Source organism: Rhodamnia argentea, chromosome 6, assembly GCF_020921035.1.
Source record: "Rhodamnia argentea isolate NSW1041297 chromosome 6, ASM2092103v1, whole genome shotgun sequence".
NCBI lineage: Eukaryota > Viridiplantae > Streptophyta > Magnoliopsida > Myrtales > Myrtaceae > Rhodamnia > Rhodamnia argentea.
Window position 1 is genome coordinate 25,685,527 of NC_063155.1, and position 138,411 is coordinate 25,823,937.

General features: G+C 40.7%; 15 protein-coding genes and 1 long non-coding RNA gene across 27 annotated transcripts; 7 read left to right on the forward strand and 9 right to left on the reverse strand.

The window, feature by feature from the left end:
* The first annotated feature begins 5,898 nt into the window (after positions 1-5,898).
* On the forward strand, positions 5,899-12,798 carry LOC115756747 (protein PTST homolog 2, chloroplastic). 2 transcript variants are annotated; one of them, XM_048279945.1, is made up of 8 exons: positions 5,899-6,767; positions 8,467-8,611; positions 8,958-9,099; positions 9,191-9,426; positions 10,334-10,479; positions 10,562-10,709; positions 12,016-12,084; positions 12,182-12,798. In XM_048279945.1, exons 1-8 carry the CDS (start codon positions 6,130-6,132, stop codon positions 12,275-12,277), a joined length of 1,620 nt encoding a protein of 539 aa, XP_048135902.1. In that variant the 5' UTR covers positions 5,899-6,129; the 3' UTR covers positions 12,278-12,798. The 2 variants fall into 2 exon arrangements, with proteins under 2 accessions (XP_048135902.1, XP_030552507.1); XM_030696647.2 differs by having other exon boundaries at positions 5,900-6,767; positions 8,907-9,099.
* LOC115756767 (ultraviolet-B receptor UVR8) lies at positions 12,782-15,407 on the reverse strand. Its single transcript, XM_030696675.2, has 8 exons — positions 15,017-15,407; positions 14,766-14,921; positions 14,206-14,364; positions 13,869-14,036; positions 13,600-13,731; positions 13,414-13,500; positions 13,110-13,205; positions 12,782-13,018 (listed from the first exon to the last, which is right to left on the reverse strand). The coding sequence occupies exons 1-8, from the start codon at positions 15,243-15,245 to the stop codon at positions 12,816-12,818; spliced, it is 1,230 nt and encodes a 409-aa protein (XP_030552535.1). The 5' UTR covers positions 15,246-15,407; the 3' UTR covers positions 12,782-12,815.
* Positions 15,408-16,555: 1,148 nt separating this feature from the next.
* LOC115756775 (uncharacterized protein At1g27050) lies at positions 16,556-17,958 on the reverse strand. Its single transcript, XM_030696687.2, has 2 exons — positions 17,469-17,958; positions 16,556-17,118 (listed from the first exon to the last, which is right to left on the reverse strand). The coding sequence occupies exons 1-2, from the start codon at positions 17,805-17,807 to the stop codon at positions 16,867-16,869; spliced, it is 591 nt and encodes a 196-aa protein (XP_030552547.1). The 5' UTR covers positions 17,808-17,958; the 3' UTR covers positions 16,556-16,866.
* A 5,897-nt stretch (positions 17,959-23,855) lies between these two features.
* LOC115727879 (homeobox-leucine zipper protein HAT5) lies at positions 23,856-26,267 on the reverse strand. The gene is made up of 3 exons (XM_030658194.2): positions 25,717-26,267; positions 24,753-25,162; positions 23,856-24,376 (listed from the first exon to the last, which is right to left on the reverse strand). The coding sequence occupies exons 1-3, from the start codon at positions 25,841-25,843 to the stop codon at positions 23,972-23,974; spliced, it is 942 nt and encodes a 313-aa protein (XP_030514054.1). The 5' UTR covers positions 25,844-26,267; the 3' UTR covers positions 23,856-23,971.
* Positions 26,268-30,079: 3,812 nt separating this feature from the next.
* On the forward strand, positions 30,080-37,910 carry LOC115727824. Of its 3 annotated transcripts, none has more exons than XM_030658116.2 (11): positions 30,080-30,363; positions 31,022-31,381; positions 32,617-32,694; positions 32,771-33,339; positions 33,948-34,583; positions 34,739-34,893; positions 35,967-36,178; positions 36,291-36,424; positions 36,499-36,851; positions 36,934-37,037; positions 37,453-37,910. In XM_030658116.2, the coding sequence occupies exons 2-11, from the start codon at positions 31,102-31,104 to the stop codon at positions 37,521-37,523; spliced, it is 2,592 nt and encodes an 863-aa protein (XP_030513976.1). In that variant the 5' UTR covers positions 30,080-30,363; positions 31,022-31,101; the 3' UTR covers positions 37,524-37,910. The 3 variants fall into 3 exon arrangements, with proteins under 3 accessions (XP_030513976.1, XP_030513985.1, XP_030513993.1); XM_030658125.2 differs by having other exon boundaries at positions 31,029-31,381; XM_030658133.2 differs by having other exon boundaries at positions 31,066-31,381.
* Positions 37,911-38,660: 750 nt separating this feature from the next.
* Positions 38,661-41,184, forward strand: LOC115727888 (NADH dehydrogenase [ubiquinone] 1 alpha subcomplex subunit 2). The gene is made up of 3 exons (XM_030658205.2): positions 38,661-38,863; positions 38,947-39,053; positions 40,893-41,184. The coding sequence occupies exons 1-3, from the start codon at positions 38,778-38,780 to the stop codon at positions 40,976-40,978; spliced, it is 279 nt and encodes a 92-aa protein (XP_030514065.1). The 5' UTR covers positions 38,661-38,777; the 3' UTR covers positions 40,979-41,184.
* A 1,808-nt stretch (positions 41,185-42,992) lies between these two features.
* LOC115727850 (AP2-like ethylene-responsive transcription factor At1g79700) lies at positions 42,993-45,607 on the forward strand. Its single transcript, XM_030658160.2, has 7 exons — positions 42,993-43,667; positions 43,969-44,060; positions 44,178-44,266; positions 44,391-44,464; positions 44,553-44,603; positions 44,738-44,814; positions 44,909-45,607. The coding sequence occupies exons 1-7, from the start codon at positions 43,396-43,398 to the stop codon at positions 45,505-45,507; spliced, it is 1,254 nt and encodes a 417-aa protein (XP_030514020.1). The 5' UTR covers positions 42,993-43,395; the 3' UTR covers positions 45,508-45,607.
* A 2,230-nt stretch (positions 45,608-47,837) lies between these two features.
* LOC115727858 lies at positions 47,838-54,229 on the reverse strand. The gene is made up of 13 exons (XM_048281062.1): positions 54,025-54,229; positions 53,862-53,923; positions 53,192-53,269; positions 53,027-53,108; positions 52,608-52,678; positions 51,849-51,950; positions 51,565-51,654; positions 51,166-51,240; positions 50,938-50,970; positions 50,313-50,390; positions 50,002-50,067; positions 49,401-49,504; positions 47,838-48,239 (listed from the first exon to the last, which is right to left on the reverse strand). The coding sequence occupies exons 1-13, from the start codon at positions 54,191-54,193 to the stop codon at positions 48,218-48,220; spliced, it is 1,032 nt and encodes a 343-aa protein (XP_048137019.1). The 5' UTR covers positions 54,194-54,229; the 3' UTR covers positions 47,838-48,217.
* Positions 54,230-57,177: 2,948 nt separating this feature from the next.
* Positions 57,178-63,014, forward strand: LOC115726564 (ubiquitin-conjugating enzyme E2 2). Of its 2 annotated transcripts, none has more exons than XM_030656495.2 (6): positions 57,178-57,427; positions 58,150-58,283; positions 58,418-58,443; positions 60,754-60,843; positions 61,460-61,548; positions 62,760-63,014. In XM_030656495.2, exons 2-6 carry the CDS (start codon positions 58,159-58,161, stop codon positions 62,886-62,888), a joined length of 459 nt encoding a protein of 152 aa, XP_030512355.1. In that variant the 5' UTR covers positions 57,178-57,427; positions 58,150-58,158; the 3' UTR covers positions 62,889-63,014. The 2 variants fall into 2 exon arrangements, with proteins under 2 accessions (XP_030512355.1, XP_030512348.1); XM_030656488.2 differs by having other exon boundaries at positions 57,179-57,431.
* A 4,003-nt stretch (positions 63,015-67,017) lies between these two features.
* Positions 67,018-70,471, reverse strand: LOC115726520 (probable serine/threonine-protein kinase PBL3). Its single transcript, XM_030656430.2, has 6 exons — positions 70,120-70,471; positions 68,985-69,331; positions 68,751-68,886; positions 68,191-68,327; positions 67,983-68,106; positions 67,018-67,621 (listed from the first exon to the last, which is right to left on the reverse strand). Exons 1-6 carry the CDS (start codon positions 70,181-70,183, stop codon positions 67,167-67,169), a joined length of 1,263 nt encoding a protein of 420 aa, XP_030512290.1. The 5' UTR covers positions 70,184-70,471; the 3' UTR covers positions 67,018-67,166.
* A 6,488-nt stretch (positions 70,472-76,959) lies between these two features.
* LOC115726530 (UDP-galactose/UDP-glucose transporter 3) lies at positions 76,960-79,833 on the forward strand. 2 transcript variants are annotated; one of them, XR_007198573.1, is made up of 8 exons: positions 76,960-77,275; positions 77,659-77,756; positions 77,872-78,002; positions 78,156-78,186; positions 78,658-78,761; positions 78,891-79,012; positions 79,144-79,648; positions 79,687-79,833. XR_007198573.1 is itself a non-coding variant. In XM_030656439.1 (7 exons), exons 1-7 carry the CDS (start codon positions 77,172-77,174, stop codon positions 79,550-79,552), a joined length of 999 nt encoding a protein of 332 aa, XP_030512299.1. In that variant the 5' UTR covers positions 76,960-77,171; the 3' UTR covers positions 79,553-79,833. The 2 variants fall into 2 exon arrangements, 1 of the variants encoding a protein (XP_030512299.1); XM_030656439.1 differs by having other exon boundaries at positions 79,144-79,833.
* A 741-nt stretch (positions 79,834-80,574) lies between these two features.
* LOC125315353 lies at positions 80,575-83,181 on the forward strand. 2 transcript variants are annotated; one of them, XR_007198575.1, is made up of 3 exons: positions 80,575-80,702; positions 80,830-80,937; positions 82,040-83,181. It is a non-coding gene; the product is annotated as an uncharacterized LOC125315353 (long non-coding RNA). The 2 variants fall into 2 exon arrangements; XR_007198574.1 differs by having other exon boundaries at positions 80,576-80,702; positions 80,807-80,937.
* Positions 81,075-87,609, reverse strand: LOC115726502 (transcription factor MYB124). 4 transcript variants are annotated; one of them, XM_030656412.2, is made up of 13 exons: positions 87,437-87,609; positions 86,082-86,266; positions 85,872-85,918; positions 85,731-85,787; positions 85,559-85,631; positions 85,193-85,248; positions 84,942-85,112; positions 84,628-84,809; positions 84,189-84,334; positions 83,740-83,882; positions 83,416-83,636; positions 83,176-83,321; positions 81,075-81,689 (listed from the first exon to the last, which is right to left on the reverse strand). In XM_030656412.2, exons 2-13 carry the CDS (start codon positions 86,157-86,159, stop codon positions 81,579-81,581), a joined length of 1,431 nt encoding a protein of 476 aa, XP_030512272.1. In that variant the 5' UTR covers positions 86,160-86,266; positions 87,437-87,609; the 3' UTR covers positions 81,075-81,578. The 4 variants fall into 4 exon arrangements, with proteins under 4 accessions (XP_030512272.1, XP_048135823.1, XP_030512268.1 ...); XM_048279866.1 differs by lacking the exon at positions 87,437-87,609 and adding an exon at positions 86,432-86,894; XM_030656408.2 differs by lacking the exon at positions 87,437-87,609 and having other exon boundaries at positions 86,082-86,894.
* A 13,546-nt stretch (positions 87,610-101,155) lies between these two features.
* LOC115732085 (sucrose transport protein SUC3) lies at positions 101,156-107,595 on the reverse strand. The gene is made up of 14 exons (XM_030662754.2): positions 106,986-107,595; positions 105,817-105,882; positions 105,428-105,526; positions 105,277-105,341; positions 105,117-105,201; positions 104,980-105,013; positions 104,707-104,806; positions 104,395-104,470; positions 103,073-103,432; positions 102,738-102,881; positions 102,327-102,560; positions 102,187-102,250; positions 102,057-102,100; positions 101,156-101,682 (listed from the first exon to the last, which is right to left on the reverse strand). Exons 1-14 carry the CDS (start codon positions 107,262-107,264, stop codon positions 101,512-101,514), a joined length of 1,821 nt encoding a protein of 606 aa, XP_030518614.1. The 5' UTR covers positions 107,265-107,595; the 3' UTR covers positions 101,156-101,511.
* A 1,687-nt stretch (positions 107,596-109,282) lies between these two features.
* On the reverse strand, positions 109,283-112,243 carry LOC115726538 (binding partner of ACD11 1). Of its 3 annotated transcripts, none has more exons than XM_030656479.2 (5): positions 112,088-112,243; positions 111,703-111,875; positions 111,165-111,240; positions 110,035-110,148; positions 109,283-109,943 (listed from the first exon to the last, which is right to left on the reverse strand). In XM_030656479.2, the coding sequence occupies exons 2-5, from the start codon at positions 111,816-111,818 to the stop codon at positions 109,515-109,517; spliced, it is 735 nt and encodes a 244-aa protein (XP_030512339.1). In that variant the 5' UTR covers positions 111,819-111,875; positions 112,088-112,243; the 3' UTR covers positions 109,283-109,514. The 3 variants fall into 3 exon arrangements, with proteins under 3 accessions (XP_030512339.1, XP_030512323.1, XP_030512315.1); XM_030656463.2 differs by having other exon boundaries at positions 111,703-111,974; positions 112,088-112,232; XM_030656455.2 differs by having other exon boundaries at positions 111,703-111,977; positions 112,088-112,231.
* Positions 112,244-120,837: 8,594 nt separating this feature from the next.
* Positions 120,838-122,406, reverse strand: LOC115726581 (transcription factor PRE3-like). The gene is made up of 2 exons (XM_030656506.2): positions 121,942-122,406; positions 120,838-121,404 (listed from the first exon to the last, which is right to left on the reverse strand). The coding sequence occupies exons 1-2, from the start codon at positions 122,068-122,070 to the stop codon at positions 121,258-121,260; spliced, it is 276 nt and encodes a 91-aa protein (XP_030512366.1). The 5' UTR covers positions 122,071-122,406; the 3' UTR covers positions 120,838-121,257.
* Positions 122,407-138,411: the final 16,005 nt, after the last annotated feature.

The window sequence follows — 138,411 nt, forward strand, 5'->3', positions numbered from 1 at the left end:
TACATGCATGGTTTCCAATGAAATCGGCTCCACTAAAATGTGTCGTATGCGAGGTGAATAACGACAATTTTGTTATAGACCCATTTCCACATATCTCGTTTACAATATAAATATATATATATGTATGAGTGTGTGTCCCGAAGAGTTAAGTCGTACACGTGTTGGGAGCGCCCAACAAAAGCCTAATACTTTCATCCGGAAAGATCGCCAAGAGGGAGCTCAAGGATGAGCCCATCAACATATCCGGTTGAACCCACTTTCAATTAAAAGTTTAAACCAATAAGTTATGAGCCAACTAATATATTAATTATTTTACACCATATCAATCATTCATTATAGGATTTTTCAATACAACTTACTCACGTGCATCCTAACAATCTCTCATTTCTACATCAACGCCTAACTTCATCCCTACAAGCCGGCATTGCTAAATCACAACGCCCATTTGCCCGGAAATCGCAACTATCGGCTTTGACACCGTTTGGTGGGAGCGCGCAGCAGAAATCCGATACCTTTACTAGGGGAGACTGCCAAGAGAGAGCTTAAGTTCGAATCCGTCAACATATGAAGTTGGACTCACCTTCATTCAAAAGTTTAAGCCAATGAGTTATGGGCCACCTAAGATATATTAAATGCTTCATACCACATCAATTCTTCGATGGCAGACTTCTCTAACATAGCTTACACATGTATCCTAATAATCTCCCCCCAACACCCCACCTCATCCCTAGTCTGTTTCTTCAGACCGAATCATGAAGGCCGCCATCGGGGCTTGTGTTGCTACACCACAACGCCCACCGCCCAAAAATCACGTTGGTCTTTAGATTCATTCCTTAAGATATTCGTCAAACACCATCTTAAATACCGGAATAGATTGGGGGGCCTACCTATCAACCATCAGCTCCGATACTATTTGTTGAGCGAAGTAAGTTGTTCTGTCTATTTTATTTTTAATCGCTTGCTTCGCGTAACGACCAATCGGTTTACATAACCGATGATTAAAAGACTTACTTGGATTTATCACCTCACTCTTAGGTGGCGTCATTTCTTTCCGACTTTTTGAGTCACACTAGATGATCGAGACGATAGCCTAGTATAGTATCTTTCTATCCTCGCCCGGCATGACTTTTCACGAGCTCTTAAAATACAGATCCCATTACCTCTAGAATCAAGTTACATATCAAATCGAAGAGACTCACGCCTTCATAGTTCTCCACCTAACACCTTTTCCATTAGTCCTGTGCTTCAAAACATATGGGAACGAGGAGTCTTGGGCAGGTTGGAGATTGAGACCGGCCAACATGATGCGGGATGTCTGGTTTGTTTAATGGGGTCCTTATCTAACTCAAGCCTCGATCAGTTCTTTAGGTTTGGAAGTGGAATTTACAGGATTCCTGGACTTGCCCACAAGAGTAGCCAAAGTGGTTGACCGTCGCTGTCCTTTTCGGCCGTATAGTAGCAGTGGACACTGGAGTGTTTGCTTAATCACATCGAACATTACCACATTCACGTAATCAAACAGTGCCTAGTTTTATGGAAGACAGGAAAGAAGTTGAGACCGCTTGAAAACTACATTAGTGGATGGGGGTTTGGCCACTTGTTTCAACCCCTGCAATGCTTATCACCAAAGAAATTGTAAGTTTTCAGGTTTTGGACCTTCTACCTTCTACGAGAGAGTAGGAAAATCTGCATTGGAACAATATTTTTTTTTTTTTTTTGGTTTCCCCCCGGGGGGGGGGAAGGAGAGTAGCCCCTGTCTGATTGTAGAATTAGCGATATCAATGATGCTGGATGATACAAGAGCCGACCAATAAAATTCGTCGGTAATCTAGATAATGACACTACCGATAGTCTCGTCAAATGGATGGGTCAAGTAAAAAATGATCTAATCTAAATTGATCCATTTCTATGTAATATAAATTTAGCTACGCAAACCCCGACTCAACCCATATTCTAAGAGCACATCTTCTACTTTAAGCTCTTCATAAGAATATGCCACTTGGATAGATTTTTTTTTTTTATCAAATAGAAAAAATAAACTATTGTAAAATTAAATTTGTTAGTACATAAAAGAAAAAACATACAAAACCTTAAAATTAAAATTTTACTGGAAAGCGCCGACATGGACTCCAACCTTCTTACATAACACGATCGGTGCTATCATGGGCAATTTTTATAATTCTTGAAAAAAATCTGAATTTTTTAAATTGGTTAGTTATCAACAAATTTAAGACTCAGTTTTCCTTACCCAAAAAAAAAAAATTTTAAGACTTATTAAGTTGTTAGCACCCCATTTATAACCCACTAAGCCTTATTTTTAAAACTTAAGATAATCCATTTATGACATGTGTCATTAAATATCTATATAGTATCGACACTCTCATGAGGCCTCCTTATCATGTCAGACGCATGTCAGAAATTCCGACACTCTGTTAAGCGACCGACACATGGTTAGCTCTCCGGACACGCAAGTCCAAGATCTCAACACGTCTTTTCGACACGTACGGGGCCAATTTTAAACATTTTCAACAAATTAGGGGTCAAATGTAAATCTATCATAAACATTGTCATATATCAGACCACCTCAAAATTAATATATTCAGCCAGCCCCACAAAACCTAATCGTGAATCCCTAACAGAAGAAGAAAAACTTCACCGCCGATATTTTTATACATACATGATAATTTATCATGGACACTTAATATACAATGTGTCTCGATGTGTGAGAATTCTTTATTTTTTTGGGAAATGATGTGTCGGCCGTTGTGTTGTTTTGTACCGGTGTTAGTTAAATAGAGGGCTGAAATATAGATTTTAGACCCATTTTGCCACTTCTAACTATCGGTACTCGACCTTTTTGTCCGATGTGCAATGTCATCACTTTAATATTAATCAATGCTACGACATTGCGCATTAGACAAAATTTTGTGAATTTTTTATTTTTTTTTTCATGCCCCGATAAATATACGACGTGTCCAAACTTTATAGGGCTCTCAAACGTGATCAGATGTCTATAACGCCGGTTATAATTCAGCGCATCACTTTGCAAACCGGCTTCGCAATAACTAGCCGTGGCCTCTCTAGCATTGTTTTATTTTTTTTTCTTTTCATAAGTGGGTATTTATATAACTAGTGTTAACCTTGCAGCTTGCTTTGTTATATTGATGAGCGTTATCTATTCGTTTTGGATTATGAAAATTCCAATGAACCGATCCTTACCGGTTGAATGTGAGACACGGGGCCAATTTATACCTGGTGCCTCGCCCCACGAAAGGCAAACATGAATTCGTGGGCCGTCTTGGTTTGGGACAGACAAAACAGCAAAACTATAAGCTTTGCCCTCGACTCTCCGGCCCAGTTCGATTGGGCTTTTTCAAGCATTGGGCCCCTGATAAGCAAACCGGCCCATGATCTTTAGGATCGCGCGTCTATCAAAGCAAGTATACGCAGTGTATAATACATTGCTTGTTTTTTTGCATGTTTAATAAAAGGAAGGAAAAAAATTCAAAATGAGGGCATCGAGTGCTCTTATTTTCTCAAATTAGGCCCTGAAGTAGATTTTATTTCAAAGAAATGCTTCAAGTTCCCCCATTATTTCGAATAAGGGTATAAATAAGAGTATTTTCGTCATTTTACACTTTCTGAATTTTTTTCTTCTTTTCCCTTCATTTTCAATGATGGCCAACCACTAGCGAGGGCTAAACAAGGGTGGTTGGCCCCTCACCGACCGCAATAGAGAAAAACAAGATTTAGAAAAATCAAAAGAAATAAATAAATATATAACGAAAATGCCATTGATCAAGCTCTTCTTTGAAATAATGATGGCACTTTCGGGTCTCATTTGTAATAAGATCTACTTTATGCATTTATTTAAAAAAAATTGATGACAGTTGATGCCTTTATTTGACAATTTTTCGTAAAAGGAATGGAGAAAAATATCCTTCACATCTTTCATTTGCATAGAAAGAATAGCAATATTGGGAAAAAGTACACTAGAAGTGCAATAACTTTTGTATTGCGTTGACTTGAGTACCATAACTTTCAAAACGTTTACTTAAGTGCCATAACTTTCAAAAATCGTTCACTTGAGTGCCATGTTAACGTGGACGCCGTAAAAGCTAACATAACATGCCGAAAAAGTTGCTTTAGCACTCAAGTGAACAATTTTGCTCCGATGTGGCACTCAAGTGAACGACTTTTGAAAGTTATGGTACTTAAGTGAACGTTTTGAAAGTTATGACATTCAAGTGAATGCCGTACACAAAATATGACACTTATGGTGTACTCATCCTACAATATTGGAACGAAGAACTTTAGACAGGGCAACGCAATAACAATTAGATCTTTCATTTTTTGCTCCATTATTGGATTATAATATTACTATTATATATCTCTTTTAAAGTGATTATTTGTTCGTTTGTCCATCGCACGAGATAAAATAAATGCACTTTTTTGTGTGCGTTGGAGGGCACTTATGATGCGAGCAATTGTGCAAATTTTGTAATTAATATATTAATCTTTGTCGAGCTATGATAATTAAGGTTTTAAAAATATGATAAGTACACTGAAAGTCCTAAAATTTATCATAAATGTGTAAATAAGTGCTAAAACTTTCAAAAAATTCAATAAAATTATAGAAGTTGTCATGAAAATGCATCCGAGTCCTAATTTTTTTTTTAAATGCAATGAAGTCCTAAAAATTTGAAAAATTGCAATCGATAAACTAACTTGATTGGACCAAATAAAAGTACTTGATTAGACCAATATGAAAAAATTTAAAACTTACTTACACTTTTTGAAATTTTTAGGATTCAAACGCATCTTCGTGATAAGTTTTAGAACTTAATTGTACGTTTTGAAAGTTTTTGGACTCAATTATGCTTTTGTGGTAAGTTTTAGCACTTTCAATGCAATTTTTGCTTTAAAAATCGGAAGTTGATAATTAATTATATTTAGTAAGTTTTTCGGTTTCAGGGGTAGTCGCTCCCAATCCGAACAGAGAACATAAAGGCTTCGATCTCTTAAATTAATTTTAGTCAATTAGGGCACATATAATAACACTTCGCCTTCAGAAATCAACTTATGGTCAGAAGTTGATTTTTCTACTTCTACTTATAAGCAGAAATTGATTTTTCTACTTCTGCTCTAGAAGTTGATTTATAATTATAGAAATTCGTTTGGTAACGGTCGAAAATTTCTACTTTTAAAACATTATTGACAGAAAATTTTCTATGGAGAATTATTATCGGTCGCCAAAGAATTTTCACTTTATTTTTAAACTTTTTAAATTTCTTTAAAAAATTTATTATTACAAAAATATCATTTACTTTTTAAAAATAAAAATTTTATTATTTATTTTTTACTCCCGTAATCGGAAACGGCGACTCGGCGGCGGTGGCGAGCGAAAGGTGGTAGTCCGTGGTGGGCGGCGATGGGCGATAGTTGGCAATCACGGTCGGCGTCGCGCGGCAATCATGGGCGGCGGCGGGTGACGGTTGTTGCAAGTGGTTATGGGCGGTGGGCGGTGGTGGTTGGCGGTTGTCGGCAGCGGCGGTGGGTGTCGGTGGTCGGCGATGGGAGGCAATGGAAGTCGGTGGAGGCGGGCCTTATCGAAAAGAGCGTGAGACGTAATGAAAAGAATATGAGGCAGTAAGTACCTTGTGAGTTTTTTTTTTTTTTTTTTAAGAAGTACTTATTGAGCTGAGAAACTATTTTTTTGAACTTTTCAAATTTGGAGAAAAATAGCTTTAAAATTGTAAATTTATTTCAAAAGTAAAAATTTTTAGAAGTTACGTTACTAAATGGATTTTTATTTCAAAAATACTTGTGAAGCAAAAATTTACTTTTCAGAAGTGTTAGCATGGACACGTTGGTTAATCGATAGTTAATCATTCATATTTCCTGCTCTGGGACGCCGACGCGCGTCCCGCTGTGCCTTAATTAACCGTCACGCTTTTCCGTAGCATTGTTCGTTGCTTGCCCCGCTCGCTCTCTCGTCTTGTTTGTAGTACAGCCGGTGCCTTCTTCCCATCTCCCTTTGCTTCTCGCGCGCGCTTTTCTTGTTGCTACCGTTTCAGCTCTCCGTTTTGTTCAGCTCGTGCACCAATTGTTCGGCGAAATGCCTGAACCATGCTCTCCTCCAATCTGGCTTCCACCCACCTCGTCATCCTACGTCATTTCTTCCTAGACACCGGTGCTCGTGCTTATCCGCCTCCCCTCCTCTTGGTCTTCGACCCAAGAACCAGAAGGAGAGCTCGGGCGGAGGTCTTGACGTTGAATCTCGTCTCGCCTTTGAAGAGCGGTTCGTCGCTGGGGATACCCGATATCGGTAGGAGGAACCGTCGTACTGTTTGTGGAGTTTCTGGGTTTGTGAGGAGGTGCAAGAGGAACGAGGAAAGGGAAGGGGATTGGGATTTGGAGGGTGAGATTTTTGAATTCATGAGGGATTCTGGGAACCCCGACTTATTTCCCACCAAGAAACAGCTGATTAATGCGGGGAGGATGGACTTGGTCGAAGCTATTCTGAGGCAAGGTGGATGGCTTTCGTTGGGCTGGGATTTGGATGTCGAGGACGAAAGTATGGTTCTGGATGACTCTGACTTTCGGGATGTTGGGTCTGTGAAATCGGACGATTTTGACTACGGGGTACTTCAAGAAAGGATTAATATGAATCAAGAGAGCTTGACTTCGGAGGCCAATGACAGCACGGGGTTTTCTCCATTTTCTTCTAATTTCTCCGGTTCAGTTTCTTCGACTTGTGGATCAACGTGAGATTCTTTCGTGATTTCTACAGCTAACATTTCTTTTTTCATTATACATCTCGCGTGCTCTGTAACCCTTGCAAACTTTGAGAGGATTGTAGATTGACATTGAGTGCTATTTCTATATCTAGAGCACACAATAAAAACGGACATTAAGCCAGGGAAAGTGTTCATATTGCGGCGAGAGGCTTCAGATTAGAATTTTAATATGCAGGTCTGAAGTTGTGTCAATTTTATTCTTGCATTATGCTGAAGTGTTTTCATTACAGTCTCCTTTGTTAGCGGAAAACCCACTGTTCCTCTGCCACCTGCTTCTAGTCCAAGTTGCAATCGGTGACATCTATCACTTTCCAAGTTCCTAGTTTTGAAAATTCATAGAGACATTGATATTTGCTTTTGCTTATCAGCCAATATAATGTGGTATTATGAGCATGAACAGTTGCCTGTTTAGCTTTTGTGCAGTGAGTGAGCATTTGTGAGCATCACAATTGTGACAATGAATAGAGATGTGTTTGTACTTCCTGAAAAAAATTTCCCCAAAAGATAGTGGATAGGCTAGATTATAAGTGGTATGGGAAAGGAAGTGTCTTGAATTGAATTATTTTCAAAGCAGAAAAAAACGTCTCACACGAATTACCGGAGCATGGATATAATTCTAGATAACTCTGTAGAGATATGAACTAATAGTTATGTTTCTCTATGTTCAAATCATGGAGATAGCATCTCTACAAAAGCAGGGGTAACGTTGCTTATGTTCGACCCTCCCCTAACCCCACAATGTAGGAGTGTCTTGGAAGGTCCAAAAGTGACAGAAGAGGGGGTAGTTGGAACTTTGGTGAGTGACAGAAACCATCGTCCTTTGATCTTTCTTCAAGACTTGAATGAGGGGTGGTTTAGGTGATGAAATTTGGGAAACACAGGAGCACTACCATTACTGATAATCATAGCTTCTTTCAACAAATGGATGATGAGGAACGCCATCCTTACACTAAAGGAAAAATGAACTACTGCATTAATTTATGAATCAACTAGGATGTGGGTCAAAACCCAAACATGTGGTCCAAATATGATTGTCTGCATGGAAGTTTGGGGGGCTGATTTACCAGTCCTGTGAGCCACTGAGCCAATGTCATGGGATTAGAAGGTGTTTGGTAGTCTATCCAACAGCTGCATGACCATCCCAAGCCAATCAGACTAGCCTGAGGGTCATTCTCTACGCCTCAAATGATTCACGGGGACCAAAGATGCTGTTAATAATGTTCAATTCACACAGCCACGGTTTATCCAACAGAATTTGGTTCAAGTACAGACATGTATGAGACTGTAGAAGAGATTCTGTTCAGGTGTTGTTAGCATCTGTTGTGCTCGTAGGTGAATCTTCGAAATTTCCAGATGAGTACAGCAGTACTTTTTTGCCCCTTTTTGTACTTGTAGCATTAGAAATGATGTGGTGTCATGTAGGGCTATATATTTTGTTGGAGCGGAATGGTTTGCTAATTTCATTAGATTAGCTGGTGGATTTTCTTTCTTCGAGCTGGTTTCTTTCAATCTTTTTATTCTCTTCCACTGTTTTTCTTCCCGCACAGAATATGGGTTTTGATCTTCTCAACCATCTCAAATGTACCTTTCAACATGTTGGCTATTTTTCTCGAGCTTGGATAGCTGGACAAACAATTAATATGATCAGCACTATCTGTTACTGCAGGGGATGTTTATCCGAGGATAACTCTGGTATAGAAGGCATACTGAGTCGGTTGGAGAAAGAGAGAGATATGACATTCGGTGTTGGATTGAGAGGGAAGGGAAGTAATGTTAGAGATGATTGGCTTGGCAGAACTCAAGCTGAAGAAGTATGTCAAGTTTGGTTGTAGATTCATTAAATTGACATTTTCGTTTCCAGCTATGTAGTGAGAAATTGTTTTGGGTATGACATGATTTCCTTCTTCCACGTCTTCTTTTGATGCATTGATGCACAATTAAATATGCTATTAAAATTGCCTGCTAGAATGTCTTCGTGATTGTATAATGTCATAACTTTGAACTGCTCTGAATTTCAATATGTGAGGCTCTTCATGTCCAAGGGCATGCTTTTATGTATGCATAAGATTCTAAAATTTCTTGTTTATGCGTGTTATCTTGTAAAAGACAGTTGCTAGATGTGAAAGTAGCAGTGAATCTACCTCATTAAACTCCAAGGATATGATCAATGAGACAAGGAGAAATTTCAGTCAACAGAGGAGTCCCTTGGATGTTAATATTTCAACAAACTCACTTCAGCCAGATACATGGAGAACATGGAGTTCTCAAAGGGTCGGATGTGTAAATCCAGATTTTGAAGGTGTGCTACCTACTATTTTGAGGTGGGAATTTGGCAGTTTCTTGCCTTTTAACTTAAGTTAATGTTGTGATCTATTTGGTGCAATCTGCAGCTGCTGATATAGATGTCACAGCATATGGAGTCAATAAAGACAAGAAGTTCGAAAAAAGTGATATTCTTAAATTGAGGGAGATAGATGGTGATCTTTTGGGCAGACAGAAAGATTCTAACTTTTCTGCTGGAGAAGGTAATCACAATTTCATAAAGGATCGGCTTCAGCACCTAGAGTTGGAGCTTTCATCTGTACTTAGTTCCTTGCGATCTAAATCAACCATGGATGAGCAGGAGGTGGGTAATTGCAACACAGTGCTATTTTTGTACATGAGCTTTTCCGTGCTCATTTGCACATAAGTTCTCACAACTCCATAGATATTGTTTCTAGAATCCTGTACTTATGAAGAGATTAATGATTAAATGACAGGTTTACACACTCAGCTATCTTTAATGAAATGCTTGTTTTATCTGTCATGCACGTGCACATGGTGCACTGATCTAGCTTGTTGTTGCATGGTACTAACGGGTACATCAATAGATACTTCGCTGAAATAGTCTCAAGCTAGGTGTATTCTATGGCTCTAACATTCTTATGTGAGCTGCTGACATTCGTCTATATAGCAATAGGAACCAGCTTCTTTGTTTTCATATGATTCTAAGATTGTAGACAGTTTCACTTGATCTGTAGTGTAAAGGTGCATGTAGTTGACATGCACAATGGGTTCAGTTCACACTACTTGGGCTTATTGTATGGCTGCTTCTTGCGACACGGAAAAAGAGAATCTCTCTCTCTCTCTCTCTCGCTCGCTCTCTTCAATGGGAAAAATGATGGAGGCAATGACTTGAAAGAAATCGGTTCATGAGAAGTTGCCTTCGTAGTGATATGGGGATTTTTGTCATGTTCAGTGCAGTCAACATCAGCTTTTCTTATGTTCAAATGGCAGAATCAGTAGTTATGAAATATTCTGCATTAGTATTAGTCATTTTGCTATGGTACTTATGAAGGCTCAAGTGCAGTCAGTGAGAGCCAACCTAATTTCTCCAAGTGCATGGACTAAATTTTCACCTCAACGACTTATGTTTCCTAGCTTGAGCGAAATTAATGGTGCCTTGATTTTATGAGGAAGCATCTCCAGAGCAAGTCGACCTATCTTTCCGGATCTCCATTTCATTTTTTTCGTGCGTTGTTTGTCTTTTGCAGAATCTCGAGAGCATCTCTGATGACCTGCATAAACTTTCTGATGCTTGGGAGTTTCAAGAAAATGAGATCATGAATGCCAAAGACAAATTGCGTTCTATGCGTGCAAAGTTAGCTGTTCTTGAAGGAAAGATGTCTCTGGCGATAATGTGAGTTATATATCTCTCCAGCTGACAAAATTTTCCTTTTTTGTGATCCTAGTCAGTAACCTTTTCAATTCCTGTTACTCAGAGATGCTCACAAGATTGCAGAAGAGAAACAGAGGAGGATTGATGATGCTCGTAACGCTCTACGACTTCTTCGAACAGCTTGCATAGTCTGGCCAAATTTAGCCACAGAGGTGCTCTTAGCTGGGTCATTTGATGGTTGGGCCACCCAGGTTAGTCCTCATCGTTGTAATCTACATATTCATTCACGGCAACCTTTGGAGTAGTTGTGAAATTCTGTCATGAACCTTTTGCTTGCACCATAATTTGCTTTCGACAGTTTAGCTAGTGGAGTTATCGAAATGAACAATTTTTCATGAAGATACGTACGAAAGTTATTGAATCGGAGTAGGCAGACATCATCTATGAGCTAATTATTCAATGTATATGCAAATTTTATGTCATGTTTAAGAATATTTTTCTGACGCATTTCCAGAGAAGTGAAACATTTTTCTTAGGATAATGACTCGATCGACTAAACCGCCAGACGCTTATGTTTCCTGGAAGAATTGCCTCGTAAACATTTAAAAGTATCAGGAAGGACACTTGAGCATTTATTACGTCATGTGACTTTTTTTTAATTAGTTCAGAGATCAAGACAATCATTCCGAGCCATCTCAGAATTTATGATGCTTAATTGGACAGCCTGGGTGTTTTATTATAACTGTCAAACTTTGCATATAAATTGTCAAAAACGAGACTTTACAGGGCAGATTGCAAAACGAGGGAAATTTTGTATTTTGCAACTATCACTTCACTTTAAATGCGACATTTCCATTTAGTGTTCAAAGTTAGTATGGACTGATATTCAAATGGTTGCGGATGTGATAGGCAGTCAAATTAGATTCTGCCTGCAATAACATGTGTAATGCCGGTGGAACTCTTGTTGTGGTTTATATATGAGTTTTATGTTTCAGTTTCCTTGTGGAAGTTTGGTTCTCTGGCCATGAAAATGCCTTGTGGCTTTTTACCTTTTGCACCCAGATTGGATCATATCGAGCGAATTATGCACATGAATCAATCTTTGATACTCATAATTTTCAAGTTTATTTAACTGTTGTTTTATCCATGCCAAGTAGGAGTGCGGAGCATTTTTGTAGAATGCTATTATCTGTGCGGTCAACGCATGTCTGGTCCATCTTGTCCCCAAAAATCACAGAGTCAACCTTCTGTTCGAAGCATCATTGATTCTCAAGCCTTTTGGCTGCTCAACAGATGACCTGATCATGTTTCTTCTCGTCTTTGTGAAAGCTTCATTTTTTCATAACATGGGATCTAAACATTCGACTCGACTAATCCTCACCGATGCACATATTATCCCATCCATGTGCACTGGTTAAAAGAGAGGGGGTCAATATCTGCTAAACATGAGTTGAGAAGTTCTTCAGACTATATGCTTTTAGATTTATGTTCTGTGGTTCATAAGTACAGGTAGCTTTGTCTAAATGATGCTCAGTAGAGTAATGTGCTTCATTGCAGAGACAGATGGAGAAGTCAAGCACCGGAGTTTTCTCTGTTTGCCTCCAATTGTATCCTGGAAGATATGAGGTAGGTCTCTTCCTAATTGAGTCTGAGACAGTCTAAAATTACAAGCCGTCGCTGTATGCGGACAAGCTTCCCAACCTTCATGGTCTTTCTGATGCAGATAAAGTTCATAGTCGATGGAGTATGGAGGATCGATCCGTTGCGGCCAATCGTTCATAACAACGGATATGAGAATAACGTGCTCATTATCACATAGCTATCCAAAAGAGAGAGAGAGCTGACAAACATTTGCACGAGAAGATTGTTCATCTTTTGACCGATGGAGGATGATTACATAGAACTTTCTGCCCTTCTCTTTCACACAATTGTAAAGTTAAGCCGGGTTTTTGATATATATGTTTTAACCACATTGATTGCCATCTTATTCTAATGAAGGAATTTCTACCTGTTTCTCTTGGAAAAGAATGCTGATACTTTTCACTCTTGTACCTCGTTCAAATGTTACAGTCTCGGAATGGAAGTTGGTCGATGATTAATGAGCAAGTGTCAAAAAGTCGAGACGGCAATAAACGAGTCTGATGCTAACATCTACAAGTACAACTCGGTACGTGGCCAAGCCAGCGTAACTTGAGCAAGAAAGAAAAATGCCAAAAACCGAATCTGTTTCCCTTGTCTCATCAGTCAGAATTGCATTGTCTTTGTGGAGATTTCTCTCCACGTCCTGTACATTTGGAGGATGATTTCTATAATTTGGCAGACCGATGAAACGGGTGCCTTAATAGCCAAGAGATTGACTAATCATCTTGATGAAGACCACTCGATGTGCGACTCCTCATCACAAAGGTAAAGCCACTTCCACAGTAGATACTGCATTTTGCCCAATGACCTGAAAGTGTGTGACCTAGACTCACTTCTTGAGGTTCAATCCAATCGCAAGCACTTCCCAAGCCAAGCTGGCCATGCTCACCCCATCCCCATGTCATCACTACCAGATCCTCTGCATTTCAATCATTATGAAAGCAAGGTATTAGCATTTGGAAAATGTGAACATCTTTCTCTTGAGGAGGAAAACCTAACTGATGTCTTGCCTGTCACTAGAGCTGAGTGTTCAGCTCCCGCAGCAATCTGCATCACCTTTATCCCATCAAGACCAGGAACTCTCTCTAGAACCAATGTTGATACATCTGCCAAAGCAGAAGGCAATGTTAGTCTCCAAGATCATTGTTACCAACAAAATCCGACAAGGGGTGGTAGTGTCAACTCGGACAATTTTTCTTTTTGCGCCTTATGACTAGTAATTCATGAAGCAAAGTGTAGTTCATGTACTACTGTGTGATCATATAGGTCAAGGATTTGCACATTTCTCATGTAACTCATCTCAAAGTGCCCTACCGGGTGTATTATTGGCCAAGCCCAGCTTCTCTAGATTGCCCAGAACACCATGGCGGTTGCCTCCAAGAATAAAAGCTTCACCACCATCTGTTTGATTAATACGAAAATGAACTTCTCAATGATGAGCTGTCGACATATGCCATGAATAAATAGGCTGGAGTTTGATGCAAAGGTGTCTTGATGTACCCGTTAACACCAATGCGTGATTCCATCCAAGTGCGATCTGCTTGATCTGCAATGAAGAAGGCAACTCCACCGGAGAATGAGCATCAGAAAAGCCAGGGAACCCTCTTCCCCAAGTGTATACTCTTCCACCAGCTTGTAGGATAAACCAAACATGGGAAGAGAAAAAAGAAATACCAATCATCCCTCTTTCTATACATAATTACATACATAAAGGATGATGAAATTATGTGATCGAACAAATCGAGCAAGACACAGTGTGAAGTACTCACAGGATAATGCTGCGCTATGATCACCACTAGCGACTACACTAGCGATCTCAATGTTCTCCAGTCCTTGGATAGCCTGAGGTAGGCCGGTTGATCTTGTTCTATTACTGGTAGGACCAAGCTGACCACGTTTACACGACCCAAATCCATAAACTCCATTTTTGTGATCGCCTGCATTGATTGCATTTCATTCATAAGACAAACGAAAGAAAGCAGATCGGAACAATCATGGCTGACTAGCCAAGATATTTCTACTCGGAAGAACAAGCCTTCGTAGAGTAGCTGTCTCTTCCCAGCAAATGGAGTATCTTCTGTCCAAACGGATATTAATTCTTCCTACCTTTCAACAAGACAAGCGAATGACGCAAGCCGCAGGCTATCTGGTCAACGTGCTTAGACGAAAAGTATGAGACCTCGGCGGGAGAGGAACACGACTCGTGGTTTCCGTGACCAAGCTGACCAAACGAGCCATCTCCACAAGTGAACAGGCATCCGGCATCTATGCAGGGAAACAGAGCAAAAGATGAAATGCAAGAAAACCAAATCTTGAACCTGCAGAGGTTAGATAGGCAATCGAATCGCAGAACACACAGAATCCTCCTCACACTCGATGAATTGATTAATGAGACTAAATGAGCTCAGAAGCGAATGGGTGTTCTTCAACTATGCCAATTAGTCTTTGAAGAAAGAATTGGCGATCACTGATTAATTCCATCCGTTACTCTTTGACACCAGAGACCCGCTAAGCTTCTACTCGTCGAACTTGGACATGACAGACAGATCTCCCAGGCAAACAAAGTATTTAAACCGGTTCACAACTCCCGAATGAAATGCCGGAAAAAAGGGCAAAAGCTGATCACCTGAAAACGCCAAAAGCCGCTAATGAGAAAAGAAAGAAACCTGAGACGAAGCCAGAGTGGCTCCAACCAGCAGAAACACCAGTGATGAAGTAACCCTCCAAGGACGTCACGGCCTTCGGCGTCAAGCAATTGCTCGCGACCTCACCGTGCCCCAGCTGCCCGGAGATTCCCCTTCCCCAGCTGAACGCTCTCCCACCTGTAATCCCAGAAGGCGAATGCCTCAAAAGGGAAATCAGAAATGCGAAACGACGTCGAAGAGGGAGGTGAGTCGAGTCGAGTCGAGTGGGGTACCGGAGGACAAGGCGATGGCATGGGCGCCGCCGCAGGCGAGGAGTGAGATGGAGGAGGGGAGAGACAGAGAGAGGAGGCGAGGGAGGTGTTCGTCGCCGAGCCTGCCCGTCCCAAGCTGACCGTCCGTGCCTGCCCCCCAACTCCACACTTCCTCTTCTTCTCCTCCTCCTCCTGCTGCTGCTGAAGACGACGGTGATGATGCCTTCGTTGCTTCCTCCATCGTCATCATCTTCTTCTTCTTCTTCAATGGTTGGCGCGATTGTACAGAGCTTCAATTGCGACAGAGAGGCGCTACTGAGTGCTGGCCCATTCACGAGCAATAAAGACGTCCTCGCTTAAGATTCCTGGCCCAGACCCGACTAGAAGTGTCCATTATTTAATTCTTAACTAACTTTCTTTTATAGGTAAGACGTCCATAGACCTCTCTTGCATATTCTGTTTTCTCGACTTCTCTAGTCGATCTAATATGTTCTTCGACTGAAATCGGTACGATGAACAGTCGTGCGCTCTTACCAATTTGAACGGGATGGAGAGTACTAAGGAAATAAGTTCATGGGTCGATCATCTTACAATATAAGGAAACAGGGCATCTTTTCACTCGAACTTTTGATATCCACTTCGTCTTCTTTTCGTGTCCCGAACACTGATGGGAAAGGATCAAGCTCATCTTCTTCTCCATCCATGAAAGAATCAAGTTCAGCCCTCGCCAAGTCATCTGGTGTGTTCTTCTTCCTCCTGCTGCCACTCTATTACGCCAGGACCGTGTTCATGCATATTATCCGCAGGCATTAAGGGAAAGGAAAACACTTGACTGCGGCTTTTTCTTTGCCAGTACTCAACTGAGATGTGGAGTCATAGATTTGCACCGGTAGACGTAAAGGCGACTACAATGGCTCGGAAGCAGCTTCAACCACCCTCCAAACACGCCATGTCATCAAAGCTTTTCTCGGGCAACATGGTAAAGTGATAAAAGGGGCGAGGATAATGGTAAACCACGATGAAATGACTTAGCGTTAACACAGATAAACCATTGGGAAAGTAGGTACGACCAGGATGGGGAAATGCACAAGTCCAGGCAGTCGGGGGTACAGAACTCGGCGTTAGGACCTAGAAATGCAATCCCCAAAGACAAGTTCGTTGATGCTCAATTGTGATGCAACAAGTATGTCTGAGAGTCCCACCTGGGAGAGGACCTGCAATTTTCTTTTTGGATCACCAGATGAATGGAGGGCACGTATCAAAAAGGGTTCAAAACGGAAGACAAGAATCAATTATTCATCACGATCAGGCAACAATTCTGCGAGTGATGCTCCACAGAAACAAACAATATTGTGAAGCATCTTTGACCTTTTTGTTACCTGCGGCAACTGCCATGTCCAGACTCCCTGCTAGAGAGAGCCCGCACGGACATTACATTACTCAGTAAAGCTAAACTTCTGAGTGAACCTCCTTGGCCCTTCACCCTCTTTCATGAGCACATTTTCAACTGAAAAGATTCGGCATTATGGTGGCAAAAGTAACATGTTGGGACACCTCGAATGATGCAACTACGACAGATTTAAACATTCCATTCCATTCAATAAGGCACCAACACCTCGAACTAATTTACATCAGAAATAAGCAAATTCAATTTCAACCATAAAGACAGAAACTCGATAAATAACCCCGCTTATGCTGTTGAAACAAGTTAAGCAAAGAAGGGGGCATTATATTGCATTTCTAAGAAACTATGAAGCATCGCAGAAAATGAACTAACAGCCTAGTCTAACATATCCTAATTCTTGCTGCCTGCACTTCCTGCCCAATACAGGACCAACTCACGTTCCCATCTCTAACAGTGACTCACGGATTTAGAGGATGTCGTCATAAGCTACGATTCCTCTGCCTTGGAAAGGCGCCTCAAGTGTAGATTCGCCGCCACCGCCCTTTCGAGAATTCACTATAGTTGAAGCGAGCTTATTACCTCGTCCATGTCTGCTCAGAGGCACCTCGGCTCGCAAGAGCTTCGACGTAGAGCCATTCTTCTCCTCCTTTGCTCCAACGCCGGCTCCAACTCCTTCCCTCCATTTGGCGAGCGGATCGGTCGCCCATAACACTTGGACCTGCATCAAATTCCTCATCTTGAATCACAGGTGCGCCAAGTGACGCAACGTACAAAACAACAAGTGTAATTCTAAAGCAAAATGAGGTAAAGTTTGGATTTTTGACAATTGCGCACTACGCTCGCAAAACATGAACGTCTGCCTGCAATAACAGCTGACTTCGACAGCATTCGAAGATAAAAAAATCACGCTCAACGTCTCGCATAAACCAAGATCATATCAACAAAGCCCAAATCAGGTGAAATGCCGAAGTGCGTCCCAAACATAATCAACCCGCACTTCATCACACCCCCAAGTAGAAAACTAGGCCAAACGGGAAACCGCAAAAGGAAAAGAGAGGTAAAGGCTACCTTCTGGGAATCGACGGAGACGCTGAAAGAAGGGTCGCGGGAAGCGGCGATGGCCGCATCGGCGGAGTCCTTGGACCTGTAGGTGACGTAGCCGACTTCGTCGCGGTCGATGCGGATGCGTGAGATCGGGCCGTAGATCTCGAACCGGGACTTGAGGTCGAGGACCGAGCAGTTCGGGGACAGGCCCATCACGACCAGCGCCGGAGGAGTCGACGGCTTGGGCGCCGGCGGGTCGTCGGAGGCGGAGGGATCGGGTCGAGGGAGGGGGCGGCGGCGCTTGGAGATGGAGGAAGAGGCGGCGGGGCGAGAGAAGTAGGGTTTGTCCCTCTTGCGACTCATCGTCTCTCGTGTCGGCTTCGGCCTTGCGTCTCGGGGAAAGGCGAAAGAGGGGGGCGGCCGAAGGAGGTGGCGGACGACGGAGGAAGGCTGGCGTGGTGTGGCCCGAGACCGGACTGGCTTCGGAAAACGAGACTGTTTGACGAAAAAGTTTTGAAGGAAACACAAAAATAAATTTAAAAAAACAAAAGTTAAAGTACTTCCTTTCTTTCTTTCCACACTAAGTGCAGGGACAGTTTTGACCTTTTGACTCCCATTCCAGTTGTTCTGTTTCCTTTTCCCTTCCATTGTTACAAAAGTACTTTTTCTAATTGCGGGGATAGTTTTGACATTTTCTTCTAAGCGAAGTGATCCAAAAATATTTCGATTTATTGATTGTGGTGTTTTTTTTTTTTCGAAGAAACTCTTTTGAGGCTCTTGTTAAGACCATTGGTGATATTGTTAGATATTTCCATGGATATTTCTTATGATTTTTTATATCTATTTTAATTATGGGTATGTGATTTAATTTTTTTAGATAGCCATTCCTTATACTCTTTTCTATTCACACTCTAATAAATACATTTTGTACTCTTTTCTATTCCCGTGAAAATATACAGGAATTCACTCTCTTAACTTTGTACCGTAACCTCTTTTCCCGAGGCAACACTAGTGCGTTGCATCCGGTGCATCGCAAAATCCCTTGATTCTATTTTCCTATTTTATCACTCTCAACTTGCCCACCATGCACCACATATGCACCACATACACCCAAAGCGAAATAAATCAATCCCCATCACTTAGCGGCATCCATTCGAGTGTTTCATTCCGTTTGAGTGAGCACAACGGTGATCGTGTTACGATGTCGGCGATACGCAGCCAAGTCGAGCTTCTCTTTTCCACGTAGATAGCTTTCGACTATGCGGAGGTGTGTCTTCGAATAAGCATGGCTTATTCCGCTTGCTATAGCCACGCCAATCATATTGAACGGGTGTCCCGACAACAAAGTCCATTGCAAGGACGCATGATGTTCAACTCAAATGCCTTTGATTCTCGACTTTTCGCTTCTCTTTCTAGAAGCCCTCGCGGCGTTCACACAAGATAGATCCAGTAGACATCGCCCTGTTGCGGATCCACCAAGCTTGATGCCACACAGCATGTTGGAGTACTGTTTGACATTGATTCAAATTCAATGTGACTCAGCCATCATAAATTTGAGCAATGATGTTAGTGATATTTTAAAATATCTTCTAGATATATTTATGAAATTTCTTTTGATTTTCTATATCTATTTTGATCATGCATGTCTGATTTGATTTCATTTGATAGTCATTGTACTCTTCTATATCATGAGATAAATATGGTTATATCCCTCTATGGAGACATATAAGATCCTCGAGTAGCATAAAGAAAATTGCTCAATATTAGGCAGAGCCTAACTGGCAAGTCATTGGATTTTTGTAGTGCGCGAACAGTGTATAATTTTTTAGCTACAAGCCAAGCGATCGAAAAATATTTCAACTTATTGATTGTGGTGTTGAAGAAACTCTTTCGAGGCCCTAGTAACATTTTAGATATTTTATAGAGATATTTAGAATATTTTTTATGATTTCTTATATTTATTTTGATTATGCATATCTGATTTGATTTTCTTAGATGCTCCTTGTATTCATTTCTATTCATGTCGAAATATACAATAACTCCGCCCTTAATTTGGTACAGCGACTATCTCCTGAGGCAATACTAGTGCATTGGATGCGATTTGCATCCAGTGCATTCTAAAAATTTCATAATTCTATTTTTTTGTTTTATTGTTATCAACTTGCACCTTGTGCACCACATGCCCCCACAGAAAAATAAATCCATCCCCACCACTTGACAGTGCACATTTGAGTGCTTCATTCCGTTTGGGTAAACACACTGTGGTCGTGTTATGGCGTAGGCGATGCGTAGCCAAGTCAAGCTTTTCTTTTCCACGGAGGTATTTTTTGAAGCTACAGAGTTGCATCTCCGAACAGTAATCTTTGCTAAGCATTGCCTAGCTTATTTTGTTCGTTGTAGCCAAGCCAACCGTATCGAATGAGTGTCTCGACATCAAAATCCATCGCAAAGGACACATGTTGTTCGGCTCAAATGCCTCTTGAAGCAGACTTACTGATACTTAGATATCTAAAAGAGCTATTTAGAATATTTCTTATGGTTTTTTATATCTATTTTGATTATGCATATCTAGTTTGATTTCTTTAAATAATTCTCTAATATAAAATCTATAAATAAGCTCCATATACTGTTTTCTATTCACATCAAAATACTGCCAGATTAGGCATTAAAAATACAATTTAATCAAAATAGATATATAGTTCTAGATAAGAGTACATTGAGATAGTTCTCTAATTTGATTTGGTTATATTTACATAAGAATACTTATCAAGATGGTAGATGATTAGGTAGTTCAAATATTGCTTAGATTTTTGGGTTAATATCACGAAAAATACTAAATTGGTACACCTCCGATAAATCTATCAAAATTATTTTTTTGACCCCTAAAAATCCCAAACCGGTACGCCCGCGATAACTTTATTCCAAATTAGTACACACGTGACAAAGTTATCATTCGCTAATTTTCGTTAAATTTTATTGTCAAATTGCTCATTTGGATGGCATGTGCCAATTTTCGATTGTACGCGTTTGAGGTTTTTATCATATATTTATCTAGGGTATATTAATTTGAGATTTTTCGTGATACTCACTCAATTTAACGGAAAACTAACGGAATATAGATTTGTCACAAGTATATCAGTTTGAGATTTTTTATGATCAGAAAAATTAGTTTAATATAAATTTGTCATAAACGTATCAGTTTGAGATTTTTTTATGGTTGAAAAAATAATTTGAGATAAATTTATAATAAATATATCAGTTTAATTTTTTTTTAATTTGAAGTAAATTTATTATATATACATCAATTTAAAATTTTTCGTGATATTAACCTTAGATTTTTCTCCCAGCGAAAGATAACCAAAAGCATGTCAATTGTCGAGTTCAAGTTGCAATCTATCGGTTTTTGCTTGATGGGAAATATAAAGCGATGGAGTGGCGATGTCCAGTCGTTCATCGTCCAGTTCAAGTTGCACAGTCAAACGATGAGATGAGATGAGAAGCAGCGACAGAGACATGCCGGGGCACGTGGACGAGGGACCCAACGAGAGCGACCGTACATCTGGGTTAGGTGGGCCATCAACATCGCCATCGTCATCACGTTCGAGCAGTGGGAAGTACTGCAGACTGTGTCAGTTGTCAGTGCACAGCGGGCGCTGCGAGGCCCATTGGGCCTTCCTTCCTCTCTTCATCCTTTTGACGCTGAACCCGAACTGGGACTGCTCGACGCGTGCCCCCAAGAGCGTGGCCCTACCGAGACCGAGTCCCCCTCGGTCTCCGCCGTCCATCGGCTGCCACATTGCGCGGCCGACTCTCTCGGCGGGCCCCGACCTGAGCCCGACCCGCCGAGCTTCTGAGTGGCGAAGGACGACGACTGGGGTTGCGTGGCGGATTTGGCTGAACCCGTCTTCGACGACACGTAGGTTGAGGATGGCTTGGTTTGCCCACGCTCTTATCCATCTTGGTTCCCGGACGACGCGGCCACGGTGTGGGAAATCCGTGCCCGTGTCGTGTCGATGCAGGCACATTATGTTATAGAAACTCAGATTCGCAATATGACACGATCTATCGTCCGCATCGATGACAAGAACACGGCTCGACACGAATCGTGTGACGAAGATTATACGAAGACGAGCCAACACAGCCGCATGATACGCCCAACGAATTGAAATATCGCCAACATCGAGGCTTAATAGTCAATATATAAAAAAATCAATCCTTTTACATGATCATGTCCGACGGATTACACGTAAGTCGAACGATCCTATCTCGCTAATAATTTCACGTCCGAGTATTCGGACACAAGCGCGATCGACCGCTATCTCATGGATCGTCGCGAAATTGATCCAAGCTGAGATTACCTTCAACTCAGATTCGTCAACTTAATTTCGTGCGATTACGTCGTAGAGTAGAAATGCCCGGGCCCCAGCCGCAACAGCCAAACTTCCTCTAACGATCCTCTCTTTTCTCCTTCTGCCAAACAGACTCATTCTTCAGTTCCCCACAAGAAATACCATACGTACAGCTTTTTCTTTGTTACTTTTCCTCCTTGGACACGAAACACTCGCTTCTACAGGCAAGAAAGAGAAAAATAAAAATAAAAATTGCATGCTTGGACACACGTAGTTCACATACGGTATTTATTTTTGTGCGGCGGTTTCGGGACAAACTTTTAACTCAAAAACTAGATTTGGAACCATATAAATTTTTTTTCTCACCGCTCCCTCCCTCTCACTCTCTCTCGCGTCCCTATCTTCGGCCGCCGACCTTCAGTTCACCAGTCACCATCAACCGATCTCAGGACCGCTGGTCGCTACCGAGGCCCGTTGATCGACAACTATAGAAATTTTATGTGGTTATCATACGAAATTATGTTATGAAAATATAAATTTTGTGTCGTTATCAAACGCAGACTCTGCTCAAAAACTCGTCCAAGAATAGAAAATAGAAAAATATATTTCTGGCCGTAAATAACTCCCGAGAATAGAATGGCTATCATTCGTCCCTTAGCACTCGGTGCAATTTTTTTTTTTTTTTACAGATAACAGATAACATACGAAATTAAACTTCGTGGGCATTTTTATTTCCGCTCTCTGAATCAGGGAATTGCAAAACTCTGTTTCATCCGCTCTTTGATCTGAGTCTCTGCAATCTAACTGAGGTTGAAATTACTTGTCAAATCAAAATCAAAAACAGAACCAGAAGGAGGCGTATTCTCCCTCCCAGACGGGCAGATCGGAATCAACCAAACGACCCGAGGCAACTTGCGGATCTTTCTCTCCACGAGCTCCAACGAACAAGCGGGTCCTTTTCCGCTCCTCAAATATAAACAAATCTCGAGCGGCGATGCACTGCATATTCGGCGACGATGACCCCAAATGCACACATTACATCACCCCCCCAGTTCGCCACGCTATATTTTAAATATGGGAAGGAGAGCGAGATGAGCGTTATTCGCGGGCGACGACTCAGCGTCCGTCCAGCGACCGGCTTACATGAGCGAGAAAATATTCCGCTGCGGGACGCGATCTCGACTTGCAGAGACGGCTTCATGGACGCCATTATAGTAATGGAATAAAATAAACTAATGGAGGGGGGCCGGATTATCGATTCCATTGATTAATTACCCCAAATGACCGAAGCTGTCAACGTCCGGCATAAATGGAGGTGCTCCAAAAATTCATCGCCAATGGAAGAAGTTTTCAGAGGATTTTGCCATAGCCCTCCCACCCCCACCCCCACCCCCATTCCCATTACTCTGACTTTTGAGTCCCTTTCCCATCTCTTTCACGCTCTGTGGCGGGGCCTGGGATGGCGACGGAAGTGTTAAGAAACTACGGGGAAAATGGTGTGCACCATTTCTTTTTGGGGGGGGGGATTCTTTTTTAAATTTCGGGTCGCTTTCACCGGCTTTGTTTTGCGATAGTTCTGTTGTCGCCTACCAGAGCCAGTGCCCACGACTCCTGGTTCGTCCATGGGTTTCTGAAACCACTCAGGAGTCGTTCTGGGTTTTGCTTAAAATCGACGGAGATATTACTTTCCACGGATGGGTTCATTGGGTTGTGATCCTGGGGAAGCGTACGTTTTCGTAATGAAATAGCTACTTGATACATGTCAAAATTGGAAGCTCGTCTGTCGAGAGTCCCGACCCTTGTTTTGCAGCGAGAAGTTCTGAATTGTAAGATCATCAGATTTGGGTTTACAAATCCAACTTCATCCAAGAGCAAGAACTCAATGAGGAGGCTTGAAATCCAGATAGGCATCATCTGTTTCAGAATTTGGTTTTATGTGAAAAACTGTGGCCACAGATTTAGCAGAGCAAGATTGCGATGCCCGTTATGCCTTTTGTGCGTTGCCTTGATTTTTATTTTTGTACTGTCGAGAATGGTGATATCGACCCACAAAGGATGCCAATTCAAGAAACCACCAGAATTTTACTTCTTGTTCTACTTATAGCTTTAGATACATCGTATCCAGAGCCTCTACTCTTCAGCTGCACGCCATTTATCCTGTAACCAGTTCGTTTTTACTCAGTAAGACCAGGACCAGAAGGGGTTTTCTTCAGCTGGGAAAGCAAAATTGCAAGAAATTGCAGGTGGGTTCTGGTGGAAGGTGTATCCATCTTCGAATCTGGGGAGGAATTCCAGGGGCAAGAGGCTCTTGCCGAAACTGTCGTCCTCGTCCTGCGAGAAGTCCGAGCAGTCCGCTGGTTCGAATCCGTGGGAAGAATTCGCGGGCTCCAGCAGCGAGTCCGAATCGAACACATCGCTCTTGGCCGAACTCGCGTCCTCTTGCTTTATGATTGTGGCATCCACGTTTGAAACATCCTCGAGAGTTGAGGGCGTGGTTGGTTTCGGCAACGAATCATCAGCTTGGAGCGATCTCTCCTCGCTTCCTTTTGCTCTGCTCCTCAGTTTGTCTTTGAGAGAGAGGACCTGATCGACAAGCAAAACAAACAAAGAATCGTTGATAAAATTACAGCCAAAAATACCATGAAGCCCAACCAATCCGAATGGAAAGAGAACTAATCTAACAATGTGACATGCCCGAATCAGTTCTGCGACTCATATCTCACATGTCAAAGTTTGGCGCAATTAATATTTTACCAAATCTAGATCATCAAATGTTGCATTCCTCTATGTTGTTCTCCTACTCTCAAATGGCAAAGACCGATTCACAATCTGTCGCCCCAACCGTATTATAGTTGTTAATCATCTGACATGCCTTATTGCAAAGCTTTAATTCCCAGGTGACATTGATATGTGAATTGTCCATAAATTAAACTAGTCGCAATCGAGATCATTCCATTACCTCCCCTTTTAAACTCTCCTTTTCTTTGATAAGCTTGTCATGATCGGCCTTGAGGCTCTCGTAGCGAGCTTTGAGCAAATTGAACTCCTTCTCCAGCTGCTTGGTCTTGTACCGGGCTCGCCGATTTTGGAACCAGATCGCGACCTGCCTCGGCTGCAGGCCCAGCTCCTTGGCAAGCTGGATCTTCCTCTCAGGCTCGAGCTTGTTCTCGACCTCAAAGTGCCTCTCGAGGAAATGGACTTGGTCGGCCGATAGCCGCCGCTTCTTCCCAGGAGGCTGAAAGCTTCCGTCGCAATAGTCCTCTTCGATGGCTTCTTCCTTCAGATCAATCTGCCGGAGGTATGGCCTCGGCGCGGCGTCGGTGTCTCCTCCCCCACAAACGTCCTCAAAATTGACCATTGATTTTGAACCTGATATTTCGGTACAAGAAGCGGAGCATTACATCTAAAATAATCAGCAAATTTACTGAAATCCACACCAATTTGAGGTAAGAAAACAGAGTGAGCGGATGAATGAAGAACCCTGACTTACTAGACTCAGTGGCACATTAAAGTTAAGGATGATGAAGCAACATTAGAGTAAAAAATGCATCTTTGGACTGTCAATGTAATGTTTGAGCAGAAAGCTGGCATCTTTTTTTTTTGGTAAAGAGATAGCTGGCATCTTTGCTTCTATAAAGTTACAAAATACACAACAGGGCCGGGGATCGCTCTGCTTTTCAAGGGGGAAAAAGGAGATCAAGAAGATGACTGAAACGGAAAAGCTTTGAACTTCTCTAGTTCTCCCAATAGAACAAGACCCAAATTTCCACAACCGAGTACGGCTCGACAGATTGCAAACTAAAGGAAGAAAAATGTGCTTTAGAACACCTTCCAGAAACAAAACAACAAAAACCTGAAAAAGAAAGAAAACCCAGAAAGCAACCAGAAGAAAAATTGCAATTCCAAATGTACAAGCTAATCACCATGACGAGCGGCCGAAGTAGGAACCCAGACGGACTCAAGAGCCTCGGAAGAACTTGGAACCAGCGTTTCTTCATTAGCGAAAGTGTCCGAGTTTGTGTCGGCAGAATAGGGTTCCCCGCCGGCCATCACTCGTTTTTTTTTTTTTGGCCCTTGTACCGTGCCTGTGAATTATGACTTCATACGAGCATTAAGTAGCCATGATTGTGCTTATAAAAGCAAAAGATCTTGCCTTTACGGGACAACCTTGGGAACGTAGTAGGCTTGTAATGGAGAATACTATAATAGGAAGTCGTGTGCGCGTTGAGAAGAGTCCAGTACTTCACCCACAAGAGAAGCAAGAATTGTGGGGAAGTATGAGATTCGTTTTTCCTTCTTTCTGGCTGAAGAGGAGCTCGAAAGTTTGAAAGCGGAGACACTTTTTCTTCCCTACTTGTGTTCTTGATCTGCGTTTTCTTTCCTGAATTGAAAGCTGGAAAACTTGAGGGCAGAGTGGGGGTAGAGGAGAGGAGAGAGATTCTGCTTTGGGAAGGAGAGAGAGAGAGTTGCTGAGTCTTACGTGATTAGCTTGTTGAAGGGACATCGGCCTTCTTTTTCTCCTCGGGCAAAATCGACAGGTTCGGTAGTTTTACAATTCAGTCCCTGCGGCCCATCCTCTGGTAAAGAATGATGAGATGAAGAAAGTTACTTTGATTTGTGCCGTTTAAGAAGGATAGAAAAATCAAAGCGACCAAATGGAGACAAGCCATTTCTTCATCCTTTTGTCGAACTTAATTTTTTTCGACTGAACAAGACCGGCCAAACTCGCAAGATTATCTAAATTCGATCGTAATTATGTTAAAATAGAATTGATTATAATTAGATGAATGATTTCATATTTAAAGATCTCGAATTTTATATCATGCTCTCGAGGATTGTCGCGTGTTCAGTTTAACACATTAAAATAATTGCACATTTCAATTTCTCCACAAAAACAAAACAATGAATCATTCAAAATCCAAACAAGAACAGGACAAAAAAAGTGATTTTATCTTGGTTTACACACAAGAGAACATCGCTTATCGAATCGAAGATTTCGTAACTCGATAAGTACGAATTTTGTCGGTGGGAAAGTTTTGCATTAAGTGCTAATCATCTTGTCCAATGTCGAGTTTGGTAAAGCTCATCCTAGTCCTTAGATGTTAAATTGGGCCTAGTGAACTCCAAACTCATGTCCTAAGCATTTGAACTATTAAGTGCTCTTGGAAGTGACCGGGAGCACTAGAACGGTGTGGATCACAGATTCACAGGCCTCCATCCCTTTCTTTAGCAAATCCATAATCATTTGACAGCGAGATAATTATTATTACGCACGACGCCTTTCTAGTGAAAATGAAGGGATGGTCAATGAAAAAATCCGGTGATTAGTTGAGCTAAAACTCGAGATTAAGGACGGGGACAACTGAAATTGGTTTTTTCCCCGTAAAAGAAAATGAGGTAGGGGCAAAGTGGTAAATTCGTTAGGGAGTAGGAGAGGTATAGATGACAACGAGGAGAGGGGGGGGAAGAGAAAGAAGACAAAAGCAACCTGTCCAATCCATCGCTCTCGAGGGGTAGGATCGTAATTTTAGGGGGGGAAATTGAAGGCGATGACTCATCACCCCCCGCTACCCTACCTGTGGCCCTTTTATTTTTCCTTTGTTGGCCACAACCTATGCTCTTTAATTAAGGGATGTGATCTCTGACCGAAAAATAAAATAAAAAATTAAAGGATTTGATCAGTGGGGAGATCTTTCTATATTTTTTTTTTTCAGAATTATAATATAATTACAAAATTTGCAAATTTTATAATTACTAAATCCTAAAACGGTTATATTTTTGAGATAATTTTTCATATCACCTTACATTGCATAAATTTGTCATGTCGTAAAAATGTTACGTCAAGTTAAGACCGGATCATATGACAAATTTGGGAATAGATTAAAAGTCGATAATTCTTTTAGACAAAACAAATCTCGAGCCAGATTTGAAATTTGTGACCGGATTTAAAATTTTGAATTTTTTAAGAAATTAGGCCTTAACTAAAGACCCTTAAAAACATCAAAGGAAATTGTTTCCCGTTATGAGGCTGATGCATTTGTTCCGCGTCTCACAATAACTTCTCTTAATTCTTAAGGTTTCTTTCGCGATAAAAACCTCTCGTCGTACCTCTTTGCTATTTATGCTATCTTGATTACCACATAGAGCATCGTGATATAGAAATCACAATCCGCATGGACATAGAAGTCAAGACTAAAAATCGAACCTTGATTGCGATCACACATGATTAGAGATCAATGACCTCGATGGGACCCTTGTCAAGTTTCATTTTTTTTAGGGGGGATTCTTTCATTACTTTTGAGTATACACATTTATCTAATTTGGACATTCATACCATCATACATGTCGCAATGAAGGATGGACGATAACACCGCAGGCAATTGAACTTTTGTTCATTTTCCAATTAAATACCATAATTTTTTTTGTTCAATCAAGTGTCTCGGATTTTCAAATTAGGCTCAATTTGGTGCTTTAGTTACCCTCCCTTTCCCCCATGTGCATTGTCTACCACGGGAATTCCTAAAAATGGCACGATCGGTGGGCATCTCATGCAACTACTAAGCATTCTTATTTTGTTAGCAATGAGTGTCTGGAATTTTTGAGCGCATCATCGATTCCTACTCCGTGTTAAGATATATATTATAAGACTAATAAGTCGATTGAGAGCACGACTATTTTTTTCGTTCCATACACGTACACGAGATAAGATGGCCCCGCCTCACGTGAATGAACAAAATTTTAGGCAACAAACTTCATTTATTTTGCAAAAAATGAGTGTTTTATATAATTTTTTTTTTATTATTGGTCCCGTATATCATTTGAAATAATTAGTTAATGAAAAATATTTTTATTACCAACAATAAATTGCATCTAAATATTTGCGTAGATAATGTAATTTTTTTTTCCGCTCATTCATTTTTGTAAGTCATATAAACGATGATTTTAAAAAATATATTTTTAAAATTATTTATTTTCCGTCGAATAAATGAAGCTTAATATATTGATTTTCCAAATACTGATAGCGCACAATATAAGAAAAGGATCACAATTTTTTATTTTTATTTTTTATCTCAGTAATCAATCAGCGATTTGGAGGACATCTTAATAAAAATCATTTGACAAATTGTTAAAGTACAAAGGAGATTTTTTCGCTTCCTTTGCAGACCATCCCCGACTCGATCGGCCAAGGCCGCTTTACGACCCGACCTACCCACCCGCCGCATCACCCCCACACCCAAGTCTGAACGGCCGTTCAGTTCTCGGTCGCAAACGACCGAACCGCGACAACGATACGGAATCCCCTGGGGTCAAAAGGCCCATCTGGGTCAAACAGCAAAGGGTGTTGTTGACCGGAGGGAAAAGAAGGACGGCCAACTTTCAATTCCTCGAAGGAAAAGAAAGGGGAGGGGGGGAAGAAATTATGGAGTTCCTTTTTGATGAACTCGTGCAGGACGAATCCTTTCGCGATGCTTTTGTACAAAGGCAAAGCAGATGGCTTTTGGATTGGAATAGTGAAGAAGGCATTTGGGTCTACTTTCTCGCGGGGGCAATCCGACTTGCTCTGAAAATTCAAAAAGACGAGATGCGGGGTCATGGGGTGGAAACTGGACTTTTGGTTGGTTGGTGGGAGATGTCGTGGAGCAAGTAAAAGCTCGGAAACTGGGACGAACTTTTCTTCGAACGTAGGTTGGGGGTAGTCGTGATGGTGAACGAGGAGGTGGCGTAATCTAAATAGTCTTAGAACAACCGCTGTTGGTGCGTAGGAGGACGTACATCTCTCGTTTCTTCGAAAAGACCTCGTAAAAGACAAAAGAGCGAATTCTGTTGCCATTCTTTTCTAGCCAATTTTGGTCAGCTAGGTGGTATTTATTTTTTCTCATTTTTTTTTCCTGTGTTATTGTAGGCAAGGGCCTGGCAACCCTCGCCTAGGCCCTTGCTGGCCACGGGCAGCCCTTGCTTGGGGCAGTCGAGGGCGGCCTTGTCTATAGCCAGCAAGGATGGCCCTCGCCAAATCGGGCGAGGGTGACCACGCCTAGCCCCTGTTGGTGACCGGTAGGTTGGCCATTGACGAAAAGGAAGGAAAATAATAAAAAAGGAGAAGAAAGGAAGTAGATGAAAAAAATTTCTTCGGTCAGGCTTTTTTCGAATGCAGATTTTATTTGAAATAATATTTACTTCAGACTTTTATTTAAAATTTTCGAAGAAAAGGTATTTGGTAGGATTTTCTATGCTCTGGGAAAAAAGAGAGCCCCGCAAACCGGGACAGGCCCATATCGTATCTTCGGGTCGGGCCCATTGGGCTCTGCACTAGCATCGGCATCGGTCGAAGCGGCCGAAGCACGTCGGCTTTCACTTGCACGTTCAGATCCCTCCACGAATTCAGTCGCAGGAGCGAACACGACGTGAATCTCCGACCAGGTGAAGCTCGCGCTCGCTCATCTCCGCACTCTCTCGACCGGTTGGTGCGCATTTCGCGTCGCCGAGCTCAGATCGCGTCCTCTGGCCAGCTTTGCGTTTTGGTTTATGCTCCGCGAGATTGGTCGCTGATCCTCTCCCGGACTCGGATTTCGGTATGCTTCCCAGTTCAATTGCATTTGGTTTAGATCCGCTTGAATCGTCTCGCGTTTCTGATCTCTCTGGGCGCTCCTTCTTGGCCTTCTTTTGCATTGTTTGCACTGTGTATAGTTTTTTCCTTCTTTCGATTTAGTTCTGCTTCGGTCTTCGTTAGCGGATTGTGGATGCTTTGTTTGCTAAGATTCCAATGCGTTTGGGCGTGCCTGTTGACCTTCTCAGTCAAACTAAGAGAGTTGGAGATGGAGATTCTTCTGTAAACTACATATGGAGCTGCTTAAGGGAGTTGGAGATCGGGCTTTTGTTTTTGCCTTTTTTCCCCCCATGGAGCCAAGCAGATACTGGGTTGTCATTGATGGGCACTCAATGAGTTCATTTGAGCTAAGCAATGTTTGAAATGCATTCTCCGTTCATGTATCTGTGGAGGACGCATACTCTAACAGATGAGTTGATAATCTCTATTGAATTGAAATAGGCATTGGTTAGGTTACCAATCAACCTAAACCAAAAGGCATCCACTACCTATGTTTAGATGCCAGTTGACTGTAACTGGATGAGGTGACGCCTCTTTGGATCTTGAAATTGTGCCAATTCATTTGTGTCTTTTACTTTTGGTCTATAAACCTGACAGATGCTCCCTCCTCTACGCTTCTCGAGGTGCCAGGATACTTACATCTGCCTAGCTTCCTTATAACATCTAGGCGCCAATATTTTAGCAGCGTTTTGCTGTCTAAGCAATGAATTTTCTGCGGCCCTCACCAACTATTGCTGCTGAACAACCGAGTGTCAACGGAAGCAATACCAACTCTCATAAAATGTCAAGAACTGTGACAACTTTAGAGGGTCTGATTGCTGAAGATTCATTTCCACCGATTGATAGCGCTGAGGATTCTGGCGGGGAGGCTGCTAGATATGAGGATGCGAGCATTGTCGGTTCAGGTACAAGCAGTGATGCTTCTCTCCTGGGGAAACATTCAGATGTTTCCGAAGAAGAAGGATGGATAACGATCCCATCCAGTAAGTCCTAACCATGACACTGGTTCTTTTAAAGTACATTTATTTACATGGCACTAACTTGAACAAGCATGCAAATTTCCTATTGCCACGTATGAGCTTACATGTTCAAGAAGTGCCACCCTTCACTTTCAATGTTCTTTCAGCATGCATTGTCGAGAAGAGTTTTTGCTTCTCCTTTAGTCTAATGCTTGCTGAAGATTTCATTAAATTTTTAAAAGTTTTGGACTTCCATTTGCCTCATGGAAAGGGCATTAAACGAGAATGGGAAAAATAACATTTGATGAGATATTGAGTACCACTTGCACCTGATGAAATGGTGTGCATAGATATAGTGTAGCTCATATAACTAGGGATTCTTAAAATAAGGTCAATCTTATGAAGTACATGTAGCGCGTGTACTCATCAATATAAATGAGATGAGAAATCAGTCTTTCTTTCTTAATATTATCTAGGTTTTTAGACTCATTTGATTGGATATGGACCATGGAGGGTAGTTTCGTTCCCATTAATTGACGTGTGTGGCAAAGTGAAATGAATTTCAATCTGTATGAAGTTCCAAATTAATGCCTCCTTTGTTACTGCATTTTCGTAAGAGCAGGCAATTGTGGGTTTGAATTATCGACACTCGTTTGATAATGTAATATGTAGTGAAAAAAAAATTATAAGTGTAACTCGGAAAAATAAATAGTTCAAAAGTTAGCCTTTTCCTTGCATGCGATTGAGACTTTTACATCTTTGTAGAGAACTCTATTGAGATTAAGTACAAACTTTGTCTCAGCTTAAATATATCATCTTGTTAAACTGAATTTTGTGAAGTTATGGGCATAATATTCTAAGATGTATGCTCCATTTAAGAAAATTCGGAAGTGTCCAATCTAATTCTGCGTCATTATTAACTGAAACGAGTTTGCAAATTTTGGTTCCACATCTATCATTCTGACTTCTCCTTTCGCATTCTCCTGCATATCTGCTAATTGAACAAGGCATATTCTGATAACATGAGATGGAAGGTCCTAGAATTATGTCATTGACTAAGAGTCTAAGATTGAGGTGGTGTACATTTAACCATGTCAAAGTTATGTAGGATAACTAGGGTGAGGAACATCATCTTGCTGACCTCCTATGTTGCTTGAAGTTCTTGTTAATTAAAGTTTTTATCCGCTACCATGATTGACACATCAAACCTGTCTGGATGTATTGATTCTCTTGCATCGATTCTTAATCTCCCCATGCAGAAAAACTTCCTGAGAATTGGAATGATGCTCCGGATGTACATTCATTGCGCTCTTTGGACCGCTCTTTTGTTTTTCCAGGTATCTGAATTTGCGGTAATTTTTCTTCAGCTCATATGGATGTCGTACTCACTGTGTTGAAATCAACTTCATCCAGGTGAACAGATTCATGTGTTGGCATGTTTGTCAGCGAATGAGCAGGATATGGAAATTATTACTCCCTTCAAAGTTGCTGCCGTTATGAGTAAAAATGGTATTGGACAGAGTGGCAGAAAGGTGAATGGACTTCTTGGGGATGGCACGGATGCAGTGTCGGATAATGCAGAAGTGCATGCAGATGGTCAAGATACAGAGCAGAATGGTGTAAACCTAGTAAAAGGGAATTCTGATACTCAAAAGGACTTTTCTGCTGGTGAATCTCTGCTTAGAATGGAAGACCAAAAACGAAAGACGGAAACATTACTGCAGAAATTCAAAAGTTCTCATTTTTTCGTCAGGATAGCTGAGTCAAATGACATGCTTTGGTCAAAGAAAGGAGCTCGTAAGACGTCTTCTCAAGCTTCTGGCAAGGATGATCAAAGTTCTACTGCAGATGAGAGCAGTGTTGCAAAAGATGTGTCATGGCTCAATGCAATAATAGATAAAGGGAATTTTGATGCCAATGTCTCTGGTGGAGTGGCGAGGAATACTGTTCAATGTCATTCTCTTGCTAATGGGGATGTAGTGGTATGTTTGACAAGTCTCCGAGATTCCTAATATGTTTTTGTGGTTGTGTTGCTTCTTTGATAATTGGAGAAGTTAGATATACACATCGATAAAATGGGAATTATGTCTCTACATTCGTCCCATCAAATCAAGCTTCATTCAAGTCCAGAGCACGATAAAATATGCTTCAATTCAAAGATTGGTTGTCAGATTCAACATTTTAGGGCTTTCGAGATCGTGAACTATGCCTTGTATGGGTGACATGCCTCTCCTCCTTGCTTCCATTTTATGCTAACATGAATTATACTAACACAGGGATGGTTAGCACATATGCAATCTGCTTCTCCTCCTCTCTAGACAAACTTTTCAACCCTTCATTTGGTTTGTGAACCCTATGCAATGATCTTGTGGTAATTACGAACTTTTCCTGAAACATACACAGGAAGTCTTTTCTTTTAGTGTTGTCATTGTCATGATGTGCGCCAATCTCCAACTTACACAAGAACTTCTGGAATTTGTCCCTGTGATTTATGATCAGTGTCATATATGACACGCTGGATAAATTAACTACTGGAACTAGCTAGTTCAATTGGTCATTTTCATTCTGTTTCTTCTTTGGAAGGATGCAGGTTCTTCTCCAAGTGAATGTTGGCGTTAATATGTTGGAAGATCCTGTCCTTGAGATTCTTCAATTTGAGAAGCACCAGACCAGAAATATGTCTACCCATAGCAGGGATGATGTCTTTCATGCAAATCAGGAACCTTGTGGAGAGCTATTGACTTGGTTGCTTCCCTTGGACAATACTCTTTCTCCACCAGCTCGTTCGTTATCACCCCCACCTTTGAGTACCAATCCTGGAATTGGCAGTACATCTCAAAGGACCAACCTTGCAGGCACCTCTGGCTCTCAGCTCTTCTCTTTCGGCAATTTTAGAAGCTACTCCATGTCTGCACTTCCCCAAACTACTGCACCACCACCCGCAACTGTCACAACACCTAGCTCTAAGCCAAAATTTGAACTTGAAGATTGGGATCGGTTCTTGTATCAAAAATTTATGAAAAACCAAAAGGCTGGTAAAGATGAACTTCTATCGTTTAGAGGTGTCTCACTGGAACCAGAGAGATTTTCTGTTTGTTGTGGGCTAGAAGGTGTATATATACCAGGAAGAAGGTGGAGGAGGAAACTTGAAATCATTCAACCCATTGAGATTCACTCTTTTGGTGCTGACTGCAACACTGATGATCTCCTTTGTGTGCAGATAAAGGTGTATCCTCTGCCTCTAACTGAATCATGTTAGAACCAGCATTTTATTTCTTAGAGATAACCGCATATCTTGTGATATGGTCTTTGAAATCATATGTATCGGAGTAGTGCATGCTAATGCTGGACTCACTGTTCTTGTTGTGACTACTTCTGCAGAATGTTTCTCCAGCACATCTACCAGAGGTTGTGGTGTATATAGATGCTATAACAATTGTGCTTGAGGAGGCCGTGAAAGGTGGACCTCCACTATCCTTACCCATTGCATCTATTGAAGCTGGAGATGAACATAGTTTGCCAAATCTAGCTCTCAGGTTTCCTCACTACACCTATCTCTGTGTCATTAATTTCTTGTGGTCATAGCATTTCTATCATGGTCATCCTTTTTGTGATTGGCGCAAAATGATGAGTGAATCTGCTATTTAGAAGAAAACTTGTCTTGAAGGATTTCTTAACCTATTATTCTCAATCACACTCCACTGTGTGCTCTAGAAGAAAAGTGCATGCTGGAAAGGAAGATTTTGCCTACTCACTAAGTGTCAGCAGGCAGAAATGCTTTGTGGCTTTTCAAGCTTGTCTCATGTCTTTCATTGAAGTAATGTTCATTCATTTAAGTAATTTTGGCTGATGAGTTGTGTGAATCATTAGTAGATAGCCAAAGAGATGCCTATGCTGGCAACAAGGTTGTCAACTGGGTACCTTGGGGCCACAGACCATTTTTAACAGGTCAAACTGGGTCAAAACTGTTTCTACTTGTTCACGTAGGTAGTTTCAGTTCAGAGAAGAAATGGGCTCAGATTGAGGTAACAACCCTTGACATGGTGACGTGGATTCACCAGAGGCTGGTTCTCCATTGATAGAGCTGCTATCTTTTCTATCAAAGGATCACCTTACTGCCATTGCGAATTAAATTTCCCTATCTGGTCGGCTGCAATGTGGGGCTTTCTGTTCCCTTTGATCCACCATGGCACCAAACGTACAGTGAGATTGCGTCTGTTGTCGTTTTTCTTGATGCAATACCAAGACGATAATATAAAATATGGCTTGTTAGTTCAAACTCTCAGGGGTGGTTGGACCAGCATGTGGACCGTTGATTGTTTCGTCTCAGTCCACTTTAAAAAAATATTGGCTTTCAGACTCTTTCAAGTTTCACCATACTAATCTGGTTGTGCAAATGATAACATTTCAAGACCTTTATTTTGGAAAATGAAATGTCAGCAGGTTAAAGAAATTTAAATGCTTTAACTTTTTTTGTGAAATGATCATATGAGGTTTTTGACCATGCAGAGTTAGGTAAGTGCTAATGAATTTTGGATATTCAAATTACTACTTTTTTATTGATCTGTACTCCCATCACCTTATGGAGAGTCATTGATTTTCATTGCAGGAGAGGTGAAGAGCACTCTTTCATGCTTAAACCAGCAATTTCTGCGTGGAAGAAGTTTAGTGCTCAGGATCGAAAAGGTACTCAGTTGTCACAGCTCATGGGTGGAAGCACATCAGCTCTGCATGTTTCCTCTAAAATTGTAGAAGGGAAGAGTAGTTCTTCAGCATCCGATCACTATGCAGTAATGGTATCATGTCACTGCAACTACACTGGTACTTACCATGCATTCGGATTGATTTTGCTTCTCAAACTCTCATTGGATTTTTAACTGCTTCATTTATTTGAACTTCCTTTTCTTTTGCATATTTTATGTGCTCGTTGCAGAATCAAGATTATTTTTCAAGCAGCCGACAAGTTGGCGACCTCGCATCTCGAGGGATATCATGATATCTGTTGCTTCTGAAATGTCAAGAGAATGTCCTGGCCCCAATGGCATGGTCCCACAGCTTCCCGTACAGGTGTGACTTAGTCTGAGGAACTCTTTATTGTATCAACCGTTTGTTGACACTTACCTGAGTTATTTCAATTCCAGGTTCTAACACTCCAGGCCTCAAACTTGACATCAGAAGATCTAACTATGACAATTCTTGCACCGGCTTCGTTTAGTTCACCTCCTTCTGTACTTTCTTTGAATTCCTCACCCTCATCACCTATTAGCCCATTTTTAGGGCTTCCTGAAGTTGCTGGAAAATACAACAGCCACACGCATGGCTCTACAATACAGAAGTCAGGTGTAGTGGCTCCTTCATTAGACACTAAGAGCGAAATTCACGGTGACACCAAATTGGTCTCTTTCAATGAGCAGGCTTCCCCAGTATCAGATGTTATTTCAACTTCCGGTTTCGGTTGTACACATTTGTGGCTGCATAGTAGAGTTCCATTGGGGTAATCCTTCAATGCACTTCTACTTTATTTCTTCCCTTATTAGTCGCAGCGGTGATTGAAAGAGTCCTCATTTTAATCTCAGGTGCGTACCTTCTCAAACAACGGCAACCATCAAACTCGAATTACTCCCTTTGACTGATGGTATAATTACCCTAGATACTCTGCAGATTGATGTGAAGGAGAAAGGTAACTCCATTATCTCACTCTCTTCTTGCCTTTTTGATGGATGAATTGTCCAAAGGAAAGCATAGCTTGGCCATATGGCACCTTTACTTTGTGTTTGGCCGCACAATTATTAGCATGGCTTGATGGGGCATGTCACTTAATATCCAGACTTTGGGTATCTTGTGTGGAAAACGAAAAGCACTGTATGGGTATGTATACGTCTTTGCAGTAGTGTCGTGCATTTATCAAGTGCCTGTTGTTGCCTGCTTACCATGTGCTGAGCATCTAGTATTGCTGTTGGGAACTTCTTGATAAGTGTTGGTGTGAAGATCGAGTGTACTCGTGTTGTACTATGTAGCCGTCCTCTGTCTTGCCCTTGGATTCAGATGGTTGAGATTTAAAGATCCAATCCACGTGCTTCTTTCAAAAATCGCAGGTCTTACATACATTCCAGAGCACTCGCTGAAGATAAATGCCACTTCCAGTATTTCCACAGGGATTATTTAGAATCAACATACTACAGATGGCTATTCCTTCACACCCCTTATAACCGAGTGAGAATATTCAAGATCCCATGCTGAGCCATCAGGCAGTTGCATGGGGCATTCGTTCATGCTCTCGACGTGTAGCCCCATATGTTTCTCCTTTTTCCAGCAGTGCTTCGGATGGTGTGTCGCTGTGTGGAATTGAATGTGAAAGTGAGTTGCATTTTCGATGTATTGCTTGGATCACGAGTTGTATAGCAGGATATGAGGAGAAAAGCATTCTTTGTAATACCCCATGGTGGGATAGGACTTGGCACGTTAGATGAACTTGAGAGTGCATGGATTGTACCCCATTGCTGTAGTATCTTGAGAGACAATGTCATATAGCAAAGAATACTCGATTCTCGCCGTACTGCTTCAAATCTCCAGGATCTCTTCTTCTCAGTTACTGGACTTTTCTTCTTTATCCGCTCAGACCGCTCGCTGATGGGTGGAAGTGGCTATGAATAATGGATGAGAAGAAGGCCTGCGATTCGAGTGGCATTAGCTATGGAGATGTGCGCTTCTTGCAAGTTTTGTAACGAGTTGAAGACCATTATGCAATTACGAAGACGAGATATAGTTGCCTGATAAACGCATGTTTATATCGTATGGAAGACCAACATCAATAAGGAGACTAGATTCCGGACATTCTACAAAGGAATCGCGTTTGCCGTACTGTATGTATCACAAGAGTAAATAGCTATCAACTTGTTATGCTCATCTATCACGCCCTGCTTATTCTACTCAACCCATTTTTTGGTCATATATTCTGTTTGTTTATTAACTTGCATTTAATGTCTTTATACATTTAATCAATCATCGATGTTAAGGATACATCGGGTTTATTACATTAAAGGGTGTGCTTGTTTCGCAAAAAACGAATTAGCTGAAGTATTTTTTTAATAAAAAATGACCTTTTATTTATAAAATAAATAAATGAAAATTATGTTTGTCGTTCAGAAATTAATTTAGACATAAAGTGTTTAAGCGAATATTTGAAAAAAGTAGTCTTTTAAGTAAAAATAAAAAATTCGATAAAAAAAAAGTAAACATAAAAAGTTAATTGCCCAATTTTCCCCTCACTTACAAGACGAGTGTGGCATCTTAAGACTTACCGCACGTGGGGACAGCGAAGCGAAGAGAAGAGGAAGAAGAAGCAAACCGCGAGCTTCGTCTCCTTCGCAGCACATCGATCTTCTTCATCAACCGAAGTACTTCGGCCAAGTTACAGAGCATGGCGTGGAGAGGACAGCTGTCGAAGAACTTAAGGGAGCTGAGGTTCCTCTTTTGCCAATCCTCCCCTGCGAGCTCCTCCGCGAGGTTTGTGTTTCTTTGTCCTGACCTCACTCCGTATTGTGAGTTCGTCGATCGTTCATACTTGCGGTTCGATTGGCTTGGGTTAGGTCGTTCGTGGAGAAGAATTACAAGGAGCTGAAGACGCTGAACCCCAAGCTCCCCATCCTGATCCGCGAATGCCGTGGGACCGAGCCCCAATTGTGGGTCCGATATGGTAATACACCTCGCCCAGCATCGTTCGCTTCCATTTAGTTTGATGCAATTGTGTTCTCAAGGATTCGCATTTCGTGAGTGTGGCCGCACGAGAAATTCAACTTGTCATTGGGTAAGATAAGGATCAATGGCCGTGCGTTGTGAACTCTCTTCTAATTTTTGCGGCTAAACAGTTCAGGCTTACTAGTATAACGACTGGTATACTTGTATTTAGAGCGTATCCTCGCCAAATTGGTGAGTCAGTGGTCAGAATTTCGTGGCTAGAGACGGATCAGGGCATTGTTGGAGAAGTGGAAACTGACTAATTTGTGATTAGAGTAGATGGCCCAACACGCTACCTCCACGGGTCATAGATCGGGGCATTTTGCACAATAGATCCGCTGCCAGCTTGCCAATTACATCTGTAGATGTGTTTCCTTTTCTAAATGATTTTATGGGTGGCACTGCCTTGGTGCGTCTTACTGAAATCTATATGTTACACAAGAAAGGTGATTAGAATTGCTTACCATTTTGCTGTTGGTACTTGGTAGACTTATTATGTTTCTCTTTTGCAAATGCAAGTCGATTCGGTTCTCTTCCTCAGCGAACTTATGGCCTCTCTCTAGTGCCAAGTTAGTTCCACTTGTTGGTGATTTAATTTTCTAGTGAAATGTCCTGGAACTTGAAGGTCATTAATGATACAGATTGGCCCTATAAGTACCTTATGCTTTTTGCTACTTGTCCATTGGCGGTTGATATTGTGGAGCAACTTAACAAGGAGGATTCCTGGAGTTGTTAATTACATCTCTTGAAGTAGTAGAATGATTTTTTTGCTGTTACTACTGACCTTTAGCAGTTTCTTGGAAAGATAGTTCCCAAGTTTTGCCATGTATTGGGTAGAAATCTGTCAATTGAATTGTTATCAACCACTATGGTATATCTTGTCATTTCATCTTTCGGAATCTTTTCTGTGGTTGGGGTTGCTCTTCATCCTTTGTCTCACCGTTACTTCCTATATGTGCAAATATGAAACTGCGTTGACCAAAGTTTTGTGAGCTTTGATGTCCAATCTTCCCTCTTTCTCCTTCGTTACAAACTTTTTGCCAGGCTTTGGATGAGAATTTCAAACAATAACTAGTTACCCCATGTTAATGTCTTTGCTTTTCAGTTGGATTATTTGTATGAATAACCAAAACCTGTAGAGAATAGGTTGAAAGAGATGATTATCTCTCCAGTCTATGCCTTTGTTATCCTCTAATCGATAATGGTGGTTTGCCGACTAAAGAATTTCTAGGAATCCCATGTATTGCCCAAATTTCATGCCATACTATGTCAAGCTTGTAGTTTTCAATGTGTTCTTGTATTTAAGTGTGCAGCTTGTTGGTTTATTGATGTTGTGAAACAAGGTTGGGCCTGAAAAGCAAAGAAATACTGAGTATCGGAGTCCTTTTTTATTATGATTGAAGTATGGCGAGCTGTGCATTAAGAAAACATGGTTTCAATCTCAGTTTAGAGGAGGTATGCTGTAGACACAACCAAAAGAAAGTTGCAACAATTCAAATTTAGTAAGACAGCTATTAATCCATTATGTAACTGTGGAATTTGCTTTTTTGTGATGCAAAGCAAAGATGACAATTTTGCTTTTGTGATAGAAGTTTTAGCTTAGTGTGTTAATTATCACTCCTAGGCAGCACATCTTATCAAGCTTTTTAAGTGACCCCGTGATGTACCAGCTGTAGGTGCCCTAGTTCTATCCAAAGGAAGTTTTGCCTCTATCTTCTGTTTGTGTTCCTTTCTCTCATTGCCTCAATTAATTATTCCTGTGAAACCATTAACGTATGTTATATCTTGTTTAATATAGACTTCGGTGTGGAGAAGGGCATCCGTTTGGACGGTTTGAGCGAGGAGCAGATCTTCAAGGCACTCAAAGAATTTGCAAAACTGTAGCCCGATATTTTTGGTTGCGCCATGCTGAATGAAATAAATCATTTTTCTACAGGACCATCCTGTTAAATCTTTGTCCTTTCTGGGATGATTGCCAGGTGTTGGAACTTTTCTGTTATTTATCTGTTTGCAGAATCAATCTGAACATCTGCTGCAAGTTCAACAGATACGGATTATGACCAATTGACAATGGTCTTTTGGGGTCTTAAGCTTGGTCGATGATCGTGATTAATGTGCAGCTTGAACTTGCTTGTTGGTCGAATTGTCTCTCTTGTTTACTAAGGTACAGCTGGTTGGGCTCTCCTGCCAAATTCAGCAAAAGTAGCTTCTCCAGGATGAACGTGTGATGTACTACAGCTCCTTGAGGTTATTAAGCAAGCGCGGCTATTTCAACCTCCCGCCGAAGAGCCTAATGAAGAATGTGAACCCGCATAGAGAAACTTTGTTTGTTACCGTACAAAGGATGCTTCACAAGAAAATGCAATTCGCCTAGGATTGAGTGTAGAATCGTTCTAGTCCAGCTATTGAGTGGATGTACAAATCATGATCAGCTGGCAAAAAAGAATTCGAACTGCTTTCCTGCCTCATTTATCTCCGAACCGTCCAGTTACACTGCCGTGTCACCACAGAGCAATGCTAATTTATTTGCGCACTGAGATGTTCACCATCCGACTTGACTAACACGCATGACATCTTTGTATACGGATCGATTAGGCCTAATTTCTGGATCTATTTGAACTATTACCGAATTCCTAGAATTTTAGGCTTGATGGGACTATGCTCTTGCTAACTTATGAGATATAACGACAGATCAAGTGGCTTGACTAAGCCAAATTTTGCGTAGTACATGGTAATCTTTCCGACATTCGAGTTTTGTCAAAAAGGAAAAAGGGTGGGTTTTGCGCCCCCTTGAAACTCCCGTCGTCTCAAGAACTCGGAGAGAGAGAGGGAAACTCTACTTCATAGATGATTTATTATTATCTTAGGAGAACGCTCAACACCCCCAAACTCAACAGCAATCCGATCTCCAACACGGACGAAGAAGCCTAGGAAACGAGGAGTTGTTCCTGAAAACGGCGGCCGAATCGGTCACAAAAGTTGTCCCCTTCCTTCTCTTCGCGACAACATAGTCCCTTGGTCGCATCTCTAGGAACAAAGGAACCTGACAGGCTCCTTCTGGAGTTTACTGATCCTAGGAAACGCCACATCGCATTTCTGTCCTTTTCTTGTCGCTTGTCTGCCGTTGGGTCTTCATTGATCAAAGCAAAACACGAAAAAGGAAAAAGGAAAAAAAAAATACAGATGAAGCGTCACTTTTTTTTTTGGGTTCAATTAAAGCGTTCCCTTTGGAAGGGTATAACTCTATACTATTCTCTTATGCTCCCTAGGGATTTTAGATAAACCAATGATTAGTTCGTCGGATGATAAAACTAGGATCTTGATTTACAAGTCTAGGTAGCCACTACCGAGCAAGATGTTCTCGTGCATCCTTTCCTTCTTTCTCTGGAGGGGAGGTGACCCATTGCAAGTACATGTTATGGCTATTATGATAGTACTACAGATAAAGTTAAAGGCAAAAAGAACTTTAAAATAAGAAAACCGCCTTAATTTACATCTTATTCACACTGCTATTAGATTACCGAAAAATTACGTAATCAATCCTAAACTTTTTAATTTTGCCAATTTGATCCTAAATCCTCAAGAGGAATTTTATTGTAGTCATTACGATCAATTTTTTGCGGAATTTGTCACCTCGATGGTCCGGTCATCATCGACCGTCATACGTGGCACACAACCACGTTGGCCATTTCTGATCAAAATTGATTTAAAGGACTACATTGAAATCTTAAGCAAAGATTTACAATAAAAAAGGGCAAAATTCAAAATTTTATGAATGATTCGACATCCATACAACATGATTCAGGATTTGATTGAATAATTTTCCCCTCATAGTGCCATCAGAACTTTCGAGCTCCTATTAACCTCATTTAGACCTCAACCTCTTAATAGAGAGGATTTGGTTACAAATAAATGAAAACACGGATTATTTTCTATAATCAGTAACCCTTCGATCCGAAATTTGGCCACACGAGATCCCTCGACAATAAAGATTAGCATCGGATTCAACGGGGCAGTCCGATCACTGGCAGCAGCAGCGGCTGCTAGTGGCCGTGGAGGCACGTCACAGCTCTCGTCTCCAACCGATGCGCCTTTTGTCCCCAGTTGTCGCAGGTTTCATCGACACTCCGTTTGTCTCCACCCCCAACCCGTCACTGTAAGAACAAAGAAGAAAGAGAAACAGCCAAGACACTGGAATCGTATTTATACGCACTCCACATATTTGTTCGGTCATCCATTGCAAGCAGCAGCAGCAGCAAGAAATAAGCAAACGGTGGAGAGTGGCCGAGAGAGGAGAGACAATGCCGGTGGAGAGCATGATCGTGGTGAAGTCCGAGTTGAGCCCGGGAATGAGTGTGACACGGCCCTTGTGCATGGTGGGGTGCGACCCCACGAGCGCAGTCAACCAGCGTGTCAAGAGGAGGAGGAGGGTTCATGTCGATGACGGCAGTACTGCTGCTGCCGCGGGAGTTCCGGCAGCGGGAGATGATCAGAAGAAGCGTCATGAGGTCGATGGGGTTACCGCCGGGACTACGACCATCAAGAGGAGCTCCCAGTACCGGGGCGTAAGCAGGTCTAGCTAATTATTTGCGTGCGCAGTTTAAAATTTGCCTTTTGAACCATGATGAATGGAATGTCTTCTTGAGAGAGTACACTTCCATGCCTGTCTTGTTTGTAGGAATTCAGACATCTAACACTGTATGTGGTCAAACAAACATATTGCATGCTTCATTCTTCCTTTTCTTCCCTAAAGTTTGTGATACTTTGCCTGAAGAACTAGAGCCGAGTCCTTACGGCACACGGAAAATGTCAGATTCGAATTCGAATCGCATTTGTGGGACATGAAAGCTAAAAGTAGATTGCTTCTTAAGCAGACATAGGTGGACAGGGAGGTACGAGGCTCATTTGTGGGACAAAGGGTGTTGGAATCCAACACAGAGGAAGAAGGGAAAACAAGTATATCTTGGTGAGTGCTTGGTCCATCTAATTGAATGTTTCCTTTCTTCATTACTTTCTTTCTTTCATTTGGGTCTTTTGTTCATGGAATATTTGATATATTTGGAAATGTTGGGTCTGTGAACAGGCGCTTATGATGAAGAAGAATCTGCAGCGAGAGCTTATGATTTGGCAGCACTCAAGTACTGGGGAAGCTCAACCTTCACTAATTTCCCTGTAAGATATTGGTTTACATGGATCAGCTCAGCTTGCATCCTCTTTCCTTTCTAATTTGGAAGTTTGGATTGGGAAAAGCAAAACGATCATTTGGTTGCAACTCTTGTTGCCCCCACAATTGCAGATATCGGATTACGAGACGGAAATCGAGGCTATGAAAACTGTGACCAGAGAGGAGTATTTGGCTTCGCTACGAAGGTAATTAACCCTTTGGCCGAATAAGTCTAACCCAGTTCCTTTGATATGCTCGGCTACCGATAACGCGAATCGATCTCTGAATGTACAGACGGAGCAGCGGTTTCTCAAGAGGTGTGTCAAAGTACAGAGGAGTTGCAAGGTAATCAAGAGCACTTCGATTGGTCTTGCGGCGGCGCTCTTTGAAGTTTGCAGAGAACTCGATAAATCAACTGCTACTTTAGTTCGAGGAAGTTAAGTAATCATGTTTTGTGTTCTTGGATGATGAAATTGCAGGCACCATCACAATGGGAGATGGGAAGCGAGGATCGGCAGGGTGTTCGGAAACAAATATCTCTATCTGGGAACTTACGGTTGAGTTCAGCGATCAAAATTTTTACCTTCTATTCTTACATGGAGGGAAATTTCAATCTGACTGCTCTTGCTATTTCTTCGGCCCTCCTGAAGGTACACAAGAGGAGGCTGCTCGTGCGTACGATATCGCCGCGATCGAGTACAGAGGGATCAACGCAGTGACCAACTTTGATTTGAGCTCCTACATAAGATGGCTGAAACCGGGACCAAACAATTCTCATGCTTCCCAGAAGCTTGAGTTAACCTTGCACTCTGAACCTGCTGCACCGACCTCCTCGAACCACGTCCACGGGGAAGAAGAATCCAAGCCGTCCATCTTCTTGCGCTCCGACTCTTTCGTGTTCGATGATCTCGCCGCCCCGATGAAACAAGATGCAAGCACGAGCGCGGTTTGCATCTCCACCAAGTCAACTCCTCCGACTGCGCTAGGATTGCTGCTCAAGTCTTCGATCTTCAGAGAGCTGGTCGAGAAGAATCCGCGTTCACTCGATGAAGAAAAGGAGGAGGACCCTACAAAGGATTTCACGCAGTCGAGCGGGAGGGACAATTTCAGAGGAGGCTTTGGCAATGAGAATGGAGGTTTCCCTTTCATGTTTACAGCAATGGGAGAGAGTGAGAGCTTGCCTGATTTGGAATCGAGGGAAAGTAAGATGCACGTGGGCATTAGAACAGAGCCATGGAATTGGCATTGAAGTAACGTCTGTCTTCTTCCAAGCACAAGCTAACCGCTGTGCGCTAGTTGAAGCAATTGACTAGAAGCACAAGCTCATGCTTCTCTCTCTCTCTCTCTCTTTCTCTCTAGAGTCTGATAATAAACAATAAATATGCATTTAGCTGTAAATCTGTTTTCTTACTGAATGTGTATAGAGAGAGCGCAGTCACTGGTATATGAATGATCTGCAACTTTGCTCAGTAGTATAACCTACAGAACAGAACAGACGCAAAGCCAGTGGACTAGTATGAGACGCATTAAGGAATAAATTTTACAGCGGACTGACAAGATACGCATTAGGGGAAAAATTACCACAAAATTCCTAAATCTATTGTAATTGCATCAATTCAGTCCATCTGACCAATTTTGACTAGATAACGTACCGTCCATGTGGGCGCCGACGTAGACAAATGATAATAATATTTCAATAATTTTAGGGTTATTTTTTCATAATTATTTATTTTCTTTACTTTTTCTTTTTTTCCCGATGGTTAGGCCGGCGAGGTGCACAGCCCCTCACCTGGAAGGTGAGAGCCATGACACCCTTCCCAAATCTGGCTAGGCGAGGGTCGTGATGCCCTTGCCCGCCCTAAGCTAGGGAAAAAAAGAAAAAGAAAAAGAAAATAAAAAATTATAAAATCAAATTTTAACCACATCATAACCCCGTTGACCAATACGAACACCGATGTACCAGATCAAACGAACCCGTCTTGAATAATTCCATTTCAACGGGTTATTTCCCTTCCTTGGAACGTCACTTATGGCCCGCATGACAACGATTTTGATTAAAATTATTTTTTCTTATTCTATTCTCCGGATGACTTTTAGATAATTAGAACGTGTTTTATAACTGCACAAAATTTCTTTTCCTAGAGCAGAAACGCGTTTGGGAACTGCATAAATTTTTATTTTTGAAAATAATTTCTCTTCCCAATTTTTGTCATTTAAGTTAAATAATTACACTTGGACAAAAAAAAAAGTTAAATAATTACATAGTTTCTTTGTGAAATTTCATCATACATTTCAAATTAATTAAATATTAATTCATATCGATTCTCTTTTATAACATATTGCATGTTGTATATTGCATATAATATTTTTTCCGTGCTATTCCGTCTAATTGTCATGTCATAACGAGTCATTTTAAGCTTAAAAAAGGATAGATCATGTTGAGTTAGTGTGTGATTTCATATTAACTCGAGCCCTCGAGGCTTATACCAAAATGCAACGAAGGAATATCAAATTCGATTTTAGTGTGATTGATGGCATGTATATGTGTACATGCAAATGGAATTGCCACCAGTCTTTGAGGAAGGTAGATTAAGAACCTTATCAAATGATCAGAAGAAACCGTTTGATTTTACACAACCAGAGAAATGTAGGATTCGGCGACTTGGTTACGTTGGTATTTCCACCGACGCCCTTTCGGCACCAAAGTCTAGTGGTTTCTAAACGTATTTCATGCAAAATTTTAATTCCTTTTTTAATCTATGAGGTAAGCCAATGCTAAATGTTCACGCATGTTGTTTTTGTCTTTTTCCAAATTTTCGAAGACTAGACTAAGTCTAAAGTACTCAAACCTAGGCAAATCACAATCAATGAAATCAAGTGCGAAATTAAGGAATCATAACATTGATAAATTGCATCATAAAACCTTAATGAAATCCTAAGGGCTTAAAGAAATGTGGTTCGAGTTTAATTTCAAAAATGTTTATGATTTTCCTATAAAAGAATAAAATATACGACATCTAAGAAATCTAGGTCCAAATTTATGAAAATAAGATCAAACTAGCCTAATCCAAGCTTCTTCTATTTTTAGAGATTTTCTCAAATTTTTCTGATTTTTTTAGAATTTTTTTATTACCTTAGAATATATTTTTTAAAATGAGACATCGTTTTATTTTAAGTCGAGTGAAAAGTGATAAGAGAATTGAAAAGGAAAAATGAAAAATGTGAAACTTTATTCTGATTTGTAATTTTCAAAAGTGATTCTTTTTTCAGAACCAATTTTTTTTTTCTTGTTTTCGCTTCAAAACTGTTCCTGAAAATAGAATCAGAATAATTTATATTATCAAACATATTTCTCCTCCTTTTTTGAAATCAGAATCGTTGCCCTGCAAGCCTTTAATCTAGAATGAAAGTTACAAAGAATATCCAGCTGGTTGGATCCTGTGGAAAAATCCAAAATCAAATTTAATACGAAGAGAGGATGAATCTAATTTTGCAGATACGACCTTTACAATGTCTTGCCATATGTTGCGCCCGTGTCTACTGAACAGAAATATAATGTGAATATGAGAGAGAGAGAGAGAGAGAGGATGTGCTTGAATTATTTCATTACGATCTCCCAGAACGCCAATACAAAGGGGCGGAGACCTGCTGGCTACTGCATCAGAGGTTTTTACAGCATAAACTGAAAAAAGAATAAACAAGAGCGGCAAAGAACATTCAGTATGAGATTCAATGAATCATTACTTCGACAGCATCAATCCGCATCGCCATAATAACTCTCATTCTTGCATACTTCGGAAGTGAATTACATTTACATACCAAATCCACCAATACATACTGCAATGAGGACTCATGCTGCCAAAGTCCAACCTTGAGGAATCAAAAAGGTGTTGTAACAAGCACATGTACATCCATGGTTAAGAACCACAGCGCGAGGTGAACTTTGCATTACTCCGCATTCAACACCTGGTTGAACTAGCCCTGCAGGTATTAAGAAAAATGACTACATTAGCTAAGACAAATAAATCTATTACATCCATAACGCAGCATCATCAGTTAAAAGGCACATGGCAAGTGAGCCAGATTAAACAGAACCAGTACCATACAGTGGTAAAACGAGCACACAACAAAAAAAAAAAAAAAGGGACAAACTCAACCAGTATCATTTGGCAATAAACAAATCACAGACAAGATAAACAAGTAGTCAGCATAGTTTTAGTGCAACTATTCAATCTTGTTTGGAATTCGGACTGTGCATAGAAACAAATCAAGTCTGCCGCAGCATAATAAATAGGATGACAGTCATCCTTGACCTTTTCAAACATGGCCAGATAGCACCGGAATTATAAAACAAGCATAAACAACAATTTTTCTTTAGTGTTTTGACCATCGTATAACTATAAGTTTAGAAATTAACTATTTCCCAGTCATGGTCTCTTCAGAAAGGACAGTGGACATGTAATTTCCATAAATTCCAGAACTTTCTTTCCAATTATGGCTGCTTTATGATGCAACTACTTCATAATCCCCAGAAAGAAAAAGAAGTCATTAAAAGAACAGAAGAAAACAAAAGATCTCATACTTCATTGCATGACATTCATCCGTGTCCACACATCATCAAATATGAGTGATACAAAGCCCTTTCAGAATGTTCTCAATGCCAATTAACCTCAAAGTGAACTTTACGCATATGATACAAAATAAATTAGGACAAAAAAACGGGCAACTTGAGAGTCTATGCTGAATGGAGCTGCATCAGCAAGCCTAAGTCAAATCATCTAACCATCTTACTTAGCACTCTTCACCAACATTCAACGTAAACCTGATAAATATGCAAAGACCACAAAACACATATCAACTGGGGACAATGATTATACTCAAACACAAGAAAATTGGCTATGCTTTTTATGCACCTCTGCACTGCAATACCACAGTAATAACATGAATCCGGGTCTATGAGAGTAATAGCTGATGCAAATGATTTGCATACGAATATAGGCAAAAGTTGGAACGCATCCATTCATGTAAAGGGAGGAAAGAGAAAAGATCGAGCAAAACAAGTATTCTAGGCATGCGGCCACACAAGGAAGCATTATATGTGTGATGGAGTGGCAAGATATCAAAAAGAGTTCTATATCATACCTTGGCAATGGCTTTGGTTTTCCATCTAATCTGTCGACTCCATCTTGCACAACAGCATCTGAAGCAATACTTAAGGTCGGTGCATCAGCAATGTCCTTCAAACCCTGAGAGCAAGGAGCAGATTATCGATATCAAATGACATAATACCTAATTCAACCACTTTTGCAGATGCATAAACAAAATAACATATTATCTGCCTCAAGAAAAGAGACTTCTTGGGAGGCAAAAACTCCAAACTGTTGCAAAAAGTCCTAAGACTCTTAACAGACCATGTTTAATTCAAAAAAAGGTTCTTCCCATAAACCCAACACTATTTGTAGATAGAACTTTTCTTTCCAACTACAGACTGAAAATGACAGTTAGCCTTGAAAGAGTGACGGTCTGTGCAATGTCTTCCATCAGCACCCACCACTTCATCCATTAACACTTTCAAATCAAATAACAAAAAATTATAATCTGCAAATCATGCATCAAATACAGCAAGGCAAAATATCAGAAAACTTAATAGACCTGAAGAACCCTTTTCTTCATTTGGTAGAAGCAAAAAGTAGTCAAAGGGAAAGCAGGGGGAAGAAGCAAGTCAAGATTCTCAGAAAGGAACCTTAAGATTTGAAGTATCCGGATATGAGAGTAATCCTCGAGATGAGCCTGAAATCTTAATTTGCTCCTGGAAGAAATATGTTAAAGAACTGTCAGTCAATGGACAAACTCTTTAAAATTCCTTTGTATGGAAAGGTTCCAATAAATGAACTGGCTCGAAGTTGAAGTCAAAAGGGAAAATAGGTGGGAAAGCAAGTCAAGATTCTATACGCTGACATATGAAATATCAAAACCCTCGGTCAAAAAGAAACATAAAACCATTGCCGAGAGAAGAGGGTAGGAGGAGGAGGAGGAGGAGGAGGAGATTACAACCATCAGCATTTTCGGAATTTCCACCTTCTGCCCGCTGGCCACACCACAGAGATACCTTACACCCTCATTTGCCCAATCCTGTCGCCACACAAATACAAACTTGAACTTCCATGGGGGTAAAGAGGCAGGACTGAGGATAGCAGAATAAATTCAGAAATTTCACACCAGAAGAATCACAACACTAATACTCATCGAGTGTCAAGATAACTAGTTAAGCTTTCAGCCTGTAATTCATTGACAATATAAATATGCATCATTCACACCAAATTTTGTCTGGGGAGATTGGTAGCACAGGAGCTATACCCAAAAACATTGACAAACGAAGCCTTTCCCCATTAAGCAACAACCAATCAACAAGAACTTGACAAAATATGACATCGACTTCAGTACAAAAGATAGAAAAAACACACAAATTACAATTACTCTTTTTTAAATCGTGTTGTATAGTGTCTAACCTGGTTCGAGAGAACCCCAAAACAGTACATCCCAATTTCAACATTTATAATGACACATACTGATGATGGATACACTACACACACATGAATACAAAGTAAAATGCTACATGACTCCACATGCACGTGTGTATGCGATCACAGAATTTCATAATAAGATAGGTTATTTTGACCTGCTTGTACTCCAGTGTTCCCATTCGTACATCCTACAAGCACAAAAATAACAGCAATGAGGAACTTGCCAAATTGAGATTACCATGTACATACAGTTGCAAGTTGTTTAGGGATCAATCAGAAGCATTTGATTTTCCCTTTGAAAAATTGCATTTCGAGATCCTGAAACTGTTTCACGATTTCATTGCTCTGGAAAATCAATGAGAATCTCAGTAACTAAAACTCACCAAACTGGAGACCATTCTCTGCAAAATATCCAGGTCATCACCCAGACCATCAAGATTGACTTTAAGAGAAGAAACCTGAGTCAGAGAACAAAAATTAGCTCATTAAGACACTGCTACGAAGAATAAGACTACAGGCAAAGTCCAAAATTTGAATAGAACTGTAAAGCTGTAATCCATGCCATAATATATACCTGACCACAGCACAATAAGAACTTTAGAGAGACTTAACAATGTCTCAAAAAAATAACAAGACTTAAATGGCACTTAAACGTTGTGAAGTATAACCATCCAAAACCTAAATAAACTACTTTGCCAGAACAATTTGGTAACAAGTAAAGATGATCTCATACAAATCCAACAATTCAACTGTGCAAATAAATCGACAAAGAGAGCAGATACCTCATTCTTTATTTCTTTCGATAGCTCCCTCTGGTCATCCATTTTGCCATCCAAGTTCTCAATTCGCTGCGTTAGATGTCTCTTTGCCGCCTGCCACAAAAGAATGGTCAAAATTAGCCCATTGATAAGCATTGGAAGAAGATGAACAAATCAGATGGGAGAAAACACAGAGAGGAAATAACAATTAAGAAACTCTTAATGCCCACTAACAATTAATTTTGAAGTTATTCAAAGAAACATACTGCACAAATTATTTACTAAAATCCACATTAATACGAACTTACATTGAGAGCCTCTGACACATGCTCTAGATGTTGGGTCAGGTTTGCCACAGCATTGGCCATACTGCGCTTAGTTACATACATGAGATCTGAGAATGAAAGACCCTGCAATTGAAGGAAAAAGAAGATTACTCCATGCAGATTATTGCTTGAAAATTAGATGAGAATGGGCATTAGAAAAGTGAGTTTACAGAGAGAACGTAAAGCTCTCAAATCAACAAATAACATCAATTAATGAACGTTATAAAAGTGACTGATGAAACCAGAAGACATTGAATGCGATCAATGAACTGTTTATAATGGAAAACTACATTCATGCAGAGTGATTAAAGCTTGAAGTTACAATGAGCAAGTCAGCCATCCTTGTAATCTATACCTGGGTTGGGGTATGGGGGTCCGCTGCAAGGACTGCAAATGAATTTAAGCTTAACTTGGGAGTATACTTAGGGTGTGTTTGATAACCAGAGTAAGTGCTGAAAATTATATGCATTAAGTGATGAAATATTCATGAAATTGAAATCTTACCAGTTAAAGGGTTAAAGAACTTTCAATAATGATTCCGTGGTAAGTAACTAGTAGAACCTATTATTCAATTTTCATCTGTTATCAAACAACTTTTTATTTCCGTTTTCGTGCTTAAAAACTTCAACACTTAATATTCTGTACTTAATTTATCAAATACTTATAGATTTATGCAATGAGCCCTTGGAGAAGTGCAAAAGAAGCATGGAAAGCTGAAGCAATTTTGATCTTCCTAAATACCTTCCACCACATGTAGCCATAACCCAGTGCCCCCAGTGTAGCTGCTGGAACAACCATAGAAGTTAAGTTGCCTGAGGAATGGTGAAAGGAAAAGTATATCAGAGATGCTTCATTAGCAGCATTAGGTGAATGCACGTGATATGTAAAGATAAAGAACCTTCAAGAACTCGAACTTAGACAGATACATAGTATTTATTCCACATCAAAATTATGGATGCATGACAAAGATAGATACAGTGCATTCTCCGACTAGTTTGACTTGAAAGGCAATGCCTGGCTATGGGCTTCAGAATCTTCAGGGCTATGTGGTGAAGGGGGAGCACATATGTTGCAAAGGACTGTGTGTTAGTTTTTTTTCCTTTTTGTGTGTGTGTGTGTGTGTGTGTGTGTGTGTGGGGGGGGGAGAACAGAGAGAGTACCCATTTGGCTAGAATTTCCATTAAGGACAGTTATTTGACGTGCAGAGGCTAGCTGTCGGACCTCCATTGCCAATCGACGCACCTAAACAGAAGGTCAAATACCCAATTGTTAAGCCCACCTAGAAAGCCATATATAAGCAGGGCATTTGCATTATGGTCTATTACCTGTGCGGCAACAGCCTCAGAATGGTCTGTATCTCCATCCGATTGGCTACCAGATTTTTCTAATCCCTTCACCAAACCCTGCTTATGGCACAGAATGAAAATGCCACTAAATCCCAACAGAGTGGATCACAAGAATGACGACAATTATCACATACCAGCAAAGTAATCTGAAAATAAAGCACATTCACCGACCAAAATGACAGTTTACAGGTAAATGCATAAAAAATGGCTATGGTCTTCCACTTCGAGAGAAAGAAACGGATAGGAAAACTCCTTAACCCCCTCTATATGCTGCATCAATATATATACTGAACATTGAAGAATTCACAGGACGAAAGAAGACATTGATTGCTGAACCCAACATTTCCAAGAGCAATCTAGCAGATACACAGCTCAAACTTAAAACCGATTACAAGAACCTCAAATTTTAGGCACACTCTTGACTAATTCCTCCCTCCCTCTCTCTCTCCAGCTGCCCGTGACCCCATCTCGACCCTCCCCATCTTAAAATCAACACGAGGCCGTGATCAACTGACCGAATCGCATTCAACGAAATCGACACAAACCAGAATCAACCGCTTCCATCTCTCTACTAAACATCCAAACCTAAACAATCCGAGCTGAACTTTGACCGAGGAAGTAAAAGTAGCGGGTTTTTCCGCGTCCGTACCTGGAGCTCGCCCAACAAGTCAGACAATTTCCCGTTCTGAAACAGTATCGTGCCAGTGTAGCCTGCGAAAGAACCGCGCAGCGTCAGATCGCGAGGAGAGAATTCGCACTGATACCAAAGTAGCGATTAGCGAGCCGAGAGAGAAAGAGAGAGAGAGCTGAACCAGCTCCGACGAGGACCAGGATCTTCGAAAGCCCCATCCCAGCTTGCATAGCCATGGCTCTTCTTGGCGCAGATTCGATGAGAGAGCTAAAACTGACTTTGGTTGTTGGGGAAGAGGGCGAGTGAAGGAGGTTAGGGTGTCGACGTGTCGTGGAACTTTTCTGAAGCATGAACTTCCAAGCTTGGTTCTGGCGGAATGAAGACGACGTCGTGCTTCGAGCTTCCCTGCCACAGACGAGACGACGCCGTCTTTAATGGATGCACCGCCGTCTTCGAGTTGGGCTTGGGCACGGCCACCCTCTAACCATGGTCATGTCTACATTTAAGATCTCACGATCCTTTTTTTTTTTTTTCCTTTCTTCATTAAAATATACTCAATTAATTCTTTTATAAATATCCTATTAATTGATAAACGTGTTAATTTATAGCTCTATTTGATCTCTTAAGTATTTCGATGTTAAAATTTGACTATTTCTCATCTTATGAACGGTATTGTAAATTCCCGATCGATTAAAGGAAAAAAAATTGTAAATTTTTGCTCTTTCTAGGTATAGACAACTATGCAAATAATTTTTTCCGTTAATTAATAACTCAAATATCTCGCACCGAGGTGATTTTGCAAAAGTTCCCGGATGCTAATTTTTGCATGCAATAAAAAATGCGTACGCTTTTTGCTAGTGTAACTAGTATTTAGTTATTGGGAAGAATAAAACCATTCGTTATAAAAAGTGATAGACACGAGATGCGCGGAAAATAAAGTGTTCCTTCGATTTGATCGGGAAGTATGGAACTATTTTTTCTTGTTTTCCTTTAAGCAATAGCTTTTTGAAGTTAGATATGTTTTTCTTTTGTTTATTTGAATTAAATTAATTTGGGAAAAAGCCACAAAAAATCATAAACTATGCCCGTTGTGACACATGTACCCCAAACTTTTTTTATGGCACATTTATCCCAAACTTGTGCCCGTGCAACACATTTACCTCAAACTTTTTATTGTGACACCAAAAACCCCAAACTTATAGAGATATGACACATTTATCCCAAAATTTGAAGTAAATGAGTCACACGGATACAAGTTTAGGATTTTTAATGTCGTAAAAAATAATTTAGGGTAAATATGTCACATGAGTATACGTTTAGGGTTTTCTGAGTCATAAGAAAAAAGTTTTGGGTAAATGTATCACATGAGTAAAAGTTTGAGATTTTTGATGTCACAAAAAAAAAGTTTAGAGTAAATGTATCACAATTGGCATGACTTAAGGTTTTTGGTGATTTTTTCCCAATTAATTTTTTATGTTGCTAAGCCCTTTAATGTGTCCAAAAAGGTCGAGATGTTATGATTTTCCCACGTTTGCATCTTGCTAGCTAATGATATTAACCGGGTAATTATGATACTACTAATCGATAATTAAAGTGAATAATCGATGCTGAAGTATAATGTCCCCCCATCATTAAGCTTATCACGCAAAAATCAAATTCAATTAGCGGAGGATCCGTGTAGGGCACTAACGGCCCACTTCGATTTGGTCATCGATCGCTACCGCACGATTTTGATTCGATGCTAATTTACATTTTGACCACAATGGGCCCTACACGGTTGGCCCAGTACAGCAAATTTCCGGCGACAAGGGTCCCGCACAGCATTACTGCGGGCCCACCGCCCTACGCTCGGCCGACTCGCGTCGAGATTTTCGTTTTCATGATAGAATATCACGCAATTTATTGCACGACGTTCTCATTATGACACTTCTGAAGTATAATTTTTACCTAAGAAGTATTTTTAGAGCAGAATTTTATTTGGTAATATAACTTATGTAGTAGAAATCCGTTTAGTTACGCAACTTCATTTTTCTACTTCTGAAATTTTATTTTATTTTTTATTTCAGATTTAGTTTTGGAGCCACTTGAATAAGTAAAAAAATATTTACTTCTCTCCAAAATAAAAAAAAATCAACTTCTAATCAAAAATTAATTTCTAAAATAGAAGTGTTGTCATGCTCGCCTTCAATTCTAAAATTTTTTATTTCGCTAATTTATTCTTAATTTTTCGGCGATATGCTAATGTAGCCCTTCCACCCAACTTTGATTCGTGTTTGTGGTTAAATTATCGGAAATTGTCAAAAAATTTAGAATTAAATTGATAAATTGCTAAAAATGTTTATGATTGAACCGACAATGCTACATAGATATTAAGCTGTCCCAAAAAAGACAGAAAGGAGCTGGAGCAGAATAAAGGCATGCATGATAACCATTCTATTTCTAAAATCAATTTTTTGCTAGAAATAGATTTTTCTCTTTCTAGTTTCTAGATGAGTTTTTTTAGCAAAAAAAACGCATTTGATAAATATATAAAATTTATGTTCATAAAACAGAAGTTTGTCTGATAACGGTTGAAAATTTGCACTTCCGGAATATTATTAACATAAAATCTTCTAAGAAAAATTTATACTTCATTTTTAATTTTGTTAAATTTCTTTAAAATATAATTTTCATTATTAAAAAACATTATTTATTATTTAAAAATAAAAATTATTATTTATCTTATACTTCGGCGGTGGTAATGGTTGCTGTGGCTGGCGGTGGCGGCGGCGGTCATGGGAGGTGGCGGTGGGCCGTAGCCTGTAGAGGTTGGTGGCCTACCGCAGTGGGTGGTGACGAGGCGCCGGGTGGAGGCTATGGGGTCGGTGGTTTGCGGCGGCCAACGGTGGTGGCAACGGCAGTGGGCGGTGGTGGTTGCTATAGCAATCGACGAGGGTTGGCAACGGCCGACAGTAGGCGGGGGCGAGTGGTGGGGGCGGCGACTGTCAAAGGAAGGGCGATAGAGAGTGCGATGAGGGTTTGAGAAAAAATGAAGGATTTTGGTTGGTTATTTCTCATTTCTCTTTCAAATTTATTTTTGAAAAAAAAATATTTTAGAAACAGAAAAATAAAATCATATTATTAAATAAATTTATATTAGAAATAAGTTTGGAACGGAAGTAGAAAACCATATGCGCGGTCTTGGAAATGATTCCAAAATCGCGGCATTAATATATAAAATTTTCGCAGAACATTGGGTGGGTTACCCGTTTCGGGAAAAACAAAATGGAAGCGGAGAGCGTGTTGGGGCCCGCGTGAAATGAAAGCAGCTATTCATTTCGCTTCCTCTCGGACATTATAATAGTTCCCACCTGCAAAAGGAAAGCCTCTCTCTCCTCCTCCTTCTCGAGTTTGTTCGCGAGCCGCGATTCTGCTCTCCGGTCGATCCAAATCGATCGCCGCCATGGATTCCTTCCTCTGACACCGCGTCTTCTTCCCTTCGTCCACCGTCGTCGTCCCCCCTCGAAGGCTGAGGCTCAGTTTCGCCGATCGTTTCGATCCTGGACAGCTCATTCGGATATTCCAGATACTCGCCGCGTCTGCTAGCAAGTAAGCCTACGCTTTGATGCAACTTGTCGGCGTTGGTTTAGCCTTCTGTGGTTACTCGACGCTCTAGATCGCATGGTTTTGTCGTTCTGCCGTTTGTGGTTGAACCGGTTTTGGTTGATCCGCCGAGCGAATGCTCGTCGGTCTGGTGATAGGCTTGCGCGCGTGGTGGCTGGTGATGGATCTGAGTGTGTGTGTCCGTGATTGCCTGTGAGTGGAAGTTTTTGGAGTAATAATCCGTGCTCCGAGCTTTTGACCTTGGTCGTAGCTAGCATTTTACCTTTTGTTAGCTCACCGATCTTCGTTTAGAATGATCTTGCCCCCATGTTGCGGACGATTTTTTAAGGATTGATGGTCGGGCTTGCATTGATGTTGCTAGTGTCTTGTCAATTGATAGCTGATACTAAATTCGGGGGACTGCAAGTGCTTTATCCTTCATTGCATATTCTAGCTGCTTACATAGAGTTGGGGAAGATACTCAAGTGGTTGTAAACTGGTCTTGGTTTCAGAGGGTAGCTTTTGTTTTGATGTCTTATGGCTGGGGTTCTTGATAAGCTTGCATCAATAAGAACATGAATAATTTCTCTTGGCTGTTCTCACCTGCCACAGTAGCTGATATCATCTTATGACTTCAACAAGCTCCAATGGTCGTATGTGTGGTTGTATCTCGACCGATGCTCGGTGAGCAGTGCATTCATAATGGCTTTTGGTCTATTAATAGGCGGTGAGGATGTCAACTCCTGCAAGGAAAAGACTTATGAGGGATTTTAAGAGGTTGCAACAGGATCCTCCAGCGGGCGTCAGTGGTGCCCCTCATGAAAACAACATAATGCTGTGGAATGCTGTTATATTTGGGTGCGTGATGGTAAACGGAACTTAATGGCACATGAGTTCTTGTTTAGTTTCTTATTGTCGTTTAAATCGTAATTGCCCTTTTAATCTGGTTGGGAAGGTCTGATCTAACATGACTTGAACATTTTCTGTTGCAGCCCTGATGACACTCCTTGGGATGGAGGTAAAGCTCAATGACTTTGTTTTTCCTCAGATTGTATTGTTTTGACTTATGTTCTAATTTAAATTCCTCTTAACCCCGTATCAAATGTTTTTCATTCGCGGTATGCTTTCGTGTTTATCGTGGAAGGGTTATGAAAACTGTTGTATTCATAGTTGCGCCGGTTAATCTCAAAGTTTTATATTGGATAGACATCGTTCCCAAGGCTGTTAAAAGTGGGATTGGATTAGTATGATGGGGCTGTCTGAAGGATCGAATTGCTGGATTGGATTGAGCATTGTGAGATGCTAAAACTTTCAAACACTATGATATTATCGAACAATTATTTGAAATTTGCTAATTATGATCTCTTGTGAGCTCAAAGCTCCACACTGTGTGATTTTAAATGCTCACACCATTTCATAACCAGAATTAAAGAATAGTCAATATTTATATAACCTAAAATATCAAGATACAAATACTTCTAGACGGGGGACTTTTCAAATTGGATTGGTAGGAGTGCACTGTTTGTAATATTTGGATAACGATATTTTCTTAAGTTTTAAAATCATAGAACTGGGAGATCCTACTATTTGGGTTGGGATTTCAACAACCATGATCGTTCCCTAGTGATGATTAACAGACTCCGACTGCTTATTTGCTTATAAACTTATGCTAATTTGTATGAGTATTTAAAGAATGAACATAATTGAGGACCCCTTTGCCATCTCTGATTCGGTTTGGTATGTGTACAATAATGCCTTTTTATGAATCACATAGATGAGTTCCTTTGGGGTGGTGCAGATTATACATTGAACCTGTTTGAAATTGCTTAGGAATTGGTGAGTCCATACAATCTCTATGACATTTGGTGAACTTGCTGTAATGACTTTACTGTAGATGGGATCTATCAGACAACCTTGACTGGCCTACCTATGCTTTTGGGTGTGTTTGGTTTAAGCTACATATTAGGTCCACTGTCCGGACGCATTTAAAAAAATTCCACTTGATGCATCCGGTCCATAGTACTTAGATGCTTTATCAACATTGACTAATTTCTGTTCTATTAAATCATTATGACTGCCTCACATGGGCTGTGCTTCAACGTAAAAGGTCCACTGTTACTTGCTCACTTATTAGGTCTATGCTTCTGTGCTATGCTGAGATTAATGTTTGTGAACACAAAAGAGAGGATAAGTGTATGAGACAAACTGAACTTAAGTATGTGGATAATGCCAATATTCATCCATCTTTGGTGCCGGTAAGAATGTTGGAGGGTGATTGAAAAGTATTCTATATGTGTGCACTAACAAGGACATATCTTCTTGCAAAAAGTTCGACCTCGGTGAGTGAGAGTGTAGCGCTGAAGGAAGGAATTTGAATACCTATACGCAACCACTTAATTCAAAGCTTCCTCTTGTCTTAGAGATGAGTGCCCGGAAACAATTCCTCAGGTCTATGTGCCTTTGTTTTTTTGGTGGTTTTTTTCATTGTCTTTGGGGTGGAGTAGTTTTTTTTTTGTGGGGGTGGTTGAGAGAGATGCTTTTAACTGATCTTTGTTTGCTTCGTCTTTGTTTGTTCTTGAGAGGAATTGCAAATGGAGTGAGAGGGGGCTACTTGGGTTTCTATACTGAAGTTTACTGACTTTGTTTAATTTTCTTTTTTTTAGTAGTGGAGGGTGAAGCACATGACTATCCATTTATCTCGTGCCTTCCTTTTAGTGATACAGTGCAAACCTGTTCAGGCCACATTGAAATAGTTTCTTCACTTGAAGAAGCTTAAGAAAATAGCAAATTAGGATGTTAAACCTAATGTTTGAAAAAGGAATTCTCATCCTTGTAGATTAGATGCTTAATCAGTGGTCACAACTATCTCAATGGACTTCTTCTTTGCACTCAATCGGCAATTTTGTTTTGTATCTTTCTTGTATGGGGTCTGTAAAGTCCAGATCACGTCTGCAACTTCTCCATGTGAGATGTCATCTTTCTGTATCGTTTTCTTTTGCATAATTCCAATTAGCTTTCAGAAGTTGAAAAAAAGATCTTACAATTGGTAGAAATCAGTACAAAGCAACAATGTAAAGCTAGAGTAGGAAAAGGAATATGGGGTTGGGATGAAGTAAGAGGTGTTTCTTTAACTTTTTTCTGCAGTCATTCCACATGTGCGTTTCTCTTTTCCCGTGACAATGGTTTTTCAGATTCACTTGCCTTGATTTCACCAATGCTTGACTGGAACTGACTAAATAGCTAAGTTTTGTTTCCTGTGCAGTCAACGCACAATGTTTATTCTTCTCTCTGCTCCTCATGTCTGTCCTATATCTTTCTGGATATGCAGGAACGTTCAAATTGACGCTTCAGTTTTCAGAAGAATATCCTAATAAGCCACCAACTGTGCGATTTGTTTCAAGAATGTTCCATCCAAACAGTAAGTTCAAATCATATCACAATTTTATGGTAGTTCAGATGCAGGCTGTAAATGGTTAGATTGCAAACTTTCTTAGTTATAAAAGTTCTCAGATCCTTTTCCTTGTTATTTCCTCTTTATAAGTTCATCCATGGATCAAACCTCAAATACTAATTATTCTATGCCGATACTCATAGCTGCAATTTGGCATCAAGTTAAGGACAATTACTTGCCTATTGGTCTTTCTGTCTCTCTCACACACACATTCAGGCCTGATATTTCGCTTACACAGAGTCTAGTCTTGCACAAATGCAATTTTAATGCTACTGTTCTGTTATGTCCTTGCTCTTGCTTGCCTCCTTGCAACCCCTCCACAACAACCAAATAAAAAACCAAGACCACAAAATAGGGAATAACATAACAATAGCAACTGTGATAATTTGTTCGCCCTTTACAGCTTATTCAGATGGCAGCATTTGTTTGGACATTCTACAAAATCAGTTTAGTCTCGCACAAATGCAATTTGATGCTACTGTTCTGTTATGGCCTTGCTCTTGCTTGCTGCCTCCCCCACCCAACCACAAAATAAAAAATAATATAACAATAACAGTTGTGATAACTTGTCTGCCCTTCACAGTTTATGCAGATGGCAGCATTTGTTTGGACATTCTACAAAATCAGTGGAGCCCTATTTACGATGTAGCTGCTATTTTGACCTCTATCCAGGTACTTTATTCATTCCTTTTTTTTTCTAAGAACATGCTTGGTAGCGGATAACTATACTAGAAAAAATAAATTGTTAGAAGTATATCATATTGCCTTCTTCAGAGCTCTTACTGATGCCATTAATTCCCATTCACCTAATGACGCATTACTGTCACCTCTATGTTATTCTCCTCTAAGTCCAATTGCCGAATTTCTTTATATACGCCATCCTCTCAAGTCTGCTTCATTAGTTGGAGGACTCATAGGTCATGTTGGACCTTCTTGGGGCATGGAATGTCGTCAAACTTCCGTACTTTTATTGATTGAGCACAATTTGATCAAGCACTTGTGCTGACTGCTGAGTGCCAGAGGAGATGAGAGGCTAAATGAAGTGCATGGTTTAGTGAGTGAAAGTTCAGTTTTGCATTATTCAGATATTCAAAGCTTGGTGCACTACTAACAGTGATTGCCACTGATTGACCTTGACAGCAAGATCCTCTCTCTCTCTCTCTCTCTCTCTCTCTCTCTCTCTCTAACATCAACTTCGCATGGGGCCCACCAACGGTGGTCCTGGACTAGTTTCCAACAAATTAAGAAGTTTAGTTTGTTTTCCCCCCTTCAAATCTGTGCTTATTTTACAATAATCATCGCATATTCAGTCCTATCCGATGCATGCCAAGCATTGAATAGGATCAGGTGTCTGTCTTAACCAGTTATATGATTCATTGTTCTTTGAGTGAAAGATGAGGCATGAGATTCCAGTTACTGACGTTGATCTAACTCATCCAATCCTAATTATGTGGGCAACCAATTGCAACTCTAATGTCAAACATAGGGAGTGCATCTGATTCGAATCATCTGTCCTAGAGTATGACGAAGTACATAAATCACATCTTATTGCGAAAGCTTGCCTTCTACTGGAGTTTATGTAATCCCAAGGGACAAATACTGTGTTTGCGGAACCACTTAATGTTGTAATTAGATCTATAACATTTCACTCTCTTCCTGTTTGATTATACTTGTGGATAAGTGATATCTGTATCAAATCAGTGATGCCATTACGGTTACCAACAGTGTCCTTTATCTTGTTGATTAGATCGAGAGGTCTTCTTTGAGACTTTCCTTTTTTGTGAATTTGGCATGTTCCTGACATTAGCTTCTTTCTCTCTGTCATGCATAATTTGTTTTCCGGAGCATTCACATTGTGTCTATTTTTGTTTTTATGATTGCAGTCATTGCTGTGTGACCCAAACCCGAACTCTCCTGCAAACTCAGAAGCTGCCAGATTGTTTAGTGAGAACAAACGTGAATACAATAGGAGAGTTCGTGAGGTAGTTGAGCAAAGCTGGACTGCTGACTAAAAGGATGCCTTGTTGGATGCTCAAATGCTTGAGAAAATAGTCCACTTGCCTGTTTAAATAACATTGAGAAACCTGAGAACCATTGCAATGTGAGCTTCTTATTGAGTGAATGTTTGACTGGCTTGAGAGCGGTGTGAATGTGTAATATCTCCTCTCTACAATCTCTTTTTCCCTGTGCTGATGAGCAAAGCATCCTCCAGTGCACATGTAGCTTTGGACCGGAGCAAAATTGACCACCGGTTTTGGTCAGGATGCTTCAGAAACCACAACAAGCTAAAATGACTAGTCGGTTGAAACAATTTAGCTCAGCATGTACTACTGTCTATTCGATAAGTTATGATGTTCCAAGGACTGAGCTTTTCAGACCGACGACGAATTGCTCGTTGCTGGCTGGTGCCGTGTTAGGAAGACCAAGGTTCTGAACTGTATGGAGGTCTGCCTGCTGTCTGCAACGTTAGAGATGGAACTTAGCATTTTGAATTTAATAAAGTGTTGTTTCATTTTTAAATGAACTAGCTGGATTTTTCTGCAGAGAGCTTCTTGCGGTGCGTAGAATTACTATTTGGGTTCTTTTTCGCCTAAACCATTGAATTGGTGTATGCACCTGGAAGACCAAAGCTATTTCGACAAAGGCTGTCATGTTTGGGTGGTAGAATTAGCATTAATTCTCTAGGGAAGAAACAAACCTGCCAGTGCTAAACATCGCCAGAAGATCGTCCTTGCCTCACGTCATTAGTTGATCTGAGACTCCAAGAGGCTAATCGATGCCACGTGCAAGAGTCGTCCCAAGCATTATAGGGTAGAGAGGATTTGTGAAAACATGCCTAGTTTAAAGGAGTGCCATACAACGCAAACAAGACCAAAAGGCCGGGGGGGGGGATTTAAGAGACATTGAAATTTCATGCGAGGACATGGTTTGAACAACTGTGTTCGAATTAAATTTACACAGCATGCGACCACACAAAATCTTAATTTCTTCAAAACAGGCGGCAATATCTTCAGTTCACGGCAGGAGCAGAAACTAGAGGAAGAAATTCAAGTTCTACACCAAACTTCATTTCTGCAGGGTTAACTTTGGAGTCTTCAAGTGGATAAGCTCGCGACTAAACTCAATCGGTCATTTCTTGCGATGCTGAAACAAACCAAACACACAGCACATAAAACCAAAGACAACGCTCCGGTGATCAGTGTCAGATGTCACCCGGAGTTCCCCCAAACACTTCAGTAGGGTTGTGTCGGAGACAACCCTTCATTCTGTAGAAGGATCATGTGCCCCCAATGAAGTGTTCAGGGGAACTCCAGGGAACAGCTGACTCTTTTTCGCTCTTCTTCTCCTTGTTTCTTGTGTTTTTGCCTGGGTGTTGAGGGTGCACTAAGTAAGAGCTGCTATTTATAAGGATAACTTATTACTGGTGATTCTATAGCAACAGAAGGTTGGGTTCGTGGAGGAACCTGGAAAAGAGGAGAAATTCATCGGTTCTCTCGGTTGGCCGAAATGAACCTGGTCAGATTTGCTGGGTAGATGGATGAGGGAGGGAGGAATCACATCAAGTTGAATGTCCACAAGTTTTGTTGCTTACCCCTTTTTGGATGTGAAATTATTGTGTTCAGATTTCTGGCATTTGACATGCTGTGATTGCTTTTCGATGCTCGTGAATAAAGGACGGTTCGCTCCAATAATGTAACGGTCAATATGAGTGACTCAAATCCGCTTGTTTTGTGAATGACCTAAGAAACATGCCTGACGGGGTAACTGCATGCTTTCCATCAAAAGCAATGTTGGAGTTTTAAGTAATCTAATAACTTACACTTGTTTCAGATGGTATGGTGATTTAACTGTCTGCAACTTCGTGCTTTAAGCGAGACGGCAATTACTCTAAAAGTCGATCACGATCCGAGTTGTGTTCTGATTTAGCAATTTTAGTAGACAAGAATTCCTGTGGTTCAAGGAATAATATGCTTTTCAGATAAGATTTGAACTTTTATGTGGCAAAGGCAAATCTCATGGAAAAACCAAAAATATGCAGGTGAAGATTCTGTCTATGCAAGGAATGATATGCCTTTCTGGTACTGGACCAGCTGATGTGATCATATCCATGCAATTAACAGAAATGAATCCGGTCGTCTTCACGTATCAGATGAGCCGCGAGAATATTATCTGATGGCATGCTGCCACAAGCCCTTTTTTCTCCATACTGGCCTTGTCCTGCCTGCCTCAACCACTTCAGTTTTCACCCTTACCCTTGAGAGGGCTCTTTCATGATTCATTAGGTAATTGGAACTAAATGGGGAAGTTGAAAGTGAAAAAATCAGTAGAATTGCGAATCCGCTGATACAAATTGTGCGACATCTCATAGGAAAGGATGTCTCGAGCAACGTAGAATTACAGATTACGGATACTAGTTGTCTCGGATATCGCAGTCGCGGATGTCTCAAGCACTTCGAAGGATTTCTGAGCTTGAATCACTAGAGATTTTCAGTTAAACGACTGATACACATCTGAACATCCAGATCATACGTTTATGTAGCATGTCCAGCTCACAGAACCCTCTCCTTCCAGGAATTTGGTGCCACGTGAAATGGAACTTCAGTCACACACACCCCTTTTAATCATGCAATGAAAAACTGGATTTTGAGGGCCGAGAAAGTGCATGCTCGGTGACATATGAAGCAGGCCGAGAAATGGGCAGAATTCTTGCCGAGCCACAAGTTAATCACTACACCGTCAGAAGACTAGGAAAAAGCGATTTGAAGCCGATAAAGGAGGAAAAAGGAAAAAGAATCGCATACCGCAATTATTCATATTGATGCATTCCAGGGACTCCCATGTTGCGCGGAGGCACGTCTAGGTACATGGCCAGAGCCTTATCCTGACACGCGATGCTCCTTCCTCAAGTGGAGCAGTTCTCCTCTATATATAGAGCACTGCATTGTTTCTTTTGCTCATCAAACTCAAAGGCAGATAAGAGGAACAGTGTGAATCGGGTGTCCCCTAGAGTTCCCCTGAACACTTCAATGGGAGTTTCTTTTGGAAGCACTTCCCAATGAAGTGTTTGGGGGAACTCCTGGTGTTGCCCGATGTTGTGGCCGGAGTCGAATACAACACAAGAAGCTCTTTCTAGGGAGTAGTCTGCAACTGTACACTTATGTCACTGCTGCATCAGACTTAGCATCCTTCGATGTTCGGCGGCTTTCGCCTTAATGCTTTCCAAAGTTTCTTTTCGTTCTGTTGGCCAAAGAGTTCGTGAGCTATGTTGCACAGGCTGCTCTCATAAGAATTTTTCATTGGATTCTGCAGGGAAAAAAACTTCAGGATCTTTCATTAAAGAATAATGGTGACAGTTACATGGAGCCCGACATCATCCAAAATATTTGGGAAAACTGATGTTGTTCTATTTCTCCTTTAGTTAGTCGGCGCTGGAGCAGACTCTTTCCATGGAGAACGTGTAGAACTGGATCTAAAATGTTTGAATTGTATTTTCTTTCACAAACAAGCTGGGAGAGTCGAAAGAGCGTTCGATTTTCATTTCATTGGTAATTTCTCTTTTGTCTTGTGTGTCTCCCCAATGATGGAAGGGGCAATGCAGCAGGTGCATCTTCTTGTGTGAACTTGTGAACACTGAAAGCTGCTTAAGACAATTGTGAATACTGAAAGTTGATGATGCTACTTTGGGAGGTCTTCGCACTCTGCTTGCAACAGAAAGAACAGCAACCTAAGAACGGTTAGAAAGAACCAGACTCACTAGGCGAACCAGACTTCTCTCGTATGCATCTTGTGCTTGTAACCCATTCTGGTCGTGGACAATTGTTTGATACTTTCTGCAATGTACATTGACCGGTGAAACAGGGCGAAAATCTCTGGAAAAAGGAGATAATGGCCCTAAAGGGAAACATTTGTTCTTTAGCTACCACTCTTTCCGAGCGATTCTCCAATTGATGGGGCAAAACTCTCCGCCACAGGCTCAAATTCTGAAGCACATCAAGATGAGATTGACACTCTTCTGTTCGTTTTAATGAACGCTTGTTCGCCTGTGCATGTGAGCGCGCGCAGAGGGAGAGAGAGAATCACAAGCATCAATAACTGAAACCGGCCACCAAGTCCAGCGAAAGAGAAATGAAGCTCATGGAGTGATAGAAGATACATCGTTGACAAGCACAGTTCAACCGACGGTGCAAAAATTTCGTCAAACATTTTATGCTCGTATAGCACACCTATCAAAACCACATTACGCATGTGGAAGAAACCACTACACAAACACAAGGCCTTCGTCCTCCCCCTCATCGAACATGCGCCGAATGCCTATGAGACCGCAATGGTGACACGCCTGGTGTCAAATTAAGTGGAGACCGCTGCTGCTTCAGAGGGGACTTCAGCAGAGTGGCCGGGGCAGTGTGATAGTCAGAAGGGGAGTGGTTGGCTCCGCTTTTGGGAGCCTCCAGCTGTTCGAGGCTCGCCAAAACCTGGGACATCTTAGGCCTAGCTTTGGCGTCGACGTTCAGGCACTGTAAAGCGAGTGATGCAGCTGTATATGCTCCTTTCTGGGGATATTGGCCCTCCAATTTGGTGTCCATTACCCGAAACAATTTCCGTCTGTCACCCAAATAGGGTCTTGCCCAATCCACCAGAGTTTGCTCCACCCCGACTTTCGATTTGTCCACTGCCCGCCTGCCAGACAACAGTTCTAGCAGCACGACCCCGAAGCTGAAGACATCGCTCTTAGCAGTCAACCGTCCTGCCCAGCATTAGAACTTTTTTAGTATGGGAAAAGATTTCGAATTCAAAATACAGTCAATTAAAAGCCCAGACTGCATTCGCGAGTATATGCGGGTGATTGATGGTGATCGATACTGTATACCAAGGTTCTGAAGATACACAAGGCTTATATTTGTTTATGCCCGTAAAACTGCTACGAATGATAGTAAGGTTGAAATGATTCCACATTGATTATTTGAGAAGTATCTCCAAGACTGTCCTTAAGATTTTAGCAGTTCAAAATCAGAAGAGAGCAGGTAGACGAGGAAAACTAAGAGAGCTATTGAGCCTTTACAGATATGTAAATTGCAAGTCAAGCACCAACACTAGCAATCACGTACCAGTAGCAACATATTCAGGGGCTGCATACCCGTGTGTACCCATGACTTGGGTAGACACATGAGTCTTGTCACCAGTTGGCCCTGCCTTAGCCAATCCAAAATCAGACAGTTTTGCATTGTATTCCTGCATCCCGAATGCACAGAAAACATCAGTAACTCGAGGAGGTTAAAAGGAATACTAAACATGCAACTCTTTGTCCCAGCATACCGCATCAAGGAGGATATTCGAGGCCTTGAAATCACGATATATTACGGGCGATTTGGCATCGTGTAGAAAAGAGAGCCCACGGGCAGCACCTACAGCCACTTTGATTCTTATTGCCCAAGAAAGTGGTTGTGGCCCTCCTGCAAAAGATACGACAGATAAATGTTTAACCACCTTTTCCAAGGCAAGATCAAAGAGATTGATATATCCAGACATTATTGTACTGTGCTTATGCATGAGGTGAAGAGGAAGGAAATGGTAAAGGAAATAATGACTTGAAAACAGATGGAGTTTTGCCCATGTTCAATTGGAAGACATCTGGTTCAAATGACAAAATTTGGCTGCCAGAGAAAGAAGACATGCACTCTATCTACGAAAATTTCCTGAATATTTTGTTTTAGTTCACAAGTAATCGAGCATTTTCCAGATAAACTGCAATGGAGCAGTCCAAATGTCAAAGAGCATTTCCTACGTTAGAATTTTAACTTCCAAAGATGTAAGATATACAGCACTTTGAGACATGTCAAAACTTCGAAACTATAAATGGCGTATTGTCAACTTACTCCTGAAAAGATGGTTCTCCAAGCTCCCCTTGGGCATAAATTCATAGACCAACAACCGATTTTCACCTTCCACACAGTATCCAATTAATTTGACCAGATTTAGATGATGCAGTTGGCCAAGGTAATCAACTTCTGTCTGAAAGTGATTGCTATTAGTAGACAGGCCAGGTGATAGATCAACAATACGAGCTGTGAAAGAGGAAAAAGCAGCAGATGTTAGCAGACAAGACGTACCAACCACTCCTTGTGGCCTTGAAAACCCTCAGGCTTAAGTTTCTTGACCGCCACAACCATTCCTGATCCGGGTTTGGCAGCGGCCAACGAGAGTTCATCGATCCATCCTTTAAAGACATACCCAAATCCCCCTTCACCAAGAAGGCTATCCGGACGGAAGTTCCTAGTGGCATTCCGCAACTCATTGAACGTGAATGCTTTTAAATTTGGAGAGGACAAAATCTCTCCTTCCGACCTTGGTGTCGGAAGACTTGAAGAAGAAGCATAGCTCCTGTCACTGCAGGACAGCGTGGTCACGCTCAAGCGCGGCGAATAATGGCTGGTTTTGCTGGAGTTTTTCGAGACTCCTGATGCAGGGGAAGAAAACCATAATTATTGCTCAAATTCAATCTCAGAGAACTCAATTCATTTTCTGCCCAAACTTCATCAGGACAGCAAGAATGCCTAGTTGACCACCAAAATCACGAAATTTTAACAGAACTAATAATCCTCCCTTTTTTATTTTAGCACATGACATCAGAGAAGAAAGAGAAGCCTACTTACAAAGCCAAACAACCAAAAAAGATGAGTCTCTCCTAGCAGTCCCGGACTCACAGTCTTATTTACTGGTTCAATTTCAATGCGTGGAGTAGCCATCACATTGGATCTTAAGCTCTTAACTCAAACGTCTGAACTCTCAAGTAGAAAATTCTCGGTCATAGATGCTAATTCTCTGCAATACTTGCGTGCAAGATGCCATCTGTTCAACTACATGATCGCCATCAAAGTACAAAACAATTACTCCAAAGGACCCCATATTAACCAAATTCAAGTCCAATCAAGACCACAAGCTAAACCCAAAACCAGCTCAAGAACGAAGGAGGGACAACTCTCATCTACTCTACCCCAACACAGGAATCGCACTAAAGCTGTTTTCCAAAGGAAAAACGAGACGAACCAGCTCAAAGACCCGATCCCTCGAAAACTCCCCAGAATCTTAGCTCATGAAAAACTTTCAAAGAAGGGAATTTGTGAATACCCTTAAAAAGACAGGGTACGTAAGAAACAGAGAGGGAATTCTATAATAGCAGCAGCAGCAGCAGCAACAACAACGCTAGCAGTAGGCGCGTAAGATCTATGATATCATTTCATTTACCAAAAGTGGAACGAGAGCTCTGGGTAGCTTCTACTTTAGCAGAAGAACGTAAGCAATTGCCCATATGAACGCTTCCCGCAAAAAAAAAATAGAGAGACCTCTTCAAGAATTCAGCAAAACCCGTTGCCCTGCTCCCTTTATTTTTTTAATAAAGTGGAAATTCAACGGGTGAGGATCCTAATGATGAGCAGGAGGGAAGGTTGCAGGAATTTGAAGAAGACTTTCCGTGTAAAGCAGTGATTTTTAGCTCGAGGGGAAAAGGAAGAAAACAACGAAACCCGAGGAAAGTCGCAGGAAACGAGGAACCGGAAATGGGAATGGGAACATGTGATGATATGGAGGAGGAGGAGGAGGAGGAGGAGATGAGAAGCTAAGTACAAAGATCCACGTAGAGAGAGAGAGAGAGAGAGAGAGAGAGTGGGGAAGGGGGGCGCGTGTGAACGGGACAAGCGCATGGGAGGACTTTGCTCGCCGCCGATGACGTATCCGCCACGACTGTCGCCGGCGGGGTGCGGAGTTACGAGAATGCCCTCGCTTGGCTCCGGCCGCGAAGGGGATGCAGATTGACCGGAATGTCCCTAACCGAATTTGCTCCCTGATCACGCGTTCCGCGGAGAGAGTTCGCATTATAATAATGCCATGCCTCGCCATTCACGCCAAAAATATTCCTAAGCGAGTCCCCAAGACTCTTTTTTTTTTTTTGGGGGGGGTCAATTTTTAAAATCAGGAATTTGTCCCATATTAATACTTGATATACGATGCGATTATATCCGAATTTGACGGAAAAAGTAGAGATACTATTAGTCATTCACAGAGTCGCCAAACGATAAAATGATGCATCTATCTTATACAATTTATTTCAATAGCACGTACACAATTTTGTCAAAATCAGCCAATATCTCTCTACAAGTCACATTGTGTGAGCCATGTACTGTGTACTGATTATGAAATCATGTTCTCTCACTCACTCGTTCCCACTCCCAACCCTCTTGAGAAGGTGAGGAATTAAACTATTTATCTCTCTTTCCAACCGGGAAAGATGGCCACCGGGGCAATCTCTCGTGATTAAATTCATTGATTTCATTTGGTTCTCTTCGGACATGCTCTCTCTCCACGAAGGAGGAGGGGCAATTCGGGTAATTGGGAGGGAGACGTCATGCTCGGGTAAGCAAAAGCGAAGTCAGCGAGCTTGGGCCCTCAATCGGGAAAAGACACGAAGGTCTCCCACCGAATCCGAATCCGAACCCGAATCCGAATCCGCAACGCACCTCACTCTGTTGCTTCCTCCCCCCCCCCCTCACTCAACACGATGCACCGCGAGACCAACCCGCGTCTGACCCTGCACCGGAATCTTCCTTCTTCTTCTTCTTTTGGCCTTTTTGCCTTTTTTTTTTTCCTTCTCCTTACTTTGACCGAAAAGACAGCAGGTTGGAAGGTCTTTAACACGAGTGGGTCCCTCCTCCCCGCATGCAGCACCATAATGGACGGATCAATGGCCATCATTCCCCTGTCCCAAACCAATGTATTTCTATTATTCTTGTCTCTTTCTAGCATATATATAGAGAGAGAGACATATTCTTATACGCTTTCCTTTTTGATTTATAATTTGATTTTTTCGGACCCCCTTCTCTTTAATCTTAAACGGTAATGTTCGAATCGAGTTGTAATTCACTCCGCATCGCTCGCGACTTTGAGATTCGAGATTGGCGAGTCCGTTATCGCTGCCCTACCAAAAAAAAAAAAAAAAGAATCGTGGACTCCTGACCTCGTGAAAGGCAATCAGACTACTTTGGTGTTGTTTGATTCCCTCTTTGCGTTTAGATACCGAAAAAGCGATTTTCATCGTGTACCGGCTCGTTTAATTTGCTTCAATGGGGCTCTCATTTCCCTTTTTTTACTAAAGAAAAAGTAGATTACTGCACATGGAGAACCTAATTCTTTGCACAAGCAGGTGACCGGATAACGAATCTTTGGTTTGTTTAGTCAGGGAAAGCAAATTTTCCAAATAGCATCATCCTTTTCGGATTCGTCCATGTTGGATAAGAAATAGATAGAATACTTCTATTTTTCCGTTACTTAGGAAAAATCTCCTGCAAACGTTGAAGTTTATTTGTAAAACAAACAAAAGTACCACTTGACAGCAAACGGCAAGGCTGGCCTCACCCAAATCTGGGCAAGGCCGCCTCACCGATCTAGGGCAAAGGTGTTGGTATTTTGTTTGTAAAACAAACGTAGAGTAGAGATGTCTTCTCTCACTACAGCAGCGATTAGTTATTTGCGGTTATTTCAACCTTTGAAAAGGTTGTGTATCTAGACATAAACTTCTTACTCCTTAACCTTCGAAATGCTGTGTTTATTCAATATTCAATTCACAAGAATTTTATCTTCAGTTTTTCGTTTTTCTTTCTAGAGAAATACAGCCACTCTTTTCAATTGTTTCTCTCGAGAGATTTTGGAGAAATATCATAATTGTTATCTGCTATTATCACCGAGATTTTGTTGTATCCTGGAATATCCATTAGCAACATTAGTGGGACAAATATAAATTTCTTAGAAACTTAAGCTGTTAAACGAATTCCCGGTGACCCAAATCTTTCGTCGTCGAACTTCTCCCGCATCCGGTCTCCACGTCGAACTTTCGAACCGCGACTCGAATTCGAAACCATTCCCCACGCGTAGCTCCTGTTCGGACAGCGACGGTGTGTTGCCCCGTGGCTCGGGAAAGACGGCCTCGTCGACCCATGCCGTCGACGCACCGGCGCTTGAAGGAACGCAGAAATGAATGGCGCGACAACAACAAGAGTTGAAGCTGTCGACGATGGGGGGGTAACGGAGACGTTCTGGACGCGGGAGGGTGAGGAATTTAGTTCGAGATAGGGACATCACGCGAGTGTGAAAGGGGTGGGGACTCAAGTGTCGGTAAATTTACCATCTAGTCTGACGACCCAAGGCCAATGCTTTTTTCCCAAGATTCGGAATCATTGCCCAAGTAAAAAAAAAAATCGCCATTATCGTTGACTTGGTCCCATCGAAGGTTGACCCGGTCTTATTTTGTGGAGGCCCCCCCGCAAGAAATTGCAACCGTGTGCTCTTCTGGGGATATATTTCTCTTCTTTTTCGGGTCTAAAGGTCGTATATCCATGCTGTACACCCCGGTAATCCGGGATAAGGCAACCGGTTTGATACACAATAAGAATAGGATTAGTTAGAACCTTTTCGGTAATCCGGGATAAGACGACCTGATTTAATTAAGCAAGCGTTCTTTTCGTATGCTAGTTTTCAATTTATTAAGCATTTCTTTCGTATACTAGTTTTCAATTTACTGATCCTACTTTTATTGTATATCAAACTAGGTCGCCTTGCCCCAGATTACCGGACGTACAGCATGGATATATGACCTTTGTGATTTGTCGTGGTTGACAATTAGTGGCTTTGGATGTGGACAAATGCTCATTACCGAAGATGCTTGTCACTCTGACAATATGTGGTGCTGTACAACATTTTTTCAATCGACGGCAATCAAATTGATATGAGGATCCATGCTTACTAAGTCTTGTAGTGAGTGAAGGCGCTATTGTGACTATTAATTCGACAAGGTGCAAGTAATGTATAATCTGGATTTAGTACTGTCGGGTGCGCTCGGCTTCTCAAGGGCTTGGTCCTCTTGCTTTGACACTAGGGGCTTTTGGTAACTCATTTAGAAAGATCCTTCATCATCGTACACGACACATCAGCAACCGAAGGTAAGCTAAATGGAGATAGCAAGCTTGTATCCCCTACATATTAATATGAATGTAAGCATCGATTAGTACTGGTAGACCCATCAAATCGGTGAGTCGGGGTTTGATCCGACTCAAATTGATCGATTTTTATGCAATACAAATCTATGAGTCACATACCAATTTGACCCATATCTGACCCATATAGCTAAAACAATTATATATTTAACACAATTTAGGAAAATTCATACTCAATTTGAAGCGAGAGTACGAAGTGAGCAAGTCGAGATCGAATGAGGGCTAGAGAGAGTGAGGAGAGTGTCATGAAGGTTAGTTTGGGTCTAAGTAGGTTGTGAATCAATTTAACACCATTCAAAACTCATTTACTGAATATAAGTAAAACATATAACGACCCAACCCAACAAATATGATTAAAAACTGCGTCTATGACCCACGTTGACATGTCTAATGGCGGGATTAAATTTTGGCCAATGAGGCCAAATCTCAAAAAGGGTTGCGAATTCCACCCAACAACGTCGCCTTTGCTTTTCTTTCCCTTTTTAAACTTCAAAGGACGATGTTATGGACTCTTGCATCGATTAAGACCGGGTCTATGATCTATCGAGGAACTAGAGCGAAGACCTGTTGATAATTGACTTTTCGACTGATTAATGATGAGATTGGGATTAAAAAAAACGAGTGGACCTGGATTTGTGAAGGGTGCTTCTTTGGGTGGGGGGGATGGTGATGTCTCTCCGTGTAATCCACTCTCGAGTTATATAAGTGGCCTAGAATTCACCGTGTCGATTGGGAAACTGCACGAGAAATTGGAACCGGTCGTGTCTGATCGCCATGCGAAGTGGTGGTCTGCATGTAGTCGAGGTTGATCGCAATGTTCACGAGAATTTGTCTGACATATTGTGTAACGTCTGCTGTTGGCTTATTGTTTACGTTTTGTTTCCTTTTGGGTTCCCTGCTTTTTCTCTTACGTTTTGCTTTCGTGCCTCCCCGAACGGGAGACATGGAATGGACGTGCAAATTTGGAACGAAAGGTGAAGAAGATCATTGTGGAGAGATTGGTGAGTCTAGCCTGTGAGGATGTTTCTGTGGTGGTTCCATGGTGACCCCATCCATAGTCCATGCCATGGAGCATCTTTTTGTTTCATCTCCTATCCTGTCCTATTCTCAATTTTCTCTAGAAAAAAATACAAAAAAAATCCTAAACTTATTGTCATTATATCAATTCAGTCCTCAATTTTTTTCCGCCAATTCAGTTTTAAACCTTTTACAATTGTGTCAACTCAGTCCATTTGGCTATTTGGCCTCGACATGACAAAATTTTAATATTTTTTTGTCCTTTTTTACTTTGTTTTTTTCTTTTGTGGGTTTGGGCCAGCGGAGGTTGCTGATCTAGACTAAAAAAAAGAAAAGAAAAGAAAGAAGGCAGAAAAAGTAATTAAAAATTCAGAAAAAAATTAGACGACGATAAATTTGTCACGTCCGGCCGGGTAAATGGACTGAATTGGTATAATTACAAAAGGTTTAAGACTGAATTGGAAAAAAAAAGTTTATGACTGAATTGACACAATTGCAATAGGTTTAGGACTTTTTTTATAATTCTCCCTCACTTATATTTTCTATGGACTTTTTGGTTGGAAAATTTGGTGGGAATTTATGGGAAAAATGAAGGGGAGTAGTGCAAAAAATCTAATACCTATTGTATGGTAGCTAGTTCAGTTGTAAACCTTTCACTTGTGTCATTTTAGTCCTTAACATTTTGACAATTCGTCAATTTGGACCTAAACCTTTCAATTATACCAATTTAATCCCAAACCTTTTGACGATTTATTATTTTTTTTTTGTAAGGGTTTGACGATTTATTATTTAGTCCTAAATATTTTAACTATATCAATTTAATCAAAAACCTTTTAAGAATTTGTCAATTAGTCGTGCACCTTTTAATTGTGGCTCGCATTCATGTGAACAATTTTTGCGTTTTCTAAGTAAAATTCTTAAATTTTCCTCTGTTTTTTCCCTTTGCTTGTGGCCGATGCTAATGGCCGATTGTCAGCCATGGTTGAGTATCGCTCACGGGCGAAAGGAAGAGAAAAAGGAAAAAAAAAATATCCATGTCAACGCCGTTTAAAATTGAAAGTTTTAGGACTAAATTGATAAATATTCAAAAGGTATAGGACAAAACCGACACAATTGAAAGGTTGACGATCGAATTGGCAAATCGTCAAAATATTAGGCTAAATTGACACAATTGAAATATTTATGATTGAATTAACTGCCGTTCAATAAATTTATCCCGATCAATGAAATCGAGTTAAACCTACTGTGGAGTTTCATATTCTGCCAAACGTACTTTTAGAATGTCCCATGACGCATTGGAAATTCTCATACGTTCATTGGCGAAATGCAAAGGAATTGCTCTCAACTTAAGTTCATTGGCGAAATGCAAAGGAATTGCTCTCAACTTAATTTCTGTAAAACATGTTAAGATCTGTTTGTCATTGCTAAACACGACGGTTAACAATTGTCCAAAAATGAAAAAAGCTCTTTAATCGAGGTAAATAATGACTCGTTTAAAGTCTCAAATGACTTCAAAAGAGTTTCACTTGTCATTCCACAATATAGCTCGGAACAAAGTAACAGATTGGTAAGAAGATCTCGTAACTCCATCCGGATCAAAAATCATGCCCCGTTTATTCGACGTATGGGAATTCCATAATCCTGAAGCGAATCTCTTATTTCGCGTCTTCGAAATTCATCAACATTTGCGGCCAACTTAATAATATGTCTAAGAAGACATGGCACGTAATTTAATCAGCATGTCACGGAGATGGGCACTCGCTTTGCTAGTGTTTGGGATAAATTGGACCGTCCTAAATTTATTACAAATTGGGCTTATAAGGTGGCTCCGCTTCCACAAAATTGGCCCGAGGACTGTTCTTGCTTCCGGGTGGTTTGTTCCCGCACTGAACGTCACGGTTCCCTCCGCGTCGTTTCGTCCAATAGAAACTCGACGCCAAGTCATCACCCCCAATCAGAATCCTCCACGTGGAGAACCCGCGTCACTTAGTTCGCGCCCGCTCTCATAACCTCCCTCGCTCCCCTCGCCCAGCCAAACCGTCTCCTCCCTCCTCGAAGACACCTTCAAATTTGCAGTTGAAGCTTCCGTTTTTCTACTGCGTTCATCATCTACAGGCACCTGCTATCTCTCTCTCTCTCTCTCTCTCTCTCTCTCTAGTCTTCAGGCATTCGGCGGAGGAAGACCGAGTGCCGCGCCGGATCTGGTGTTTTCCGGCGACATTTTCGGGCCGCCACTTCATGGAAGCTCACGGCGCCGGTCTCCGCCGTGTGTTGGTCCTGGCATTATGCGTTGCTGGAATCTGGTCCGCCTATATTTATCAAGGAGTTCTGCAAGAGACTCTGTGAGTGCTCTTTCCTTTTTTTTGCCACAGCAATTTTCACTTCAATTCCGCGATGGGATCTCTTGCTTCGCCGTTTATGTTTAGGAGGTCGTTCGCGTGAATCACGCAGGATCTACGATCTCTAATTGATGAAAATGCATACTTTATTGATCGCGAAATGGTGCTATTTGTTGGTCGATCGATCTTTTTTGTTGCCGATATGAGCTTCTGTTGTTGGATTGTTTGGGGTTGATTGACAGAAGCTCTTTGTAATTTACATTGCTATTGCAGCTTCTGATCCCTGCATTGCTTAATATATTGGAATTTCATTTAGTTAGGGAAGCGTTGATTGATCAAGTAGCAATCTTGTTGCTGATTGTCTTTCTGTTTACTCGGCGGTTTAGGTCCACCAAACGTTTTGGTCCAGATGGGAAGAGATTTGAGCACCTTTCCTTTCTGAACTTGGCTCAAAATGTGGTCTGTTTAATCTGGTCATATATAAGTGAGTTTCCCTATTCCCTTCTCTGTGCCAAATCCTTACTATATTTACCCGGGTTTTATGCATAGTAGTATATTATGGAGATATGAGGTTTCAATTGTTCTGTGCCCTTTAACAGTGATAAAAATTTGGTCTAGAAGTGGTTCTGGAGGGGCTCCATTGTGGGCTTTTTGGAGCCCTGGAATTACAAACACTATTGGTCCTGCTATGGGAATTGAAGCGCTGAAGTACATCAGTTACCCTGCCCAGGCATAGCCTACACTCTGTTTATTGTCTTCAAGCAAATTGGCTGTTCTTCTTCTTTGTAATTTTGTTCTAGTTACAGCTAGTGTTGTCATGTATAGTCCGAATTACTCATTGGACCTGATCATGTTTGCTTTTTTTTTTTTCCCTTCTTTACAGGTCCTGGCAAAATCATCAAAGATGATTCCAGGTAGGATTAACTTTTGCCAACCTGATATGACAATTAGTTTTTGATGGACTCAGCTTTGTTTATGCTTTGATTCTTTCGGGATAGCACTGACTAAATTTAAAACCAATGTTTTACAAGAAAGTTTTAAGAGGGTCATAATGGTGACGAATTTCGTGGGAAAGGGATGGGTTCTGTGAAGAATCGAACATGTTTGAAAGTGATAAAGTTGTTTAAGATCGCAATAAATTTAATCTAATGAGAATTTGGATAAATTTATTTTCATGGTGGTCCTCAGCATAGACCTGCCATGAATAGTTCACATAAGATAGCTAGCCTGAAGTCTTTCCTTTTTGTCCATTTCTTAGTGGGAAAAATTTTTCTCTGAAAGTTTTTATGAATTTCGGATCCAGTACTGTGGCTGCTCTTTATGTTGTATTTTTTGTGTATCAATCTTTGGTTTATGACCGATTGTTATTCCTTTCATGTATCCAGTGATGCTGATGGGTACTCTAGTTTATGGTATACGATATGCTTTACCTGAGTACATATGCTCTTTCCTCGTGGCCGGTGGAGTTTCTACCTTTGCTTTATTAAAGGTACGCATATGAGACCCACACTTTTCTGTTGATCAGAAATTGTCAAGTTTTTATCATTTGGAAGTCAGAGATTGAACATGAGAATTCTGTTTCTTTTATGTTGCGCTAATTCGTAATTGTTTTAAACAGACCAGCTCGAAAACTATCAGCAAGTTGGCACATCCCAATGCCCCTCTAGGATATCTTCTGTGTTTCCTCAATCTTATGTTTGATGGATTTACAAATGCGACTCAGGATTCGATTACGGCAAGGTATGTTGCTTGTCTTTCCGGACTTCAATTTCTTCCTTTTTGATGATTTTTGGAGGCTCCCTGCAAATTCCTTGTCAATTGATAATAGTTGTTCCCCATCTCTCATTTACGTGCTGAATTTATCCTGACAGGTACCCAAAGACTAGTGCTTGGGACATAATGTTAGGAATGAACCTTTGGGGTACCATGTACAACCTAATCTACATGTTTGGCTGGCCACAAGGTATTGGATATGAGGCCGTCCAGTTCTGCAAGCAGCATCCTGAGGCCGCGTGGGACATTTTCATCTATTGCCTCTGCGGTGCAGTGGGTCAGAATTTTATTTTCCTAACCATTAGCCGATTTGGCTCCCTCGCTAACACCACCATCACCACTACCCGCAAGTTCGTGAGCATAGTGGTGTCCTCGTTATTAAGCGGCAACCCCTTGTCAACCAAACAATGGGGTTGTGTTGTCATGGTCTTCTCTGGATTGTCATACCAGATCTTCCTCAAATGGAGGAAATTGCAGAGGATGCAGAAGAAGAGGAAGGCCTTGTGAATAAGGATCTGTGACGACTCCTGGCCTTCATAATTAGCTCTTCCTGCGCCTCCCTATTTACGACTTACTTTTTTGCTTGTATAATTGTGACCTGAAGTCCGACCAGAAAAAAAAAAAAAAAATTGAGACCTGAAGGTCCGGTAGCTTCGAATTTAGGCAAAAGGTAGCATATTGCTCAATGTAATATTCAGTAGATACTTTTACAAGGAGGAGAGAGTTTTGTCTTCAGAATTGGCTTTTCTTTTGCTCCTTGCTCACTAAGACTTGTTCGCTTATTGGAACATTATGTGGCCCTTTGCTATGTTGGATGATGGATTAATACTTTGATAAGTAGGCGGTGTTCAAAACTAATTCGAAGGCTTTTCTCAATGTGCGTTGAATTTCTTAACCGAGCCACAGCGCCATTACCGAACACCAATAGATTACATTGTGGGGTCAATCCATGGATCTGCACTTGTAATTTTGTGAAATATGGCATTGTTAAACTTGTGACATCGCTAGTGGATCACGTGACCTTATTAAATCATCATATAAACATGAAGTTACTTTATTTGAGGGCAGAAAAAAACTTAAAAATCTTCAGATTGAAGAAGAGATTTATATTATCCATGATCCTGAATGGATCATTAATCTCGTCAGAAGAGTATGACAATCGAACCCAAATCGTATTGCATGGCATTGGTCCAAGAAATGAACTTTAGGTCGAGTCTGGGCAACGAATTTCACCTTCTGTTTCCAGAACAACAAATCAGGAGTGTGGCACATGATTGATGGAGATGGTCAAACCATATCTCCCTTTTTCTTTTTAATAGTTCATTATGACCAATGAGTGCGCTTCATCATTTTGTAGTGAGGTCCCCTCCTCTCCCTTTTAACCTTTACACCAATCTTTCTAAGTTAAATGGGACACGATTATGGTGGAACACCACCATACAGATCCCTCCATCACAATTCAAAGTTCAAGTAAAACTCAACGCCAAACCGAATCCTTAAAAGCCCTTCTTCCCCCAGAATTCTGTCTGTTCTGAGGTGAAAGCAGATACAGGAAATGCCGAAGGTGAAGCAGTCGGACAGGTTTCTCTCTTCTCGGGTATATGCTAATTCTTTGTTAATCAGTTACCTGACTCGTTCATGTGATTGAGATGAACAGGTTTGTGGTTTGTTGCAGTTCTTGGGCAATTTTCCTTTTATCCTTCCTTATCAACCTTCTTCAAAGAAGCTGACTAGATCATTTCTCTGAGTTTTTCCATTTAGCTGATCCTTACCTTCTTCTGTAGGATGACATTGGCCTAATCTTGATCATGCATAGCATTTCCATGTGTTGAATAGGAAAAGAAAGAACATTAGCACACCAAAGACCGTATCATATTTCCACTCCAATCTCAGTAAGTATCATTACATCAGAAACCAAATACAAAGGCCAAAAAGATTGTCCTATATGATATGCACACCACAAATGTTTGGGCCAAAAAATAAAATCAAACAGGAGTCCCTATGGACTGGCGGTTCCTCCTTTCATTTTCTTTTCATGATTCTCTATTTTTCGGATTCCGATTGTCTATTGTAGGTAGGCTGTGGGCGATTTGCCGATGCATAATTACACTCTGGCTATGAGGATTTATGTAGCAGGTTCTGTACAAAACCAAAAATCGACAGAAGAAACTGAATAGGAGTTGTTTCACCTTGAAACAACATTTGGCAGAGGGAAACAAGAAATCACAATGGGAATGACACGCTTCTAAAAGCACACTTGGTCACTGGTAGTGACATCCGACAAGCTCTCAATCTGTCAGGATCGCAGAATGTGCCATAACATTCTGGTTTCCATAGTAGTAGGGCCTTCAAATGCAGACTCAATATGCCTTTTTTTGTAAAACTTTAGGCATCGAGTGGCTGCGTTGGGAAAAAAATTGGATCTTGAACAGGACTAGAAAACTTACAATAGGCGGGATCAGCCAATCAAAATAAAAAGATGTCTGGGGTGTGTTTAGAACTCTGGTTACTGAAGTTCGATTAACATGGTCGGTTACAGACTCTGGAGGAGAGCTCTTTTGCAGGGTGGCTGATAAGCCGAATTAGTTGGAGGAGATGTAGGAAGCAAATCCATGCCGAACGTTTTCAGAAGGAAGTGTCTCTCCTGAAAAAGGAAACCCAAATAAGCATTTAGTCTCACACTATCTCAGCAAAGAGGCTATGCAAATGAATTCGTTATGGAAAACTGAAGTTGGAATGTAACCGGACCATATCAACTCTAAGGCCTAATGAGCAATCTTCACAAGTAGAAAGGATGACACATATGAACTCTAAAGCCTAATGAGCAATCTTCACCTGTAGAAAGCATGACACATAACAAGCAATAAACACATTTTCGTCTTTTCTTCTTCCTCGTTGTATCTTTTCTATCATTTTACTTTGTGTTTGGAAGGGAGGGGAAGAGTGAATCTTGCCACATGCCAAAGCTTATGCTTGACCCACCATCTCTTGCAGACATAGAGACAGCATGGGGAATGGAGCTGTTGAGAAGAATCTACTTCTTTTGGGATTTAGGGAGAAATTCCCTATCTGTTTATATTCCGGTTTTACATAATTGTGGATCCGCACTTAGAAGCTGGTCTAGGAACAATCCATTCGGCCTTACTGAGCTCCTTATGAACGCTCATTGAGATTTAGACAGCAGGCATCAACTAAGACCAAGGGTTGGCGGAATTGGCTGAGAATATTCTTCTTCAGGCACGAGATAAAAACTAGTGCTCCTGTTTTCTCTTCACAATTATAAGGCATCAACTATTCAATACCTATCTAAAGTTATGTGGAAATGAGAGAGCAGTTTTGACCTGATGGCGATCCAGCCCAGTTCATTACGTATAAAACAGTGCTTGTTTCTAAATATCACATTTACTTAAGAAAGATTTAACAAAATTTGGTCCTCTAATGCATACCATGTGGATATTCTATTCAGGGAAACTCAAAGGCACCCATGGAACAAAGAGACATTTTCAACAATGTGACCCTAAGTATCCTGTGTTGGAACTGTGATAGCTCAGTTCTGCTAGCCTTAATGTGGATTATAACGTTTCTAAGCAGAGATGAGTTCTATTCACAGGATGGATGACCCCCTCTGCTCTCTCTCTCTCTCTCTCTCTATTGATCGACCCAAATATAATTCCCTTTCAAAGTGAAAAGGTCAGAGAACCTCCTTTCAAAACACGATACATAATTCCTCCGAGCTCTGTTCATTTCTTATATTCTCTAACACGTCAAGACATGAAGGGCTGTTCCAGCCCATTGCCCTTAGTACCATATTGTCGACTCACACTTTTTGGGCACATGATGCGGCCGGAACATAGAGCGCCGAGAAGAATATGAGTAAAAATTCCTTTACTGCACATATTCTTTATAAATGAGTGTCAGTAAGGAGGCATGGATCTGAGATCCTGCGAATTCGAAGCTATCGAATTTGTGGTATTATTCCAGAACTGAGAGTTCCTTTTCAGCCGGTCACAAAGTATCAGTCCACCTCCTTTTGTGGTTATCAAAGGTATAGCGCACCCAGCGAAGTTCCTAAGATGCTGAAATTTGATCGTGGATTTAAATCAGCAAAAATACATTGAAAGGGAACTTACACTTTCTGAAAATTTTGGTGTGGGAATTCCTGCTGCTAAGGATCTGAATAGTGGAGTAACATGAACAGGAGAGATGCATTCTGTATTTGATGGGACAGAAACAACTCCAGCGGTGGTTATGTGCTCGTCACAAGATTGGAAAGCACCTGATGCAGAAAGATCAATGGTCTTGTCAGCTAAATCTAATACGGAATAGTAACGTACACAAGAAAAGATCCAGGTTTTTGCGGAGCAAACAACCTCCATGAGTGACTGAGCTGGAAAGAATCCCTTTGCAGCAGTTATCAACTACACATTGTTCATCAGAATGGTTGGTTTGTATTTCACTTTCAATATCTTTATGCAGTGCAACTTCTTTGGCTTGAGGTTCTTCTGCTTTATCATAAACAGGATGAGTCGAAATAGTAGAAGCTGTGCTATACTCTGAGCTGGCTGGAGACTCCTCACACAGATCGGGTTGCCTGCAATATAAGTACTATTAGGCAGTGTTTGGAGCAGAGAGAAAGAAAAATCGAGTGTTCCACAGTTCTTAAACTTTCGATAGTCCATATCTACATTGGTTACCTCCAAGATGTTTGGCTTTCCTCATTGCTGCTCCTGATGTCCTCCACCATGACTTTGAAATCTTCGAATTGAAGATCAGTGTCGGTGACGCAATCTTGGAGAACATCAGCATCCTTCTTGTGGCTCAAAAATTCCTGGAGAACCTGAGTTCCATAACTCCCGAAAATCAGCGATAATAAGCAGAAAAAGGACAGTATTTTCTTGACTAGATGGGTAATTTTAGTAACCAAGTATGATTGAGTAGCCTTCCTGCATTTACCAGCATCACTTTCATGGGAACTGATCTAACCTTAGGATCGAAAGGTGGTTCATTCAATTGAAAAAGATGTTCTTTTGGGAAGAGTTTGATCTACTGAATTACTGAACATCCATCGGGCTTACTCTAGCCAGTTAATTAACTGCCATAAGCGATCTTTCCAGAAACCACAAAGCGAGCATAATGTACTCACCTTCCAAGTATTTTCAAGACTCTGCTCCACGTTATCTGCATTGACTTTCAGCGCAAGGGAACTGAGCAGTTCGGCTTGTTGAACCAGAGCAGTAACTTTTGGATCGTCCTTTTTAAGAAATGTTCGTTGGACTTTGCTACCATCAGCTGCTTAAAGATCAGAGAGGAATGTAACCTTAGCATTTGTGGCTTTAACAAACAAGTTCAACTAGTGGCACAGCTTATGACCAAAGTTTTCGTAAAAACAGTCTCGTTTGACTGAATTAAAGATGATGGTCTTTCCTTAGAATCATGCATTGGATTCGTATGTCATACTTTTTATCTTGTTTGCTATGTTAAACATGATGGTCTTTCCAAAGGACCATGCACCAAAATCGCTTGTTATGTCCGTTTAAGCAACATGCTTAAAATGTCATAAATTTGTTGGGTTATATAGTTACCATCATCGGTGGCTTCTTTTTGGTTGCTTTCGTATTGCTGGGGTGGTGAGTTGGCAGTGCGAAAATTTTGTTCCAATATGGAAAAGGGAGTTCTTTGTTGCTGACTATATGTGATTCCACATTGTATATGTAATCTGTCCTGCAAGTTGCAATCTTCCGCTATAGTCTGAATATGAGCCCTCCTGAGATAAACCCAGAAGCATTTTACGGCATAGAAGAGGTTTCTTCCCAATAAAAAACAGAAGAAAGAATAAACATAAAAGTTTATGAGTCCAGTGTAAATCTTCATGCGTCCTACTCCTATCTAGCAATACCTCATCCTCTTAGCCGGTGCTGCAGATTCTGCTGTACCATCTACACTTGATGGATTGCGTGAGATGATCCGTTTGCTGTTCAGGTTGATGTTATTCTCTTTCGCTAAGGCTTCGTACTTTGCCCTTTTCTTGCACAAGGTTGTGAAGCGATTCTTTACGGCATTGTCAGTTCTGCGTAATTAGGAGCAATCAAATTGACGCAGAATGGGAGAATTGCATCTTCTGGTGCAACAAAGGAACATATAGTATACCTGCCTGAAACCACCTTTGCTATTTCTGTCCATCTGTTGCCGAAGATCTTCTGCGCCTGAATACAAGCAAAACCGCATCAACTGGGAGGACACTCCCATAATTCTAGTTATTTTTCTATGAACTTATAAGAGAAATAGAATGGTTGTTTGTCTAATTTATTGATCCCTCTACTGAAAATTAGGAAATTTTCGTGCTGGCCACTCTATTACCAAGCACGAGTGAGTATTCAGATGAAAACCACTGATTGCTCGTGTCGCCGACTCATTTCTTGTCCAATGATCTCGGTCGTACAGATTGAAGACCCGCATTTTCACAGACTACAAACACTAAACACCATTCACATCCAAATAGATTTGCTTTCCTACCTCGCATAATAGCATATCTTCCTCGGGTGACCAACCCCCTTTCTTGAAGTCAGAATTCAAATATGTGTACCATCTGCATTAACATGAATAAGATCTTAGTGTACTTATACGAAGGGTCAAATTAGAGCAGGAGTAAGATTAAGATAACAGAACATTATGCATCAAATCCGACCTCCTTCTGCATTGTCTGGTCGTTTTATCCTTGAACTTTGATGCGATAATCGACCAGCTATACCAAGAACAAAATCCCAATCATCAACTGATGCAAATACTCAATACGAGCAAGCACAAAAAAATGAAGTAAAACTCGTACTTATCAGTTCCATGAATACCGATTTGCTCACGGAGTATATCATCCTCCTGCAGCCCACGAAATTTCCCACCTTAGAAAGTCGTCATCTCTCAAATCAAATCAATTCAAAACTTCTTCAATCCAATCAAGGAGCGGGGGCAAGATAAAAGAAAGAAAAAAGAAAATAGAATAAAATAAGGCATGAGATAAGGAAGTAAGAAGAAAAATTACCTCTTGAGACCAAGTCACGATATGCCTCTCTTTCTTCTTCGAATCTTCAGTGTCAGTCGTCTTCTTCATATCCTGCATCGCTATTTCTCTGTACCACTCAGTCCTTATTCTATGTTTTCTTTGACGCTCCTCTCTTTATAGAGACCAAACTCAATCTCACAGTGTCATGACTCATAACAATGACCCTGTATTAAAAAAAATGCACCCTTTCCGTTCAACAAACTTTATTGGTCACTGTTCAGTTCAAACGGGACTAAGGCAAAAAGCTCGCTTCGCATGAACCATAAAACTCTGTAATTCACACACACCCAGATGCCTCGGATTCTAAAGTCTGCAACTTTTCGATTCACCTTTGATCAGACAACATGCTCTCTCTGAGAGAAAAAGTGGGGATGCAAAGATTTTGGTAAAAGAGAATGCTTTGCTTTAGCTCGGATCGCAAATGGAAGGGCTGTTTTTGATATGTGGAAACTGTGATTGGATCGAAATGGCAAATGCTGCTGTTTAATCTCTCTGATGGGTTTTCAAATTTTCGGGATTCGAGGAATGACAAAGACGTCAATGACACCCTCAAGAAGGAGAATGAGGAAAAGGAAGGAATCAAAGTTTTCGATGTAGCGGAGTGATGAGTATGTATGAATGTAGGAATACAGAGAGCAAGAAGAATCTGCAGAAGTAGTGGTTTCTTATTCTAAAGTACCAAAGCCTGTGCGGTGATGGTCAGATTCTCTTATAAAACGAATAAGAGAGAGAGAGAGAGAGAGAGAGAGAGAGAGAGAGTAGATGAGTGTAGATTCGGGAAAATAAAAGGAGAATGCAAATGGGGCTGAACCTGAATGATGATGATCTGTCAAATTATTGATTTTCACTCCCTCTCTCTCTCTCTCTCTAGAAACAAGAACCATTTGAATCTCTGTCTCTGTCTCTCTCTTACTCTGTGTCTCAGGAAGGAAGAGGCCAGTGACAGGGAAGTGTTAGAAAAATATTAATTTGGATCAACGGTTTCTTGCGTTAGTGCGCGGGCGTGGAGGGGATTTGAATGAAACGCTGAAATCCACGAGAAAAGATAATTAATGGTCGTCGGTCATCCTCATGGATGGTGGCGCAAAAGACCAAGACCACACCCACATGCAACAAGTGGAAAAAATAAATAAATAGAAAAATACTATACAGCAACAGCAAGTAGTTCTTCTTTCAAATACTACTGTATCCACAAACTTTTTGGCTTGATTAATCGGATATACACAAATCATTTCGAGTGCGTATGCCGAATAAGATCGAATGACAAGTATTTGGTATTCTTGGAACAAAGATCTACGATTGTTCAAGAGCAATTTACAGCTTACAGAGGCCACATTTAAAAATCGATGGCGATCGCTCTTGGAGGATACAAAAGATGAACAGTGAGGGAGCTGAGAGAAGCGGGGGGTCATATCAATGAAGGAAGGAGTAGTTTGAAAATTGTTCTGGTTATAAAGGGGACGTGACGTTGCTGCTGACTGGTGAGCAGACAGAGTTCGAGAGCTTCTGCAGCAACCATTCATTGAATCACCCTTGTTCTGGTTTTGGGTTAAAAAAAATTTCTGAAGATCACGACAACCGGGCAGCTTCCTTGTTAACTCCAGCGAAAACGATGGTCCGATGCCTCCCTCTCTCTCTCTCTCTCTCTCTCTCTCTCCAGCTGCCAGCAGCAGCAGCAGATGGGTCATGGGTGTGTGGACCCTTTTTGTTGCAGCAAGCAGTAGTCCCCTTTGATCCACTACTCAATGTCTACCTTGTTTGTATAACTTGTCATCCATCGCTTATACATAAGTCACGACAGAAAAAAGAAGAAGATGGAATTTGAGTACTTTAGCATCTTCTTGTTGCACTCACGAAGGAGAGTGTCTGGGTTAGTATTCAAATCGGGAAAAATTTCAATTAAGGACTCAAAGTGTCATTATTTTCTCAAATAATTATCTGAAGTGGTCTTTATTTCAAATAATGACCTGAAATACCCTTCTTATTTCAAACAAGGGCTTGAAAGTGATTATGCATGTTTCAAATAAGGGCCTCTCCTCCCCGGCGGGTTGACCGGCTAAATATTTCGGCCGATCGGGGGCATATTGGTCAAAATATAATTTTAATTCAATTTTTTTAGCTAAATTAAATTAAAAAGTAAAAACTAAAAGTTAAAATACAAAAAAAAAAAAAAAAAAAACATAGCCTCTTGCCTGTGGTTGCCTCCCCATCGCCGGTGGGGCGGCGGGAAATGCCGTCGAGGTCACCGGCCCCCGCCCCACCGGTGGTGGGGCGACGTCCACGAGCGAGAGGGGTTGCCTCCGGCCTGTGTGCTTTTTTATTTTAGTTTTCTTTTTTAAAATTTTTAGAAAAAAATAAGAGGAATAAACAAAGAAAAAATTAAAAAAATTTAAAAAAAAGTTAAATGACGAAAATGCCCCTAACTAATTGGTGAGAAGCCTTTTTTTGATACTAATATGGCCACTTTGGGCCCTTATTTGAAGCAATATCTACATCAAGCCCTTATTTGAAATAATGAGAACACTTCAAGTCCTTATTTGAAATAGCGTCTACTTCGGGTCCTTATTTGAGAAGATGAGAACACTTCGGGCCCTTAATTGAAATTTTCCCTTCAAAATGGTGTTCATGCACTTCGGGATGATCCGCCGAATCCATTGTTGACTTCACCACGATCGATTAGGTGAAACAGTTTGAAATTTTCCCTTTAAGCCCTTTTTTGAAACAGTGTCCATTTCGGGCCCTTAATTAAAATTTTCCCTTCAAAATGGTGTTCATGCACTCAAAATTACAGCTCATATGGGAAAATTACTAAAAAAGTCCTAAAGTTTTTTGGAATTGTGTCGATTCGAGTTATGTCCAATGGTGGCTAGCACCGATGTGATAAAATTGTAATAATATTTTTTTAATTTTTAAATATTTTTAATAATTTTTTTCTTTTTTTATTTGTTATTTTGGGCCAGTGAAAAATATTATTAAAAATTTGCTATGTTAGTGCCAGCCGACCAAATGGACTAAATTTGGACAATTGCAAAAGGTTTAGAACTCAATTCGCAAAAAAAAAAAAAAAAAGTTTAGGACTGAAATGATGTGTGCATAAACTTTTACCGTTGTTTTGATTCCGCATATCTTCTCTCATTTTGTGGAATCAATGGCAACTGTTTTAATAGCTCAAGTTGTTAGATGGATGCATGATTTAATATTTATATTCTACTGTCTCTATCAAGATATTTATCAATAACCACCTCCGCGAAGTCTAAGCGAATTTAAATGATCGAACCATATTCAATCACATCACAATAATTTAATAATGTTTCGTGGTTTTGATCATTAATAACCTTTGGATGGTATTGATCATAAACAAACTAAGCGTGCTTAACGCTATTTTTTATATAACATGTCGTCATTGTGCCTAACCCAAGAGAAATGAGACTAATCTCATCGAATTATGACAATTTCACATCGCCCCTCAACCGGATAATTACTAAGGTAGAGGGGCTATGAGGGATGCCGAGGATATTGCCACCATCCTAACTCGAATACCAACTCATGACTATATTTCTTGAGGTGCAATCTAATGTTAAATGGTAATCTCCCCAAATCTATCTCTCTGTCTCTCTCTTTCCCCCCTCTTATCCACATCCTAAATGAGTAAAATGTACTACTTTTGCACAACAATTGAGAGTATTACGACATTAACTATTCAACCACGCTTGTTATCAGTTTTAAGTTTTCACAACATTGATTGGAGACTGTATGAGACAACATTGCTAAATAAAAACTTCGTCGCAAAGCAAAGAATAGGAAAGTTAAAAACAACTTAACATTGTCAAAAACAGAAAAGAAAAAGTAGGTTGCATGAAACAAACACTAAATGTCAAAAAAAGATGCGATACAAAATCAGTTCCAAAGAAGTCCTAGACTCCTAAGGATTTAGCCGTTAGCACTCGCTAGTCAGCATTCGCTAGTCAGCATTTATGGCTGACGGCCAGGAGCCCTAATCAAATGTGCTTCGTGTTTGTGAGAAATAGGATTCAATTCAAGGGTGTTTTTTTTTTTAAAGGAATTTGGGTATTTTTGACTTTTCTGTCAATGTCGCCAAATCCACTGAAACCTTTCCAAGTATTTCAAATGTGAACATATGTAGAATTGTACATGATTTCCTCGTAATTTTTCTAAATTTCAAATCACATTTTTTTGTTTCTGTTTTAAGGAGAAGAAGTCGCAGCTCGAAGTCAGAAGTAGCTAATAAGTACACAAAAATAGGGCTTCATTCTGCAGAAGTTCTTTGTTATGCAAGTGTAGGAACCACACATCTTCCATTAGGGCTTCATTCTCTTCCCTCTAGTGCAAGGAAATGTGGAGTTATTGACTTATTGTCCATCTATACAAGACCAAGTCTGCCCTACACGATGACAAACAAAGAAGAGAACGGTCGAAGCTTTGAAAGAAGATGATTAAAGAAAGACGGGAGGATGGAAACACAAAGCGAGAATCCTCTCCTTGAGGTGACATAAACCTAACTCAACATAAGGTTAATTGTCTGTACTATTAGAGCATCTTTATCGTTAGATTTGAACCAGCCGACCATGGGACCTTCGAATAATCATATTAGATCCATGAAAAACCTGAATATTTTTGTTAGTATTGGACGTTCTGTTTAATGTATATAGAAGTTTCATACGTAATTTGCAGGGTTTTAGCTGCATATTAAGTATTAACCTTACGGTCTCGTCTTATCTTTTAACATCTCTTTTTGAATGAATTATGACACACTAATTTGGCCTTGCCACCTGGACTCACTATCTGGATGCCACGTGGAAACATGAGGGCAACTACCGGTCTGCTCCAACCCTCTGTCTTTTGAATCCGGAAATGATGGAGCCCTCCCTCCACCAGAGACTGGACAAAGCGGCCGTCTTCATGGTCTCTTTCTTGGAAGGGAATTTCCCGCCAATGATGCGAAATAGACAGAAAAAAAAAAAAAGACAAAAAATTTGCAGAAAATTAATGACAGCTAGAGAGAGCGTAAAAAAAAAAAAGTATGCTTTATACTGTTTGCATTGAGTCAATGATGGTTAGCCCATTAGAATTCTTGATTATACGTAAATTGGATAGTGAAAGAAAATTGTATTTTGAATCGCCGATATAAATTGTGCTTCGAATCATCGCATTCGCAAAACTCTTTGATCTCATCTAGATAAAACCGTTGATCGTTGAAATACCCATCTCCCCCCACGAGAAAAAAAAAAAAAAGGGAGCGATAATCACGAGCCTGACCGGTAGGTTTTATGTTCTAGCTTGGTGAAGATGGACAAAATGTGAATGAGCAAATGGTAGGGTTTTCCTGGGGGGGAATGAAATTAGTCAAGAAAAGGACCAATTTATTTAAAATTAAAGGGGCAAGTTGAGGATTGGAACTCTAGACATTAGGTGAGGGAAGCTAGGGGGGTCGGTGATGCTTTGTCCCACAAGCAGCCATCAAAGATCAAGACGACCGTGAAAAAGACCAACCTTGTGGGATCCCCCTTTCCTCATAAAGTTTCAATTTTTCGCTTCCCCACTTCATCATCCTCCTTTCTTTCTTTCCCTTTTTTTCTTTTTGCTAAAAAAAAATCAAGGATAAAAACCCACAAGGACCCAAAAAGGAAAAAAAGAAAAAGAGAATAGCGACCCCCACGAACGCTAATTTTCAAAAAGGAAATCCGAGATTCCCTCTCCTTTTTTTTCTCACATCCATTGTGGCTTAGCATTTGTCAAAGTTAGGCTGTTGATTGAGTGTGAGATACATGGACATTGTAAGTCATCTTGTGTCAAAGCAAATAGGGTTTAATATGTAGATAGATTTGGCATATGTGGGACGAGGTGGTGGCGCTCTCTCTTCAAAACCGCGTTATCTCCATTGCGTCTTTGACAATTGTAGCGGAGGTAATGATTTTTCCCATTGAATTCGATACCTCAATAGGGGCCCAAAGTAAATAGTAAATAAAGGACACACACACAGACACACACACACACACACACACACACACATATATATATATATATATATAAAGCTTTTGAAACGTTGCAATCACCGGATCAAAGCATTCCATGAAGCCACTGAGATGGGGCTTCAATGTTGTCCTACTTACCATATAACATCTCTTTGCTCGTGACACTATGAAAAGGTGGTGGATGCATAGATAAATAAAGCATTTGTTATCTATGATCATTGTCATCTTTTGCTCCTCACAATATCAATCATGTCACACACACACACACACACACACACACACACACACACACACACATGCATGCATGCATACATACAGACATACCAAATCTCTTGATTAACCACGATATTCAACCGCAAATAACTTGTAAAATATATCAAATGCTTTTTATATGTTTGTAACGTTGGGCAGTTAAAACCTCAATCTAAATACATCATATCCTCGAGTCGGCCCCTTATATGCATATAAATAGATGCAATAAATGAATCGAAGCAACCTCAATCAACTTGCCCAATAAGAGGCGAATTCAGAATTTCAAATGTTGTACGTTGAAAAAGAGATGAGGGTCCCTTTAGGCGATGCTCAGGGACGTCACTAGACATGATGTACATTATGCGATAATCTAGCTATTTTATTCATATGTTCGTAGTATATATAGTTTCCATCCGTCTCGTCTCTTTAAAAGGAATTTGGGTATAGACAAAGGCCGATTTGGGGACGTCAATTGAAGAAATTTCTTCATTTGATCGGTCTTTCTTTATTTCCTCTCCGAGGAAGCGACATCTGCCAAAAGCTACCATTACTTGATTATGAGCAATATTTATCACTGCTTTAATTGTCACAATAGAATCTTAAAGGATTGTCAAATTGAAGCCTTCGAAATTGTAAATTCATCCCTCCAAACAGATAAAGGCTTCAACCTATTCATCTATCCTATCCCTCGCTTTACTCTTCTTGGAAAAGGTTATTCCATTTTCTCCGAGCATTAATAGCTATTGATTGAATTGCTACTCTGGTTTGAGAAGCTTTTAAGTTGTCCTTATCTCTCGTGCCTTTCTTTGAACCGCCTTGAAAAGAATTCGAAATACGTATATCCGGTACTCAATAAACCGCCTTCGCTGGCCAACCCCTATATCTTGGTACTCTACCCTCCCATTCATAAGAGAATGGTAGTTGTCACCGGAAGCGGGTTAAAGCAGCGAGTTGAGTAAGTCTTGTCAACAAGACTTCGCACAACTAAATACTAACACACTGTTCACTTCTGTACTTCTCCACCGCCAAAACAAAATGACTTATGCAATTCATACAGGCACGCATGAAAGACGAGCGAAAAACGATGAATTTACCTTACTTAAAAGGTCACGGGCCCCGGCTATGGAAAAGGATTTTATATATATATATGCATGCGCACTTGCACGGGGAGCTCTCTTTCGGAGATATTTGGAAATTTACCAACACAATTTTAGTAATGCTAGAGCATGACAAATAATGTTGATTGAAGTGTACAGAAAAGTGAGTGTGTGTCTTAATTATAAATCGATTATGACTCTATCATGAATAACTTCTTGTGATGATATCATCATAATTTCTTTTGGTTTATGTTATAATCAATGTGGAAACTGCAGTGAAATTAAAATCGAGAAGAATAAAAGACTACACAAATTTACGTGGAAAATCCTTCCGAGAAAAACTACGGGGAGAGGCGAAGCAAATCCACTACGAAAATTCAAAGATTACAAAAAGGTGGCTCATAAAACCTTAAGATTTTCTCAATTTCTATTTAAAACCTAACAAGCCAAGCTCTTCGCTACCAACACTAAACCTCTATTTTATTTCTCAAGTCGGGCCACCATAAATTTCAATTTCGGTAGAATATCGAGACAGAATTCAAGACATACTCAACAATTTAATTATAATTTTGTGATTATTTTAAATGAACGAGGTGTCATTATATCATATATATATATATATATATATATGATTGAGAATTCACAAAATTATATATGCATGTAGAGAGAGAGAGAGAGAGAGAGAGAGGAGTGGCCAATATGGTTTGAGTTTCTAAGAGCACGTAATAATGTCACCCAAAAAATAAACTAAGAAAGAAAGGGGAAGAATGATGGGAGGGGAGGCCCAATTTCCGAAAGAGATTGATGGATGATAAAGATAAGTGTGATGTGGTGGGGGCTTTTCTCATCTTCTTTTCATGACCTCGCCATGCCCCAACGAGAGCGTCCTCCCACCCACTCCCACGCCGCCACGTGTCTCTCCCCCTTCATGGACTACTTTCATTTCGTCCTACTCTTTTCATGTGTATCATTTCCACTCCCTCCATCCAAACACAGGGAGTAGCAAAAAACACCTCCCCCTTTTCTAAGATTGAACACCTATTTGGGTGGGGGTAGCGGCTAGGCTAGCAATTCACCCAAAATGGTGTCGTTTCGGGTTTGCGTATAAAAACAAGGTATTGATTTAGATAACCAGAAGAATTCAAAACTTCCCTTTGGATGGTCTCGAGTTCAAGTCATGTTGGGAGCACCCCAAAAGCGAAATCACTGATACACTAGCAAAACGAATTTGCATAGCGATTCGTCTTGGCAGAAGCATGCCAATTGATTTAATATTTAATTCCTCTAACACTCCCCTAATATTTTTATGGAACCACTGCTAACAGTTTTAAAAGCTTAAACGGTTAGATAAAGGGGTGCTTTAATATTTTATTACTCTAACAGTCTAAAACCATCATTAACTTCTCCTTTTTTCTCCACAAATCCAAAATTAAGAGATTTATTTGCCCACGAGTTTCCATCTACACGACGCGTGGACATGTATATTAATCGTGTTAACTTTAAAATTTGACGTGCTAAATAAAAGACTTATGCAATATTCATAACATGTCATAGAAATTTATTCCTAATTATAAATATGTAAATATACCTTTCAAGCTTACGATGTGTTTGCTTGACTAAAAGAATTATGCAATATTCATAAAGCGTCATAGAAATGTATTCCTAGTTAGGGTAAATTACATAAATAGTCAATGAACTTTCGTTCAATGTGCAATGTGGTTCATGAACTTTAAATTTATTCAAAGTGGTCTACAAACTTTAGCCTAATATGAAATGTCGTCCTGAATTTTTAATTATTTAATGCGGTCCTTGGATTAGTGTTTGGAGGGCGTGAAAATATCCACTTGAATTAATAGAAGGACATCATTCAACGTTTTCATACAGGTCATGGATTAAACTGAATATGTACCCAAAGTCCATTAGCTACATTGAACAAATTAAAAGTTCATAGATGACGTTGCATATTGAGCTAAAGTTTAGGGAAAACGTTGCACATTAGGCCAAAGTCGATGGACCATTTGTGTCGTTATCTCTCTTCATTATAAGCATGTAACTATCCTTTTCAAGCTTAGGATGTGCTTGTTTGACTAAAAGACATTGTTCCTGAATTAATTTTCTGGACTTTAATTTCACTCGTTGATTAGTCAGCAAAAATCATTTTACAGTCAAATAAAATATGCATACTTAAAGTTAGGAAAATAAATTCCCTAACTTGAAAAGCGAAAAAATATTTTCTTAAAAATGATTTCTTAAAAAAGTATTTTCGTTTGTCATGAAGCTTTCTCCGAGACAAACACACACTTATACGATATACACGCCTAAATATCAGTAAACATCAATATCGATATGAGTAACATGTCATATATATGGCCACTTAACATGTTCCAATGACTTGAAAAAGGTCATCTCACCCATAACACGTTATCTTTCGTATAAACTCTTTATGTTAAGTTTCTGTTTATGGAATGCTCCATCTCATGCTATTCCCCTTATTCAACTCTTAATGAACTCGACTGTTCAAATGCTATGGACAATGAAATCTCTTTGTTGTTCGGCTTGACCATGAGAAAATCTTTTGGAGATACCTCTTACAATAGCATTTCGTAAAGCAGTGTTTTCCCATAGATTCTTCTTCATTTTGCCCCCAAAAAAATAGAAAAGAAAAGAAAATTCTGTGAATGTAGTTCAATTGAATGACACATCGCTATGCTTCCATCAAGAATAAGTCAAAAAGATATAAGAGAAACGCGTAGAAGGATAAGACATATCTGGAGAGAGGGAAAAACAATAGTGTAACGAAAATAACATGGAAAGAAAACATGCGCCACCGATTAATTTAGCTTTGAAAAGCATAGCAATGCGGTACATGGGGCCTTTTGTAAATTATAACTTTGAACTAAAGTATTATTTTTTCTTTGAGGAACTATAATCCAAGTGACCTATCCTTATCATTAAAAATGATGCGTTCAAATTTCGGGTCACGCATCGGGCCACAAAAGAAAGAAAAATCAGAGTGTGCACTTTGTTTTATTTTGAATTTTACATATAGAAAAGAAAAAGAAAAATCAAAGTTTACTTTGCCTAGTCAATTACCGGCCATTCTCCCTAACTTTAGCAGGGGAGTTTGCCCATGGGAGCGTACAGAAGAATTCTAATATTTTTACTTGGAGAGATCGCCAAGAAGGAGCCCATGTCCGAGCCCGTCAACATATCCAGTTAGACTGGCTGTCACTCAAAAACTTAAGTCAATGAGTTATGGGTCAACTATGATATATTAATTATTCAACACCACACCATTACTCTAACGCGAGACTTCTCTAACGCAATTCACACATGCTTCTAAAAAAAAACATGTCTAGGTTCGGTGCTTAAGCAAATAATCAATTTGTCTTGTTGTTAGTGCATTCGCTTTCACGTGGCAATAAGATTAGCAACGCAAAACAGGTCCAACCAAGCCTTTCTTGTCAAACCAAAGGGTCCCCAAATGGGGCTTGTTTTGCGCTCCCTAATCATGCCCTTTTTCACTAAAATCAGGGACATTAGCCAAAAGAAAAGTGGACGAGAATGGTCGGAAAAGAAGGCTGAAAAAGAGAGCATGATTTACCCTACAAAAAGCAAAGCTTGATGTGCAACATAGAAAGAGTCGTGCTCCACTTTCTATTCTACGCTCCTTTAGGGTTTGGTACATTTGTTTTCCCTTTAACCCATTCGTATTGCAATTTTGGCACATCTGGTTAACAATGAGAATTGAAAGTTGCGTTTGCACAAGGGTTGGTTTTGGCTCCATGTTAGTTTAATTTATAAGCTTCATATCTTGGATTTGGGATAGTTTGAACTGGTAGCTCCTGTTTTGACAGAAGCCTACATAAATTTACAAGATGAATGGATTGGATTGGCAGGCTTGCAAGCTTAATTATATTAAGTTAGTTCTATCCCATTCAGACCACATTTCACAATATTCATCTCTTGGTGTGCTTAAGGAAAGACTATATCCCATTCAACATCGAATGTCACTAAAATAGGTCATTTTCAGTTTATTGTCATACTCTCACCTTGCCTTAAAATGCAGTTATATTTGTCCCTGTCTTTGACGGGTAATTTTTGAGTCTAACGGTATATTGAGATCTATTTTAGGTCCTATTTTAGATGAAGCCAGGAAGAGCTCTATTTTCATTATAGCTTATGGCGCGATTAACTTCGTGCTCCATCGCAATCATAATCGCAAGAAAAAAAAAAGAATAGTGTGAATGAGGCGGAGGAATATTATTTTAAGTACACGTACACCACAAATGATCTTTGTTCTCCGGGTCTTCTCCCTTTGCCTTTTCCTTTTAGGTATGTAGGGGTGACAATGGCTATCTTCTTTCCTTACAATACACCTATGCTTTGAGGGCTTGAAAAAACGATTCCTTTGATCCCATGTAAAAAAAAAAGTAAAGAAGCAAGTAGAAAGAAACCCTAAAAAGAGCAAGAGAGAAAAGGCCCCACGTGTGGAAAGAAATGAACTTTGGAGCTTATGTGACAAAAGATAACACCATATCAATGTTTTAACTTGATGTGTGGGTGTTGGAGTCTCTCTCTTTGCTTGGGATTCCTAATTCCTTTGTGGGTTCTCTTTTAGATATTAGGGCAACTTTTCTTCACAAAGGTTTTAGGTCTCTCTCTCTCTCTCTCTACTTTTCTTCGCAAAGGTTTTAGGTCTCTCTCTCTCTCTCTCTCTCTCTCTCTCTCTCTCTCTCTCTCTCTCTCTCTCTCTCTACTTTTCTTCACAAAGGTTTTAGGTCTCTCTCTCTCTCTCTCTCTCTCTCTCTCTCTCTCTCTCTCTCTCTCTCTCCACCATCTTTTCTGCAAAAAGCCACGCTCTCATAAAAGAGAAAGCTTTGGGGAATCCTATGCTCCATTCATATTGTCATCACTTGGTTTTCCTTTTTCTCTCCAATCTCCCATTGTGATGGATGACTAGATCTTGTTATCATTGCTTCATTGTACTTGTTTTTCAAACAACTTGACTGTTGCTGATATTAACCTTTCTGTGCGGGAAAACAGTGGAGAGCAATCTGAACGAGATGATATTATCTCCCCATTCTTCGCTTGAATCAAGGGTCGAGTGCTTAAAGAATGAAAAACCTCAAGAAATAAAGCAAAGGGTTAAATGACTGAACTAAAATGCATATCACCTTATGCATGATCTCAATAATGATTTCTCAAGGGTCCAAAAAAGCGAATGATTGCATAGAAAATGAAGCGACTCGAAGAATGAATGAAACTTCTTCAAATGCGGCTAAATAAATGTATTTTTGCCAATGCTCTGTAGAAGTTGCTACTCTCTCAAAGTACACACTTGATGAATGATTCGGATGAGAGAAATTTGAAATGAAATCATCATAAGAGATCGTTGTAGACCCTAGGAGATTAAGACGCAGGGTTTGGCAATGATTTTGTTGTCTATAAGGGCGGTGATTCATCCTTGGAAAATTATCAGAATCATTCCATATCAGCTTGAGATTTGGCCACGACCCTGTAAACCCCTATTGGCCAAAACAAATCATCTACTTTTCCCGCCAAGACAAGACAGCGCTTGGATCCCACCTCGTGTGGCAAAATCCTTTTTTCCAATCTATTCTTGCTGTTGATTATTGATATGCATGGTCCATTACATCATTGCCATGTAGCTATTTCTTTGATATTTTACCCTAGTTGAGCCGTGCGTACTATATGATCTTTTAATCTTCGTCCAAATCTTTGAGATATGTTATCAGTCGAATTCATCTTTTGATGTGTTTTGTTCACTCTTATAGATTTATCCCTTGTCGATAGCTTAAGAGTCAAGTAATTAGATTACTTCCGTTCCGAACGAGTCCGACGGGGTTCACTTGGAGATATGCCTCTAACTCAAAACTCCACTCGCAAGTCACGAATGGACTGCGTCCCATGTAAAGGATCGATATGCTCAAAACAGCCGATTGAGAAATGAAAGCCAAAATCCCTCGACAAGCACCACATTCGTTTCTCTGATAAAAGAAAACAGTCATTCATCATCTAAAGCAAAACGAAAATCCATTCCAAGACCATCCCAAAGATTCCACAGCATATCGCAACCCAGCTGCAAAAGAGAAGAGGACATCGCAGCAGCGAGGAGGGAAACTAAGAGGGGATGAAAAGAAATCGCGACCTGTTGTTCATTCTCTTTGAAAGAAAAATGCTGACACCAATCACTTCCATCTCTTCTTTTTAACACCTTTAGATAAAGATGCATGCACTTCATGGGACGGGAGGGCCTTGCTACCTCCTGGGGCATACCGCTTCATCCCCTCCCCTCTGATCCCTCCATGCCATTCTTAATTCTCATTGTCTTGCCTTTTTTTTTTTTTTTTTTTTGGCCTTCTTGCTTCTGACAAAACCGATAACAACAACGTGTTACAGAGAAAAAAAGAGCTAAAGCCTCTGAGCGAAGCTGATGATACATGGTCAAAAGGGTCGTATGATGAGTGCAGAGTCGTTTCTTTCCTTCTCCCTCCTTTCCTTTTGCTCTGCCCGGAGTTGTAGTGGATTTCGATGGCACTAATGACTTATTATAGATGATGAGCTGGTGTGGGGGAGAAGCTGCAAAAAATGGGGTATCCGTCAAAAGTATAGACCAAGCCAATCACTTAGTAAAAGAAAATAACGTGTTTAAACGCTTGGACCTCGCTTAAGAAGGAGCACATGAGTCTAATTCAGATTTAGCGATATCGTTTGCTTCTATTTCACCGTATCATTCGCAATAGTAGATAGGTTATGAACTAGTGGAATTGGATATGATTCCACATCTACAATAGAAATTCACGAGGTACTTTTGGTTTCGCGTTGTTTTTGGATTTTGAAACTCGGTGCTTTCTAATATCCACTTAAAACCTATGATTCGGCAGGTTTCCATGTCCACCGCTCGTTCCTTTCTTTCGTTGTTGTCATCTTGCGACGAATTCCCTAAACCGATCGCAGTGTTTTTCTCTCGTCCCTCTTGTAACGAAAGAACTCGTGCACCCTTTTGAATGAAGATGATTCCTTTCGAAATCTAATGATTGATGTACTAAAAGGAGGGTGCTGGTGCATAACAAGGGTGGTAAAATTGGGAAGCCATCGTTAGCTGATTTGCTCACTTTTACAGATTCAAATGAGCGAAAACTCTGTTCAGGAGAAAGTTGTGAAGCTGAGAGGTTTTTCGCGCACCCCATCCTGGCTTTGTTTTTCTAGTTTTTTGGCTTTCTCTTTTTGTATATTTTCATATATGGGAAAAAACAGACCATAAATCGCGGATGTAAAGAAAATTTCAACCATTTCTCTCAAATCAAAGGTGGATAGAGTCATTAAGTAAATTGCGTACTTAGCCATGGGTAGTGTATGTTACATTCTCTGTTTATATCTCTGTCAACCATAATTCCACAAGTCTCTATATAAATGGAAAAAGTAAAGCTTTTAACTGGTCTTAAACAAAAAACTTCCTAGTAAAAAATCGAGAGTGCAAAGCCCACACCCCCCCGAGGAGCAAGTAAAAATCAGGTCTTGAAACATGATTTTCAGTGTTTCCAACCGAACAAACCAGCACGACGAAGAAAACAGATTAGAAGACGCGCCAAACAAAAAAAAGAAAGGACAGAGGAGAAGGGGCAGATTATTGATAAGTACTAGTGTCAAGCCGCGAGCAAGTCCCAAGTTGTCGTGATAGGGTATCTGCTCGTTTAAGCCTCTCATCTTATATATGCTGATTTACAATCTAAGTATACTACAAATTCCCCAGACGAATATAGCATAGGCATTTCCACTATTGCTAGAATTTTCTCAAAGGTAACTATCCCGGCTTCATAGAGAAATTGATATGGAATCTGCGTAAAAGTCTTTCTTACCAGGTGGGGGAAAAATGAATTAATTTGAATATGAAATGTGTAACCCTGGAAAAAATCATGGTGTGCTGTTGCGCTGTTCACGTGCCCTTTGCTCTATCGAGTGAGCCGCGACGCATTCTGTTGAGCTATCAGGAGATCAACATTCGAAGGGGTGTCTCCAACCGAGTGGAGGCCACTTCTGCCCTCAGCCAAAATGAAAACCGGATGACCTGTACCCACTACTCGAAAGGTTTGGCAGTTTACGAACGGCAATTACACCAGCTGCAAGAGCAGCAATGGAAGCCAAAACAAAGGCAGGTATGTTCCCTCCACCAAACAGAGCATCCCATGGACCCGCTCCTATTGATACTATCATCTGAAAAGGAAAAATATGATGCACTCAAAATCAGCATCAATTTTGTCACGAGGGATGCTATAACAATTGGAAACCAGTTTTAATATCTCTAGCATTAGTCAATACAATGGCCATCGTCCACTATTTTGTTCATAGCAGAGAGAGAGAGAAATAGAGAATTATTGCATTCTCTGATACAAAGATCATGCCCTAATGACCTTCCAAAAGCAAGAAACTCCAACCAGTAGTAATCATACGCATCCTAATAATTACAAAACAACACTATACTTCTTTTCTTCAAACGCAAACTAATCTGGTCTCTACGGTAGGGGAAAATATGTAATGCCTTGAATTCCTATTTAAGAGAGCGGAGAGAGTTAAGAAAGTAGAACTACCTGCGGAATAACAATTGCCAGATTAAGAACTCCTATAGCTAGACCTGGAGAATTACACAAGGAAACATGTTGAGTTTGAGAAAAATAATTAGTTAATTTTAACAGGAAAAGGCAATACAAGATCACATACCTTGGCCACCACCAGAATCAGCAGTCAACTCTGCTGTGACAGAAAAGGGAACACTATATGTGATCTACAATACCAACATCATTAGATTAGCGCATAAAAACTCATCTATGAGAACAACTAACTCAAGGTATGCTTCTTACGGCAAGGGGAAAACCAAGGATCGCAAAGACAACAAGAGATGCCACTTCAACTGCTTTAATCCCTCCAGTGACAACTTCAGCTCCTTCAGAATGGTCTGAGATGGATATGGAACTGATGATAGCGGTGCCTGCCATGCAGGCAAACACGATCAAATTACTCAAAGCCCACACGAGCCGTGCGCCAATTCGCTTGCACATTGGTTCAATAAAGAAGGAACTGATGCCAAGAACCACCTAAGGAAAGAAACAAAGGAAGTTAAGAGAAAAAGAATAAGAGCTAATATTCCAAATATACGTTTTCATTACAACAAGAAGTAGGCTGGTACTATCAAGGGGGAAAAGGCAGAAATATGGTAAATCGTGATAAGTTCAGGCTACAAATGAATGATGAAAATCAATTTTGAGTCTTACTGAATTCAATAGCAAACCGAAAGCACCTTCTCGGACACCTTGATTGTAAAGCTTCACTGCAGAATCATCCCCCTTTGGATCACCATGATACACTTCTCTCCCCATCCAATCAGTGTCGAAAAGAAAGAAAGGAAACCATGACAACTGCATTTCACCGTCAATGCATATGTCAGCAAAAGTAAAACCAGACTATGAATAAGGAAAGAAAACTATCTTAAGAGGCAAGCGCCACATGTGGGAACCGGGTTTAAGTAATTGTTGCTAAAATTGACCAAGACATGAGAGCACCGAGTTTTCGCTTATGAAAGTGCAGGATTATTGAAGTTGGATCGTACCCAGGTTAGAGCCATAACAATAAGCACCGAATGCATTGCAGGGGGTAAATGCCTTAAACTGGTCAACAACTTCACTAAAACACCCCCAGGGCCATCATCGAAATTCTCATTCTGTCCACCATTAATTTCTGGCCTCAAATGATTATCGGCAAGCTCTCTTTCATGAAATCCCTCCCCATTGATAGCATGGGCATTGTGAACACCTGGGATGTCTGATTTCATCTTGGACAGTTCCAGACCATTTTGCTTGGAATCATCCAGCAAAGGAGCCACATCCGATAAACGTTGATGCTCATTCACAGAAAGGGGAATCTCCTCAGCAAAGTACAGAGTCACCAAGGTACACAATGTAAGGAAAACCTGCACATAACCAAACATGACTTCTAAACTTGCATAAACTCGACCAGATGAAGTACGCCATAATTCCTCCTGCATGCACTAAACTGAACAAAATATAAATCAGGTCCAATTTGGTGCTTAGATAGAGAGTCAGGGTTCTAGCCTCTTGATAAATTCAACTTTTCCTCCACTGAAAAACTCTAACTACACGCCAGCATTTAATGCACGAGCCAATTTCTAATACATAACCCAAACTATTATTGACAGCATTGTCCTTTTGTCACTTGATGCTTTCATCCCATGGAGAAGAATTAAGTGGATCTCTCGGGCAAGACATTGCTTCAGTGTCCTCTATGCTAAAATCAACTTCCCATCTATATACCCAAGCAGGTGAAGCAGAACATTTCTAACTATTGCAAACCTTTGTTTGTGTGATTCCTCACAAACCCCTAGAAAGTTGGTTTTACTCATGCTTACTTATGGGGGGTGATAGACATACTGTTCCTTCACTGAACCAAAATCTATATCTATCATACATATCCCTTCATCAGTAAGAAGACAAATTGTTGCGTACTGTGATAACAATAGTGTCTGTTTTCGTTGCTTCTAGTGCATTGCATGCAAAACATTATCACTAAATTTGACTTGTTAGTCATATGCTCACAACCTTCTTCTCTCATAAGTCAATAAAACAAAGAGCTAACAATCAGCATCAAGCAACAAATGTTATTGGACGTGCTCATTCTTCGTGAACGGATTTGATTCTGTAGATATTTGGCAGGGACAGTGTCTGATATTAGTGAGAGACTCTCCCAATGGGGAATCTATTCATGACGATTTTATTCAAAATATACTATTCAAGACTAAAAGCAGTATTTCGCAAGGTATAGTTTGATTAAAAAGAAGCTCAATGAAGAAATTGCACCAGCGTAAGCGCAACAGACAGGTTCAAGAAGTAATATGCATTCGATTTAGAACATTACCACAGCAGCAAGAAATGCAGCTTTGAGATTCCCACAAGCTTCACAACAAGCTCTACTGGTCAGGAAAGGAAACCATCTGCATTGAACGTAGGATATCAACAAAAGGAAAATAACAGCAATAAAACCCAAAAGGCAATATATTTTGATAAGAGTACACCTATATTTTACCCTCAGTAAAATAATTCAGAGAAGAAAATGACAAAGAGGCCACATTTATGAAGGGAACATAATCTCAATAAACAAGGAAAAATCTCGCACATCTGCAATGATCTCAGAAGCATGTTGTCTCAAAGCCAAGTCAGAAATATTAACCTATGCCAATTCCCACTAGCACCAGAGGAAAAACCAAGAATATTTCCAACAGCCATCCAAGAGCAAAAAATAGCATTGGCTGAATTTCTCTGATCAGGTCCTGCAGCCCATGTGAATATATATATAAACAGCATTAGCATGCACTCATGATCACAAAACTGAAAAATGAATAGGCATTCATTGGTTAAAAAAAATGCACATTAAAAAGAATGAGAAATTGGCCAGCAAAAAATTAAATTTCTGTCGCTAGAACTTAAAAAGTAAAGTAACAACCTGAGAGATCAGCCAGAAGAGCGCGAGCTGGACCCTAAAATATAAAAAATGTTCAGATTCTTTTCGCGGAAATGTGAAAAAAGACATTTCCTATGTGCTAAGACTGATTGGTAAAATCAATTATCCAACAACTTTACCTGAACCGTGTTGTTTGCTAGGTCCAGCAACCAAAAGCCTATGACAAAGACAAAAGCTGCCCTTGCTCTAGTACCTTTAAATGTTCTGCATATCCACAAAAAATCGTTTATTTCCATCATCCAACTGACTTCTCAAAAATTAAAAAGAAGGAAAAAGAACCTGCAGTGCTCCTTTGTATCACCCAATAAATAGCCAGCGTCTGCAGAAAATCCGATTAATATCACCTAAATTACAAGGCATAATTTAGGAAATGTAGAGAACAATGAAATCTGCAGCCATAATACAAAGAATCGGAATTATTGATGCTCACAGAGATGCAGATCATCAGAGATCCAGCAAGAATAAATGGCCGTCTTCTTCCATATTTTGATTGGCACTTATCACTCCATATCCCCACAAAAGGTTGAACCTGAAAGATAAAATAAAAGTAACTCCTAGAGATGCAAAGGTGATGGGAAGTGATTTGTTTCCTTGCTTGTCATTTGTTTTAAAGGAAGGAGGATGGTAAACTTGCAAGGACAGTGAAGATTTTCATAATATACATCGGTGTTAAACCGTAGAGTTTCAGCAACAAATGAGTTGCTGGCAGATGAAAAAAATCAAACCCTCACACTATTCCATGGATGTATCTTTGTTTAAAAAAAAAATTGAGACAATTGGTTTAGCATTTCAAAATAAGGCAGAAATGACATCACATACCACAAGACCTGTTATTGGACCACAAAGCCATATGAATGAAGAGAAAGCGTGCTGTATGCCAAGTGTCTGCATCAAATTGTAAGCCACGCATCAATAGCAGACTAAAATTCTCCACAAACCAATCAACAAACGTATGGAACACTCTTATAACTGTATGCTTTTGAAGAAATTGTCAAGCTACCAGAATACAAACTAATTGCAACCAACTTAACGAACATACTTCAAACTCACGATGCATTATCTCAGTAGTACTATCCTTCCAAAACAAGAGGCAGGATAACTGCACATAACCTCGCCTCTCTCCTGCTATTCTGCTCCGAATAAAAAACACTAACGGTACTTATCACCATAACCGAATGACAAAGCCAAGGGCAAGAAAGCAGAAAATTTAGTAGGGAAGTGTTCTTGTTATCGTTAGTGTTCAGGTGCAGACAGATAATCACCACATGACAATGCTGATGGCTTCAAAAGGACTCCTATTAAGTTCCCAGATAGTAATATTGAGTTATCTAGCAGCAACATATGTCTAAACACTATGAGAAGGAATTTCATCTCAGTACTCAAGAAAAACTGAGAGCAAGAATCAGCCAAAAGTACAGAACGGAGAAGCTCTACCCACATATAAGTTCTAGAATACAACTCTATTATAAACTACTAGAACGACACCGCAATAGTTCACACTCTCGTCTAATTCATGATGTGCAACATGCACATTTGTGACCATAATACACTCACCCACCAGCCATCATAGTAGGACAACCCTGAGAGTCTCCTTAATTTAATCAATTGACAAGTGACGATAACTTAAACATCATAATGTCAATTGTATTCAAAATTAAAGTCCTAAAGAGTTATACTAATCCAAAACAACATCTAAACCCAAAATGAAATCTTTAAATCAACGTCTTTTGAAGCAGGTATATCCTTTGCATTAAACATCCATTTTCACCGGGGGCACACATCTGAATCTGAATTATTCCCCACAGGAGTACATTGCAAATTCGAATACAGTAACACTCGCGATCGATCTCATGCCATACCATAAGTACATTAATCCTAGCCAAAAAGGAAAATACTAGACGTGGATCAATCAACATATTTAAACGCACATTAACAAACCAGAAGGCACTAAAATGAACCACAAAGAAAGTGTCAGCATAAACACGTACCTGGATATACGGAGTCAACAGAGAAAGCTGCAAAGCCCAACCGAATTGGACACCGGCAGCGACCGTGCAACTGAGAATCAGAGTCGCGAGACTACAGTGCGCAGGCTTGAAGTCACCGCCAGTGCCGTTCGGAACCCTAGCGGAAGACGACGCCGAGGGAGAATTGAGCTCGATCCGCTGGTGCGCGTCGTCCACGGACACCATCTCCACTTCGTGGTCGTCCCTGAGGTTCCTGTACGGCACTCTGACGGACGACGCTGAGTCCGTCTTCCCCGCCATGACTCGCTCGGATCGCGAACTCACCGGCCGATCCTTCACTCAGTTCAACCGCAGCATTCGCACCAAGGTCGAACGGGCACAACGTCCCGCGCAATTCCAATACGCAGATCTGATTCGTACGGGCAGAGAGAGCAAGATCTGTGATCGGCAGCAGCAACGCGCAGCGCGCAGAGGGAGGCCTGGTCAAATTTGGGTGGTTCGGGGGGTGGCCGAGGATTTGGGGCGCCCCTGGTCAGTGCGTCGCAGCGGCAGGAAGGCTCGCGTTGATCCGGTGGACGTCGTTCATTGGCGGATACTGACTTCCATGGGAATGTTTTCGGTGCGTGAGATGGGGGGGTGAAGATCAATGAACAGTTTGACCGCGCTGCTTGGGATCGTGACCGTTGGTTTGGATGACCTCATGACCGGGGGATGTGAGTGGATCAGGACCGTTGAGTCGGAAGACCCCAGCCCGGATCGTGGCGTTCCAGCGAAGGGAGAGCGTGATGCCGCCGATCGGGGAAATGGGTTCAGAGTCAAGTCTACGTATATAAATCTGGCCGGACACGTACCCACGGGCCACGGACACAGAACTTTGATTAGAATTCAGCTTGAGAGAAAAGTAATTGCCTACTTTCTGCTGGAATTAAGCTATATACTTTGATAATATACCTTATTTTGAATAAAATTGACGAAAACGAAAATCGGGGAACTCTGTTAAATTTATAATTCAAGTAAAACGTGGCGTAAAATATAATAAGAGATTTAACTTGTGAGTAAGTCTTTTGTTTCTTGCTTTTTCTCGATGTACCCCACTTCATGCCATGGAGTTTTTACGATTAATATACATTTAGATGTTTTATTAAAATGAATTATCGAACAAATGGACAATATGTATCATAGTAGATTAAAACGAAATATCATACGAGTTAAAAAAGAACATATCTTATTGCTGAAGAAATTGTTTGTATTTTGAAATAACTTATTCGATTATGTGAATAAGTTGCACTTAATAATCACATTGAAAATTAAGTAAAAGAAGAAAACAAAAGCTATTAAAATGACATATCTTGTTAAATAAAATGAAGAAATTAAAAAGTCTAAAACTGCACTTATTACATGAACTTATTCACGACTTATTTAATTTAGTGAATAAATTGCAATTGATAAGTACATTCACATAATTATAACAAAAAATAAGCTGAGTTAAAAATATCGTGACATATATATTAGTTTGTTTTATAGGTTACTATGGATAGTTTACAATTTACAATAAATCTATAATATAACTAAAAAGGTACAACTTCATTTAAGAAAAATACAAATTATCCATGACATTAACAGTGGTAGATCATACTTGAAGACTATAATACAGGGAAATTAGTAATCAATACTTTATAATCAATATACAGTAGAAACCAAAAAAGCAAGTTTGGACCTCTTTGATTGTTACCCAATTTAGCAGATGTTATTTCTGTTGTATTTTTCAAGAATTTTTAAGGGCATTGTGAAACTTTAAGGGCACATCAATCATATCAAAATAGAAAAAATTTCAAATAATGGTCTGAAATGTCCTCTCTATTTAAAAGAATAGTCTGACCAAAGACATTTTCGTCATGTTCTTTTTCCCCTTTTTTTTTTGTTTTTTTGCCCGGGCCCTCGCCAGCCAAGGGTGCGACAACCCTCGACTAGGCCCTCGTCGACCACGTCGCCTCACAATCGGCAAGGGCTTGACTGAGGATTGCCTCCCTCGCCGGACTAAACAAAAAAAAGAGGAGAAAAAAAACGGAAAAAAATGACGAAAATATCATTGATCGAGTCTTTCTTTGAAGCAAAAAAACACTCCAAGTTCTCATGTGAAACGAGATCTATCCAGACCTTTATATGAGAAAATAATGACATTTCTGGTCACCATTTGGAATTTACCTTCAAAATCTAGAGATTGAAAAAGTTAGCAGAAGAAGACAAGTTAGTCATGTTTACATTGTGGAAAGATAATTACCCTAAAAGTTCTGCAACGATGGAAAGCATTAGTTCTCCCCAAATAGATCAATATATCATATAGACAGATTATTCAAACTTTGTACAATCTTCCTGCCCTGATAATTTCACAAAGAGAATGAGCAAACACAGGCAAGCGAATGAGAATTTACAAAATAGTCACTCTCAAGTTACTTCTACACGAACATCCCGTTTGAAGTTAAAGAAACAATCTACATGGAAGCCCCGGTATACTCTATATAGCTGCCGATGTAACTAAGACGTGTGAACTCATTGCCTTGCCCCGTGACTACCCAAATCTGCAGCTACTTTAGCTGCGCGATTCAGTGCATCCGATACCCAAAGAGCACCTCTAGAGAAGTAGCTACTGTTTACCACAGTGTTTGCAGCTGACGCAGCTGTTCTTCCCGTGGCAGATACAGCAGATCTCGTGTACTCTGTAACGCGGTACTTCTCATCCACTGATTTAACAGCTTCGACCCCGGCACAGATCTTGTCGGCAAGGCCGATTCTCTCAGTCAGCTCGGCGACCTTTGCCATTGCAGTCGCCGAAACTTGATGAGACTCATCCAAAGCTTTTGCCTTGGTTAAGGCGTCTTTCCCAAGCGTATATCCCTTTGATAGCATAGTTTTCACCACATCCTGAGCTACGGTCACTACTTCACGAGCATTGGGCACATATTGGCTTCCATATGGGCTCTGCGTAGGGCAGGAAAGAAGGGAACTCTTTAGCAAAAACTCTTAACAATAGCAGCAGATTATGTCACAACTCGTGCAGAGAAACGCTTACAGTTGAGTTGGTTTCGCCTTCATGCCTTGAGGAAGACCTGTTCCAGAAATCAAATTCATCTTCATATTGTCCCCAGCGTGTTATGCAGACACGCTGATCCACAATGGTTGCACCCTGAAAAGAGAAACATTTACATGAGAATGCTAACAAAATCTCACTATACTCTTTAATAAATGTTGACAGTTATGAATCAAGAGAATAAAGTAATATTTCAGCTATCATACGGAGAGAGAGACCTGTAAGAGAAGAGATGGTGATGTTCTCAACTCGGGCAAGTGAAAATTAGCGGGGTAGTATGAAGGACAAAGTGATGTTAGGAGAAAGTAAGCACAGGCAGAGAGGAAGATGTGCTGATGGAACAACTCAGCCGGAGACAAGTGAAAGGAAAAAGAAACAACAATTCCACAGCACAAGCTAAAAGAAAGCAGGTTTTAAGGTTGTCCTGAGAGTGAACATTGGTTTTACGAACATTCCTCGTTACTCGTTCCCCTACTTTGGTCCACAAATTGAGAACAACATCATGTTGATAGTCCCTAACAGCAGATGCGGAGCAGCTTGGTATCAGTGCAGAAAATTTACTTGAAGTTGCTCAAAACGAAAATACTTTCCTCAATCCTAACCTTTCTCTTTTACTGTTTGCAATCACATGCAATGATAAGAGCCAGGCTCACAATACAAATGGAAGGAAAGCATACAGCAGCAAGCGAACAAGACATATCCTAGACCCTTAACCAGAAACAGCTCAAAAGACCAAAACAGAATGCAACAAGGGTAAAAGGAGAGATCTGGAAACACTCAAACGTGTTTGTAACTGATGCAACATCGGTTATGTAGAAGTGGACATTCCCCTCAGATAAGCAGCAAGAAATATGGAACATCTCTGCTGTTCTCATGCCACATAGTATACTATATTTGAGAAGAAATGCCGAGCTACGCGCATCGCGTGTAGCGTATCGCGCGTATGTTAGTCACTTCACCATGACATTCTTCTCCAAGCACAAAAACAAAGATACTTGAGTTCATGAGTTCGGTCAACAATGAGCGTGGAATATTACATCAGAAGACCTATACTTCCGCGTTACTTATCCAAAATTTCAAAACTCTTAGGTGTTGGATGGATAACTACTTACACTGAGCAAGACGGCAGTTTCCTGAGAATAAGCATCTTTGAACGTCACATAGCCTGTACACGCATAATCTCCAGACCTATCAACAGACACAGACGTAATGCAACTATCAGGAAAAGAAAACACGAGGGAATACATTATAGAATGTCGTAGGGGCAAGGAAATAATGAATGCACCACTAATAGCATGATCGACCAGAAAGCCTGCCAAAAAGAAAAAATCTTTAACAACAATACAGGGCCACCATCAGCGAAAATAAACTCCACCCAATTAAATCATTAGATATCAATGTTCACCATCAGAAAAATTCCAGAGGACTCAGTTGAGGTGAAAGATAGCAGAGACTAAATTTCATCAATCTAGGCATAAACAAATTGTGAGCTGGAAGGAAGACTCCAGTCTCAAGCTCAACCCTTCTGAGAACCCAAAAGAACAAACACCTTGTGTGCAAATGCTCGTAGAACCATTACTAAACAAAACAGTCGACACCAAAACAGATGCCAAGATCCAGCGAACGAGGAATTAGAGGCGAGAGATGAACCTGACGATCTCGACATGGAGGATCGCACCGGAGAAACCGAAGAAATCGCTGAGGTCCTTCTCGGTCGCTTTGGGAGACAGGCCCGTAACTTCAATTGAATATCCTTCGGAACTCATCTTCCCCCCAAAAATCCGCCAATCCCGATTTCTCTCCTCGACTCCGACCAGCTAGTCCTAAGTAGAGTGCTCAAACGGGGTCAATCATCTCAACAATCCTTACAAGTTCGAACCGCAAGCTCATGCATTGTTCCTTCGCACATACAAATCAAAAAGCTGCTGCAAAAGGTCGTAGTTTTTCACACAAGGTATATCCACGAAGATTCCGGATGAATCAAAGGCTGGAAAAAGAAAAGAAGATGGAAACGATGATTCCTCAACTCCTGTACCTGTGAAGCCGTAGATCGCGAGTAGAGACACCTCGGATCGAAGCGAAGAAGGAATGGAGACTTCCAGACACAACTCTCTCTTCCAAGTGGTTTTGCTCTTCCGTGTGAACGGTTTCTTGATTTCTTCGAAAGTAACGGCCGGTGGTCGTCGTGGACACGTGGGGCACAGTGGGGGTCGGTGAGTTTCGGGTTGGCCCGCTCGATGGTGATGGATCAACGATTTGAATGGCGGAAACCGGGTTCGAGGCCCCGGACTCGGTTGCGGTGAGCTTCTGATCCGAAACGATAGGCCAAGGCCCACGAAGCGTAGCTGTTACTGTCCATTGCACTGCATGCGCAATGCCACCAACAATCCTGATAAAATTGCGGGTTGAATCGGATTTCGTTCGAATTAATACATCCATCACGATAAATGTGGTTAACACGCAAAAAAAAAAACGTTAATCTTCCATCTAAAACTCGATCAACAATTACATTTATGTACATAGGAACGTGAGTTATTCATATTTATGCAGCTCCCCGATCAATTTGGCCGTGTGATTTATATCAACTTTTTCCTCCAACTTACCATGTGGACCATTCGTTATAACATAGGTCGATTTCTATCTATCAAAATGGCTTTTGCTATTACCCCGATTTACATAATTTAACTTGTACATTGGATTTTGATCTTGCGACCCTAATCATAGTTAGGAGTCTCAAACGCTAGGAATCTCATCCCGATCATCGTCTTCCTCACACTTAAAAAAATCGCCTCGCGTCCCCATCGCTGGTCCTAGCAATCGGGGGTGACGACGACGATAGCATAACTATTAACACTCTCAAAGATGATAAATCTCTAATAATCAATCTTAAATTGTTTTAATATTAATGCGCGTAAATTAACCAAGATCTTGCAAATTAAGTCAATGCGAAAAGCTAAAAAAAATAATGAGGAGTTGTCACGATCTAAAATTCGAATTGAACTTCTGGCTAATGGATTATTAGGTTAATTAGATGAATTAACTAACATAACATGGACTCTCGCAAGCCCTATCAATTCACAACTTAGGTTCATTCGATTTTAATCAAAAGATTTTTAATTTCAGAGTCGCAACTAATCTTTTTGGTAGTTAGATTAGAAGCCTAAATAAAGTATTCGAAAGAAAATACTTTATTTCATGCGACCCATAGATTAAATGGATTAGGAGACTTGGTTACATTAACTTTTCAATTAATGTCCTTTTGGTACCCAACTTTCATGAAAAAATCCTTAGTTTTATGATTTAAATTTTTTTTAAAAATTTCTTTTATTAAATGCAATGCTAATACAATTTACCTATATGACATGTGAGATGTAATGATATAGCAAAAATGTGTGACATGGCATAATGACGTGGCAAATATGCATGACATGGAAAATATGATAATTCAGACTAAACTATATGCTATGCAACATGAATGATATTTCTGGTTTTTTTTTTTTTTTTGTGCATTTTCGGATTTAGGAGAAATTAAATTGAAAGACTACCCTAAAGTGAAATAACATCCAATTTAATTTAAGAAATTGATTTCACAAGGTCCTAATTTTATTAGATGTTATTTTCATGCAAAGGGTGAAGAGAAGTGTGATTTAACCTAAGAAAAACATGACATCTTTTTTGGCTTTTTTAGGAATTTATTTAAACCATGAAAATAATGAAATTTGAACAAAAATAAACAATATTGCCCATAAAACACCTTTAAATCCGAAATTCCGATTTTATTCACAACATTCCTCGATATTAGGGCTAGCAAGTGAATAAATTATAGAATTACCGTCGTCCCTATATACGTAGGGAAAATCTTGAAATTCTATTTAAGAATTAGCAATCCGCTCCTCGAAATGGAGGATTTGATATCTAATTCACTCGTATGGGCACAATTGTACTTTGATATTGAAGTCATATGTTGCCTTTAATGTACATTTTCCGAGGGACAAGGCACAATTGGGGAGCATGTGTTATGGGCAATATTTTTTACTAATATTCAAACTTTATAACAAAGATAGCATAGAATAAATGGTAAACAATATGCAATAAATAAATACGCAAAAAAAAAAAAATCAGCCATCCAAAGCACATGAATTTTGAAAATTAGAAAGGGGATTGCTGAAACTTTATAACAAAGATAGCATAAAATGGTAAACAATATGCAATAAATCCTCGTCATCGTCGTAGACTCATGGGCACAGTGGGGGTCGGTGAGTTTCGGGTTGGCCCGTTCGATGGTGATGGATCAACGATTTGAATGGCCGAAACCGGGTTCGACGTCCCAGCAACTAGGTTGCGGTGACTTTCTAATCTGAAACGATAGGGCAAGGCCACGGCCCAAGCCCACGAAGCGTAGTTGTTTCTTTCCATTGCGCTGCATGCGCAATGCCAACAACAATCCTAGTAAAATTGTGGGTTAAATCTGATTTCATTCGAATTAATACATTCGCCACGATAAATGTGGTTAACACGTAAAAAAAAAACGTTAATCTTCCATCTAAAACTCGATCAACAATTGCATTTATGTGCATAGGAACGTGGGTTATTCATATTTATGCAGCTCCCCGATCAACTTGGCCGTGTGATTTACATAAATTTTTCCCTCCAACTTACCACACGGACCATACGTTATGACATAGGTTGATTTCCATCTATCAAAATGGCTTTTACTATTACCCCGATTTACATAATTTAACTTTTATATTCGATTTTGATCTTGCGACCCTAATCATAGTCGGGAGTCTCAAATGCTAGGAATCTCATCCCGATCATCGTCTCCCTCACACTTAAAAAAAATTGCCTCGCGTCCCCATCGCTAGTCCAAGCAATCGAGGGTGATGACGACGATAGCATAACTATTAACGCTCTCAAAGATGCTAAATCTCTAATAATCAATCTTAAACTGTTGTAATATTAATGCACTTAAACTAACGAGGATCTTGCAAATTAAGTCAATGCGAAAAGCTCAAAAAAATAATGAAGAACGATAAATGACACCGGAGATTACATGGTTCAGTCCAAATATCGATACATACATTCACAAGAGAGCTCGCACGATTAATCTACTATAATCGGAGAATCGGAATTACAATCGCTCGATATACTCGTGTTTTTCCCACCTAGATTATATCCAAACCCAACTTATTTACAAATAAACAACTCACAGTTGGATATAATAAACTAAACTCACGAAACACAGAAGTTTTTGTGTGTTCGTCGCTCCTATTCGTGGCGATGAATAAACTCCTCCGTACGTTAGAAAAAAAAAGTCCTTTGTGCGCCCACGAAACCCTTGGACTTGTGTCCACTGTGCAGCGATCTCTCTCGGTTTTTTTCTTGTACAGCTGCTGTTCACGGAAGAAAACTCATGCCTTATACATGTATGCCCTTATTTTCCTTTTATTTTATTTCTTCTAATAAGGGTCAACCAAATCACCTTTGAACGGGACCCGCCAAGATTCCCTTTTCTTTTCTTTTTTTCTATGTTGAAGGCGTCCTTTACTATACGCCTTAGTTAACGATGCCCAAAATCTCAGCCATTCACACCGGTCAAATATTCGATACAATATGCATAGCAAATTGATTTCTATCCATAAATAATTCAAATTCGAGACATCTCTATCTTGGCTCGATGTTTAAAGCCAAATCAATAATGCTCATCATCCATACTGCTCTCCCATCGCCCCAATAAGCAACCACTCTCTACGGATGCCAATTGTGCTCAAGTAGAGCTTGAGCTTTGCCAAAGAAACAAGCTTAGTCATCATATCCGCTGGGTTCCCCGTTGTCGCTATCTTTTTCACAACAACCTTATCCTTCGGTAAGACATCTCGGATGAAGTGGCGCCCGATGTCGATATGTTTCGTCCGCTTGTGATAAACTGGATTATATGCTAGATAAATTGCACATTGGTTGTCATAGTGTATATCAACACATAAATCTTTCATCTCAAACTCAGCACTTAATTACCTCTTTAGCACATCAATATCGGATATATTTTTCGCTGCTATCAACACATCATCAACATATGACAATAGATATATCAAAGACCCATCCTCCGATCTCATAAAATAAATATAACTATCCATCCGACTCTTTGAATAGTCCTGTCTAGCCATGAAAACATCAAAACGCTTATACCACTGTCTGAGAGATTATTTCAACCTATACAAAGATTTCTTTAACAAGCAAACATGATCTTCCTTATTCAGAATAGCAAATTCCTCTAGTTGGCTCATGAAAATCTGCTCTTCCAACTTACCATGAAGAAACGTTGTTCTCACATCAAGCTGCTCCAACTCGAGATCCCGTGCAGCAACTCGGGCAAATAAAACACGAATAGAAATATGTCTTATCACGGGTGATAGCACATCATTGTAGTCAATGCCTTCCCGCTGGGTATACCCCTTCGTAACAAGTCTCGCCTTATACCTCGTTGCCTCAACACCATGAATACTCTCTTTTCGTTTGTAGACCCATTTACTTCCGACAATCTTCTAGCTCTTTGGTACTTTAATTAGCCCCCATGTCTGATTTCGATGAAGTGATTCAATCTCTTCACTCATCGCCCCTAGCCACTGCGACAACTCGGAACTAGCCATCGCTTCAGAGTAAGACAAAGACTAATCTATCTCCACCTCGTCACCTACGGTCAAAGTATAAACAATATATGTATAACCATAACGTACCGGTAGTTTAATTTGCCCTCTTTGTCTGTTTGCGGCTATACTATCTTGCGGCTGTATCGATTGTTCATTATCATCGACTTCAGAAATTGCGGTCTCATTTACGGTCTCAACATTTGTTACCTCCGAGGTCTTTGGAGTCTCCACCCGAAGCTTCATCTCACTACCGACACCATGATCTGTCTACTGCGGTGGCGTTGTCTTAGAACTCCTTTGTTGAATTATTACGGTCTCGTTGAAGATCACGTCACTGCTGATTTGAAAACCGAGTGATCTAGGATTTGTGCACCACAGTCGATAGCCTTTCACCCTATGTGCATAACTCAAAAATATGCACTTCTTTGCCTTCGGCTCAAGTTTACCATCACTCGCATGAGCATACACAGGATATCCAAATACTCATAATCTAAAGTAATTAACGGGTTTTCCCGACCATATTCCTATAGAGTCTTCCGCTCAATAACAGATGATAGAGATCGATTAATCGGGTAACATACCATGTTCACTACTTCGGCTCAAAATTCCTTGTTTATTTCAGCATGAGAAAGCATGCTCCGAGCTAGTTCAAGTAAAGTTTTGTTGTTCCATTCTGCTACGCCATTCTGCTATGGTGTCCCGGGTACTATGCGGTGTCTCACAATCCCTTTTCTCTCGCAGAACTCGATAAAATCTTTACTACAAAACTTCATGCCTTTATCGGTTCTCGTGTACTTAATCTGTTTATCCGATCGCTTCTCAATCAATGTATTAAATTTCTTGAACCAATCAAATGCATCAGATTTGTGCTTTAGAAAGTATACTCATACCTTTCTAGAATAGTCGTCGATAAATGTAAGCATATAACGGGCACCTTCTTTCGAAGGAACCGAAGACGGGCCCCAAATATCTAAATGAATATATTCCACCGATTGTTTGATCGAATGAATACCTGTAGTAAACTTAATCATGCATTGCTTCCCAAAGATACGGTGCTCACTAAGTTTAACTTACTTGTTTTTCGACCATTTAACAATCATTTATCACTCAATATCGTCATATATGCCTCACTCATGTGCCTTAGACGCATATGCCATAAACAAGTTAAATCGGAACCTAACTCACCCGATGAAACCGCAGCAACTCCCGTCACGATTTCTCCTAGTAAATGATAGAGAGAACTCACTTTCTTTCTTTTCATTACTATCATGGAACCTCGAGAGATTCTCGGCACTCCACCTTCAGCGGTGTACTTACACCCAATATCATCGAGTGTCTCCAAAGAAATAAGGTTCTTTTAGAGCTTCGGTACATGCCTCACGTTTGTCAATGTGCGCACCACACCAGCGTGCATCTAAATCCGAACTGTCCATATTCCCACAACCTTGCATGCTGCGTTATTCCTTAATATAACTCTACCACCATCTGCTGTCTAATAAGTAGTAAACCAGCTCCTATGAAGTGTCGCATGATAAGAACACCCCAACTCTAGCACTCATTCGTCTCCCGACGAACATGTAGTCACACATAAAACAGCCCCCGCATCACTAGTGCTCTCCTCAGCAATGCTCGCCACATTGCTTGTAGCTTTATGCTTATCACTTCTGTTTCTCAACTTATGACAATCTCTCCCGATTTGCCCCTTCTCACGACACTCAAAACACTTTACGCATCCCTTAGCCTTTCTATGGCGTGATTTAGATATGCTTTTACCTCTGCTGCTACTGGACCCCCGTTGTTGCTCTCTACCATGAATCGCTAGTCCTCGCTCTACATCCTGCGCTAAACTGTCATCTCGCAACTTTCTCGCCACTCGGAAAATAAGGCGAGACTTTACCTCTTCCGAGGTAATCATAGTATGCCCTTGTAACGGTGAATCCGTAAAGTGCTCCCATGACTCTGGTAAAGAAGCCAACAACATCATGCCCTGCTCTTCATTATCAAGTGTCTTACCGACATTCTTCAAATCCATAATGAGTTTATTAAATTCATCTAGGTGGATTCTGATAGACGTACTTTCAGTATATCCGAACCGAAACATCCTCTTCAACATATATAAGCGATTGTTCAAACCCTTCGTTACATAGAGTGCCTGAAATTTTGCCCACAACGCTGCGGTATATTCTCATCGCCTACCTCTATTAACACTTCATTCGATAAATTCAACATGATTAAATTCCTAGCTTTTCTCATGAACATATCCTTTTCAGCATCTGTCATTGTTTCGGACAACTCAACCTTGCCCCCCAATGCTTCTGCTAAACTTTGAGTTGTCAATAACGCCTCCATCTTGAGATTCCATAACCCAAAATTATTCCTCCCGTTAAACTTCTCAATTTTAGCTTTCACTCCGGACATAATTACATTCACGGAATATCTAGATAATAATCGGACAAGCAAAAGCCCCAAATCACAATACAAAATGTCTAAACCAAGTTCTGATACCAATTATTGTAATATTAATGCACGTAAACTAATCAGGATTTTGTAAATTAAGTCAATACGAAAAGCTCATAAAAATAACGAGGAATGATAAAGGACATCGGAGATTACGTGGTTCGGTCCGAATATCGGCACCTACATCCACGGGAAAGCCACCACGAATAATTCACTATAATCGGAGAATCAAAATTACAATCGCTCAATACGTCCATATTTTCCCCATATAGATTATACCTAAACCCAACGTGTTTACAAATAAACAACTCACGGTTGGATATAATAAACTAAACTCACGAAGCACCGAAAGAAACAGAATCTTTCGTGTGTCCATCGCTCTGTTCGTGGCGAAGAATAAACTCCTCTGTGCGTTAGAAAAAAAAAAGTCCTCTATGCGCCCACGAAACCCTTGGACTTGTGTCCACCGTGCGGTGATCTCTCTTAAGTTTTTTTCTTGTGCGGCTTCTGTTCACGGAAGAAAACTCAGGCCTTATACATGTGTGCCCTTATTTTCCTTTTATTTTATTTCTTCTAATAAGGGTCAACCAAATCACCTTTGACCAGGACCCATCAAGATTGCCTTTTCTATTTTTTTCTCTGCTGAAGGCATCCTTCACTGTGCGTCCCAGTTAATGATGCCCAAAATCTCAGCCATTCACACCGGTCAAATATTGGATACAATATGCATGACAAATTGATTTCTATCCGTAAATAATTCAAACTCGGGACATTAATTTTAACATAAACAATTCGGGTTAAGACGGGACTGTTTGACCAGCTGGTTAAAGACTTAACCCATGTTGACTCGCAGAACAATCCAAGGATCACAACAAGGTCGCACACTCACCGCGGACATGTTCCCGGAAATGTCAAGCTCTGTCATCAACTACCCGCGCGACAGGGATTCGGTTTCGAAGGGTTTGAAATTTGGACCGTCGGCAGTAACTATTGGGCCCCCATGTTAATTAACAGAGACCAGAACAGAAGAACACCGCCTTCTTTCTTGTTTTCTTAAGGCATTGTGTTCATCATTCTGTGCTTTATAACTTGATTAACAATATATAATTTGGATGGAATACCCGAACATTAGCCGGCCTACGACAAGAACGCGAGTTATTTCCTGAGAGTTACGCGGTTCAAATCCTGGTCCGATACGTTAGCGTAATTAAAATTCAAACAAATGCATGCATTCATCCGTCACATTTGTCCAACAGCTTTAACAATTATGCACTTGAGGGATTGATGGGGCTTAGCATCTCTTAATTATACTCCATATTTATTTATTTTTTGGTGTTTCTTTCTTTTCGGCTATTACTAAGTCATTTAGATGTAATTAGCAAGCTAACTAATATAAGGTTGCCGAGATTACGTAACTTCGCTTGACAAAACTTAGGTGAATGAATATCTCTAGAGCCTAAAATATTGAATCCGCATCTGTGGAGTCAAGATCATCGTCTTCGAACAGTATATCCGTGTTAAGATTTTTGTGAGCTTCAAGGTTGACCCGAAACTGGTCCACACTGTTTCCTCAAATAATGGGGAAATCCTTTGAAACCCATGGCATTACATAGCCTCCAAAACCAAATATTTCAAACTTAACTGTACGAAAATTTAAGTATTCTCGTTAGCAAGTGTCGCAATCAAGAGTGGAAAAAATACAAAAACGAGAACAGTGAGGAAGATAACATTAGATATGACCTCTTCCGCAAAAATCCAGACGACACGTAAATTACAAGGACACGAAATGTTTAAAACATCTTATAGCTACAGAAGCAGTAACCCTTCTTATTGAAAACATATAAGGAAGTTAAAATTACTACAAACGAGGTTTTTTTTTTTTTTTTTTTGGGGGGTGGGGAGAAGAGAGACATGGACATGAGCTCATGTTAGCTCTCATTCTCCGAGGCCTACATAGTGACCAAACCCTAGCGCTAGCTGGAAACTAAGAAGATCATCAAGAATATAATATAAGAACGGTACAAGAAAGTAGGGGGATTAGGAGGTAAAAAATTATTAAAGGTTGGGGTTGTATGGATTGCTTATTTAGCTGTTACTATCGTTACATGAGCAAGCTCCTGATGATCGCCGCCTGCTCGCTGTCGGAGTCCGCCAGGAGCTGGGACAGCCGCTCGCTGAGATCGTCTACTTCCCTGTGCAGGCTTCTTATGTAGTTGCAAGTCTCCTGCAACACCTTGGAAGCCGATGCCTGCATATGCATTCCCCAAAGTGCATTAAGAACACAGCTATCTCAGAGATAAAAGGGTTCGTGATGTTTCTATTCGCGTTCTCGAACAACATTAACTTGTTCTACGATGGTGTTTATAGCTCAGATGTTTAAGCATGTTGCCTCATAATGGTTGTAGAAGAAGCATGAGGGATACTATGTGCAGTGAATAACGAGAGGTATTCCTGCAGATATTCTCTGGTAAGTACAAAACGAAGTTAATGAGGGAAGGTGGGGTGGAACGAGAATGAGTCCCACACCACTCAAGTTGCAGAGAGACAGAATTAAGCAACCCAACAAGGAAATAAATGAGAGAGGGCTATGCGTGGGTTCTATATCTTTTTATTCCGAATGACTTTATCTTGTAATGCGAAACCGCGAAATGAAGACCACACAAAACTTGGAAGTCACAAGTGAAGAGAGAGAGAGAGAGAAGAAACAAAAAGAGAATGCTAATAAAATCTACTGTGCTGTAGTGTGTTTGTGTTTTTTTTTTCCCTTTTTTTTTCTTTTTGTAACCTTGTCGGAGCGCCTGTTGCGGATTTCAGGAATGAGACGTTGTAACTTGGAGACGAGGTCAGCGATCTGGTCGTCGCTGATTCCGGAAACTGCTTCCGACTGCCTCGAGCGGGATCTTCTGCTAGACATTGTTGAGCAGTGACACAGAGAGAGAGAGAGAGATGACGAGGAAGTGAAGCTAAAGAGGAAGGTGGTGGCGATCTCTCAGGAACAAGATTCAGAGAGAGAGAGAGAGTTAAACAGGTTTTGTTTTCCGCGTCAGATGACTGGGAGAGAAATTTGGTTTGGGGGGGTTTGAGTTCTGGGGAAGATGGGTTATGGAGGGCGAGTCCTTATAAAGGGGGAGAGAAATAATTCTTCGAGACAGGCTATGGACAGATAGATAAGGAAGCCATGAAAGGATCAAGAAGTGAAGAATTATGAAGGTGAGAGAGAGAGAGAGAGAGAGAGAGAGAGAGGGGTGTGGTGTTGGGGTTGAAGAAGACAAGTGCATGGGAGAAAGCAGTGGGCTACGGTCGTGTCTTTAAATAGGGAAGTGAGGGAGAGAGAGATGTCCTTGTCAAAGTGCCTGCAAAATTTGGGTTTAGGGGGTTGTAGCTGGTAATAAGAAATTGTGCCGCTTCATCAGACAACGTGTTGGTATTGGCCCTATTTGTGTCAGCCTCCCCATGCATCCCCATGTTCTCTTTAATCACATTCCTCTCCAATTTGGTCCCTCCCCCTTTCTCTACATTACATTGAACGTCCTCCTCTCCTCTCTCCCTTTCTCTCTCTTCTAATTCAATGAGGGAACAGTGTTCCCTCGGTCAAATTCACATGCCTTCCTCCTCCTTGAATCGGTGGAAATCGTGTAACCAGCTTTGGATTGGAGGTACGGATCTCATCGTGATTTCACCAGAAATATTCGACAGAGAATTCGTCGAAGAAAAAGATAACGCCTGGAGGCCCAATCCGGTCTTTGATTGCTGATATTACCCGGTTGAATGTGATCCGGGGAAATGCCCTCCGACATAGGGTGCAGGAAAGTGTAGCCATTTTAAGAAAGATAGAAGGAAAACACCACCCCTTAAAATTAGGTCTTGGTATCGATTGAAGATACCATGATATTGAAGATTTAAGTGGCAAATCATCCTTTTTTAATTTAAATCGTTAGAGACTGAAGGGGAATCGCATCGATACTCTTACTCCATAATCCCGATGCCGGTGACTTGATAGGATGAGTTGGAATAATTGACGCATATTAGTCAAGACTATAAAGATAGGGAACTCGTAAACCCGGGGTATGCTTGGTGGGGGTGATGAATCAATAACTGAGATTTCTGACTCAAGAGTACCAAATCAAATCAGATTTAAAAGGTTTGCAGTCAACTTCCTTATGAATTACAAGCTGTCGGAGAAAGATTAGAAAATGGATTTTCGTATGCTACAGACTCTTAATTTATTCTCCGAAACGAAGATTGCCAGGGCTTGCGAAACTACTTTATTAATTTCTCGGTACGTAGGTTTCCTGTCCAGACAATAATTGTAAGTGAGAGAGATTCGTCCATGCAACTATGCTCGAGTGATGGCATTTGGGAACCCCCTTGCACATCCCGGGACCTGACATGCACGTGTCGTCTCGTGCTCGTTGCCGGATTGTTAATTTTGCATGAATTACTTTATGCCATATGAAAAATATTAAGGGGCGCATTAGAAAATATTTATGTTTTTCGCGAAAGATATTAGTCAGAAAAATGAAGGCAAATCAGTATCCTAGAAGATCGTCCCTCTGCTGGAAATCTCTAGGGGAGTGATCCATCATCGCAAATGTCGGGCGTGGCGTGTGTGCACGTGACGGGGGATGGACCAGCAAAAGTTTCCGGCGAGATTCTTGGTAGGGTTTCTGGCTCAGCCCGTTGACGCACGCTCGATCGCGTAGCCTTAGGCCCTTAGCTGTTGCAGACGACATTCAATAGATGATGATCGGAAACAGGATCGAGAAAGGTATCTCCAAAAAATGCCATCACTCCCGTGACCAGGGGTGCCCGTGGCCGAGGTGGTCAGGTTTCGGGGTGGGATGAGAACCCTACTCCACCGTTGCTGCCAAAGTTGCCGGAATGTCGAACCAAGAAGTTGGACCAGCCAGTTTCGAAGCCAATGGGTCAGAGGCCGATCCCCAATTGCGCCCCGGAATCGGGAATTTGTTAGAAATTCTGGATAAAAAAAACCTCAACTCGAACCGATCAGACGGTTTTAGCAGCTAATGGCTCTAGCCTAACCCTCGTAATCATGCGTTGGTCCATCTTGAAATAGGAGTATAAATTATGAAATTCCATCGTTTTTTTTTGTCTAGAAAATCGAGCGTCTAGCCACTTGTTTCTTGAAATTTAGGGCTTATTCGGTTGGCCTTACATCAATTAGCCGATGAAAATTTTGCAGGTTTTTTTTTTAAATGACAATACTTAATTAATGGAAATATCTTTGTTTTTTAGTGCAAAAATAAAAATAAAAATAAAAATGTCACGCTTGAAACATAGAAACTGAACAAAGTTGAAAGCCAAATATCAAACCAAACGTCTACTTTTTCCCCTTGATCATCAGTTTTTCCACTCTTCTATATCTTGGACCAAACCAAAACCCCTGCCACTGTTTCGGTTTGTATGGTCACGGAGCGATCCTGCGCCGTCACGTAACTCTAAAAAGAGTTTCGGCAGGGGAGAAGGACGTTCGGTGTCACAGTTCGCGTACGCACGTTGCGGTCCTCGACATGACCTCGTCCTGAGGTTTTTTTACTGTGTTCGGGAGTGCGGGTCCGAAGGAGTCGACCCAGGTTGCCCGTCGGACGATCTATCAACAAAGCTTTTTCCACACGTTCTTGGGAAATTTTTCAGAGATATTTGGCGACGTGTCGTAGGCTCGATGGGTCAACGCCCTATCGTTCGGGTAACCCGTATGCAATGGCCGTAAGCAATCCCCCACGGGGTGATCGCATGCACACGTCAGCCATAGGCTAAAAATCGAAAAAATTATCAAGAAAGTTTCTAAATTTATTGCAATTGTACCAATTTAGTCTTAATTTTTTTTTTTTTACCGATTCAGTCATAAACCTTTTGCAATTGTACCATTTTATTCCATCCGACAAATTTTGGCCGGACACCACTAATGCGGACGCCAATCGGTTGGCGACATAATATTTTTTATATTTTTTTCTTACCCTTCCATATTCTTCCTCCAGCCGGTCACCAAGGTCCGGTGACTAGCTAGAGGTGACGGCCGGCGAGGCTTGACCTCGTTTTCGCTAGGCAAAGCAGCGAACAAGGCTTAGCCTCGCTGGCCGTCGCCTCCGGTCGGTCGCCAAGGAGGAAGAAGAGGGAAGGGGAAGAAAATAAAAAGAAAGAAAAGTAAAATGAAATAATAAAAAAAATATTAAAATATTATGTGGCCATCGGCCGAAATTAGCCGAGATGGACTGAAATGGGGTGATTATAAAATTTTTAGGACGGAATCGGTAAAAAAAAAAAGATTAGGATTGAATTAGCACAATTACAATGAATTTAGGACTTTTTTGATAAATTTTGCCCTAAAAATCACACCAAGGTCTCGCCCAAACTTGGAAAATCTGACTGTGCGATTTACTTTTTCGTCTGTAATCTTACACTGGTTGAGATATTCTGTACTTATTATATGCCAATCATGAACTAAAAAGTATTAAATCAATCCTCGTTGATAAGGAGCTGGTCTCGTAAGGTTAAGCTCGTTTAAGAACGAAAGGGCGGCTCGATATTGAAATGGAGGAATGCTATCTCGTGCCTGTGATGGAACATGTCCTAAAGATTGAATTGCGAAAATATATAATTGAGGGGGCGAACCACGTGGGATGGACTTCCTTGTCCGAAATAAATAAAGTTAGGTTACCATTTTCCCCAAAGAATGGACGGTGCGAAACGTTGTAGCGTGAATCAATCTATAAGCACCGGTGCTTCATCTTCTAAATAGTGAATTTAGCTGTAGCTTTGAAGAAATCGAGCAAGAGATTGCCAGACTTTCATCACCGGGTCGAAATGAATCTGGCAGAAATAGATCGGTATGCCGTGACCAAACTCTTATAACCTGTATTTTAATCTTGTCCACCTATGACTTACGGCTGTGAGGCTTTACCACGGTCGCTGGTGAAATATATTTCTAGGATGATTGGGGAGTACTCGACATGTCGATATCGTGACTTTGTTACTGTGGCGTGGGATTCATTTCCTTCTTACAGTAACCATCGATCATGATGTATAGGCACTACTGTTGATTTTGACTTTGGATTCTTATTAGCGAGCCCAACTTGTAACCTAACTTTGATCGATAAGATTTGTGACGATCCAATTGAGAATTTTTCACGAGGGCTTGCGGTGAAGCGGAGATTCTGGGCCTTCAGCCATTTATATATGAAGAAATATCTCGGATGTGACTCCTTAGTTTATATATGAAGAAAGCTGATGTTGTCCCCAGCCTTCTCGCTAAACTAGGCTGGGTCGAAGGCGGTTGATGTAGAGTCAAAAGGGTCGATGTCGTCCGCCCCAATATTCGCCAAACTTGACCGATGCAAGGTGGAGATTCTCGAGTTAAAAATAATTTTGGTGTGGAAAGACGCCTAGTTTAAGGGGAGGCAGGCCAGGGGTGGCTCGTTCTTGAAGAGAAGATTTGTTAAGGCGCACATGTGAAGGTCTCGGTCGAAGTGGGGGCGAGTGCCCGAGTGTCGCACCGACCTCGAAAGCGCGAGATAAGGTTTGATTTGACCTATTTTCATAAGTTGCACATGGAAACAAATAAGAGCTGTGTTAAAGCTTTATCATGAAGGAAACTCCTGATTCCAGCTACTTCCATTTGTTGATGATCCTTCAGTCTTGACTTCGTGCTCCAGATTTTCTACCCGATATTCATCACATGCATGGCGAACGTGACAGACATTTAAGCACGTGCAAGATTATCATGTTACGTCCGGTTCGTTTGCGTTATTAATTTCCAGTTAGGGAAGTTATTCATAGTTAACAAACGCTGCTAATTAATCTCGGAAATCTTTTCTAGGGATTCCGAAACTTTCAGAATCAGAGCCAATGCTCTAGAGATCGTGTGACTAATTGATCCCAAAGATGCAAGATTACTTTGGTAATTAGGTGGCTCCTGTGGCGATGATTCCAGTGGTTTCGTGATGAGTCTTTGTTTCAAGACTTGGAGACATTCTGGGTTTGGTGCTGGGCCGAAACGTTGATTCATGTGACGCTCGGATCCCAGAAACATGACTAGCCAATGTTGGGATCCAGACTTAATCAATGCTGATTAACTTACCATGCTAAACTCTAATTGCCACCCGTTCGGTTCTAATTTCGAGAGAGATCACGTCGGATAGCAATCGAACATGATATTGGATCTTCTTACGATTCTTGTGGGGAAGTAGTATGGCATTCTATAATTTCTAGTACATCGCAAGCTACTCCGCGCAATTTCTTTGAACCGAGGACGGTTAGGAACTTAGGATCCAATCGAAAAAAAAACAATCAATGGCGAAAAAAGTTCAGAGAAATCAAGAGATCAATGCAATGCAAGTCAAAGTTGCAGCAAAGGGAGGACGAGAACTTGTCCGCCTGCCTGTGTTTCTCGAACAAGCCACAGGCTCTGTTTTTTTTTTTTTTTGGGGGGTTCGAAACAGGTCTGTTGAATAGAGATGTTCTTGTCAAGTAGGGTTTCTTCATTTTTGTTTTTTCTCTAGTAAAATTGACCGCAAGGTCATGGACTCTTGATTTCCCAGTAAGCTCCAAAACCTCATAAACGGGTCGGGTCTCTGTCAACACGAGATCAATCCAAGAACGAGTCACGTGACAGGAGATCGTCCGTCGCAAACTGTCTCGTCTTCACGTTGCAAAACCACAAGCAAAGCCACAGCCTCACGAAAGACCATATCCATGGCCGACCCCAGGAACTCTTCGTATGGCCCATAAAGACGCAGACTCGCCCTTGTCCCGACAAAGCCGCCCCTTCGACCCTCTTGTGTTGCCCATTTGATTGCATTTACTCTCACCTGTCCCATAGAGGAAGGACCCCCCACCCCCAACCCCGGCGCAGGGCCCCGGACTGTAATATCCGGGCTTTAGATATGGCTACTCTTAGGTGTTGGAAACCCTAAAGACTTTTCGGGTCTTAAGGAGACTCTTCGTGACCCAAGTTCGTCTTGATACTTGAAATCTAGGGAGTTGTTACCTAGAAGATTATGTTTATTTATTGTTGCTAGTCTTTCAAGATAGCTTTAAATGTTATGAATGTAGACGTGTCTATTCGTGTGTCTAGAATAGACGTAGAGTCATATCTTAAGCTTATAATAGATGTGCCTTGTAATCATTTTTAGTATGAGTGAATAAACTTCATTTTCAAATTTCTTTCTTCAAACATTTCGGTATTAGAGTGCTGTGCCTCCGAGATCCAACATTAGGGCATCAACTTAAATTGATGGGACATGCAGTAAAAATGTGACATTGTCAACGCGAGATCACCGTGAGAAAACTTAAATCCGACCCCATCTGTATATCAAAGTAAATTCACGTTCCCTCAAAAACTTGAGTCAACAAGTTATGTCCTAACTATATATGTTGTGCGCTTCTCTCGTATCTACAACAAGTATGCTTCCCTCCTTTCATGTAAAGCGAGCTTTGAATGCCATTAGTGTACTCACGACGTACAGTGTAATGTGAATATGTGGAGTCAGTCGTCACCGCTAATCCAAGACATAACCAAAGACGAGGATAATATCTCGAAAAAGTGGGGGCTCTCCGAGTAAAGGAGCGCCGTCGGGGTGTGTCTCGGCCCTGTCGGAGCGAGTTTCACCCGACACCACAGAAGCTCAGTTTCCACCCATCGCAGATCGTGCCGACTCTCTCCCGCACTCTCTAACTCTCCCAAGTCATCATCACTCCAGAAGAAGAGGAAGAAACATAAAGCGACGAGTGCCTAACGAGACCAGACGCTGTGTTTCGCTCATGTGATGGTTTTGGTCCGGCGCCATTAATATCTTCCACGATGTTGTTCAAACTGAGCTTGGATTTCTCCCTTGCAAATTCCACGACAAACCCACCCAACATGGCAATGGCAACGGCAATGGCAACAACCCACGTAGGGGCAATAAAAGAGACAACATGAGACCACGAGGTCGCAATACTGAGCTCAAGATCACAGACACATGTTCGCCACCGTGCGAGCCATGTGGGAGTGTTTCATTGGGGACAAAACTCGAAAGGGAAGGAGAGGGGTCCCTAGGAAACGCGACGCAGCATCTTAGAACTGGAACAGGGGGCCCCCTTCTTCTCGCTCGCAAAGTCAAACCCCCCACCACCGCCCCCAAATTCGGGTTCCTATCCGAGCCCGATGACGGGACACGACACCGGAGAGACAGAGACCATGTTCGAGCTTTTATTGCAAGTCTGTCACGTTTCTTTCCATTCGTATGTTCGTCGTCCGAGGAATTCGGATTTCTTTTATGGCCTTTGATTAGGTGATTAAGTTTGTTTTTGCTCAACTATTCTTTCTTTTCTTGCTTTTTTTATGCTTCTTGGTAGTTAGGATGGGTTCTTGGCTTCGGTTATGGAGGTTGGGCCCAACCACCATGCCCGAGTGGCCCAACCTCCTTCGGCATCCGCCCCAAGGAAAATTGGCTCTAAATTCAATTTTTACGAGATGATATTGAAGCTCCGTTTATCATATGATATATGTAACTTCGCTTGAACATATTTCCAAATAAGATAGAATCTCATTATCTAATCTTTGTACCAAAAAAAGAATTATGAAACGTGTTTTTTGAGAAAAATACTCGAGCACAGCCTTGAGGTCTCGGATTCACCGCCGAGAAACTGCATCCGCATGCCGAGGTCCACAGTCTTGGCATCGGGAAAGTCGAGTCCAGATGGACGCAGGTCTGGGCATTGATGACCTGGGTCAGGGCTGTAGGTAGGGACCTAGGTCCCATCTGTGCAAATTCGAGTCTAAGCGTTCGGGATCCGGTTTGGAGCGTCGGGTTCACGGGTCCGGACTAGGAGAGGACAGGTTCGAGCCCTTCGGGCGCCAAGGTCCACGTCTGTCAATTGGGCACGTCGGTTCGAGCACCCTAGATGCCCCTGGTGGGACGTGACCGAGAGCTGTCATCCCACAACCTTTTTGCCGGTACGGTTTCCTTTGGACTCATTTAGGCAGCAACTTATTATAACGGCCTGGGCTCTGGCTGGCTCACAGCGTAGCTCTCACCTGTCACGATGTGCAGCAAGAGATTCAGTCAGTGGACAAGGAAAGCACGTTGGGGTTTCATGGAGACTAACTTCGGAAAGAACGAGAATCGGTGCTTCATTCATGCAACCTCGGTTCATCAGTACAGACAGAATGATGAGTCGGTCTAACAGACCAACCGCAGGTGATTGTGGAGTCCCAACGTGGGGGTTAAGGTTGCAACCTGCTTACAATCGAATCAAATTTTTGTGCTTTGGGATCCACGAAATCGTTCCATATAATCGTGCCATCCATGAACGGCCTCACCGTTGGAATCCATAGTTAAGTAAGTGCTTGTTTCAACTATTAGTAAGGTCAAGATCTTTTGTCTTATCGTGATTAGGAGAAATCTGAGAGTACTAATGAAAAAATGACATCAATTATTCCTAAATTCTGGTTCAACGTGCAATGTATTCCCTAGACATTTAATGAACAGAGTCCATGAATTATTGATGAGTATTTGATGTAATCCTTACTTTTGCTCAAACGACAAATGGACGTTTTTGTTTATGGCATATATATTATATGCCGAGTTGGTTTTTCAAATATGATGAGTCAACATGTCATCTTTTTTATCCATCTAATTTTGTGAAGGAAATAAAATTAGGGTATTAGCATATTCATCGTTATTTCATGAAGTGGACCATTACATCGTTATTTGAAATGAATATCTTACTTAGATAATCCACGTCACCTGTGTAATTGTTTTTCTCTGCTCAAAATTGACGGATTAGAAGTCACATCAGCAGATACTGTTAATTTCGACTAACGAAAGGATGGGAAAATTTACTAAAAAAGTCTTAAACCTATTGTAAATATCGATTTGGTCCTAAATCTTTATACTTAGTCAATTTAGTCATAAATCTTTTGATAATTGGGGTTTGTCTTGTCAATTTTGGTTGAAATCACTAACGCGGTAGTCTGCTCAATACCAACCTTCCTACATGAGACATGTGGCATGGTCAGCGCTTACAAAGGTAATTTTTACAATCTTTTTTAGTTTTTTCCTTCGTTTGTTTCTTTTCTCTTTTTCTTTTCTTTTTTTTTCCCTATTTCCCTCCGCTGGCCGATGGGTCTCAATGATGGCCGGCAGAGGTCGCCCTCATAGACGAGGGGGTCTCAATGATAGTTTTTTTTTTTTTTTTCTATTTATGGTAGGGGACGAGCCCATGGTGGTTGGACCAGCCTAGATTCTTGGCCCATGAGCCCAACCAATGGACCCAAAGCACTCTTGGGCTCAAGCACCCGTAGGATTCGCAAGGAGTTAATTCATATGATCAATTTGTCTCTAGATCATAAAACAAATGCGTCGAACATGCCCACGAGACTGTTGACTTTTACATTAACATTTTTAAAAATGAGACATAGATGATGACGAGAGCAATGCTCGATGCAGTGCAGTGGGGGTTGCATTGCAACTTCTTGCAAATTAAAATCCACATTGCTTTGTACCAAAATTAGTGTAAATTGATAGAGGATAGGCTAGAGAGTTGTTGGTTTGGTGAACTTAAAGAATCGAACTTACATATCATGGACAACGTGGACTAGTAAATAGTTCCATGATGATGCCACATACATGTAATACTCGCGGTCCATTAGTTTCATCGAGGATTTAGTCACAAAACATTTTCCGTATTTTTCAGATTTTACATCGCTTAGAAAAATGAGTCGGTGAAGGATCTTCCATAGCTGATGAGGAAAAAAAAAAAATCAACATATAGATTTAGAAAAATGACAACCTCCTTTAAAAATTAAAAATCAATTTTCGATGGACCCGAGCCTAGCTAGGGACCATGACACCGGGGCTTTGGATCCGATCGGTAGGGCTAGGGACCCCAACCGCGGAGGTCCCCGACACTTGTGCTTGAGACTCTAGCTTCCAAGCTTGGCTACCCGATGCCCGTGCTCAAGTTGCCAGTGCTTGCGCCGGGTTTTCCTAAGGTCGGTACTTGAACATCAATGCCGGTGCCCAAGTCCCTCGAGGCCAATCTTAAGACCCTGACAAATTGTCCCGAGACCCTTGCCCCTGTGTTTAGGTCTCAGCAAATGTGGCCGATACTTGGCGGCCAAGATTGGGTTCTTCGAGATCAGGATCGAGCCCCGAAGTCGAGATTTTTCCACTCTTCAGAAAATTTCAAGTAAAACAAATCTGAAAATGTTTTTCATATTATGTGTTAAACACAGCAAAACACGGGAAAATGAAATTTCACGTAAGCCCTAGAGAGAGAGAGAGAGAGAGAGAGATTTAGGGTTTCACTTTTAGGCGTGGTGCTGATGGAGAACTAAAGGCGTGGGGGAATCATAATATATCACGACATTATGACTCTGCATAATGGAACCTAAATAGAATATAAGAAAAAAGAAAGCCGGTCTTACAGGCTTTCGATCATTTAATCCCTAGATCTTCCGAAGGGCATCATTTCATGACTAGGGCTAGTGTGGCCATTACATTGCCACGTCAGCCCTATTCGTTTAGTATTCTAAAGTGGACTTCCAAATAGTTCTCTCTCGAACGCAAATGATTAATCCAAAACTCAAAACCCTAATAGCCATTGACAGCAGCCAGTCTCGCATGATTGGAGGCGACTTAACAACATGGATGCTCTATAACTTCTCAAACAAATTCTTGGCAAGTTCCCAATTTCTGTTCATTTCGTTATCCTTTTTTTTTTTTTTCGAACGGGTCGATCTTACTTAACATCATTTCTATTCTCCAAAAAGAATTTCCCCTGTCATTTAAGTTGGCGGTCAATATATAAAAAATGCGCTAAATCAAGAGAAAAAAATCGATTTTTTTTTCCAAAATGGATCTCAACAAACCCGAAAAGAAGAAGGAAAAAAGGAAAAAAAGACTGGGTTAGGTGTTTTTTTTTTTGTGGGGGGCGGGTTGGCGGGGTGGTTCGTAGGACAGCCAGCTCCCTCATGGCTGGCTTTTAACGTGGGACCGGCAGACAGGAGAGGCAAAAACGACACTGGTTAGGTTAGAGTTAGAGACGGAAAAGAGCGAAACTCAATGATGGTCAAAGTTATGGCGTTTCTTTGTCTTGTGCTGTCAATTAGTTTTTAGTGACACGCGATATTATCGTAATCACTATTGAGCCGACCAAATCTCTAGAGGCGATGGATCCCGGAACAACGCTTATGTCAACAAGCACATGATAATGTAGGAGGCCCAAAATTAAAAACTCTCTCTCTCTCTCTCTCTCTCTCTCTCTCTCTCTCTCTCTCTCTCTCTCTCCAAAAGATCCACAGAAAAAAAAAAAAAGATCCGGTCATCGCCTGCCGTTCCATGATTGATCGGAAGACCTACATTTGAATCTTCTGTGAAAAGTTTATGACTAAATTGAAAATATCGAAAAGTTAAGAACTAGATTGGCATCTGTATATTAGTTTTAGGACTGATCGGACAATTTCTTCTATATGCTCCTAGAACATATCACCGTGTCGGTTGTAAGAGACGTGAATCCGTCCCGTCCGGTGCGGATTTTTTGAGGGTTCGACTTTATTTATTGTACGAAACAACTCGAGCCATTGTTTCTGCATGGGACAAAAGATCACTCGAAACCCACAAATTATAGCAACAGATGCACAGGGTTTTCCACTTATTGATCGCAAGACGGAGCTCACCTATCTTGAATACTTTTCAAGCCCTAGATACTCTAGAGGCTCGGGCGGCCCCTTAAATTTGACACTTGAGATCAGCAACGCTTAAAATCTTTGACAGTTCACATCATGTGACGGCAGAACCGCATGAGATGCCCCACTGTTCATCTCCTGACGAGGGCAAAGATGCATATGTGAAGTCCAATTTTCCACAAAAAAAACAACAAAAACCTCGTAAAAGTCACGGCACAGTTGCCCAATTCATCAGTTTCAAGCTTTTAAATGGTGCCGATTGAGTAATAGGCACTGGCTATCCTACCCGTAGGTCGGCCGACGTCCATATGAGAAATTTTCGATCGAAATTAGTCTGTTCAACTCAATTGACAAAATATAAGAAAGGTTTAGGATTCAATTAGCATAACTAAAAAGTTCATGACTGAATTAACAAAAATACGATAAATTTAAGATTTTTTCAACAGTTTTGTCCTTTTCTGAGTTGCCCACGAAAGATTCGTAAGATTTGAGAAGGATAGTAGCAAACATACGTGACAATCCCGACAACCGAAGAAACTCCGCACGCAAGGTCATCCAGATTCCACTAAGGAAACGTGGCGATGATCAAAAGGGAGAAAAAGTGGAGCATGTGTGCATTACATCCGTTGAAGACATGCATAATATCCAGAATACGTGACGGCAACCCTTGGATGCGTTTCGGAAACGACCTTTCCTAGTCGCGGCAGGTACGTAGCGATTGCGCGTTACGTGCTTGAGGAGAATCAACGAAGCTGCATAGAAAGAAACGACCCCGGGCACCGTCTAAAATTCGAAAGCCTAAAGATGTGTCGCGTTTGATTGGGTCCGGATCGATAACCAATGCGAGAAACATAGCTATCCCGATTCTGCAGAATAAACCCGATCGGCGGCCGGATTGGGTCCGTCGCGTATCATGCTAGGCTTACAAATCGACCGGGCCAGGCTATAGAAGGAAACCGGCGTGTAGACCTGCCCCATTTGCATTTATAAGACGAGCATAGGCTCGGCAGGTCTATCGGTCCCGTTTCCTGGGGACTTTTGTTTTCAGTCTCTCCTATCTTCTTAGATGACTAGCAAAAGGGAATTGAATTTGACTCCTGTATTTGCTATCCCCATGTTTTAACGATCGTTCTTTTGCCCCTTAAAGTCTCAAGCGTCCTCTAATCGCAATAAGCCTACATAGGGTTATAGACGAGTGACTTATCAAGAGGACGAAGCGATTGGTTTCGATCCACGCTAATTTTCCGCACGATGTCTTTAATAGAAAGCGTTGCTCTCGATCTGTCCGTTGGCAAATTAATTAAAGGGTTCGGAGCGGAACAACGTGGTCTTATAGCCCTAGATCTGGGCTGCTCTTTCGCTCCCTAAACTTTTCTTGTCCACGACAAGAACCTGCGAGATCTTCCATGCTCGTTCGATCGCTCCACCTACGCCAAGCATCCCCCAGAAAGGAAATCGTCAGCGAATTTCGAGAACGAGAATAAAAAAAACCAAAAGACGGAACCCCGGTTTGCAAAGATTCTCCAAGCAACGACGAGAAACGAGAGGGGGAGGGGGGAACAATCGAGAGAGAATCCATCATCATCATCATCATCAACAATCAATGGAGCAGCATCGGATCGAAACCCTCCCAAACACTGAAACCCTAAAAAGAAAGAGATGAGATGCCCTCCACACTTGATCATATCAAGAAGGGAACTGTCTCGTTCTGCGAACAGAAACCCTAGTTTTGTTTAGATTTTTTCATACGTGGTTGTGGAAGCTTAACTTACATCCAGCGAGGTCATATCATGAGCGGGGAAAAAAAGACAACAAAAGCAGCTGATCTTTAGGCTTTTCTTTTTCCAAGGATCGAAAGGCGGTGAAGGGAACAAAAAAAAAAAAAAACTAAGGGGCAAATGCTTCTATGAAGTCCATTATTATGTTTAGCCCTAATGGAGGGGGTCGCTATCGTGAACGTGGTTTTGATTAAATGAGCGTTAGGGTTTTTCTTCTTCCATTCGATCAAAGCCGATTCTTTCGGTTGGGCGAAAGTCACGGATGTTGATCTGTACTATTCCTCCCTCCCTCTCTTTCTTGAACAAGACTTAGATGTTTGCATTCGTTAGGCCGATGGCCACGAATAATATACCGTCGAGTCGAGCAATTTCTTTGTTCTTTTTTTCCGGGGATTAAGAGCGAAGGTTTGGTTTTTTTTCACTTAAAGCAAGAGTCGCTAAGTCGCATCGCAAGTGTTTTAGTATGCACGGCATAAAAAAAAAAAAAAGAAAGAAAGGATTGTTCGATACCATACTTTCGATGCCATTATGGAAATCGAAATTCGGAGAGTAGGGTTTTATCTCACATCTTAAGCATTATTATCTAGGAAAAACAACGATAACAAGGCGTTGGGTTGTGCACGTCGAGATCATCTTTGAAGTTGACGTGTGCCGAAAAGCGTCTTGCGGATATGTTCTTGTTGAAAATGGAGGGTGGGAACAAGGGAAACGTCTCTTCTGCCGACCTTTCAAATTAGCTTCTCCTTCTTTTCTTTTTTTTTCTTTTTGGCCGAATTGACTTTCAATGCTCTCGTTCTAAAAGGTGGCCGCCGCGACAGAGCCATTCCTTTCGGAGAAAACTATCGAATGTCTTCCCACAATAATTGACCGTAGAAGTTTTATGGTGATGAATTTGTTTTGAATGGATGAAAATATGATTCTAATCGCAAATTATGCTTTACTATTTGTTTTTTGAATTTTATTTTGTTCAGAAGTTATTTCAAATTTGTTAGATTTGAAAGATATAACTCTCGAATTATTATTATGGTATGAATGACATCTTTCTTTCGGCCCAAAAAAAAAAAAAATTCCGACCATAATTCGTCGAGACATAATGAAATCAAAACGCATAAACATCCCTAGAAAATAGCATTTGTTCCAACTTCCAATACGTGATTTTATTTTATTTTCGTTTTTCAATGGCATTAAACAAAGGTAGAACATATACCTTCCTCTTAGTTGGAGGAAATGTATTCTTATTCACATTCGACGAACGCATGCATCCACTTACATGTGTCGAAATCATATTGTCAAAAGTCATCGAACATGTGCGTATCGATGTGATCGATGCTTATTCTTGTGTTTATGTCCAATGCATGGGTTTGTGGAAAGACGAGAAGCTGCGGACAAATCAAGAGTCAAAAGGGTTCTTGTTTATGCCTTGAAGCACACTACTTTAATTAGGAATCAAAAAATAATACGAACGTCTACGCTTCCAAAATAAAGAAACTAGCATTTGCAAACCGTATTTAAGGAGTCTTATCAAGTACCATAAAGGCGTCTTTCAACCATTTTTTTTTTTGTAAGAATCTTAAGTTGCATCAACTTATGTTTTTTTTCCATTCTTCAATAGAGCCTTGACCTTTTGAACAAATATATATAGCCTTGACCTCAAACTCAAGGTGAATAGTAAGACGATGGTTGTGAAAACTAAAAAAAAAAAAGTTCTAAATCTATTGTATGGATGACACTTCGGTTCTGAACATTTCAATTTGGTCAATTTAATTCTAAACCGTTTAACAATTTACCAATTACGCATTTCCGTTCAATTTTGGCAAAATTGATAATGTTGGATCCCGGCCATGCCATGTCGGACGGTGGGTGCCGACGTGGATAAATTTTTTAATTTTTGTTATAGTTTTTTTAATTTTATTTTCTCTTTTTCTCATATGGGCGGTGCGGTTCGCTAGTGAAGGCACGAGTGAGGGTTGTGACCTAGCCGGTGAGGATTTGCGGGCTCCCGTCCGGGGTTCATCAGCCACAATGAAAAAAGAAGGAAATTAATTATAAAAAAAAATTATCCACGTCACCGATCGTACTACATAGGATAGTCATGTTGGTGTGCGAAGCCAAAATATTTCATTAAGGGCTTTTTTTTTATCTTTTATCCTTTTTTGCTCCTAGATTAAAAGCTATACCTCTTATATGAGCAATGTAAAAGGTAATAGTCGTCATCATCATCATCATCATCAGAGAGAGAGAGAGAAGCGCAAAGTAGCGAATAAAGAGAAAAAGAAAAAAAGATGTCGTGACGGCATTCTTAAATGTTCTCGATTTCTTTTTGCTCCTATCTTGTGAGAAGATCGGCAATTGTATTCCTACTTTTCTCGAAGACTAGTGGATTCGTAGAATGCCTCTACGCAGAGAGGTAGCCCAAGTTTGAGTAAACTTCGATAACAAATTCTCCGGAGTGTTTTTCTGATTATGTTCTTTTTATTATTATATTCTGCAAGTGTGGATTATTATCTATGATTATTTTTCTGGAATCGGTGTGTGATTCCTAACAATTGATATCAAAACCAGGTTGGCTAGTCGAAAACATCGAGGGTTTTTCGATAACGTTAGATTGAAAGTAAACAAGTATGGTAGAAAATAAAATCGAGTCGATAAGTTCGATGATTAGGATTTCGGATGGTGGAAACTTCAAATAGAGGACTATCTTTATCAAAAAGATCTCTATGCACCACTTGAGGGTTGAAAACCTGAATTCACGGAAGTGGATTCGACATTTGGATTGGGATGGAAA

Coding starts and splice junctions, on each gene's coding strand:
- LOC115727888 (XM_030658205.2), top strand. CDS start 38,778: ATGGCGTGGAGAGGACAGCTGTCGAAGAACTTAAGGGAGCTGAGGTTC. Junction 38,864..38,946: donor CCTGCGAGCTCCTCCGCGAG/GTTTGTGTTTCT, acceptor GGCTTGGGTTAG/GTCGTTCGTGGAGAAGAATT. Junction 39,054..40,892: donor CCAATTGTGGGTCCGATATG/GTAATACACCTC, acceptor TGTTTAATATAG/ACTTCGGTGTGGAGAAGGGC.
- LOC115727858 (XM_048281062.1), bottom strand. CDS start 54,193: ATGCTTCAGAAAAGTTCCACGACACGTCGACACCCTAACCTCCTTCAC. Junction 51,655..51,848: donor ATGTGTCAGAGGCTCTCAAT/GTAAGTTCGTAT, acceptor CTTTTGTGGCAG/GCGGCAAAGAGACATCTAAC. Junction 50,971..51,165: donor AGAGAATGGTCTCCAGTTTG/GTGAGTTTTAGT, acceptor TTGTGCTTGTAG/GATGTACGAATGGGAACACT.
- LOC115732085 (XM_030662754.2), bottom strand. CDS start 107,264: ATGGCGGGGAAGACGGACTCAGCGTCGTCCGTCAGAGTGCCGTACAGG. Junction 104,807..104,979: donor TCTTCTGGCTGATCTCTCAG/GTTGTTACTTTA, acceptor CATGGGCTGCAG/GACCTGATCAGAGAAATTCA. Junction 102,561..102,737: donor TCGGTTTGCTATTGAATTCA/GTAAGACTCAAA, acceptor TTCTTTCCTTAG/GTGGTTCTTGGCATCAGTTC.
- LOC115727850 (XM_030658160.2), top strand. CDS start 43,396: ATGCCGGTGGAGAGCATGATCGTGGTGAAGTCCGAGTTGAGCCCGGGA. Junction 44,465..44,552: donor TATTTGGCTTCGCTACGAAG/GTAATTAACCCT, acceptor CTGAATGTACAG/ACGGAGCAGCGGTTTCTCAA. Junction 44,604..44,737: donor AAGTACAGAGGAGTTGCAAG/GTAATCAAGAGC, acceptor ATGAAATTGCAG/GCACCATCACAATGGGAGAT.
- LOC115726564 (XM_030656495.2), top strand. CDS start 58,159: ATGTCAACTCCTGCAAGGAAAAGACTTATGAGGGATTTTAAGAGGTTG. Junction 60,844..61,459: donor AAGAATGTTCCATCCAAACA/GTAAGTTCAAAT, acceptor TGCCCTTCACAG/TTTATGCAGATGGCAGCATT. Junction 61,549..62,759: donor CTATTTTGACCTCTATCCAG/GTACTTTATTCA, acceptor TTATGATTGCAG/TCATTGCTGTGTGACCCAAA.
- LOC115726538 (XM_030656479.2), bottom strand. CDS start 111,818: ATGAGTTCCGAAGGATATTCAATTGAAGTTACGGGCCTGTCTCCCAAA. Junction 110,149..111,164: donor AAACTGCCGTCTTGCTCAGT/GTAAGTAGTTAT, acceptor TTCTCTTTTCAG/GGTGCAACCATTGTGGATCA. Junction 109,944..110,034: donor AAGGCGAAACCAACTCAACT/GTAAGCGTTTCT, acceptor TGCCCTACGCAG/AGCCCATATGGAAGCCAATA.
- LOC115727879 (XM_030658194.2), bottom strand. CDS start 25,843: ATGGCCGGCGGGGAACCCTATTCTGCCGACACAAACTCGGACACTTTC. Junction 25,163..25,716: donor TACTTCGGCCGCTCGTCATG/GTGATTAGCTTG, acceptor CCGAAATATCAG/GTTCAAAATCAATGGTCAAT. Junction 24,377..24,752: donor AGGAGAGTTTAAAAGGGGAG/GTAATGGAATGA, acceptor CTTGTCGATCAG/GTCCTCTCTCTCAAAGACAA.
- LOC115726502 (XM_030656412.2), bottom strand. CDS start 86,159: ATGCAGGATATGAAGAAGACGACTGACACTGAAGATTCGAAGAAGAAA. Junction 85,249..85,558: donor AAGATATGCTATTATGCGAG/GTAGGAAAGCAA, acceptor GCTTGTATTCAG/GCGCAGAAGATCTTCGGCAA. Junction 84,335..84,627: donor AAAAGAAGCCACCGATGATG/GTAACTATATAA, acceptor ATCTTTAAGCAG/CTGATGGTAGCAAAGTCCAA.
- LOC115756775 (XM_030696687.2), bottom strand. CDS start 17,807: ATGAGTCGCAAGAGGGACAAACCCTACTTCTCTCGCCCCGCCGCCTCT. Junction 17,119..17,468: donor TCTCCGTCGATTCCCAGAAG/GTAGCCTTTACC, acceptor AATTTGATGCAG/GTCCAAGTGTTATGGGCGAC.
- LOC115726530 (XM_030656439.1), top strand. CDS start 77,172: ATGGAAGCTCACGGCGCCGGTCTCCGCCGTGTGTTGGTCCTGGCATTA. Junction 77,757..77,871: donor TTTAATCTGGTCATATATAA/GTGAGTTTCCCT, acceptor GCCCTTTAACAG/TGATAAAAATTTGGTCTAGA. Junction 78,762..78,890: donor CTACCTTTGCTTTATTAAAG/GTACGCATATGA, acceptor TGTTTTAAACAG/ACCAGCTCGAAAACTATCAG.
- LOC115726581 (XM_030656506.2), bottom strand. CDS start 122,070: ATGTCTAGCAGAAGATCCCGCTCGAGGCAGTCGGAAGCAGTTTCCGGA. Junction 121,405..121,941: donor GCAACAGGCGCTCCGACAAG/GTTACAAAAAGA, acceptor ATGCATATGCAG/GCATCGGCTTCCAAGGTGTT.
- LOC115727824 (XM_030658116.2), top strand. CDS start 31,102: ATGAATTTTCTGCGGCCCTCACCAACTATTGCTGCTGAACAACCGAGT. Junction 32,695..32,770: donor CCGCTCTTTTGTTTTTCCAG/GTATCTGAATTT, acceptor AACTTCATCCAG/GTGAACAGATTCATGTGTTG. Junction 34,894..35,966: donor TTGCCAAATCTAGCTCTCAG/GTTTCCTCACTA, acceptor TTTTCATTGCAG/GAGAGGTGAAGAGCACTCTT.
- LOC115726520 (XM_030656430.2), bottom strand. CDS start 70,183: ATGGGCAATTGCTTACGTTCTTCTGCTAAAGTAGAAGCTACCCAGAGC. Junction 68,107..68,190: donor CGAATATCCTCCTTGATGCG/GTATGCTGGGAC, acceptor TTCGGGATGCAG/GAATACAATGCAAAACTGTC. Junction 67,622..67,982: donor CCCTGAATATGTTGCTACTG/GTACGTGATTGC, acceptor AATGCTGGGCAG/GACGGTTGACTGCTAAGAGC.
- LOC115756767 (XM_030696675.2), bottom strand. CDS start 15,245: ATGATGACGATGGAGGAAGCAACGAAGGCATCATCACCGTCGTCTTCA. Junction 13,501..13,599: donor TCACGCATTGGTGTTAACGG/GTACATCAAGAC, acceptor TTAATCAAACAG/ATGGTGGTGAAGCTTTTATT. Junction 13,206..13,413: donor CTTGGCCAATAATACACCCG/GTAGGGCACTTT, acceptor CTGCTTTGGCAG/ATGTATCAACATTGGTTCTA.
- LOC115756747 (XM_030696647.2), top strand. CDS start 6,130: ATGCTCTCCTCCAATCTGGCTTCCACCCACCTCGTCATCCTACGTCAT. Junction 8,612..8,906: donor GCAGAACTCAAGCTGAAGAA/GTATGTCAAGTT, acceptor ATCTTGTAAAAG/ACAGTTGCTAGATGTGAAAG. Junction 10,480..10,561: donor AAGATGTCTCTGGCGATAAT/GTGAGTTATATA, acceptor CCTGTTACTCAG/AGATGCTCACAAGATTGCAG.